This window comes from Rhinolophus sinicus, linkage group LG05 (genome assembly GCF_036562045.2).
Source record: "Rhinolophus sinicus isolate RSC01 linkage group LG05, ASM3656204v1, whole genome shotgun sequence".
NCBI lineage: Eukaryota > Metazoa > Chordata > Mammalia > Chiroptera > Rhinolophidae > Rhinolophus > Rhinolophus sinicus.
In genome coordinates, this window is record NC_133755.1 from 73844278 (window position 1) to 73988456 (window position 144179).

Genomic DNA, 144179 nt, shown 5'->3' on the forward strand with positions numbered 1-144179 from the left:
ATCAACTGCAAAAAGAAAGCAGGAAAAAACACAAATACATGGAGATTAAACAACATACTTTTAAAGAACAACTGGGTCATAGAAGAAATTAGAGGAGAGATCAAAAGATACATAGAAACAAATGAGAATGAAAATACATCCTACAAAAATTTCTGAGATGCAGCGAAACCAGTTTTAAGAGGGAAATTTATATCATTACAGGCCGATCTTAAGAAACAAGAAAAATCCCAAATAAATAACCTCATGTTAAACCTTAAAGAACTAGACAAAGAAGAACAAATGAAACCCAAGGTCAACAGAAGAAAGGAAATAAAAAAATCAGAGCAGAATTAAATGAAATAGAGAACAATAGAAAAGATTAATGTGACAAAGAGCTGGTTCTTTGAAAAGATTAACAGAATTGACAAACCCTTCACTAGACTCACTAAGATGAAAAGAGAGAAGACACTAATTAGCAAAATCAGAAATGAAAAAGGGGAAGTTATCACGGACACCACAGAAATACAAAGGATCATCCAAGAATACTATGAAGGACTATATGCCACCAAATTCAATAATCTAGAAGAAATGGACACGTTCTTAGAAACATATAGCCTTCGTAGGCTGAACCATGAAGAACTGGAAAATCTAAACAGACCGATCACCAGTAACGAAATTGAATCAGTCATCCAAAATCTTCCCAAAAGCAAAAGTCCGGGACCAGATGGCTTCACTAGTGAATTCTACCAAACCTTCAAAGAGGATCTAATACCAATCCTGCTCAAACTCTTCCAGAAACTTGAAGAAGAGACAGTACTCCCTAACTCATTTTATGAGGCCAACATTACCCTGATACCAAAACCTGGTAAGGACATCACAAATAAAGAAAACTACAGACCAATATCTCTGATGAATACAGATGCAAAAATCCTAAACAAAATTCTAGCAAATCGAATACAACAATGCATTAAAAGATTTTTCATCACAACCAAGTGGGGTTCATCCCCGGGGCACAAGGACGGTTCAACATCTGCAAATCCATCAATGTGATACAACACATAAACAAAATGAAGGACAAAAATTATATGATTATATCAATTGATGCAGAAAAAACATTTGACAAGATACAACATCCATTTATGATTAAAACACTTAATAAAATAGGTATAGAAGGAAAATACCTTAACATAATAAAGCCATCTATGACAAACCCTCAGCTAATCTCATAATTAATGGTGAAAAACGGAAGCCCTTTGCTCTACGTTCAGGAACACGACAGGGCTGTCCCCTAGCACCTCTGCTTTTCAACATAGTGTTGGAAGTCCTTGCCAGAGCAATCAGGCAAGAGAAAGAAATAAAAGGCATCCAAATTGGGAATGAAGAAGTTAAATTATCACTCTTTGCAGATGACATGATGCTATATAGAAAACCCTAAAGACTCCACCAAAAAGCTATTAGAAACAATCAACGAATACAGTAAAGTTGCTGGCTACAAAATCAACATACAAAAGTCCATTGCATTCCTATATACTAACAATGAAATCTCAGAAAAAGAAATACAAAAAACAATTCCTTTTGCAATTGCAGCAAAAGAATAAAATACCTAGGAATAAACTTAACCAAGGATGTGAAGGACCTATATGCTGAAAACTATAAGACATTTTTGAAAGAAATTGAAGAAGACACAAAGAAATGGAAAGACATTCCGTGCTCATGGATTGGAAGAATCAACATAGTTAAAATGGCCATATTACCCAAAGCAATATACAGATTTAATGCAATCCCCATCAAAATCCCAATGGCATTTTTTAAAGAAATAGAACAAAAAATCATCAAATTTGTTTGGAACCACAAAAGAACCCGAATAGCCAAAGCAATCTTAAGAAAAAAGAACAATACTGGAGGTATCACACTCCCTGACTTTAGCTTGTACTACAGGGCTACAATAATCAAAACAGCATGGTAGTGGCAGAAAAACAGACACATAGACCAATGGAATAGAATGGAGAACTCAGAAATAAACCACATAAATATGGGCAGATAATTTTTGACAAAGAAGCTAAAAACATACAATGGAGGAAAGACAGCCTCTTCAATAAATGGTGCTGGGAGAATTGGATAGCCACGTGCAAAAGAATGAAACTGGACTGCTATCTGTCACCATGTACCAAAATTAATTCAAAATAGATAAAAGACTTAAGCATAAGACCTGACACAATAAACTGCATAGAAGAAAACATAGGTACTAAACTTATGGACCTTGGGTTCAAAGAGCATTTTATGAATTTGACTCAAAGGCAGTGGAAGTAAAAGCTAAAGTAAACGAATGGGACTATATGAAACTTAAAACCTTCTGCACAGCAAAAGAAACCATCGACAAAATAAAGAGAGAACCAACTGAATGGGAGAAGATTTTTGCAAACAGTGCCTCTGATAAGCGGCTAATATCCAAAATATACAAAGAACTCATGAAACTCAACAACAAAAAAACAAACAACCCAATTGAAAAATGGGCAGATGACCTGAAGAGACATTTCTCCAAAGAGGACATACAAAAGGCAAATAGACATATGAAAAAATGCTCAACATCACTAATCATCAGAGAAATGCAAATCAAAACCACAATGAGATATCACCTCACCCCAGTCAGAATGGCTATCATCAACAAGACAAATAGTAACAAGTGTTGGAGAGGCTGTGGAGAAAAAGGAACCCTCATACATGTTGGTGGAAATGCAGATTGGTGCGGCCGCCATGGAAGGCAGTGTGGAGGTTCCTCAAAAAATTACGAATAGAATTACCATATGACCCAGCAATCCCTCTCCTGGGTATCTACCCAAAAAATCTGAAAACATTTATACATAAAGACACGTGTGCTCCAATGTTCATTGCAGCTTTGTTTACGGTGGCCAAGACATGGAAACAACCAAAATGTCCTTCGATAGATGTATGGATAAAGAAGTTGTGGTATATATACTCAATGGAATACTATCCGGCATTAAGAAAAGATGATATAGGAACATTTGTGACAATATGGATGGATCGTGAGAGTATAATGCTAAGCGAAATAAGTCAGACAGAAAAAGCAGAGAACCATATGATTTCACTGATATGTGGTATATAAACCAAAAACAACAAAAGAACAAGACAAACAAATGAGAAACAGAAACTCATAGACACAGACAATAGTTTTGTGGTTACCAGAGGGTAAGGGGGGTGGGGGGTGGGGGGTGGGAAATGAGGGTAAGGGGGATCAAATATATGGTGATGGAAGGAGAACTGACTCTGAGTGGCGAACACACAATGGGATTTATAGATGATGTAATACAGAATTGTACACCTGAAGTCTATGTAATTTTACTAACAATTGTCACCCCAATAAATTTTTAACAAATGCAAAAGAAAAAAAAGAAAACATAGGGAACAAACACCTTGACATTGGTCTTGGCAATGAATTTTTTGGATATGATTGAATATGACACCAAAATCACAAGCAACTAAAGCAAAATAAGCAAGTGAAACTATATCAAACTAAAAAGGTTTTGCATACCAAAATAACAGTCAGCAAAGTGAAAAGGCAATCTACAGGATGGGAAAAGTACTTACAAACCGTGTATCTAAAAAGGGGTTAATATTCAAAATACATAAGGAACTCAAACAATGCAACAGCAAAAACCAAAATAATCCAATTTAAAAAAAAAAAGTGCAAAGGAGCTGAATAGACATTTTTCCAAAGAATACATACAAATGACCAACAGATACTTAAAAACATGCACAAAATCACTATTCATCAGGAAAATGCAAATCAAAATCAAAATGAAATATCATTTCACGCTTTTTAGAATGAGTATAATTAAAAAGACAAGAGATAAATTTTGGCGAGGATGCAGAGAAAAGGGAATGCTCATACACTGGTGAGGATGTAAATTGGTGCTGCCACTATAGAAAACAGTATGGATGTTCCTCAAAAAATTAAAAATTAAACTTCCATATGATCCAGCAATATCCATACAATGGAATATTATTAAACCATAAAAAAGAAAATCCTGCCATTTATAACAACATGGATGGAGCTTGAGGGTATTATGTTAAGTGAAATGTCAGACAGAGAAAGACAAACACTGTATGAGCTCACTTATATGTGGAATCTAAAAAAGTTAAACTCACAGAAACAGCGAGTAGATTGGTGGTTGTCATAGGGTGGGGGTGGAGGAAATTGGGAGATGTTGGTCAAAGGATATAAATTTCCCGTCAAAAAATGAATGAGTTCTGAAGCTCTAATGTTCAGCATGGTGACTCTAGTTAACAATGCCGTATTGTATACTTGAAAGTTGCTAAGAGACTGAATCTTAAAGTTTCTCACCAAAAAATCTTCTGCATAGTAAAAGAAATAATCAACAAAAAAACAAATGAAGAAATGCTCAATCAAAAATAGAAAGTTGTTGTGTGAGGTGATGGATGGGTAACTAACCTTACTGTGGAATCATTTCACAATGTATACATGTATCTAATCATCACGTTGCACACCTTAAACCTACAACATGTTATATGCCAATTATATCTCAAGAAAACTGGGGCTGAAATGATTCAGAATTTGAAAAGGACTTGAGCAAAATAGGAAACTCTGAAAATGGAATATAGGACTAGCAAATTAAGACATTTTTAATAGAAATTTCTTTTGTGCATCCCAGGATCCTCAGGTTGCTAGAGATCAAATGATACATAGTTGCAGGATTATGGATCATAGATTCCGTTTTCTTTAAGACTTGCTTGCCTTCTGCCTGACTTCTTTCAGTTACAGCCTAATGTCATTCAGCTTGTAGACTTGTGGGTGTTGGCACTTGAATCATCTATGTTACGTGTTGAGATCCCCGACTATATTTAGAGGAAATGGGTCTAAGTCTGGAATTAGTGACCCAAGTTGCTGGGACCCATTTGACACACACTCTCTAAAATAGTCCAAATACTGTTTCTACTGAACTAATTCTCCATTGAGTGCTCAGTGACAAATCTGAGTGAGAAATAAGAGTTTTCGTCTTTGAAATGCAAGCCAGATGACAGTACAATAATGAAAACAGAAAACCATCTAAACACAAAACCAAGGTTTATCATATGGTTGTTAAAGTATTGAAATACTTCCTTATGCATTGGTGACAGCATTGGCACATTTATGCATTGGGACATTTCCCAAGCTCCTCAAATGTCCCCACTGCTGTCTTTACATGCCTAGGCCCTCCCCAAGTATCTCCTGGACTGCTACACCATCCAGCTACCTGAATGTGATCACCTGCCACCTGGCACAACAGGAGGCCTTTGGACCTGCTTTTGTTGTGGTTGGCCCGCCATTCCAGCGGTGCAAATCTTTTTAGCATCATCCCTGCACAGCATATGACTAATTCTTTCTTTAGGAATTCTAGTTGCTACAATTCCAAAGAGACTCGGTGGAACTGAAATTAGGCAACTGGGAGGTTGCGACATGAAGGCAGAACACAACGACTGAGAATTTTCGTCGAGAAAGATAAAAGCCTTGTAAAGACAATGGGTGATGACCGATATGTTGCAGATGAGCAAGGACTGAAGTACAAACCCTGAAAATCTCTCCCCACCTACAGTATGAGATAAGTGACAGCTTGTAACAAACTGAGATATAATATCAAAGAATATTGGAGGCTGAAGATATAAACAGGTCCACACGCATATTCAGATTTTAAAATGTGAGCATTTGCTATGTGCCTAAACTTTGCAATATGATCGTAACTGATGTCACGAAAAATGGCTATCCTCTTCAATTGTTATTTTGGTGCATCTACTAAAATGGAATGTTTAACTAGGAATGATGTGTCCACTTAGATGGCCGACATTGTTGTCACTATTGTCATTGTTGATATGGTGGTGTTCCAAAGAGGATCGGGAAATTCTCCACAAACTGATGGAGGAGGAACCTGGGCACCTTTCTATTTTGCACCATGCAAGTCCCAGAAGTTTCTAAGTTCCCTTGCCTCCTGCCATTCTCACTACCCACAGGCAGGACCTAAGGTATTGGATTGCTGATGGAAGATAAAGCAGCAGCACAAGAATGTGGGAAAAGATTGGACAGAGAATGCAGGAAATGGAGATCAAATTCAAGTCCAGCCATTGAATCTCTATGAAAATGTATCATTTTATTGAAAAAAAAATTTCCTTCTTTTCTGATTAAAAATGATACATGTACATGTTCATTATAGAAAATAATAATCCAGAAAAATCTAAAGCATAAAATAATAACTATCCAATTTTCTACCACCCACAGAAAACCCACTGGGTCTACTGTTAACACCCCACAGAACACATTCCTAAACAGCTCTCTCCATAGTGCATGCAGAAACACACAGCAAACACTATGTCATTATACATCAATGGAATCCTGCTTTCCATACTGTTTTATAGAGTAATATGCCTTTTTTACTTAATGTGTTGCACACATTTTACTCAGTCAATATAAATAACTCTATTTCATCTTAAAGATTGGATTTTGTTCAAAGTCTTACATTGTTTTGATGTGAAGTACTTTTATTTGAGTAAAACTTCATAGATGAGCATTTAGGTTGTTCCCACTTTTTCTGCTATAAGTGAGTCTATGATGAAAATCCTTCTATCTGTATCTTTTCACAATTATCAAACATCTTAGAACAGTTCTAGAAATGGAATTTCTACAGCAAATGTGATGCTCATTGGAAATTGTAACATTGTTAAATGCCGTCCAGAATTTGACTTAATTTATACTGTACGCCTACCAACAGTACATGGGAGTTGCCATCTGATTCTGGCACCATCAATATTGAGTAATGCCAACTTTTTTTTATTAATTTCAAGTGTACAAAACAACACAATGATTAACATTTACACCCTCACAAAGAGATAACCCCAACAAGTTTACTACCCACCTGAACCATACATAGCTATTCCAATACTGTTGACTATATTCCGTATTCTGTACTTTATATCTTGTGAATATATACATATATATATATATATATATATATATATATATATATATATATATATATATATGGTCTGACAAGTAAGTTTGTGAACTTGTTGCAACCTTTTTTTGATATCAGAGAGATTATTCATTATGAATTTGTACCAACTGGACAGTTAACCAAGTTGACTATTTGGAAGTGCTGAAAAGGCTGCATGAAAAAGTTAGACGACTTGAACTTTTCACCAACAATTCATGGCTCTTGCATCACGACAATGCACCAGCTCACATAGCACTGTCTGTGAGGGAGTTTTTAGCCAGTAAACAAATAACTGTAATGTAACACCCTCCCTACTCACCTGATCTGGCCCCAAGGACTTCTTTCTTTACCCAAAGATCAAGGAAATATTGAAAGGAAGACATTTTGGTGACATTCAGGACATCAAGGAGAATATGACGACAGCTCTGATGGCCATTCCAGAAAGAGAGCTCTAAAACTGCTATGCAGGGTGGACTAGGTGCTGGGATCAGTGCATAGCTTCCCAAGGGGAGGACTTGAAGGTGACCATAGTGATATTCAGCAGTGAGGTGTGCAGCACTTTTTCTAGGATGAGTTCGTGAACTTAATTGTCTGACCTTCGTGTGTGTGTGTGTGTGTGTGTGTGTGTGTATTTAATTATAGTTGATATTCAATATTATTTTATATTAGTTTCAGGTGTACAACACAGTTCTTAAGCATTTATATAATTTATGAAGTGATCCCCCTGAAAAATCTAGTACTCTACACATAGTTTCTACATTATTGACTGTATTCTCCATACTGAATTTCCCATCCCTGTGACTATTTTGTGACTACCAATTTGTACTTCCTTCACTTTTGTCACCATCCCCCCAACCTCTCTCCATTGCAACAATCATCAGTTTGCTCTCTGTATCTCTGAGTCTATTTGTTTTGATTGTTTGTTTATTCTGTTCTTTAGATTCCACATTTAAGTGAGATCATATGGTATTTGTCTTTCTCTGTCTGACTTATTTCACTTAGCATAATATCCTCTAGGTCCATCCATGTTGTTGCAAATGGTAAGATTTCATTCTTTTTTATGGCAGAGTAATACTCCATTGTATAAATGTACCACAATGTCTTTATCCAATCGTCTATTGATGGGCATTTTGGTTGTTTCCATATCTTTGCTACTGTGAATAGCACTGCAGTAAACATAGGGTGCCTATATTTCTTCGAATTAGTGTTTTGGATTTCTTTGGATAAATACCCAAGAATGGAATTGCTGGATCATAAGGTAGTTTTATTATTAGTAATGCCAACTTTCAATCATTACCAATCTGATGAAAAACAACAGTGTCTAAATTTTGTTTCTATCGCTATTTCTTTTAGTACTTAGTAGGTTGGCATATTTTAATAAGGTCATTGACCTCTTTCTCAGTATTGCTTGGTAAATTACCAGCTTTATGTATTTGACCTAGTCTTCTATTAGATTGTTTAGCTTGTGCTGTTAATTTATACAAATTATATTAAGGATGTTAATACTTTGTCATATGTATTATAAATTTTTCCTCCAGCCTTTTGACATTTGTATGTGGTGTTTTTGGCACTTTAATGTAGCCCGATTCAATGCTTATTTTTTTATGGTTTCAATTTTTCATGTTTATTTTTTTATGGTTTCAATTTTTCATGTCATCCCTTATTTCAAGATTATGAAAAGAGTACATTGGATGAGTTTCAGCATCTGACAATTAGTTGGACATGCAGCTCCCAAAATCAGAAATGCTATGCGTTTTACTTGGTAACTTCCCACCACCCTACTCTTTGCATCCTGAACCAGTCTCCACGGCCTTCCCTAAATTCTCTTCCTAGTGCAAAGGAGCTCAACCTCACCCTTCCTTCGCCCCGCAGTTATAGAAGCTATCCATAAGCGCCCGGCCAGCCCAGTGCCAGGGCTTACCTTACCAATTAGGTGCCAGGAGTATCTCTGACATGATCACAGAAAATAAGCCTCAGTTATCACAGCAACAGCTGCTGTCGTTGTGCTTCCAAGGCAACTTCCTCACTTGGGTCCACATGCCTTGAATTGTGCACATATGTTGAGCACAAGCTAATGTCAGTGACAGCAGTGGGAAAAGTCAGCCCCTCCTGGGACTAGCAGCTTTAAGCTTTCAGCTGCTAGTGGTTCTCCTGTGCTTCTTTCTTAACAATTTCATATACATGAGATAAGAATTTCCAAACTGTCCCAGGACCAAACTTTTAATTCTGCACTAAGTGGCTAAAGACAAAACAAGGTGATTAAAAGTCAAATAGGGGTTCAGGAATGAATCACTAAATGCATTTCAACTGGAAATTTCTCCTTAATTTGGCAAAAACAAAGCTTCTTTTCCAGTAATGAGAAGCCACTGTGAGAAATGAATACCTAGGAGTATGTGTAATAATATATACCACCCTTCACTTAAAAAGCAATCTTCAAGGATTTGTTGAATGAATGAATACATGAATTAATGTATGCATGAATTATGAAAGAATGAATGAATGAATGAATGAATGAACAAAACTGTCAAAGCACATTATTGTTGGATAGAAGGCTAAATTATATACCTGTGACTGTTCATGATAAAGGAATACAAGGAATTCTGTTCTTTAGTTCTTAAGAAAAGATTGTTATAAACGCCTTTGAGGCTAATTTTTAGGTGCAGAGTTTGGAAGTGGAGGCAAAGCTTCCTTGCAACCAGCTGAGCAGCCTTTTAAAACTAAACATAAACTTGCTTCCTCCAGATAGGGGTGTGCATGGACCCACCTCCCTGTTCTTGGGTTCCCTTAGAGTTCCTACGCTCTAAGTAGCTCAATCCTTTGATGAAATCGCTCCCGTTTACAATCCAGGATGTTTCCAGAAGAGCTCATCCTTTGTTATTATGCGAATTCCCCCCAAGTTACCCCACAGACCTGCAGAGCGAACACTAGCCACACACCTGTGGCTCCACGCCCGCCCATGTCAATCTCCTTACTTACTGGTCACCTCACTGGGATGTAGTCAAAGGTGGAACAACAAAGCATGCACTGAGCCTGTGTGCTCAGGAAGTCTTGGGGGCTGTGGTCTCTCCGCCTCACATGACTAATGGTGCTATGAATGAACTAAACATTCAGACTCCACTTTGCCTCAAGTACCTGTGACCCCAGGGTGTATGAAAGAAACCCCGGAAACTGGCCTGGCTGTGACAGTCTTGGCCCCTTCCTGCTGGCCTGACCTGACTACGTACCTAAGCAGGGCTTAGTTACACCCTCTGCTGCCAGCCACACTCTTGGCCGTCCTGCTGACCCATACACATTCCCCTGAATTCACCGTTGAACATATTTCATTACCACTAACTAAATTGCATATTCGTTCTACTCCAATGCAACATATTTTTCTTCTAATTCATATAGCCATCAAAGTGATTAATTAAATAGACGGCTAGTGTATTTAGACTCCAATTTTCATGTTCTCTTCACAGCTATTCCCAGTCGCCTGGGCTCTCCTGTTTTCTCCTCCCCAAGATGTATCACTTTGGCACGAGGATTATTTTGAGCTAAAGGCAATCCGGACACTGCAGGCTCAGGATAAACTTCTGTTCTTCTCTTAACTTCCTAGAAGAATTCAAATTAGGGGCCTTACCCATGATAAGAGTTATTACCAGAGACGAGATACCTTCTCTGACCTACATACAAGGCAGGGTAGACTTCTAATTACTGAACGCCTGCTCTTCTTATCGTCCTGGGAACTGTCCTCCTCCCCTCTGACGCCCCAAGTCGCCTTGCCTCAGCCTTAGCTCAGAATGTCATATATCCATGATTTTGCCTTTCTGTTTTCTAGCTGCCAAAGCACCCTGTCTGTCCCTGATTTGGGACACATGTTGCTAATTCCCTCTGCAAAGCCCTATTCCCTGGTTAAGTCTAAGTAAGGGACTCCCCCCTTCAAAGCATCTCTCTCCCAGTCTTGGAGAACACGGAGCTCACTTAAACCGGAAAAGATAAATTAGGTTGATTTGGAGGGTTAGGACATATTTTTAGTTAATTTGTCCAGATATGTGTCTATAATGAGACTTTAATTACCATAAACTCTGTGGACCTCTGAAAACCACTTGAAAGGTCTTAATAGGAAAATAGAATCTATTTCAAGTAATTTCAACAGAGGACATTTAATGTGAGAACTGGCCACACAGGTGATGGAGGATGGTGAGCAGGAAGCCTGATGAGCATCAGGGAGAGGCAGAGGTGTGGGCCCCAAAGCTGCGATCACCCAACAGATGTGGGAACAGATATACTGAACATGACAAGAGCCCCAGCTGCTGCCACACCACACACCGTGCCCTGTGCACCTCTTCCAGCTGGCTGTTTCTGAGTTGTATCCTTTAAAATAAACAGGTAACTGTGAGTGTAGTAAAGTGTTTCCTTGAGTTCTGTGAGCCATCCTAGCAAATTACAGAACCCAAGGACGGGGTCGTGGGAACCTTTGATTATAACCACTTGGTCAGAGGTCAGAAGAGGCCCAGACCTGAGACTGGCGTCAGAAGTAGGGGCCGTCTGTGGCGCTGCACCCTACTTCCATCTCTAACTTCAGGTAGATCGTATCAGAACTGAATTGAACTATAGGACACTCAGTTGGTGTCCACAGAGAAATGGAGAATTGCTTAGTGTGGGGAAGAACACATACATTTGGCGTCAGAAGTGGAGTGTTGTGAGAGTATGAAGGAAAAGTTTTATTCCCTTTAGCCAGTCACAAAAGGACAAGTATTGTAGGATTTTCCTTATATGAGGTCCCTGGAGTAGTCAGATTTCTAGAGTCAGAAATTAGAATGATGGTTGCCAGGTGCTGGAGAGAGGAAGGAATGGGGGGTTACTATGAAGGGGTTCAGAACAGGCCTCCCCGAGATGTATCACTTTGGCACGAGGATTATTTTGAGCTAAAGGCAATCCGGACACTGCAGGCTCAGGATAAACTTCTGTTCTTCTCTTAACTTCCTAGAAGAATTTAAATCAGGGGCCTTACCCATGATAAGAGTTATTACCAGAGACGAGATACCTTCTCTGACCTACATACAAGGCAGGGTAGACTTCTAATTACTGAACGCCTGCTCTTCTTATCGTCCTGGGAACTGTCCTCCTCCCCTCTGACGCCCCAAGTCGCCTTGCCTCAGCCTTAGCTCAGAATGTCATATATCCATGATTTTGCCTTTCTGTCCCTGAGCCTCTCCTGTATGTGGGGTCTCTGACTCTCTCATGTATGTGGAGTGTCCATATGTACATATGTAATTAAATTTGGTTACTTTTTCTTGTTAAACTGTCTCCTGTCAATTTAATTATTAGACCAGCACAAAGGGCCTAGAAAGGTAGAGGAAGGTTTCTTCCTCCCCCACAGCTGTAGGTACAGAGTTTTAGTTTGGACAGATGAAAAGTTCTGGAGATGGCTGGTGGTGATGGTTGTACAACCATGTGAACTGTCTACTTAAAATCGTTCAAATGGTAACTTTTATTTTATGTGTATTTTGCCACAATGAAAACAATTAAAATTAAAACAAAATATATTTACTTTGTGGTTTTCCTCCTGAACTTCTCTCCATAAGTCTGGGCACTTAGGACATTTTAAATTATTGTACTTTTGCAAGTAGAATATGAGTCATAAGGGCTGTGCTCTGAGTGACTCATAAAACAATCTTGTCTGGTCTTTTGCAATAAGATGACACCATGTTGGATTCTAAGCAAGGCAGCCCTGTTTAGGTCAGTCTAGACTGGGATGGCTGGATGGACTTAGCTGAGAGAGGGGGAGCTGTGCGTCTCACTCCCATGCTAATCAGAGCAGAATCAATAAACATTTTAGTCACCTAGGAAAGGAAGATGAATGATGATTTTCCTGTCTGTCTTTAGGCTTTTAGTCTCAATTTTTATGAATGGAAAAGTGAGCAGACCTGAAGTATAGACTTGCTAGTGGTGGGAAGGGGAGAATCTATGTGCTGAAGTACAAGTTGGCTGGAGGTCTGCAGGCTCTCCCAGCTGTCTTTTCTGTCTTGTCATTCATCTGGCTTTAGGATATCAGTGCCTCAAGGATAGCAATGAACTCTCAGGAAAGCAGGACGTTTCCAGCCACTTGGATAGCACCTGTGAACTGGTGAGACTCCTACGCTTGGAAGCCCCTCTTTCCCTTTGGGGATAAGCTGGATTTACTGTCAGACCATGAGACTCCAAAAGCATAGAGGTCTCCTCGCCGCCATCTCTGTGGGAAGAAGAAAACCATAAATGAAGAGTAGAGTAACTGTGTGATAATGACATTGAGTATTTACCCTGTGCGTCCCAAAGATTATTTTACCATAACAATCATTGTGTATTCTACATGTCCATTGAGAGAAAGGGACAGACAGCATAGCATTGGAAAACATGATTTGGCAGTGAGTAGGCTGAGTTTCAAGACCTGCTCTCCACATGCAAGCTGCCCCCCTTGCAGTGCCTCCAGCATCCTCAGAGCTCATTAAGTGGCAGATATTGTTGTTAAAGCATGTATCTCAGTCTGGAAACAGGTATGCAGGAAATATTGCTTTATTTCTCTTCAAATAACTTAATTGAGATTCTGGGCACCCACTTCACCAGTATGGTAGGAAATTGCCCACTTGCCTTTACTGGGTCCCACCACCACCACCACCACCATCTTCACTTCACAGAATCTGGAGGCTTATATGCTCCACAGAGTGGGTGCCAGAAAATCCCACCATCTAAGGCACTGTCGTGGCCACATGGTGGCAGCAGCATAGAGGTCCCCACACCTCGTGGAATCCACACATCTCCCTGTCATTCACAGCCTGGGGGGTAAGGGCTGGGATGGGGCATTGGACCATTTCTCTCTCTCTCTCTCACTGCTTCTGAAGGTACTAGTGCTTTCCCTCTGTCAGCCAGCGTCTGGGCGGGAAAGACATGCCACACCCAACCGAGGTCATTGGAGGACAGATTTAACAAAGGAACAAGTTACAAAGGTGTGGGCAGCAGTTTGGGAAACCAATCAGGGACAGGGCAGGGCCTTGGAGCTACCAATTGTGGCAAGTCATTCCATGCGTAGCCCTGAGGGTCAAGGAGAAGGAACTGTTCCCAGAGCTTGGAGAGGGTTCCCGACAGGCACTGTGGCCTTCGCTAGAAGGATGCAGCCAACCTGCAGCCGCCCTGCAAGGAGGCTCTAGGCACCTTAGGACCTGACCTCACTGCTGTGTCCTGATCTCCTACTGCTTCCTTCCACAGGCTAAACCCAGCCAAAAAGCCAGAGCACAAAGGAGCCCTTTGATGCTCATTTACACAGCCACCTGGGCACGAGCGAGGGGGAAGGGGAGGAGCAAACCCGATATCCCTGGGCCCCTCCGCGCTCTCGGAATCCTAGGATCACCTCTCTGAGGAGGGTGAAGCTCACAGTAATTGTAAATGGTTCTATAATTACAGTCTTGCTGACCTGATTACAGCCCATTCTCTATAGCACAGACGGGGCACATCTGGGAGTGGCTTCATGTCTGTCTAAACTCAGGGACCAGAAGGCATTCGGTCTCTCCAAATTCTCCCTCAGCTTCTAATTGAAGTTTCACATGTCATCCGTTAAAGTTCCATCCCTTTGATTGAACATTTTGACCCTACTGGGTTACAGATAGCTTGAAGCAGAGAGTCCTCAAAGTGTTATCAATAATACAACTGGTGTGGATGAAGATGGTAAGAGCAGCTTTGCCAAAGGTTTAAGGGGGAGAAAATCAGAGTGCCCAGTATCTGGCAGTGCAAGGAATGGTGGCGACCTGTCGGTGCGCTGTTGTGTTGTTTGTTGTGTATTTTTGGCAGGTGACTTGAAGCAGAATGACGGTTAGATCCAGGGGCTCTTAACTGAGGGAAGCTCAGCCCAGTCCTTGGCAAGTCCAGGCTTTCTTCCTGCCTAGGTGACAGCTAACAGGACACTGACAGCCCAGTCAATATGGAGCTAGCTCTCTAACTTGGTAACATGGATCATTTCAACACTCAAGCTAGTCCAGCATAAGCCAAGTTCAAAAAAAGAAGAGACGCCTGGAGTCTATCACACCAGCAAATGGTGATGCTATTTTTCAAGTTGAAACTTTCCAGAGCTGTTCGCAGATGTATTTACACTATCGGATGTTTATGTAACTGATATTGCTTGGTTATTGTTCTGGGAAGCGCAGAAGGGATGTTTATGTGGAGATTTCAGTAAAAGCAAATGGAGGTAGTTAGACCACGAAAGGTAGTCATTTGAAAACAAGGGCGTGGAACGGGCTTGTCCTCCCGCTCCTGCGTCGACACATAGTGAGCGACACACTTCATAAACCAATTCCCCTGTCACACGCTGGTTCTGCGCTGAGGGTTTCCCAGAACAGAACAGGGCTCTCCTTCGTCCTCGCTGTCCTCAACCAACGAGAGTGGATACTGTTCCTTGCCTCTCCTGCCTGGAATTCTTTATCTCGGGGCTTCTGACCTCAGCACGAAGCACTTCTCCTGCTGCCCGCTGCTTGTCCTTTTCTGGCTCCCTGTCCAGCTCGTCTTCCTCTGCCATGGAGTGAATCTATGAATCCAATAAGGGAAAATCTGTCTGGGGTAGAAAAACTAGCTCCCTCCAGCTCGGGGCAGAAGCATTAGCCCTCTGCGCCTTCCCACTACAGGGAGGGCAGTCGCGGCAGCAGGCAGGCTAGGTGGGCCTTGCTAGCCCTGGTGACGGGTGAGAGGCAAACACTCCCTTAGCCAGGCTCAGCGGCAGTGCCCAGTCGTGCACTTGGCCAGCTGGGGGTTGAGGCACCCCATTCCACCTACAAAACTCACCTCCAGCAGGTTCCAGGAACCACAGAACCAGGTTCACACATAGATGAAGGATGCCCACCCTAGGCAAGGAGCAATGGTGACAATGACCCCACTGAAAGAAGACTGTGGTGGCCCAGCAGTAAATGGCATCGACGGTGTCCAGGAGAGAAAGATGCACCAGGTTCAAGATGAGAGGCTCAGGCTCATGCGATGTATGACTACAGCACATGATAGACTATCAATGCTTTGAAGTAAGGTTCTAGCTGATTCAGGGCTCAGGTGCCAGGATCCAGCCACCATGCTTGGCACATGGAAGAAGTTCAATGAATGTCTATTAAAAAAAAAAAAAAAAAAGAATGAATGAAGAGTACTGATGAATGAACAAGATTTCATGACCCCCTGGACAAAATGCCTGCAAGCACAGACCTGGAGAGGTGAGATGCTGGCAACAGTGAAACAGAGCCCAGTTGGGACCCCCACGAAAGAGGCTTGTGATGTCCCTGGCCTTGCCTCTCCCTGCCTTAGAGCTTAACAATGGAACCCCCACTCCTCCTTGTGGATTGAGCTTGAAGTGTCCCGTCCAGTTTCCTGCTTTAGATAACTACCCTGAACCTTGTGCTGGCTTATAATCACAACACCCCTTGCTTACTGATCACAATCTCTATGGCCTAGCATTCTTTCCAGGTTACTGTCATCACTGCTCCTGGGTTGATGACCACGTCCGGAGAGCCACACCGCCTGAGGGAAGACTCCATGCAGACTCCTGGAACATCACGTGGTCTCTGGGGAACACCAGATTTTTCCTTAAATATCCCAGGCTGGTCTGAGAATGTGAAGGCAGTGTTTGGAGGTGTTAACCCGCTGCCTTCTCAGACCATCGATGCTCTGATAATAAACACTTATTCTATGTCCCAACTCCCGAGTCAGTCTGTTGGCTGAGCCGGGCCCTCGCCCAGGCTGGTGGCTGGGGATAAACTCCAGAGCTCACGGGCCATCTGGGAGGCTCTGTATCTCCCTATCCTGTCCCAACCAGTTTCTGGTTCCTAGCGGGGCTTCAAAATGTATTTCCTGAGTAGAATCAAATGTTTGTTCCAGACCTACATGTCCTTTAGTTTTGTTCTCTGAAGTTTTGAAACCCTGTCAGCCTTTTCAGCTATGATACGGTAGAAGAGAGTTCAATCCTTCTCCCTGGCACACCCAGTCCTGACCACAGCCAAGAATCCTGGGCCACAGTCCCCCAAAGCAGCTGCCACTCCTTCCCACATGTGTCTGCTCCTCCAGTGACGTCAGCAGGGACAATGTGTCACATGCCACCCCACCCCACCCCCCAGACTGTGTGGGTACAGTCTGCCCCTCTGAGAGGGTGAGGGGCAGTCAGCATGGAGGAAGGGATCACACCGGGGTGCTTCTGGGAGCGGTTCCTTGGGTTCCAGGTGGAGCCCCATACGCCCTTAGACCAGCCCTTACAGAGGTTGCCCATTATGTGGGCACCCCATGTCCTTGCCCAGGACCAGCTTCCTCCAAGAGGAATTCCCTTCAGCCCTTCCCTGCACCGATTTTTCCCTTGTCCAGGAATCCCCATGCACCCATGGGGGCTGACGTGAGGTTGCAGTCGCCTCTTCTGACCAGTCATCTGCAGGGTACATGCCGGTGAGTCAGTTGGCTGAAATCTAAGGTAGGTGGGTAGGTAGGCTTGAGGGTGATCATCCAAGAAGGGCTTTAGCTCTGAAAGTTCAAAGAACAGTCTAGAAAGTGGCTCAGCTTCTGCCTCCAGACTCTGCCCTCAGTGGTCTTCTCCTCCTCCTCCTCCTCCTCCTCCTCCTCCTCCTCCTCCTTCTTCTTCTTTCTCACTGTCTCTTCTTTACTGACCCTGACATTGCTACATCATATTGTTGGTATTGGCATGAAAAAACCTGCAGACCTCCACATAGGCTTTTCCAAAGACCAGGAGACCCCAAGAACTTGTGTAATCCTAAAATAAATTTGGGTTCATTAATGTAGAAACACAAAAAGCTCTCTTTTCATTCTCAGAAACTTCGGTTTTAAATGAAATTAATGTTCTTATTATAAAAGAAATACAAGGGGTGGACGAGTGGCTCAGTTGGTTAGAGCGTGAGCCCTGGACAACAGGGCTGCCGGTTCGATTCCCACATGGGCCAGTGAGCTGCACCCTCCGTAACTAGAATGAAGTCAGTCAATGAGCTGCCACTCAGCTCCTGAGTGGCCAGATGGCTCAGTTGGTTGGAGCACGGACTCTCAACCACAAGGTTGATGGTTCAACTCCCACAAGGAATAGTTGCGCCCCCTGCAACTCACTAATAACGTCAACTGGACCTGGAGCTGAGCTGCGCCCTCCACAACTAAGACTGAAAGGACAACAACTTGACTTGGAAAAGTCCCAGAAGTACACGCTGTTCCCCAATAAACTCCTGTTCCTCTTCCCCAATAAAAAATCTAAAAATATATAAAAAATAAAAGAAATACAAGATCATTGTAAATAATTTAGAGACTACATATAAACCAAAGAAGAAAATAAAATCAACCATAATTCTATCAACCAGCATAACCATATTTTCACATTTGTGCATAGCTTTTCAGAGTATATTTATGGGGTAACTGTACAGTAACTTATTATCTACAAAGCATTTCCCCCTTCAAGTGACCTGCTTTTTTATTATCAATATATTACAATATTGTCTCTATGTTATTAAATATTCTTCTAGGACGTTTCTAAAGGTTGCAATGCATCCTTTACGGCTATAATATTCCTCATTTACCCAAGCCCTGTTGTTAGCCAGTTATGTTGTTTCCAACTTTGCCCAAATACTGAAAGAGCTGTAAGCAAACTCCCTGTAGCTATATCTCTGCCCACATCCACAGTCCTTTCCTTGTGATAAATTCTGGAACCTGGAATCGCTGTTTTAACACAGGTAGCTGTTGCCAAATGGTCCTCTGGAAATCCTGACCCTGGTCGTCCTCCCCCCGCCAACCTCTTGCCACAGACGAGATGCCTTTTAGAAATAAGAAATTTAAGGGTGATCAGGAACTGTTGCTCCCCCAAATGAGTCTTTTCTCTCCTCTTCCAACATATGGTTTAAAGGGGCTAGCAAGATTTTTCTGTTTTAAGTCTATGGAGAAAATGATTTGTGGCTCAAGAAACCCTTGTAACCAACCATTCATGAGTGAGGATGGGAGAAAGAGGACTTTCTGTAAACGCATTCCACTCCTAACTTCCCATATGCTCAGTGTTTATTAAACCGATCCCTTCGTCTTCCCTAGAATCTTTTTCACCCAAGCAAATGCCTCTGAAGCCAGGGGGAGAGGGTCACAGTGTTCTTTCCAAGAAGCAGCGTTGAAAACACATACCACACCATAAGTTTATTTATACAGGCATGCTGTGTGACCTGGGGCAAATTTCGTCTCCATTCTGTGTCTCAGTGCCAGCCACCTACAATCTGGGGGGCTCGCTGCAGTGGAGCGGTGGGCAGCCTGCCCAGAGGCCCTGCCACTTGTCTGACATCGCCAGATCCCTTCCTCATGCTGTGGCTTGTTCCCCCTTTTGCTGCTCTTCGGATGGCTGGAATATGTGCGATGCCTGGGATGTCCTTGAGGCAGGCAGGCCAAAAGGGGAGCTGGCAGCCCCTTCCCATCTGGATACCTTACAAGGCAGCCAGGATCGAGAGGCTGAATTCTTATCTCCGGCGCTCTGGACGTGCCTTATTTATAGCCCTGCTGCCAAGAGTAGGCAACTGGCCCGCAGCTGCGTACACGGTTGGGGTAATCCAACAGAGTGGTTGGTATCGCCGCTGTCCGCTCTGATCAGGCTGGAGGGCAGACGACAGGACAGGTAAGAGCCCAGTGTCCTCCCTTCCCCTCCCTCTCCTTTGCCGTCTGTCCATCCCTGTGCCTGCACCGGCTTAGACACGAGCTGCGCCGGCTTCAGGCCCTGGGAGGGAGCTCTCTGGCACTGTGGACTCGCAGACCCAAGCAGAGACCCAGGTGGCGCTGGCAGCTGCTCCCACCAGCAGCACAACTCGTGCGCTCCGACTGGGCTGCGTAGAAGAGCAGAAGCTGCTCTCGCGTGGAGCCTGCAGAAACATAAAGAATGTGGGAGCATCCTGATTCCTCTGCCCCCCTCGGAGTGGGAATCGGGAATTTACACTGAGATTTCAACACCGGAAAGCTGCTTTTCAAAAAGGGCAGAAAAAGGAAAAAAATTATAACACAAACATTGGGGGGTTGGGGAGAACCACAGTGCTCTCGAGCTTTTTTTGCTCCCTGACGGGATTTCTGGATAGCCTGGGGTGAAAAGGCAAATTACTGATGAGTCTGATTATGCTGGGAAAGTATGTTTATACAAGATGACTTTATGGCTGATGGTTCAAAAGTACAGATAGCTGTTGTGTGCTTTAAAAGGAAATGCACTGATGTTTTCCTAATTTCTAGTGCAGAATATACGCAAAATGCACAGTACTGAGTAATGCTCGGGCAATGGCATAATAACGTTAAAATTGATAGAATGACATATATATGATAATAGGTATCATACATATAAACATCTGCTAGCCAGACTCCATGCGAGGCACTTTATCAAGTCCAACCTAAAAAGAAAACAAAAAGAAAAAAGAAAAGAAAAATCTGTCAGATCAGTTTTTTTTGTTTGTTTTTGTTTTTAATAATCATGAAGTCGAAAGATAGTATTGACACCTGCATTATAGGTTAATGTTATTTTATCACACATCTTTGCTCTATACAGGTTTGTTGTTTTATTTGTTTCTTAAGGAATGTTGTTTGAATTTTGTTTTACGGCTAGGTTTATAACAATGAGATGTGCTGCAATAAAGTCTATTACATTTTGAGATCCATGCTATTTTACAAAGATGTTTAATGGACTAGCCAACTAATCAACTCAAGTGATCACATTTTTGAGGCTTTTTCTAATATCAAGAAAATATTTTAATGTATGACTTCCAGGAAAAGTTGCCTATTTTCCCACAAAGCATTCCCTGACTGCTCACCCACCTTCTTGCCTGTCTTTGAGCACATTTTGCATTTTCTGATTTCATCATCCTGTTTAGTGCTTCCAGAGTTCATTGATTACAGATCATGGAGGCCAGGCCACGCTGTACCTCTGTCTGTAGTCCCACAGCTCTTAACACAGCAACTGAAACACTTTCTACTGGTGTCTAAAATATTTCATATTTAAAATAGATGGCCAAGAAACACTGACTTTAAATCATCCTCTTCCCACTGTTAAAAAAAAAAGTTCAACTGAGTAAGTTTTAAAGATCTTATTGGTTTTATTCAGCAATTCATGAATCAGGCAGCATCCCATCTAGCAGACAGAAAAGGAGCTCCAAGGAGCTGTGCAAAATGAAAGACTTTTATAGGAAGAAGGGAGCAGGAACAAGAAACTTGTACTAGGCCAAACAGCAGATTGGTTACAGCAAGGTCATTTCCCTGTAGGGGATGGTGGGGTCTATGAGCATATTGCCTCACTATTGTTGATCAGGTGATTCCTGACTAACTGGTTTGAGATTCCATTTGTGGGAGAGCCAAAACTGTAATTAAGTTAAGTCTCAGTTTGGTGATGTGAGCCTTAGCATAAGTGATTCCATTCGGGGCCTGTTGTCTTATTTTCAACACCACCGAAGAAAGAGGTGAAATTATATTCATAGTGTTTATATTTTCTTTTGTTTTTCTTCTTATTATACAAACATATGTTCATCATAGAAAATATGGACCAGCAGAGAGAAGGACATGGAAAATTCTGCGTAGCCTTACTACTCAAAGATACACAATCAGCATTTAATTGTTTATCTTAACTATTTCTCGATTCTAAGAGTTCCTTGATTATAAAACCAACCATTAATTTTTTTTAATTTATTTTTTAAATTTATTAGGGTGACAATTGTTAGTAAAATTACATAGATTTCAGGTGTACAATTCTGTATTACATCATCTATAAATCTCATTGTGTGTTCACCACCCACAGTCAGTTCTCCTTCCATCACCATATATTTGATCCCCCTTACCCTCATCTCCCACCCCCCACCCCCCTTACCCTCTGGTAACCACTAAACTATTGTCTGTGTCTATGAGTTTCTGTTTCTCATTTGTTTGTCTTGTTCTTTTGTTATTTTTCCAACCATTAATTTAATACCAGCTTTAAAAGAGAAGGGGAAAAGATCCCCATTCTGTTGCACACTGATGTATTTTAAGATGAATCTAAAATTAATGAATTATGGGGGAATATACATTATAATTAAGGAATATATATATATATATATACATATATATACACACTATATATGTGTGTGTGTGTGTATATGTATGATCAGGTTATTTGGCAATATACTTTTTGTCCAATTTATAGTCAATGTACTTTTACTGTGTATTCAAGCTGTAATTCTTTGAAAACTCGTTATCTCTATATGACATTATGACTTCTCTCATCTAGCCAGAATATTAAAATATTCATAGTAGTTAGATAAATGGGACGTTAAAAAGCATAAACTGAGATTTCGATAAGTAATTTTTATCAGAATGTGACTTGTTTTGACGTATGATCTACTGATTCCTGCACTACTCACGCTACCTACTGAAGAGTGAACACTCAACCATCTTGTGCCTTGATCTGCGTGCCACCTAAACTGGCTTGACTGATTTTCTTCATTATCATTGATTTGTCAGCCTTTCATCACTTAGTCTCCAGTATACCAAAATAAGGATGAAAAGTAGAAAAAAACTAAGGTAAGTTCTGAGCAATTTGGTATTTAACAGATGTATTTCATAAATATCACTCACTTTTTAAAGTGTAACCTTATACAAATAAAATCAATTTTAACTTTGAGGACAATTTTGCAATTTGGGGCTTTGTTTGAATTTAAAAAGTAAATATATATAGAGAGAAGAGGAATAAAATTCATTCTAATGGACGTGTTTTGTCCTAGTTAGTAATGCTGAAAAGTTAAACTGAAGAAAAGCCATATCAATGCAACAAAACATAAATTATGCCCCATGTGTTTTATTAAGAAGGCTGAGTAACTAGATTTTAAGGGGAAGGTACAAGAATTTCATTGTGGATTTTAAGAAGTGAGACTTCTTTAGCTGCCTGGAACCTGTCTGATCAGCCTGAAGGGGGTAGGGTGTCTGAAGGGACAGTGAGAGCTGACTATTTTCTTTCTTTTTAAATTTTTTTAAATTAGTTTCAGGTGTACAAAGTAGCATAATAGTTAGACATTTAAACCCCTCAGAAAGTGATAGCCCACCCCCCCAAATCTACTACCCCTCTGACATCGTATATAACTGTTACAATACCACTATCTTCCCTATGTTTTACTCCACCTCCTGTGATATATATATATATATATATATATATATATATATATATATATATATATATATGTCTCCAAAATAATATACACAAGTGGACACTTTGGTCAACGTTGCTCAAGCAGTAATTCTCCATAATCAGAAGTGTCTGGACGCTGATGGTAACCACTTTGAGTACCTCTTGTAATTGCAGAAATCAAATGTGACTTGTATTCATCTTTTGCTATCAGTATATACTGAGTATTACAATTTTAATACAATTTTTCTTTCTTAAAATGTGTATACATGTTCTTGGCTCCTTCTGTGTGTGTGTGTGTGTATATATATATATATATATATATATTTAATTATAGTTGACATTCAATATTGTTCTACTTCAGCTTCAGGTGTACAGCGCATTGGTCAGGCATCTACACAGTCTATGAAATGATCCCCCATCTGGCACCCAAAGCTATATTCATAATATATAATCTTAACTGTGTAATATGTGTGTGTGTGTGTTTATATGTATGTATTTATAAATAATGGAGAAATACACCAAAATATATAAAATTATTGTTTCTGAGGAGTAAGAGTGGTAGTAATTTTATGTTTTCTCTACATTTTAAATAGCATGCTAAGTTTTCTACACTGAGAATAATCATGAAAGTTTTTTTATTGCAAAATTGCATGCAAATATAAAGCATTGCAACTATTGCCACTAATTATAAAAACTGTAAATAGCCAACCAAATAGCCACCCTTTTTTAAAAAATAGCTAAGATTTATCGAACGATAAATATATCCAGGAACTATGTATTAGCTCACTTAATGCTCACAGCCACGCTATAAGTACTATTTATTATTATTATTATTATTATTATTATTTCTATTTTCAGATAAGGAAACAGGTTTAGAACAGTAATATCCACTGCAGAAGCTGCAACCAATTTAAAGATATGGTCTGGCTTCAAGAACTTTGTAATCTACTTGGCATTAGAATACCATAGAGCAATGTTAAAGCCATATTCAATGAACAGTGTGGTTTGAATGGCATATACAAATGCTCTAGGAATGGTAGGTAATAATCCTATAGGAATGTCACTTGGAATGAGAAAGATATACTTGGGGTAAAGTTTTCATGGAAAGGGGTATGGAGCCTAAAGTAAGGAATTACAAAAGGCCGAGATTGCTGGGGAAGAATGTGAACAATATGAATATGGAAATAAATAGGATTTGTCCTGCCAAGTGAAGGGTGCATCCTGCAGGTACAAGATGTGCCAAATGTGCCTGTGCTGGGGGGATGAGGGGTAGCAGTAACAATTTAGGGACAACAGCCACTTGATTTCTCTTTGTTCTCTTTGAGACATTTCTAAAATCTGACAGTTTGTAAGAGGAAATGAAGAGATCTCGTGACTCTCTAAACTGGGAGGAAAAAAACAAAAACCCAAACACTAAAACCTTCCCTGTAAAGAATCTGAACTGGGGCTAATTTGAATTCCACATTTAAAATAAAAGGAAGCTCTGGGTTAGAGAGGTGGTAGGTGGCGTCTGAGTGACCGCCGAGGGCACGCACGTGTGGGATCCACACGGCAGTTCTGTGAGGGCTACTCTGGTTTCCTCCTTCGTATATGAGGATGCTGAGACACTGAGAAGTAACGGGGCTCAAAGCCAGTAAGTGGAGGAGGAGGGATTTGAACCTAGGCAGAGCAGTGCCAGGACTGACAGGCATCCAACAGAGACTGTTGGAAAAGTCTCCACTATGGAGAGAGGACCTCACCTTAAAAATGAGTGAGGGCTTTCAAACTTCTTTTATCCTTTCTTTTTCTTGTTTTAATACTCCCTTTCTTTCCAGCCCCTTCTCGGGAGCATGGAAAGGGTGTTTATCTCATTGGCCACACCCCTGACAACTAGAGCAGTGCCTTGCACACAGCAGCTGTCCATAAATATTTGCTGAACTAACTTGTAGTGTTTAATTCAGGCGTAAGAAGAGTTAGGATCCAAAGGAAAGAGCCAGAAGTTTCCCTGGTTACTAGTACCATTCCCTCTGCAGTACTGGCTCAGAAACAGGCCTGAAGGGTAATACCACTCCCTACCCTTTGATACACAGCACAAGTTGATAATTAACAATCATAATAATGTTTCTTAAATGGAATTTGGGGGGGCAATAATATTTGATGATAATGGATCTCTAAGGAGGAAATTATCAGCCTCGGAAGTTTTCATTCACCACAGAGTGTGGGGGGGGGGGAGTGAGGAATGTGAGTGTGTGTGGTGTGAGTATGTGTGTGTGTGTCCGCGCGTGTGTATTGGGGAAGGGAAAGAAGTTGGAGATGCTGAGTAAATTCTGAAGAGTGTAAGCTTCCTTTTTCAAAAGCTCTCCAGTTTTGTTCAGAACAACATTTTGCTTCCTTTAAATTTAATTTAGTAAACAAACAAACAAACCTGGTGAGAGAAAATAGCCTCCTTATTTCAAAACCCCAACTTTAATTACACTGAATTATGGACCAAATGTTGTACTCTTCCAATCCTTAAATCAAAAGATGGAGGTCAACAAGATTTCAAACCAATTAGGTTCAGTGAAAAAATAATAACATGTACGTGACATAAAGAAGCAAGGAGATTTTGAAAGTGCATGAGACAAACTCCTTGTAGGCACCTGTCTCTCTATGCCTACAAATTTAAAAGGCAAAAATCCTATGAACAGGTGCAAATTTGTTGGCACTCAAATTAACCAGCATGGGCAACCATCCAAGTGAGGAAAGACAGTCGCAACCACAATTCCATGTCTAAAATATTCTCAGATGGAAAAACTCTGAGGGCACAGTGAGGATCTTCTAATTAAAACAGAGTTCTCAACAAGTCAGAAGGCTTGGAAAAACATAGTGGCAAGTTCAACATAATTTCAACAATGAACTTTGGCTAGAAGAATTGATAGGCCCTTCAGCCACCATTATTAGGCAGCAGCAGTAGCAAATCCTCCAGTCTGGCTGGGGATTAACTCTGGCAGGAACCTGGCACCCCGCCCTGAACTATTTCTACTTTTGTACACAGTGCTTCACTGTTTCCTGGGAAGTGACAGCAAACCTCTGCCAGCCTCAGGCAGGAGCAGCTGGGCAGCTCCAGAGGCCAACGTGAGCTCAACTGAACCACAAGTCTCTTTTTTAAATTTGTTATCATATTTGTGACTTAAATTAGATCGGGTCTCTCGCCTGCTCAGAAATTTCCAATGGCTTCCAAGTCAAAATACAATCCTGATGCTACGTAACATACAGAACCCTACATGATCCCGGCCCCTGGAATCTGACCTCATCTTCACCCTTTCTACCCCTCCATCTAGGATGCTCCAGTCATAGTGCCCTTCCCCAACTATGCCAACAACTGCCAAGCACCAGGGCCTTGGCACCGGCTGGTGTCACTATCAATCAAGCATTCCTCCAAGAAAATCACACACCATCCTCCTTCATTCAACACCACATCTGAGAGCCACTGCTGAACATTCCATCTAAAAGCATTGTTTCTAGCTCCTTACTCTGATTTACTCCTTACCCTGGTTCTGTTCAATGCACTTATCATCTCACATATATACACACCCACAGTTACGTACATATCAGTGTTTGTCTCTCCCCCAGTAACATGTGAGCTCCAATTAAAGCAGACCCTCTCTGTTTTGTTCACTGAGATGCTCCCAGGACCTACAACAGTGAGTGGCACATAGTAGGTCCTAATAAGTGTTGAAAAATGAGGGCTCAAATTCTTAAAAACTTTTTCACTGTAATTTGTATATCAGGGTCTAAGTCTAATGCTACCCTGTCCACAAATTAAACCTCATTTCAAAAACTTCCACTACTCTTTCATTTTGTTAAGGGAGAACAGTGGGAGCCGGGAGTCAGACTGGCTGGGCTCAGCTCATAGCTGTGCCACCTACAACATGCCCAGGTGAGATTTCAGCTTCCCAGAACATCATCTTTAAAGTGGGGATAATAACAAAAATCTCTTAAGGCATTTGTAAAAATTCAACAAGTCAAGAATAGTAATAATGGACATGATGTCATCAAAATGGCGGCGTGAGGTGAGCCTCTGTAAAGCTTCCCTGGAATTTACAATGAATCGAACAACTATTACTCCACAAAGGACTTCCGGCACAGCAGACAGGCAAGACGAAGAGGCCCACTACTGAATTCACCTAAAGGTGGGCAAATCCCGCAAGCGGGGGAGGAGGGAAGGGAAAAGTGCAGAGACGGAGCCGCGCGGGCGCAGGACGCAGACCTAGCTCAGTGCTCCGAGCTCGCTGCTTCCTGGAACTACCGCAGCTGCGGGAGAGGGAAGAACTAAGACTGCTAGGGCTCTGCTTATGGCCCACAGGGCTGAGGGGGCAGCATATAACACGACTGAACCCAATGCTCACGGCAGAGACCTCAGAGCAAAGACTGAGGGAAGAAGGCTAAAAATGGTGGTTTAAGCCCTCACTGCCAAGCAGAGAATGGAAGCCTTAGGCACTGAGACTAGCCGCCCCCTCTCTACCCTCCCAGAACTCAGCCCGTCCCCACCTGCCCAGTACTAGAAGTAGAACAGTAGCAGTGTCAGATCAAAAGAACAGAATATTTGCTGTTCTGAGAACTGTGGACCGCAGACACAGATTCGCAGCCCAACTAGTTCCGGCAAATGGGAGGGAGCTGTGGAAGCAGGATCGGATGTGGTGGTGGTCGCCGCCATTGCTCTGGGCCACCTCTCACAACTCACCCACCCCTGGCCCCACCTATCTGGGAGGATCCCTGCAGGAGTAAACAGAATTGCTGAAACATACGGGCCTGAATCTGGTGCAGGAGTAGCTTTGGATCTTCAAAAGCTCTCTGCATACCCACCGGGACACTGCGCCCTGTGACCCAGGCGGACTATTAACAGAGGAGAAGCCGTCACCCACAGAATTCCCCCAATGTGTGAGAAGCTGGAATAGTGCAGAGAAAACATAACACTACAGTGTGAGAGAGAGAAAAAAAGGCTGCAGCTGGAGAGAAAATAAAACATTCCACCAACAAGTTCTGGAAAACAAAAGAAAGACCTCTTCCTATCAACCTGTTGCAGAAGCCACTCCTGTAAATGTCTAGGAAGAGAAATAATAAATCAGTAATTGCCATGAATAACCAAGGCTACAAGACAGCTCAGAAAGAAAGTGAAAAGTCTCCAGAAAAGGAACTTAAAGAAATGGAAATATCTGACTTAAATGACAGAGAATTCAAGACTGCAGTTCTGAAAAAACTCACCGAGATGCAAGAAAACACAGAAAGGCAGTTTAATGAACTCAGAAACACAACGAAAAACAACATGAACATTTTATGAAAGAGATAGAAATTTTAAAAAAGAACCAAATAGAATTTCTGGAGATTAAGAACTCAATAGAAGAAATTAAGAATGAAATAACCAGCTTAGGTAGTAGAGTTGACCAGATGGAGGAAAGAATCAGTGACATCGAAGATAGAAACCTGGAAATGACACGGATGGAAGAAGAAAGAGACTTGAGACTTAAAAGAAATGAAAGAACTTGACAAGAACTTTCTGATTCCACCAGAAAGAGCAATATAAGAATAATGGGCATACCAGAAGGAGAAGAAAGAGAGAAGGGAACAGAGAATATATTCAAACAAATTGTCGATGAGAACTTCCCAAATTTGTGGACAGAACTGGACCCTCGAATCCAAGAAGCAAATAGAACACCTAATTACCTCAATCCCAACAGGCCTTCTCCAAGGCACATTGTATTGAAGCTGTCTAAAATCAATGACAAAGAAAGAATCCTCAAGGCAGCCAGGGAAAAGAAGACGGTAACCTACAAAGGAAAGCCCATTAGATTATCATCAGATTTTTCAGCAGAAACTCTACAAGCCAGGAGGGAGTGGAACCAAATATTCAAACTATTGAAAGAGAGAAATTATGAGCCAAGAATAATATATCCAGCAAAGATATCCGTTAGATATGAAGGAGAAATAAAGACCTTTCCAAACATACAGAAGCTGAGGGAATTTTCTAATACACGACCTGCACTACAAGAAATACTAAAGGAGGCTATTCAACCACCATCAACTGGGACAATTTGTGGCAATCAAAACATAAAAAGGGAGAGAGTAAGGCCTGAACCGGAATATGGGAATGGGGAAAGTAAGTGCGCTGAAGAAAATGGAATACTCTAAATATCAAACTTTCTTTTACATAAATTTAAGGGAACCACCCAAAAAAAATCCAGAACTGGAATATATACTGTAATAAAAGAAGAAACAGAGGGGAAAATCATGGAATACCACCACACAGAAATAATAGACAACAACAAAAAGTCAAAGGAACAATGGAGACACAGTCTTACCAGAATACTAAAGATAGAACGATAGGAAATCCTCACATATCGATAATCACCCTAAATGTAAATGGACTGAACTCACCAATAAAAAGGCACAGAGTAGCAGATTGGATCAAAAAACTAAACCCAACCACATGCTGTCTCCAAGAGACACATCTCAGCTACAAGGACAAGCATAGACTCAGAGTGAAAGGGTGGAAATTGACACTCCAAGCAAATGGTTTCCAGAGAAAATCAGGTGTAGCCATACTGCTATCAGATGAAACAGACTTTAGGGTGAAAAAGAGACAAAGATGGACACTTCATAACGGTAAAGGGGACTATACAACAACAAGACATAACCGTCATCAATATTTATGACCCCAATCAGGGAGCACCAAAATATACCAAGCAATTACTAATAAAACTAAAGGGAGAAATTGACCAAAACACAATTATACTAAGGGTCTTAAATACATCATTGACAGCTATGGATAGATCATCCAAACAGAAAATAAATAACGAAATAGAAGCCCTAAATGACACATTAGATGAAATGGACATAATTGACATATATAGAGTACTTCATCCTAAAACAACAGACTATACATTCTTTTCTAGTGTACATGGAGCATTCTCAAGGATAAACCATATATTGGGGCATAAAATAAGCCTCAGCAAATTTAAGAAGATTGAAATCATACCAAGCATATTCTCTGATTACAAGGCTTTGAAATTGGGTATCAACTGCAAACAGAGAGAAGGAAAAAACACAAATACATGGAGATTAAACAACATACTTTTAAAGAACGACCGGGTCAAAGAAGAAATTAGAGGAGAGATCAAAAGATACATAGAAACAAATGAGAATGAAAATACATCCTACCAAAATTTTGAGATGCAGCGAAAGCAGTTTTAAGAGGGAAATTTATATCATTACAGGCCAATCTTAAGAAACAAGAAAAATCCCACATAAATAACTTCATGTTACACCTTAAAGAACTAGAAAAAGAAGAACAAATGAAACCCAAGGTCAGCAGAAGAAAGGAAATAATAAAAATCAGAGCAGAACTAAATGAAATAGAGAACAAAAACACAGCAGAAAAAAATAATCTGACAAAGAGCTGGTTCTTTGAAAAGATTAACGAAATTGACAAACCCTTGGCTAGACTCACTAAGATAAAAAGACAGAAGACACTAATTAACAAAATCAGAAATGAAAAAAGGGAAGTATACACAGACGCCGCAGAAATACATAGAATCATCCAAAAATACTATGAAGGACTATATGCCACCAAATTCAATAACCCAGAAGAAATTGACAAGTTCTTAGAAACATATAGCCTTCCAAGGCTGAATCATGAAGAACTGGAAAATCTAAACAGACCGATCACCAGAAACAAAATTGAATCAGTCATCCAAAATGTTCCCAAAAGCAAAAGTCCGGGACCAGATGGCTTCACTAGTGAATTCTACCAAACCTTCAAAGAGGATCTAATACCAATCCTGCTCAAACTCTTCCAAAAAATTGAAGAAGAGACAGTACTCCCTAACTCATTTTATGAGGCCAACATTACCCTGATACCAAAACCTGGTAAGGACAACACAAATAAAGAAAGCTACAGACCAATATCTCTGATGAATACAGATGCAAAAATCCTAAACAAATTTTAGCAAATCGAATACAACAATGCATTAAAAAGATTTTTCATCACGACCAACTGGGGTTCATCTCCGGGGCACAATGATGGTTCAACATACACATATCCATCAATGTGATACATCACATAAACAAAATAAAGGACAAAAATCATATGATTATAACAATTGATGCAGAAAAAGCATTTGACAAGATACAACATCCATTTATGATTAAAACACTTAATAAAATAGGCATAGAAGGAAAATACCTTAACATAATAAAGGCCATATATGACAAACCCTCAGTTAATCTCATAATTAATGGTGAAAAACGGAAGCCCTTTGCTCTACGTTCAGGAACACGACAGCGCTGACCCCTATCACCTCTGCTTTTCAACATAGTGTTGGAAGTCCTTGCCAGAGTAATCTGTCAAGAGAAAGAAATAAAAGGCATCCAAATTGGGAATGAAGAAGTTAAATTATCACTCTTTGCAGATGACATGATGTTATATATAGAAAACCCTAAAGACTCCACCAAAAAGCTATTAGAAACAATTAACGAATACAGTAAAGTTGCCGGCTACAAAATCAACGTACAAAAGGCCATTGCATTCCTATATACTAACAATGAAATCTCAGAAAAAGAAATACAAAAAGCAATTCCTTTTGCAATTGCAGCAGAAAGAATAAAATACCTAAGAATAAACTTAACCAAGGATGTGAAAGACCTATATGCTGAAAACTATAAGACATTTTTAAAAGAAATTGAAGAAGATACAAAGAAGTGGAAAGACATTCCATGCTCATGGATTGGAAGAATCAACATAGTTAAAATGGCCATATTACCCAAAGCAATATACAGATTTCATGCAATCCCCATCAAAATCCCAATGGCATTTTTTAAAGAAATAGAACAAAGAATCATCAGATTTGTTTGGAACCACAAAAGACCCCGAATAGCCAAAGCATTCTTAAGAAAAAAGAAAAATACTGGAGGTATCACACTCCCTGACTAGCTTGTACTACAAGGCTACAATAATCAAAACAGCATGGCATTGGCAGAAAAACAGACACATAGACCAATGGAATAGAATTGAGAACCCAGAAATAAAACCACATAAATATGGACAGATAATTTTTGGCAAAGAAGCAAAAAACATACAATGGAGAAAAGACAACCTCTTCAATAAATGGTGCTAGGAGATTTGGAAAGCCACGTGCAAAAGAATGAAACTGGACTGCTATCTGTCACCATGTACCAAAATTAATTCAAAATGGATCAAAAACTTAAGCATAAGATCTGAAACAATAAACTGCATAGAAGAAAACATAGGTACTAAACTTATGGACCTTGGGTTCAAAGAGCATTTTATGAATTTGACTCCAAAGGCCAGGGAAGTAAAAGCTAAAGTAAACGAATGGGACTATATGAAACTTAAAAGCTTCTGCACAGCAAAAGAAACCATCGACAAAATAAAGAGACAACCAACTGAATGGGAGAAAATTTTTGCAAACAGTGCCTCCGATAAGCGGCTAATATCCAAAATATACAAGGAACTCATGAAACTCAACAACAAAAAAACAAACAACCCAATTGAAAAATGGGCAGATGAACTGAAGAGACATTTCTCCAAAGAGGACATACAAATGGCAAATAGACATATGAAAAAATGCTCAACATCACTAATCATCAGAGAAATGCAAATCAAAACCACAATGAGATATCACCTCACCCCAGTCAGAATGGCTATCATCAACAAGACAAATAGTAACAAGTGTTGGAGAGGCTGTGGAGAAAAAGGAACCCTCATACACTGTTGGTGGGAATGCAGACTGGTGCAGCCGTTATGGAAGGCAGTGTGGAGGTTCCTCAAAAAATTACGAATAGAATTACCATATGACCCAGCAATCCCTCTCCTGGGTATCTACCTAATAAATCTGAAAACATTTATACATAAAGACACATGTGCTCCAATGTTCATTGCAGCTTTGTTTACGGTGGCCAGACATGGAAACAACCAAAATGTCCTTCGATAGATGAGTGGATAAAAAAGTTGTGGTATATATACACAATGGAATACTATTCAGCAGTTAGAAAAGATGATATAGGAACATTTGTGACAACATGGGTGGATCTTGAGAGTATAATGCTAAGTGAAATAAGTCAGACAGAAAAAGCAGAGAACCATATGATTTCACTGATATGTGGTATATAAACCAAAAACAACAAAAGAACAAGACAAACAAATGAGAAACAGAAACTCATAGACACAGACAATAGTTTTGTGATTACCAGAGGGTAAAGGGTGTGGAGGGTGGGAGATGAGGGTAAGGGGGATCAAATATATGGTGATGGAAGGAGAACTGACTCTGGGTGGTAAACACACAATGGGATTTATAGATGATGTAATACAGAATTGTACACCTGAAATCTATGTAATTTTACTAACAATTGCCACCCCAATAAATTAAAAAAAAAAAAAAACTAAAAAAAAAAAAAAAAAATATATATATATATATATATATATATACACACACACACATATATACACATATATACATATATAAATATACACATATATACATATATATATATATATATATATATATATATATATATATATATATATATATTCACAAGCTGAGGCTGGGACTTGACCTGAAATCATGTCCTTGCTTAGCTGCTTAGCTTTCTCTCCCTCCCTGTCCTGTTTCCTCACTTCCAGCATTGTTGGGCAACAGATCTCCAGAATATTTTCATCTTGCAAAACTGAAACCCTGTACCCATTAAACACTCACTCCCCATTCCATAACTGCGGCAACCGCCAGTCTACTTTCTGTCTCTATGAGTTTGACGATTCTAGGGACCGCCTATAAGTGGAATCATACAGCATTTGTCTTTTGTCATTGGCCTATTTCACTTAGTATAAGGTCTTCAATGTTCATCCATGTTGCAGCAGGTGTCAGAATTTCCTTCCTTTTCAAGGCTGACTAATATTTCATTGTGTGTATAGACCATACATTCATTCATCTGTTGATGGACACTTGAGTTGCTTCCAGCTCTTGGCTATTATGAACAATGCTGCTATAAACATGCAAGTGCAAATGCTTCTTTGAGACTCTCTGATATATATACCCTAAAGTGGGATATACTTCCCATATCGTAACACTAACCTGATCTTATTGGGATCTCATCTTTACCCAGCTGGCTCCCTCCCTTCCGGTCACATAGGACTTTAAGCTCTGGAAGGGATGGTCTGTGTTGTCTTCATCTTTGTGACATTGTGAGGATGAATCACTTCGCAAATTGTAGTCCCTGCCCACCCTCCTCAATTCAATTCTATGAGAAGGACGTTGTATGAGCTTTTATTGTCAAAATAGCCCTAAATTCCAGGACCTTTCACAAATTTTTTATTTCAAAGATAAGGAGTGTGGGTGAGCAAAGAAAAAGAATTCTAACTAAAACCAGGAATAAGCAACAAGGGCTATTAGGAGTACTTGAAAAGAATTAATGAGAAGAAATGTTGTACATTGTACTTGGTTTTCTTTAAAAGTTTACTCTAAATATGACAGCATTGATCTTTGATAATACTCTTTCTGAAGTTATAATTTACTTTTGTTTTTAAAGTCACATTTTAAAACTTTAACTCAAAGCTAATACTAGGAAATTGTGCTAATGCCTTTTAATTTGGTCTACAGTTTAAAATACGAGAAGGTGTCATTCAGCCTTAATTTCAGGATCGGTTTTACTGACTGAGGTGAGAATGAATGAGTGTAATTATCTAAAGTGATGATGGTAATGTGTACATGTGCCCACAGAGGCCCACTTGGAATTCTTTTAAGTTGGTTCATATTACCGCTCCCCTCCCTTTAAGTTTCATGGGGATTTAACAAGCTGTAGGCTCACGGCCAAAATGGTGGACATTTGGTAAATGATGAAATGGAATTTGGAAATCAAAACAAAAAACCTTTTCTATACTAGACCCATGAAATCTTACCTGAAGTTGGTTTAATAGGCAATGTGTCACTTCCTAAAATAACTAAGCATATTTCTGTCATATAATTTTTCTAAATGCTTGCAGCCATCATAGCCAGCTCCTGCATTTGGCTCTATGGCACTGTTAACTTCTATCCGATAGAATTACTCATTTCACTGCTCCTCAATTCGGTCTTTCTGCATTTCTTCCCACCTATATGGACCCCTCTGGTTGCCAGCATAATAGAAACACAAGCTGATACAAGATATGCATACCACACACTTCCGTCTGATTGCCTGCGCCAAGAAATCCTTCTGGTTTGAGTGAGACAATCTAAAATGTTGGCTTTGGACCCACCAACAAATACCAGTGTAATATATGACACATCTCCCAGAGAGTAGCAGTCAGAGGAGGCTTCAAAAGGCATTGCCCTAAGTCTTCTGGCACTGTAGCTGACGGACATTCAGAGAACCTCTCAGTTAAAGGAGGCCGGGGCCCCTGACCTGGACCCCTGCAGACCAACCTTCACTTTAACCCTCTCCTCTACCAGGAGACCAGCCCTGGACCCTCCAGGTGTAGAGAGGAGAAAATTATTCCTTTTGCAGCTCTTTGGGGTTATTTTTCTCATCAGGGCACATGCCCGGGTACTGTCAGGACCAGGAAAGGAGGCAGACAGGCCAGGCTTCTGGAAGGTGAAGGAGGTGCCAACAACACTACCCTGGGTTTCAGACTTGCCAGGTCTTCTTCCAGCTGGCAAGCTGCCCCTGTTTGAGAGACAAAAGTGTCACGCTGCCCTGCTGTCCTGCATCCCTCCCTTGGTGTGAGCACTGGACTCTGGGGTCCTGCCTCCCAAATCACAGCCCCTGCTGCCAGCTCACCGGGGTATAGATGGTAATCTCAGGGTCCCCACCCCAGCCTCATAACCGGGCCAGGATTCCTGGCATTCCTCGCCCACTGGAATGCCCCTTCATTCTGGTTAACCCTGCCACAGGCCCTGGTGATAGGAACCAGACAGGAGTTGGCTTGTCCTCCTGGCACCCACCCTGGAGAGGCTCTGCCAGCCTAGAGCTTTGTTACCTGCTCCCATGAAAAAGAGCAATGTGTGCTTTTCCAGTCTGACCCATGCAGGCGGCTCTGGGACTCCAGGACGGTCAAGGGCGGACCTGAGATGGCTCCAGCCTGGATTTTATGTCACCTCTCTGCCTCCTCTTTCTGGGACTAAGTACCTTGATAGGCATTTAAGCAATAATATCACATTATTTACTATACGTCCCAGGCAGGACTCTCCCTAACAGTAGACCAAAGGGTAACTTTTGCTAGTCCTGAGCACATTTACCACACAATACACAACTCTATTGAACAAAAATGTACAATTGACCATTAACTGGGGGCTGACCTAAGAAGCTGGTAAATCCCCTCTGTCCTTCCTTAGTTTGCTGTCTTGCTGGGCTTAGAATATCATGGCGTCACTCGGAACATCGGAAGCAAAGTGGGAAGCTAAGTCGTGGGTGGAGTTTTGGAGTAACCAGCTTTTTCCTCTGAAACCATTCCTGACTTCCAGGTAAATGGTATCCAGCACCTCCTTTGCCCACATAAATTAACTAGCCCAGCACAGTCTCCTCACTTACTTCCCAGATGGAAGCTTCATCTTCCTTCCTCTCACCATGTTCTTCTCCTTCTTTCCTTCACTTTCTGTTTTTCCTACAGACGTCCTCCTCTTGTTCTCACTGGGATATTTTTCCCAGCAGCCTCTGCAGCTCCTTCTCTATGTCCCAAAGCCACATTGCACGAAGACGCTCTGCTCTTTGGGCCACAGCCCCCATCACCCTTTCCTGCTACCACCCCCAGCTGTTTCTTGGCCCCACAAACAAGTGCTCCCCACTGCTGGTAGCTGCCACAGGCTCCCCTAGTGTCTCCTCTGCCATTGCTGTTACCCCTAGGCCATGCTGGACGTCAAGCCCCTCTAAAACCACCTCTCCTCCTAGAGTTTCAGACAAAAAAGAGGAAAAAATGAATCTTCCAAGACTCTGAGTCTAAAATCACACCCATATCATCTTCCTATACAAAAAAAAAAAAAAAAGCCGCCCTATAAGCAGCCAAATGAAAAAAAGAAAGAAAAAAAAGTTGTTGTAATTAATCATGGCAATGAGTGGTGGCTCCTCTAAACTGAGTTCCAGAATCAGGGATGTCAAGTTTACATTCATTGACTGTATCAGTTCAATTAGTTCTGCTCTCGCAACACTGTCCCTGTGTGTCTGTGTGTGTCCCTTGCAAAAGAGCAAGAGAGACCTGTCCAAAATAAACAAATTCTCACTGCAAACCCCACTGCTTGTGGGAAGGTGTACTACTTGTGAGTGAAGGCTGCAAATGCAAAAGTATTGGATCCAATCTTGGCTGGGAAGTGTTCTAAGATGCCTGCTAATGGTTAAGTCAAAATGAGGATTACGTGGCTTGGAAAGCCCCACAGTTGTCTCTGTGAGTATGGATGGCCACAGGGAAGAACAAACTCATTAAATCTGGTCGACCTGTGGTACTGTGTATGCATCAGCAATATGAGTGAATGAAGGAAATAGGTCAGTTTTTACATCTGAGTGGTCTCACCTCAAACAGATATGGCCGGAGGGAGATGAGCTATGTGCTCCTGTCCTAGCCCATCTCTGCAGCCTGCCTGTCAAAAGCAACTTGAAGGGTGGGGTGCCCCTCTTCCTAGCTGAGTTGTTATCACTAAATACTCAACTGTAAGAAGGCTTGCTTGCGCACATGGTCCACACACAGGCCTCATGCAGCTACGGAGGAGAGAAGCTTTACAAATTTCTGCGGGAGACAGAACTTCCATTATGTAATTTCCCAGAGATATAGACTTTTTTAAAGCATTCGATAGAAAATCAAACATGCCCCAAGCGTCAATTAAAGACATGATTTTACTGCATTTTGTTGCTAAAAATGAAGAATGTGGCTTTAGTTTGTACAATGACATAGATTTCAAGGAAGTCTCTCACTGAGCAGTGTTCTTAGTGGTTGAATAAGTTCCAGCTGGGGGGGCAGGAGCAGGTCAGGAGAAGCAGCCCCCACCTCATGAGACTTAGACTCTTGGAGGCAGAAGCACTATACCAAGAGCTTCCCATTGTTGACCTGCAGCCCCATTTTCAGCTCTTAGAGTACCTCTGCTGCCATCTGGAAGGACAGACCTTTACTTCTTTGCTTTCATTCAAGTCATTTGCAAATTGGGTCTCAGTACAAAGCCCAGATAGCTGAGCTGCCCAAACAGGCAATGGGCCAGGTGTGTTTGGTACAAGTAGCCCCTATGAGCCCTTGTATGACAGCCCTGTCCTGGTTTAGGAATTTTCAGAAAACCGGAATTGAATTCAGTAGATATTGACCAGCTTGCAAATTGTAGAGAAGACAGAATGAAGGTCTCAGTCCTTGCCCATAAGAGTTACTCTCTTTCCTTTTCTTATAAATAAGGGAAAGATGAGACAGGATGGAATGATCCAAAATAAGGCTATTGAGCGTCCCCCACGCAGCCTTTCTAGGGGAGGCACTTTATCTGTGTTCTAAAGGATGAACAGGAGTTTGCCAGGCAGAGCAGAGCGAGGAAAGGCATCTTCGCCTTCTGGCTGTGGGAACAAAGAGAATGAGCTGGACAGGGTCTCAAGACCTCCTAGGTTAGGAGTGCAGTCCCTGCTCTCCTGACCTACCAACTATTCAAACATATTCTTAGGAAAAGGAAACCTCTCAAGTGTGTCCTTCATCTGCTTTTTTTTTTTTAATTAAAATTGATTATGGTGATAATGGTCAACAAAACTATGTAGGTTTCAAGTGTACAGTTCTGTAATACATCATCTATATATTGCATTATGTGTTCACCATCCAGAGTCAGTTCTCCTTCCATCACCATATATTTGATCCCCTTTACCCTCATCTACCGTCTCCCTCCCCCATTACCCTCTGGTAACCACTAAACTATTGTCTGTATCTAGGAGTCTTTGTTTCTTCATTTGTTTGTCTTGTCAATTTGTTGTTTTCAGTTTTATATCACACATATCAGTGAAATCATATGGTTCTCTACTTTTTCTGTCTGACTTATTTCACTTAGCATAATAATCTCAAGATCCATCCATGTTGTCACAAATGGCAGCATTTCGTCTTTTCTTATGGCAGAGTAATGTTCCATTGTGTATATATACCACATCTTCTTTATCTAATCATCTATCGAAGGACATTTTGGTTGTTTCCATGTCTTGTAAATAATTTACAGTGGTCAAGACATTATTTATGGTCCTTCATCTGCTTTTAACATGACCTGGAAACTCAAGGCACCAATCGCGACATAGGGAAATAGACGTTCCATACAAACAGGGTGGGAGAGAGAACTGACTCCATAGAATCCTAACAAGGCCAGGCACCTAACATATGGTAAGGCCACACTCAAGATGAAAGGATAATTGCAAATTGTTGAAATGAAGACAAAAGAAAAAGAAAGAGGCATCTCCAATAGAAGGACAGCTAGATGAATGTTTTTAGGTATCTGACAGTGATTTGCCGCTGGAGCGCCTCCACCCCTGTGGGGAAGCGCATGAGTAATCTGGGGCAGTTACAGAGTAATTGCTCAGCATCTCGAACTGTACAGAAGTTTCCAAAAATATTTGTGCAGTTAGGATGGTCCAGAATTTTAAAAGATTTTTGGGAGGGCAAATAGTACTACCAGGATATGCCGAAGGTCAGAAATTTTAGAAAATCTTTTCCTGGTATTTCAACAATCCATTACCATTGCAATGATGTAGAAAGAAGCTTAGCTATTCCAGAAAGCTCTGTCATGACTCTCAGATCCAATGTTAAAGCGCTTTCTGAATTAGCCCAAAGATGTTCCTTAACTTGTTTCTTTAGAAGAACATAAAGCAATACAAAATACAGCTTTTCATCCCACACCATGGTGAACAATTATCCACCAGAGACATTCTGGAAAATGTTTAATTAGTGATTAGCTGTAAAAATGATTTGAAGAAGAACTAAATAATTTAAAATAACCCGTTGGGGTAAGAAGAGAGGTGGTAAATCCTTTGTTTCACAGGTGAAGTGGGGGGACACACAAAGGTAAGGGTATTTGTCACACTGCTCCATAGGGGACCATGGGCCCAGAACTCAGACCATCCCTCCTAGGGCCTGGCAGCCCTGGCTCTTCCTAGCTAGACCAGTGGATTTCCTGTTAATGACCCTGATCAAAGCAGAAATAGTACAAAAGGACTTTGGTGGCAGGGACAAAGAGCTTGCAATGTTAGAGTTGCAGCATTGACTCATAGAGTCAATTCACAAAGAATATCTGGATTTCAGTGTGGTTTAAAATCAACATTCCGAGAAGCAAGTGAGGCATGAAAAGCTCCCATTTCGAGATGCCAGGAAGAAGTGTCAGAGGCCACACGTAGAGAGCTTCAGGTATTTTAGGGAAACAAACATGGTTCATTCAAAATTGGATTCTGCCAGGTTTGCACAGACCACAGACAGTCACACTTCTTTTAAATGGAGTTTGGAATAGCTGATAAAGGGGAAAAATCTGCTGGCAAGCAGAGAAGTGAATGGGTTACTGCAGGAAAGGACTGAAATCAGAGACGAAAGATCTCAAATAAGCAACGTTTTTCTGTGTCCACATTATAAATAGTTTTCATCTGAAACAGTCCAGCAACATTTCCTGACCCAAAACTGACGGTTTCATTTTACTGGTCATTAAGCCGCCAAAGAGAAATTTTCTTAATGAGTTATCAAAGCCATATGGAAAGTTGTATCAAATGCTCCAAATAAGATTAACCAATGATGGCAAACTCAGAATCCTGGGGTTGTTTGTGGATTTGGCTCAGAGTCAGACATAATTTCAGGTTTTAAACACTGACTATTTGCATCCATTAAATCAGTTTGTGAAAAGAGAGTGATGAGATATGGAAACTTTGCGTCGTCAGAAAGAGCCAAGAATTTTCCCTCCTAACCAGAGCACGGCAGCAGGGAGAGGGGAAGGAAAGGAGTTTGCCTTTTATAGAGGGCTGAGTTTTTTCTGAAAGTCTAACAGGTAAAAGAAAACCATTTCGGTCCTACTAGAATATAGCTGTAACCAGACCGAGTTCCTTCCTTTGCTGAAGGGGACATTTGCACCAAGCTCATGGGCACCCTGCCTGTAGGGTCACCTTCCATAGAGGTTTTCCTGCTGGATTCAGGAAAGTAGTGCTTTTAGGAAAAGTGAGCCCAGGTGTCTGAGCCACCACACTGGGATCTGGTGCTGTGTCATGGGGAGGTACCCTACACCTGCCTCCTGACCGGCTCCCCTCCAGGCAGCATGGAGAGAATGTACCCTTTGACTGCCAGTCTTCATGATTTGAGACACTGACTCACCCTCCAACAATCTGCGGCAGTTAAGAATGATTACCTCTGAATCAAGGGCAAATCATCCACCGGTTTCCTGCCCAGGGCCTGAGTGGGCGGAACTGCCTGTGAGAAATCCCATTTCTTTTTTTTTTTTTAATTAAATTTATTGGGGTGACAATTGTTAGTAAAATTACATAGATTTCAGGTGTACAATTCTGTATTACATCATCTATAAATCCCATTGTGTGTTCACTACCCAGAGTCAGTTCTCCTTCCCTCACCATATATTTGATCCCCCTTACCTTCATCTCCCACCCCCCACCCCCCACCACCCTTACCCTCTGGTAACCACTAAACTATTGTCTGTGTCTATGAGTTTCTGTTTCTCATTTGTTTGTCTTGTTCTTTTGTTGTTTTTGGTTTATATACCACATATCAGTGAAATCACATGGTTCTCTGCTTTTTCTGTCTGACTTATTTCGCTCAGCATTACTCTCTCAAGATCCATCCATGTTGTCACAAATGTTCCTATATCATCTTTTCTTACCGCTGAATAGTATTCCATTGTGTATATATACCACAATTTCTTTATCCATTCATCTATCAAAGGACATTTTGGTTGTTTCCATGTCTTGGCCACCGTAAACAAAGCTGCAATGTACATTGGAGCACACGTGTCTTTATCTCTAAATGTTTTCAGATTTTTTGGGTAGATACCCAGGAGAGGGATTGCTGGGTCATATGGCAATTCTATTCGTAATTTTTTGAGGAACCTCCACACTGCCTTCCATAATGGCTGCACCAGTCTGCATTCCCACCAACAGTGTATGAGGGTTCCTTTTTCTCCACAGCCTCTCCAACACTTGTTACTATTTGTCTTGTTGATGATAGCCATTCTGACTGGGGTGAGGTGATATCTCATTGTGGTTTTGATTTGCATTTCTCTGATGATTAGTGATGTTGAGCATTTTTTCATATGTCTATTTGCCATTTGTATGTCCTCTTTGGAGAAATGTCTCTTCAAGTCTTCTGCCCATTTTTCAATTGGGTTGTTTGTTTTCTTGTTGTTGAGTTGCATGAGTTCCTTGTATATTCTGGATATTAGCCCCTTATCGGAGGCACTGTTTGCAAAAATCTTCTCCCATTCAGTTGGTTGCCTCTTTATTTTGTCGATGGTTTCTTTTGCTGTGCAGAAGCTTTTAAGGAGAAATCCCATTTCTTAAATGGGATAGGTTCTCTAAAATTCTTTGTTGAAATGGTCAGTTAGGGTAACTAAGATGGGGAGGTCTGACACCCCCACACACACTGTTTTCATGGGTTCCCTTTCTTCCTTGTGATGGTGAGTTCTCCGCGTGCCCGTGGCGTGGGTCCTGGGCCACCAGCCCTCGTGGCCCACCTGACTACCCACCATCTGGTCTGCAGTCCCCCCACACTCCCAGAAGCTCTGCCTGCCTCTGGGCCTCATGGTGGACAGAATTAAGTTTCAGCATTTGTATCACTGAGACACAGACTGGAACTTTTCACCTTGTAAATTTCCTGCATTGTGCTTCCTTCCAATGAAGTACCTAACAGACTAAGTATAATACTTGCAGTTGGCTTTTAGAGTTCCTGAGCCTGGTCTATGTTTAGTCTATCTCTGTTCCCATAGAAATTGACATTTCCTAGGTTTCAGGTAAATTACTGAGTCTAGAGTTGGAATCCCTAGCCGGTATTTTACCCAGAATCATTGTCAGTCATCAGAATTACCTGGGAGGGGGCTTGTTGAAACAGAGTTGGACCCAAGAATGTTTGCTTCTAACAAGTTTCTGGGTAATCCTGTGGCTGCTGGTCCCAGACCACACTTTGAGAACTACTGGCCTATACCATAAAGTCTTCATTTTCTTTCCTCCCTTCCTAGCTATGCCTCTCTCTGAAACCCCCACAACAAGAGAGATTAGGGCCATATTGGCTAATGAAGGAATTACAGGAGAACTGAAATGAACAAGAGAAGAACTTGAATAACTTATCAGTTGCCACTTGATCCCTTTCCCAGAAAATATTATTTTTTTTTCCTTTCATGAACTAGATTTTTATCTATAGCAGAGAATTTTTCTCTCAAAAAGTCAAACTTTTACCTTTAGAACAGGACCTAAACCTTAATCGTTCTTCTGATAAGAGTGAAGTGTTTTCTCTTTTTGATAGAGACATACATCATTGACATATAACATTATGTTAGTTTAAGGTGTACAACATAATGACTCAATATTTGTATACATTACGAAATGATCACCACAGTAAGTCCAGTTAACGTCCGTCACCACACAGTTACAGTTTTTTTCTTATGATGAGAACTTGTAAGATCTACTCTCTTAGCAACTTTCAAATATACGTACAGTATTGTTAACTATAGTCACCATACTATACATTACACCCCCAGTGCTTATTTATCTTATAACTAGAAGTTTGTATGATTTAAACACCTTTATGTTTCCTTCTTATTCTGGATTCATCTCCCCTTTACTGTAAATTAAAATATCATGAAATAAAAGCTAATACTTACTGAGGGCCTACTATGTGCCAGGGACTGTACTAATAGTGGTAAATGGTTTATATGCATCATGTCAAAGGATCTTTCCAACAATTTTGCAGTTATGTATTATTATTCCATTTTACATGAGCAAACAGAGTTTTGTGGTTGCCTCAGGCCACAGAGCTAGGCATAGGTAGAAGATGGATTCAAATCCAAGCCTGATTCCAGAGATCAAGCTGTACTGTCATAGATGCATTATGTTTTCTATAACAGTCTATATGTTATACTATAATCAATTACAAAACAAGAGACTTGTCACATGCTAAATAATTCTTCGATCCATCCATTCATTCAATATTTAAATTTTTATTTTAACACTTACTAAGCACATGCTGTGTACCATGCACTATAATTAGGTCTTGAAAATACAATGATTGTGTACAAGATAGAACTTTGCAAAGTACTTTTTACTGGAATATCTTGTAAAAAGTTATTAATATTTTGCCCTTTGATTTAAATTATTCAGAGAAATACATATGTCATTAAGCTCAGAATTGCATTCCTCCTTCCTCTATTTCTAGCAAACCTCCTTTGACTTTCTATAAACTCGGCTTAACAAATTTGTTTCCCATTTTTCTTAAAGAAGGAGGATATGTTGTATTTATTTTTAGAAGATTTTTACTTTTTGAATGGATAATACATTTATATAAGTCAAAATTAAAAAGAAACAAAAGGGTATATAGTAAAAATTAATCTCACTTTCACATCATACCTTCAGAACTCCCCAGATTTCCCCAGAGGCAACCACATTTTATGTATCTTATTTTGCCTTGTATAATGTGCTCCTGTGTATATCGCGCACCCATGTTTTTGGCCCAAATTTTCAGGGGAAAAAATCTTACGTTTTAATTTTTTAATTCAAGTTTTTATTTGTTTACATTTAGGTACATGTTTTTTGCACTATAAAGGAATTTTAGTATTTATTTTTAACATATTTTTTAACGAGAAATTTTATGTAACAAATAATTACAAAACACAAGAATAGATACAAGGTACAAGAAATTTTATGTACCGATAACAAATTTATATTTACACATCATAGAAGGCCAAGAACTCTTCATCACTGCAAGTTCATCGTAAATTCAACAAAACCGATTATCGTATTCCAGGGTATCATTTTGCATACAGATATCGTTATTGATTTCTAGAGTTACTCTTTTAACTCATAAGCATAAACAAAAAACACATTTATATAAATATGGAATTAGTGCTACCCATGTATAATGCGCATCTTTATGTTTCCCTCACAAATTTGGGCATAAAAGTATGCATTATACATGGCAAAATATGGCATATATTGTCTTCCTTCCTTTCTTATTTTATTAACACAAATGGTTGGTTACCATCTACAAGGTGATCTCTACTTTTAGTTGATATATCTTGGAGATCATGTCAAACCAATAAACGTAGCTACATCATTCTTTTTAACAGATACATATAGAAATAATTCTAAAATGTACCATGCGATATTTAAGTAGGCACTGTTGATGAACATATAACACGATCCATTATTTTGCTATTACAAACAATTCTACAATGATTCCTATTGCATATAGATCAATTTATACAAGAGCAAGTTAATCTGCAAGGTAATTTCCTGTAAGGGGAAACATGGGTTAAGGGCAAATGGTGTGTGCATTTACAATTTAAAATTTTTCATTATGGAATTTTTCAATCCTTACAAAGAGAGCGAGACTAATATAACGACCCTTATATCTCCATCATCACCCAGTTTCAATGGTTACTATTAATCCATAGCTGATACTACTTCATACACACACACACACACACAAACACACACAAACACACACACCCAAAAAAATGTATACACATTTTAAGAAAGAAAAAACTGTATTAAAATTACACTGATGATAACCATTTTGAACACCTCCTGTAATTGCAGAAGTCAGATGTGACTTGTATTCATCTTTTGTTATTGGTATATATTGAATATTACAATTTTAATATAGTTTTCTTTTCTTAAAATGGGTATACTTTTTTTGGCAGGCATTTCATATCCTGTAAGATATGTGCATGGCTTTGCCATCTGACGGACTCCAGTTCAAATCTCAGCTGGCATAATTGTTGTCTGGGAGATGGTGAGCAACTCTCTCTGATATCATCCTCACATTGTGGTCCTCACCATAAAACCTTACTTCAAAGGGTGAGGATCAAATGAGCTACCACACAGAGCTAGCACTCAGTAAGTGGCGGCTAATATGACTCTCAAGTTCTGTGGTTCCATGATGGAGACCCACGCTCTGAATTACCTGCAGACATTGAGTGTCAACCAAGAGAGAACAATCTAATAGTTCTTCCTTCTCTCAGGCCCACTGAATGTTAGACATAATATGTCTGCCAACAATATTTCTACCATGCCTTTGCTGTCCATCAGCTCATCTTCCATCTATCTTCCAGCTTCCATCTTCCAGCTTCCGTCTGCACTTAGACGCTGGCCACCCAATCAAGAGCAAACATTTCTTTCTGGATGCTGCCTTTCCCAGACATGGGATTTAGCCTTCTCTCCTGCAAGGCTGAATGCTGCCATCTGTCCTACCAAGTGTGCTTCAGGCAGAGGGTTTTGAGTGTGGGAGGCACTCTCCCCACCCTACTTTTGTTTTCCCGCCCTGGCGAGGACAACAGAACGTCTACAGAGGCCTCTTGCCCATGCAGTGTTGGGGGTTGGACCTTCTCCTGTCCCCTTTCTAGTGGAACAAAGAACCTGGCATTATCCATTCTTTTTGGTTATCTTCTGGATTCATTTCGTGACAGAGAGGTGTCTGCAGGGTATGGCGGAGAAAAAGCCCACCGTGCAAATACATCCCAGGCGCATGCCTCCTGCCCTGGAAAGACCTGATAAGTGGCCCCATTCCATTCCTCCCACCTCTCCCTGCACCTTCTCAGGCTTAGGCCTGCCTCTTGTTCCTGGAACCCAGCAGATTCCTGCTACTCCGCCCCGGCAGGTCCTGGGTCGCGCAGCAGCGGCCCCGCGACCCTCGGCCCTCTCGCCCCGTGAGTCAACGCCCGGGCGACGCTCCGCGTCACCCGGGTGCTCTATAGACCCCGAGGGAACGAAGTAAAAGTCCAAAGCCAATAGTGAGTCGGGATCCGTGCGCGCCGCAGCCCGGGACGGTGGCGCGGCTACCGGGAGGCCGAGGGCGCTCGCCCCCCGCGCCCCCGGACCCGGTGCCAGCCAGCTGAGGCCGCGCCGCCGGCGCCTCGGAGGCGTGTGTCTGTCTCCTTATATGGTCAAATGACACGCGGGGCTCGCCAGGGCAGGAGGCTGCGCTCCACTCGGCCGGCTGCGGAGCCGCAGCCAGGAGCCGCCGCCACTGCCGCCGCCCGGGACCTCCTGCTCGCCCGGTCCGGGAACACCGGCTCGCCGCGCGGTGAGTGCCACCACCCCGGGCTACCGGGAGGGAGACGGGGCTCCATCCGCATGGTTTGGGGACAAGGGAGCTAAGCCGTGGGGGAGACCCCGGGACAGGGGAGCCAAACCGTGGAGGGAGACCCGGGGAGAGGGAACAGAGGGGCGCGGTGGGGGGGCCGGGGGAGAGGCGACCAGGCGAGAGAGAAGCCAAGCAACGGGGGATATCCAAGGACGGGGAAGCCGAGCTGTGAGGAAGACCCGGGGAGAAGGGAGCTGAACTAGGTGAGGATGCCCTGGGGTACTGTAAGCGGGAGGGACCCCCGCCTCATCCTCGGAGAGAGGAGCGCCGTCTGAGTCCTCGACTCCGCTGGGTGGCCAGCAGGGGCTGGACCACCCACGGGCGAGCCCTGGGCAAAGGCTGGTCGCGGGTCCGAGTGTGGGGAGCTGACCGACCCCCCTCCCCGGAGGCCCGCACTCTGGCCGCCTTCTGTCTGCGCCGAGTGTCAGAGGCCTTTCCCTTCAGTAGAAAGAAGTGGAGCTTGCGGCGTGGCCTCGCACGTTAACTCGTGCGGAAATTCAAAAACTGAACCACCAGGTTTAACAAAAATGGGCTTATTTTAAAGGGGGGAAAAAATTCTAATCTTAAATTGCACTTGTGTAATATATTAGCATACCTGGAACTGCGGACAAAGAGTGTTAAATGTTGTTCCTATTTATTTTAAATGTAGAATCAATCCTATTTACATTCAAATCCCAATTTGGGTTTCAGGAGAACTAGTCTAACGTGGATTAAATGAAAGGTATACAGCTACCTTCCTGGTCCTGCACTGCCTTGCGTTTATCTTGGGAGATAATAAATCTGGAAAACTGAGTTCAAAACCCAGGGCCAAATCCTTCCGGCACTTTTGGCACTACCGCCCCTTAACCTGTGTTTTGTAGTAATGTATTAAAGGAAGGAGGCTTTGCTATCCTGAAAGAGGTTCAGATTGAAAACATTTGGGGCAACTCTTAGAAGTACAGGAACTCCTGGTTGGACAAACGGCCATAAAACCAAGCTCAATGAAGAACATTTCATTGTGCACTTATATAAATTTTTTAACCATGTTTTTCAGATTTAGCTCACCCTGAATTTTGAAGGGTTATCATTTAAGATACAGAATTGGGTTTCCACAATGTTTATTATCCTGTCGTGTTTTAAAATGCTTTTACACCACAACGTGTTTATAAAGGCTGGATTGGCTTATTGTGGACCAGATAATATTCTAAGGACTTATGTTCACAGTCTCATTTCATCCTCACAAATATGCCAGAAGGCAGTTGTGATGGACTAGTGGGCATGTATGCACTGGAGCTGGGCTGCCTGAGCTTGTCCCCGTCCCTCAACCACTAGCTGTGCAACCTTGGCCAGCTCCCAGAATCTCTCCATGCCTCAGTTTCCTCAACTGGAAAACAGGGCTATGACAGTGGCTTCCTTGCAGGACTGTTATCAAGACTACACATCATAAGCAGTGTATACAATTTGATACCATCCTCGTTCTTACAGATAAACTGAAGCGCAGAGAGATCAAAGTAACTTCTTTAAGGTTTCCCAGCCTGTGAATGGAAGTGATGAGATCTGACCCCAGACAGCTTAACTTGAGAGGCTGAGTTCTAACCACTAAACTATAGGAGACACACCTGAATATTTCAATGAGGGCTTATGCTGCATTTGTTGACCCAAGATTGTTTGTTAAACCACTTCCAGTACTAAAAGAAATCTAAGTTGCAGACAAAAACTCCCAGTAAGACATTGAAAAAAGTTAGACTGGGTTTTAGGAGGCCTGGGTTCTATTCCTGTCTGGCACGGAAGGTGGGTTACCCAGCCCCCCGGGCTCAGGCTGTCTCATTTGTCAGCAAGGGGGCTGGAGTAGGAAAGCTTCTCTCTGACTCAGATGGCATGAGATACAAAGTTCCTTTTGCTTGGGTAAACAAAGAGTGATATTGGATACTTCCTGTGTAATTTTATTAAGAGAATTTTTCAAAGCCCATTTATGATGTGGAATTATACTGAGAGGTCACTTCCTCAAGATGACCACCTTGAACAAAATACATGGGCTCTTCTCTAGTGACTGAGAGCCCAGTCTTCCGGAAGATCAAGCTGGCATTGTGACTTCATGGTGAGTCAAGTATATTGGCTTTGTCGTCCTGAATTGTGGATTTGGACTTTAGCTTCTGTGATGGTTAATGTTATGTCAACGTAACTGAGCCATGGGGTGCCCAGACACAAATGTTATTTCTGGGTGTGTCTGTGAGGGTGTTTCTGGATGCCATTAATATTTGAATTAGTAGACTGAGTAAAGCAGATTGCCCTCCCCAGTGTGGGTGGGCCTCGTCCAATCAATTGAAGGCCTAAATAGAAGAAAAAGGCTAAGCAGAGGGAACTCCACCTGCATGACGGCTGAGCTGGGACAGTGGTTCCTTCTAGCCTTTGGACTTGGACTGAAACATCAGCTCATCTTGGGTCTTGAGCCTGCCGGCTTTTAAACTAGAAATTTCACCATCGGCTGTCCTGGTTCTCAGGCTTTCAGACTACTCATGTATATTCATTCAACTACTGGTTCTGTTTCTCTTGAGAACCCTGACTAATACAGCTCCTCATTAACTTTGCTTAAAAATTCTCACCAGCTCTCAGTCTCGCCTTTTTCAAGATCCCATCACTCCTTTGCTACTGGTGGTCTTGATTTTCCTTTTGCTATAAAATGTGTTTGTCCTCTTGAGGATCTAATGCAAGGTTTGGGGCAGCATTTGGTCTTTCCATCAGTAATCCAATTATCATGGAGATTCTCACACATGGCATGAACTTGAATATCACATGTTATCATACTTGTAGTCCTCAGTCTTCGTAATCCATACCTTTACTGCCCTGATTTAGTCTGTGATGTAACGATCTCCTTTAGGCTTATGGTACTAAGTGAGGCAAATGATCTCTGTGCCACTAAGAGAAGCGGCTGCCCTGTTTATGAGTAAATAAGACTCATGTCAAAGGGCACCCTTGAAGTCTGTAAATATTTAGGATGTCAGTCAAAGAGAAAATAGATCTGTCTATGTTTGATGATACAACTTTTGGAGCAAATAAGATTTAGCCAGTCAACGCACAGAGGAGCAGGACGTGTGCGAGCGATGCTGACAGGACCCTGACACAGTGTGCTGAGGAAACACCACCAAGGAGCGGGGCTGGGAGAATGAAGAGGTCAGCCTTCCATGGAAGTTGGGCGTCACCAAAGGAAAAAAACCAGGTGGATGCAGCGCAAACAACAAGCTGCCTTTTGGAGATTGGAGGAGACCGGTGAGAGAGTGTGAGCACATAAATAACTTGCTCCCACGTCCCCAGGAAGGCAGTGGTAGAGCTGTAGGATGGGTCTCCTCCTCATCCCCCCAACACTGAGATGATTTATAAACCTGAGGCGGCCTGCCATTCTAGCCTGCGTAATTATGCTTGTCTAGCTAGCATCTACTGAACTGAGATGTTTTGAGATTAAATTACAAGATAGAATCTTAAAGGTGATTTAAATTCTTTGGAACTAGAACCAGACTGGAACTCTTTCAAAAATTGTATGTCTTATCTCAGCTTCTCAGTACCTAAGCCAGTACGTGGAAAATAGTGGCTACTTCGTACATGCTTATTGACTGGATTTAAAAGCCCGTGGGACATCAGAATAAGTCTCACTATTCTTGTATTTACGGACTTAAAGTGAGAAACTTGACATTTATTATTTCCCCATTTCTTTCCATTATTCAATATTCAAAAGTGAATTTGGAAGACAGTAGTTTACCTTATTCAAGCATTGTCTCTGTCACAAAACGTTTGTTTATCAGAGACAAATCAATATTTTTTAAACAGTTTTTGAAAGTTACCAGTTTACATAGATTTATAATACATTACAATATTATATTACATCCCAGACCCTGCCCATAGATGTACTCAATGAAGGCTCATTAAAATAATCCATAAATATATCATATAGCAGTAGGCGTAGTCAATCTTATACCTTCCCAACAATCTAAAACTCGATTTCAAGTGGATTCTAGGCACAGTATTATATTTTTAAAAACAGCAACATCCTTTGAACTGGCTCCCCTTTCTTTTTTACCACAATTCGTATTTGAAAGAAACCGTTCAGCTAAATTAGTGGAAAGTGTTGGGGTGAGGGTCTGTGCTCTGTAGGTGCTCTGTGTCTGTGTCGAGGTTCTGGGCCTTTCACGGATTCCCGGAGCCCCTGTCAGGGGATCGAGCACATTCTTCACAGACGTGCGTAGAGACGGCTGCCGGCTGCTTTTGCTTCCTGACCTGACCAGGCCTCATCCTGGACTGTGCAGCTGCGTGTTCACATGGGTTTAGAGTCCAAACACAATAAGAAAAGTTCTCCCCGCTGTGGAAACAGCAGTGTGTCTGGAAGAGGGAAAGAGGCCAGTGATGGAGGAGAAAGAATGAAGCTTAGGATCTGTTACATCAGAAAGTTTAATGGCATTAAATTCCAAACCACATTTCATTTGGGGTTTGCTCTGCACATAAAACATTCCTCGTCTTTTTTTTATTTTTGCCCACATGCTTGTCCTCTGGGATATTTGTGTTCATTCCCTTGTGCATCCATTTGTTCATTCATTCTACAAGTACTTATAAAGCACCTGATGCTGTGTTTGTCACCTGCTGGTGAGGCCATAGCGATATATGCGCAGCACTTACGGTTTGGAGACATGCAGTCGCATTGCCCTGCGGTGTCATAAAAGCATTGTATGTTAAATACGGGTCTGAAAAGAGCCCACGTGGAACAGACCGATTTTCTTAATTCTCTATGAAAAGCTCTGGTTGATTGTTGATAAGCAATGGACTTTTCTACCTGGGTCCTTGGTGGCATTTAAGGATAGCCACAGCTTTGTCAGGACTGATTTTTCCGAAGCTTCTTCTCATGTTGCGGGCAGGATGTGGGAATATTCACAGGTTTCTCCTTAGGAATTAACTATGAGAGGAGTCTAGTAAAACCTTGGGTTTGGGAAGGGAAATGGCATCCTGGGGTCAGATGAGAGAAAGTAACTGAATACAGGGAGCACTGGACAGAATGCTGAGCTGAGTCTTCTTTTGCAAATCTGGCCATGTAAGGCCAAGCATGGCCCAACAGGTCCATGTGGGAAGGATGGGCCAAGCTCGTGAAACGCAGGCCTGGGCGGCATACCCAGCAGAGGCCGTTCACCATGCTGGCCCCTCCCTGGATTCTCCGGAAACCTTTCTGGTCAGAACAAATGCATGAGCGTCCCGACTCCTGTTCTCCCTTTGTCTCCTTCTTGCCACCTCTCTCTACTTCCCTTTACTCCCTTCTTGTGTTCCTTCTCCCTTTTTCTTCATTTTCTCCCTAGCTCTGAGACTTTCCCTCTCAAACTTTGTTTTACAGTTTTTAAGTCTGGGAAGATCAAAATAACCCACATTTAAAAATCACAATGTAAAAATCACACATCCTCCCTACAGGACAAGGAGGGCACAGTGAACAGAAGAACCGTATCGCCCCTTTTGTTGTTCCCAAATGACAGATAGTATTGACACTTTCCCCATGAAAACAAAACAAAATAAAAGTATTGTTTTAATTAAAAAATAAAAGTAAATCTGGGGACTTTTAAATGGTAACTGTGTCTCAGGAGGTGAGCACAGTGCATCCTTGCTCCATTGTCCATAAAGGGTCACCTTTATCCTCACATCTGACTGAGCGCTGGGCTGACCAGGACCCAGAGATCAAAACTCTCTCCCGGCCATCCCAGCCCTGCCAGCCTCCCCTGGGACTTGCTTTGCCCAGTGCAGTGGCTTGGCCTGGAGCCAAGCCTGCTCCCTAAGATCCAGCTTTTTCAAATACCCTGGTTGTTCAGGGCAGAAGGGGGAATGAACTCAGAGAGTGATTTCACCCACGTAAGGGATGACAACTCCAGGACACTATAATTTAGACTTGATTCAATGAAATACCAAGTCAGCAGTCACACCTGATGTTCAGGTGTCTCCTTGTGTGCTGTGGCCTATTGTCAGCATTCTGTGTACCAGGTCATGGACACGAATGATACACGTGTGACTTGTCAAGAAGGGTTTCAAGATTCAGAGAGGGTCAGCAATTGTACACAATTAGGTTAAAACACTACTTATAGAATCAACATGTCCTATTTTATGTGATTCAGAAATGGACTCTGACATCTTGAAAATGTTTTTAAAGAGTCGTTGCCGCTCAATTTTATCTCCCCCAACCCTGCATAGCGAAGCCGGGCTCTACACAGTGAACTTTCAGCGGGGCTTTCCTGTCTGTCCTCCATACTGCAGGCTGCAGGAGCCAACACGCTAAACCCACTACCTGCGGGGCACATCTGTGTTCAAGATCCAGGCCACATGCCCTCCTTTCCTGGGCCTTTCACTATCGTTTCAGCTTCACCTTGGCTACTCCGGAAGTGATCCCAGTCACTCTCATTTCCTGGGGTATCCGCTTGCTCTTCCCTGTTTTTTATCTCCGTGCCTTTGCTCACTCTGCTCCTTGGCCTGTGATATTAGCTGGCTAACCTGTCCCAGCACAGGTAACATCTCCTCCTGGAAGCCTGCCCTGCTCTCCCAGGAGAAGTGGCTCCCAGCTCCTCCCCTGACTCCCCATGGTACCCTGTGCGTCTCTCCATCACTGCTCTGAGCAGGGAGCCTTGTAGTCTGGCATATAACACATTTATCGGTTTTTATCACAAGTTCCTTCAGGGACGGCCTGTATCTTATTCATCTTTGTATCTCTAGCACTTCACATAACTTCTGACGCAACAGTTCCAGCTCGACCTGAGTGAATGAATAATCAGGTGTTTTATAGGATAAAAAAAAAAAGGAAAGTTACAGGGGGCTCCTAATGTAGGGCTGTAGATAATTTTTCTCATTAAAAAGAGCCTTAAGATTGATAGTGTAACTTTAAATGCACACACGTTTTTAAAAACAATATTCTATTTGGTAGCATTTAATGAAAGGAGAACTGGTTTTAAACACTTTGTGACAGAAGCCAAGCTCTCAGATTTCTCATTAGCGTATGGGGTACTTACTTTGACTCTCAGGGTTTGTGCTTCATAGAATTCTCTGGAAGTCTGTAAGAAGACCTTCTCAGATAAAGTGTGTCCTGACCTGTTCCTAATTAGTGATGGTGCTCGCCTTACACCTAACATGTTGGTTTAAGTAGAAGTGCTCTCCTAATCATTGAAACCGCAGTGACTTCTTAGAGAAGATAAGGCGCAAGAAGGGAGAGAGACCCACCATCATCAGAAAGAAATTTACAGAAAGGGGAGCCAAACCACTGGGCCAAGTGCCTCCTCCCAGGGGGTCCCTCTGAGCCTGTAACAGCCTGACTATTCCCGCTGGGAGTCAGGGTCAGTGATGATGGCATAGCCTCAGACATACTTTGCACAGATGTGGAGCTCCCTTGGGTTCAGGGTTGACTACCTTCTATTATTTCTGTGGAACTGGAGGAGGTAGCAAACACATACCAGGTGTATGAACATCATGGCCATTTCCTTCAAGGAGAAAGGACTCACCCCTTTCACTGGCTGGAGAGCATAGGTGTGGTACTCTAGAGAAGTGTTGGTGCAGCCTATAGATTGTTTCCCTTTCTCAGCAGGGTTGTGCTTGTCTGAACCCACTTGGAACCACCTTTCAATTTAGATCGGGAGTCTATTTTTTCTAACTTAGATGGCTATTTGGGAAAATTCATGTGACTCCTCTGTTTCCATTAATATTCCTGGGCTCCCATTTTTCCATCCATAAAATGAGGTAGTTGCCGTAGAAAATCTTGGGAGTTGTTTCCAGCTTTTAAAATTCCACCATTTATCATTCTGTCTCCTTTGATTGTTCTTACTTCGAATTCCCAAATCATTATGCTTATATTTGTGTGAACAGAATGGGCAAAAAGCCCCTGGTTCCACAGGTAAATGGCAGCCTTTCTGTTGGAAGGACAGGGCTCAATTGTGATGAAGTAAACGACAGCCACTTTCAAGGCCAATAACCGAGGAATTACAGGAAAGCATTGAGTCTTCTGCCAGCATAGCTGCAACCTGAGATGGCCTTAGTGCAAAGGGTATTTATAAGTCGAGTTTCAGAATAATACTTCAAATGCTTAAGAGCCTCGTCTTGTGATGTTATCACAAGAATGTCCAGACGATGTTTTCTTTAACTCTAAGAAGAGCGATTTAGAGGGCTGGATGTTGCCACATGTGTCCAGCTGCATGGTTAATACTCTTGGGGAAAATTTTTTTCTATTAAACACAGAAATAACCAAGTCTGGATGCTCGCAAGATATTCATTTCTTTGCTTACAATTGTCAAGACCTTGTATATACAAGAGTACAAAATTAACAAACACTATCAAATTTACGTCATCATAAACCAGGCAACAATATTTTATTTGCATCATAGGGCATTATTCTGGAATTTCACCCTTAAATGTTTTGAAATGACAGAAAATTGGACCAAGTTTAATTAGAGTTCATGAAACATTATTGAGAGTTCCATAGTCTTCCAGTCTACATATTTAACAACCTATAAAACTTTTTACTTTTCACAAATTAAATATCGCCACTTGATAATATATGTATTCCTGAAGAAGATTGACTCTGTTTTGAAAGCCCTGGAGGCATTTCTCCATCCCAAGTATTTCCACAGTAGAGTGTTTGTTTTCTGTGAGAGTTCTGCCATGCGTGTATGGGAATGGCATATGAGGATGAGGCGAGGTAAAAACCTCCCCTTGTACCCCCTCCACCCCACCCCGTCCTGTCCCTTTCTGCTCGTGAGCACTCTATGCTCACCCTTGAAAAACACTGTGACTAGCATGATGATGCATTCATGTTCCTTTTGGAAAGCCTCTAGGTGTTGCCTGGAGAGGCCATTGCCTGAGGTCACTGACATTTCCCACTGTGTGAAAATCTGTTCTTGGAAGCCGGCTTCTTTGTGTTCCGTTCTCAGGATACCTGGGCATCGGAAGGATGATCTTTCCATCTGGGAGAAACCACTTGCCCGAGGGACATATGGCACTTTTTCTTGTGCAAGGGCAGGTTGTGCTTTCCAATGCCCTGTCAAGGTTAAGGGCATGTTCTCAGGGCATCTCATTCAGGTTTATCAACTCCCTTTTGCCACTGTGGTTTCTTAGTATCAGATTTACAAATCATAAAGGGAGCTCATGGAAAATCTTTTTATAGAAATGAACATATTGTTTCTATCCCTGCCTTTCTATTTTGGGGGCAAGGAGAAAGGGAAAATGTAACGCTCTGTCACACATTTGAAGTATACACACAGCCCCACTGGATGCAGGCTCTGATGCGAACTCTTGTATCCAAAACCACAGTAGCTTTTTCTGACAGAATCAACAAAAATAGGGACTTTTAATGTCATGGAATGCATTCAAACACAAAACTGCCCCCAACTAATTTTTTTTTAAAGTATCATTGAAAATGATGACCGTTTCGAGGGTGAGTTTCAATGACTCACATAGAGGAGCGAGCCACCGCTTGGCTAGAGATGACAGTGACTGACAGCAGGACAGCTGATGCCTTAGCACGAATGGCATTCCCGGCGCGCTCACCGGAACCGTATTTTCTCTTCTTTTTGACAGGTTGTTGAAACACCGGGTATCAAAATGACCGAGCGCTTTGACTGCCACCATTGCGAAGAATCTCTCTTTGGCAAGAAGTACATCCTGCGGGAGGAGAGCCCCTACTGTGTGGCCTGCTTTGAGGCCCTCTACGCCAGCACTTGTGAGGAGTGCCAGAAGCCCATTGGCTGTGATTGCAAGGTACCCCTGGGTGTCCCGTGGGCAGTGCCCAGGAGCTCCCCAAGAACCACAGCCTCTCTGTGTGGTTCTGCTAAAGTCCTGACCTTTGTCATCTAGTGAAATTCCATCTCTTGGTCCCCCGTCTGATGAGCTTGGGCCCTTCCAGAAGCCTTTCCAAGCCCCTTCCTCCATTGTTGTGTCTGTGCCCACTCCTGATTCCATAGCACTTGGTTCATGCTTTCCCAGGACGTTTGTGCTGAGTGTCCTAAGTACACTTCTTATATTCTAGTTATTTGTGTCCTTATCTCGCTGCACACCCCACCTCCCAATGCTGTAGCTTTCCTGAAGGCAACACTCTCTTACTCCTGCTTGCCTCATTCTGACTCACCAGGAGCAGGTGCGGCTCAGTAAATATTTGATGCATGAATGTGCACATGAGTGAGCCGAAGCTGATTCCCAGATAGGTGGACACATAAGAGCAGGAAATTCATTGGAATACTGGGGGCTCTTGTCTCTTTAATGGCAGGTCAGGCTTTGTATTGTTTCTTTTTCCAGGGGAAAGACACATGTATAAGGAATTCCCAGCTCTCCTGCCATGATGGCATGGCAGGTTCAATCGAGGCTACTGGTGCTTTAAGCTGACTGACCATGGTTGAGTGTTGGGAACCCTGGCCTGTACTTCTCAGCACATCCTTTGTCCAACCTGGACCACTGAAGGATACCCCCAGGGGTCCGGCCATGTCTCTAAGATCACTGATATCTTCACCTGCAAAACAGCTGCTGAAACAAACTTGACAAGCACTTTAAGTGACTGTCATCTTGAGAGCCACAGATTTGGTACAAAATGGGGTCACTTTGGAATCCCTAAAGGAATTCCCAGATTAATGGATGCCAGGGCAGCTCATGGCATTTTGTTATCTCTTTCCTGCTCTCATTCCTTTGTTCTCTCTTCGGATTTCAGCACCGTCCTTTGTGATTATAAATATCAGTACGTAACTGCTGACTGATTAAGTCAGGCTGTGCCTACAAACACATCTACTCCTTGTTTTGTATACTTCTTTATTTTATCACATCATTCCAGGAAAGGCGTAAGCTAAGGTCTGTCCCATCAGCTTCTGTTGCTCGGTACTTAGTGACAACTGAGGAATAATTTTCATCTTGTGGGGAAAGAGGCCTTTGTCCTGAACAGAGACATGGGCCACTAGAAACCAAGCTGGGCCATGTATCTTTTGGCTTCAAAACAGGGAGGATTGCCAAGTGTAAAAGAAACAAAACTCAGCATTCGTCCTGTGGAAACTTTAAAATGGTCAGCGGTTTGGCCACCATGAGCAAAAAGTAGCTGATCTTGCTGGTCTGAAAGTTGAATACCTCCCTATGTCCAGTGTTGTCTGATGTCTCGTGGGTGCTGTACCTCGTGGGTGCTCTTAGACCCTCTCCGTTTATTTGCTAGGCCAGTTGTAAGAGCTCAGATGCCAAACTGTCCGGTTCCAATCCTGGCTTTGTGGTTCATGAGCTGTGTGAACATGGGCCAGCTACTTGAGCCCTCTGTTCCCACCTTCACATTTATAAAACGGAGATAAAACAAGGGTGCCTACTTCATAGGGTTATTGTGGTGTATAGTAGATACAAAGCCCTGAATACCCAAAATGGCAGCTGACGGCATCACTATAAACTCCAAACTTCCACTTTTCGTCTAACTACTTCCCTATTTTTTTTCCTGTAGCATGTTCCCTCCACATGCTCCTCAGAAGCTCTGCCCTCCCTCTTTATCAGTTTTCATTATAGAAACATCAATAAAAATGTCCGGTTTGAGGAAGAACTAATAGGCAGAGGAAAAAATATATTATTTACAAAAAGCTTTACCTGGAAAAGACTTGAGCAGGTGAGAGTTTCAGCTATTATCCTGACAAAGAACAACTCTAGTTGAAAGAAAACAGTTTGGATATTTGGGGCTAGTCATGCTTGCCTGGTGACTAATGTAAAATCAAAACAAAAATCACTGACCATTTCTCCAATATGATTTAGTGGAAAGACCCTTAAAGCTCGTCGTCCTTCAGCACATACTTTATGAGCCAATAAACAAGAATCCCCCACACGGGGCCAAAATCAACATGACTGCTGCGAAGTCAAGAATTAATCATGCTGAACTTTTCAACCCAGGTTAACAGTTTACTGTATGTGGAGTTATGCCATGTGTCTTTCTACATTTGGGGAGAAAAAGAGATGCTGACTTGAAGTTGGACCTTGCCATTTGGGGACTTTGAATATTTGCACTGTTCTCTGGACTTTCAGAAATAATTATGTAGTTGACTTTGTGAAGGAAGCCATGATAGGGAAAAAAAATGTTTCTATTACTTCAGGAAGTAAGACGTCCTGGCAGGCAGGGCGCTCGGGAGAGCAACTGAGCTGGCAGATGTGGTGGCCATTCTCTTTTCTTAAAGTAGCATTGGCACCATGAGCCTCACTTCACTCTCCCGCTGAAGGACAGGGGCATGTGTATCATTTTAAAATACTGCCAAGCCTATGGGATTTCGGCTTATTCTGTGGTTATTGACTGCCTTTTACTCGAGATAGCCAAGACTCCAGGAACTATTACAGTAGTTAGCTTACATATGTTTGAATATCATTTTTACGCAGTCACTCAGTTATATTCTTTATTTCTATTTAGTTACTCTGAGCAAATGCTGTGATCTCATTTACTTTCACGGCCAATGGAATAGTCAAAAACAGGTAATACGGGTAAAATTTCATGATCCTCTTACATTACACTATTCCTGAAGTTTTTGTTTCACACTTGTGGATACCGGCAAAAAAAAATTTTTTAGCCTGATTTTAGATGTTTTGTGGATGGATATATGTACCTAAGTTCTGGGCTTCAAAAATTCAGGAAATGATAGAAGAGATAGCCTGGCCAGTAGACGCCAGAGATATAGTTGTAAGATGCATTTATCAAATCAATGACTTTAACAAACTCTAGGCCATGTGCCCAGCTCAGACTTCAAATTTTCCATGCCTGTGTGAGCAGGTCATGAAGTCAGATAGGCCACCAAACCTACCCATGTACGCCAGAAGGTTCAGCAAAGAGGAGGCAATAGTCATGAACAAAAGTCCATCTGTGAATCTAAAACCTGCACGAGGGTTGGCTTCCAAGGGTCGTCACAAAAGCTACCACACTCTGAGTGATTGCTTTGTTCTGTGCACTGCAAAATGCTTTAATTGCATGATCTAAACTCCTCAGAATACCCCATAGAGAGGAACGGTTTTCATTCCTCTTTATGGAGAAGCCACTGAGGCTGAGAGAGGTTGGGGGTCTTGCCTGGGCTACAGGGTTCAGAAGCACTCGAGTTGTCATTCAAACCCAGGTGCCGTGGTTCCTGACCCACGTGAAGCGCTGCCTGCCACGCACAGCCCCAGGCAGGACGCTGTCTCCATGGCTGTCAGGTCAGGTGTCGATTGGACTTTCAGCGGAGGCGTCTGCCTGGCCCCTATCAAGTGACCTCAACAAAAGGCTCCCGCCTTTCCCCTGGGCCCCTTCAGATGGCAGTAACTGCTACAGAAATGATGCTCAATTTGTTTCTAGAACACTCTTTCCAGCTTCCTAGTTAAATGGGAACCATTGAATTGATGATCAGATTGGCACATGTCCAACTCATCAAACTATAAAAGTTTTTCAGTCAACATTTGGAAAGTTCTTAAAGGACAGAAAACTTCTGGGGCCTTTTGGCAGAAAGTAGCCAGGGGAATGAAACAGGAGACGAAGGTTTTTGCAAATCCAAGTTAAATCTAGATGTCCCTGTTACACTTTTAGAAGATTCCTGGCCAAGTCTGGCTGTGGGGCATAAGGTCAGATTGGGAAAACTGGTTCTCCCTGCCCTCTTCTGCGGGCCCCTCTAAGCCATTTTTCTGGGAAGAGCAACTATTCCACACACATTCCCACAGTCCAGCTCACCGATCTGATACTTTTTTATTTGCTGAGGTGATTTTTAAATGCTTAGTGAGTGAATCACCTTTTTTTTTTAGAGTTTCCATGTTAATTTGTCCACAGAGTTTGGAATGAGTACCAAAAAATACGCATATTTATTTAGACATTCTCCTATAAGAGACAAGTTTGTTTCTGAAGGGAATTGAGTAAAGCAGGAGCCTCAGAATTGGGAACAAATGGCAAGATCAGTAACCTAAAAGGACCTCTCAGTCCATGAAAACCAAAGGGTCACCTGCAAAACACGTGCCCCTCCCCCAGGGGACACAGCACTCAGTAGTGACATCTCGCCCATCGCATTAGGTGGGACTCCAGACACACTTGCCTGAGCCCACCCTCAATGGGCTGTATGACACCGACAGGTCATGCCACCTGTAAACCTTGGGGTCCCTATCTGAAAGAGGGGTTCTTATCTTAGGGGGGTTAACTGAATAAGCATAGACGGAACACCGGCACAGAGCTCCACAGAGGAAGTGCTTTCATTTCTGCCACCATGTGTTCTTCTGGGCCTTTGTTTTCAACGATTTGAAAGAATATACCATCGAAAACACGATAACCTGACAATCTCAACGCACAGGACATCTTTTCAAAATGTTGAGCATGGCTGACACTGAGAATCCCTTTATAAAGTGGGATCTTCTGGATTTGTGGACTGGTTGGATTGGGAAATCTTCCAGCCCAGGCAGCACAGTGTGTAAAGGAGGAGAGGGTGCCAGCTCCAGACCAGCTTCAGCCTGGAGCCACCCTGCTGCCCGGAGCCACCTGCAGTTAGCTGCAAGCTCGAGGGGCATCCAGGCCCCTGACTCCACCCCACGGCTCTGCAAAAGTCTCAAGAAAGGCGTATTCAGAGCCAAGCAACAAGCACTTCCCATATTAGGAATGTTTCTGAAATGGAAAAATATAAAATCTGACAGGAAGTGTTTGGGCCTAATCTTACATTGTTTATCAACATTTTGCTGCAATTTATGACATTTCTGTGAGCACAAGATTAGCTTTGGTATTTTTCCTGGGATGTATAAAAGATTCTTTTTTCTTCTTCCCCCTCTCTCTAGAGGACTTTAAAACCAGGATATTTCTAGGACATTTCAACATTCTCGGAAGTCGGTCCTCACACCTGTACTTCGTAATCTTGGACCTCCAGCATCTAGATGGTGTCTGTTGTAGTCACTTTTGTGGTCCACATGGTTATGCTCCATCCAGAACAGCTCTGACAAGGCTGGATGAGTCTACCTCGGTACTAAGAACCCAAACTAAAACCTTGTTGGGAGCTGAGAACACTAGAGAGGAAAAGAGCCACCAGGCACCACGTCTTTACAGATTACTATTTGGAGCGTGATCTGAAACTCAGGTTCAGACACATGGGTCTACTCAGATAATCCAGCTTCTTGGCCTTCCCATGGTATTTCCAGTCTGCCCCTCAGCTCCAGAGAACCATGTGCCTAAAATCCCACCTCACACTTAGGCTCCGGGGACAATGCTGTGTTGGCCAGAAGCCTCTGCCTGCCCAGAAAGAGCAAAGCTGGCAGTATTTAGTTACCTTCTCACTCCCTACATCTTGTGGACTTCCTTAAGCGTGCATCCAGGAGGAAGTGGTGACGTGAATTTATTAACTCAGACTTCTAAAGAGAGCACAAATGGAGAGCCTAAGAAAGGGAATCACAGAGAAACCTGATGGGGTGTTTAGACAAGGGCTACCATATATGATTTTGAAGATGTGTGACATCAGCTCTTTGTGGTGTGCGTTAGCATGACTTCCCTTCAGCCAGCCTCACTCATGCTGGGGGCTTCACAGAGTAGGTGATATTTGAGCTGGGCCTTACAGCTGAGGGAGATTTTGCCTGTTGGAGGGGAGAGGAGAAGGGCCTTCCAAGACAAGGGCCCGCCCTGGCAGGGGTAAGGAGGGGCAAAGGGGAACTAGAGCAGAGGATAAGGCTGGGCAGCCGTTTTGGGACCAACCTATAAAGATGCTGGCATGCCAGGCAAAGCCTATGAGCGAAATGTGCACCTGGTTCTGTCAGATCATTGAAGGCCAAAAGGAATATTGCAGAAAATGTAGTCCACATCTTTTTCGCACCATTACATTACATTTGCTCATGTATAAAATACGAACAAAACCTTATTTCATAGGGTTATTCTATGGCTCAAAGTAGATAAGAAGGGACTAAGAAAAAGAACTTTAGATTTAAAAGGGATGAGGAAATTAAAAGCACTGCACAAAAGTAGAGTGGTAATTATTAGCATGGGAGATTAAAGGTGAGGGAAATTCTAATCCATGCTGCTATCTTCGTGAGTATGTGCAATTTCAGGGAGTGGTGCTTTGAGGCAACTGTTTGCATCATTGATTATGATCTGAATAAAAGTTAATACTGACGTTAATTGTGCAATTACAATAGACTAAGTTATTATACACGCTTGGTGTATGTGCTTGACCATAAAACTCTTATGTGTTAAAGTGCTTTCTGTGTAACAACTAATTAACTCATTCAGTCTCCACAGCCAGTGGTAGGTCCTTTTATTGCTGCTTTGCGATGACAAATCTGGGGGGGAGAAAGGCTAACTCTGTCGCTCTCAGTCATGTATCTGGTAGATGGTGAGCCAAGATTTGAATCTACAGCCTTGAGTTTAAATAGTAGGATGACATTTTCCAGGCATTTTGGACACCTGCTCCTCCTCCTGCTACAGTAGATGTGGAGTGAGTGCCCTGCCTGCATGGCAGTCCCTCAGCTGTCATTAGCCCAGGAAATTTTCCACTGTCTGAAGCTAGAACAGTGGAGTGGACCCATCACCAACAGCAATGCAAGCTGTTTAAAGACTATTTTCATTTACTGCATACCATGAAATTTAAGAGTATGGTCACAGGTTGATATTTATCTTCAGGGAAAATATTTTGTCAGAAGGTTTTGAGAATTGTCAAACATCCTTGAGTGAACAATTCAGGAGATGTTGCGTGCTAGTGCAGACATGCATATGTGCACACATGTGCAAGAGAGAGAGGCCAACTGAGAGAGAGATTGTGCGGGTGAGTTATGCAGGCCCCAGGAAAGGAATGCCAAGATAACCTTGGTCAACTGAAAAGCATCTTGTGCACAGAATCCCTGACCCAGCTCTCCTGGGGGAGGCTGGGACGAGAAGCATTTCCAGGCATCCAGCCTGAAAGGACAAGTCAGCTCCTCAGGCCAGAGCTGAGGTGAAATGGCTGTACCACAGTTGGATTTAGAACATCAGGCCATTTTGAGGAAGGCAGCAGCTACTTGGGGGACTGGACACCAAGAGAGCAGGAGTGACCACAGGAAGTGTGGACTTTAAAAGGTCTGCAAGTTATGCATTAGTGCTTGTGGTCTCAGAAGGGCATGTCAATAACACCCAAATTCAGAGGGGCAATTCCTAGTTTCAAATATCTGCCAGCAAACCTGCCTTCCACTACATCTGTTGTGTTTTCAAGCCCGAAATGGTAACCGTAGGAAAAGTGGATTTCTGCAGCAGTACTTTTGATCCACGTGAACATTTTAGAATGAGCTTTTCCATGACTGTTCAGTCACGTCAACAACTTGGCTGTTCTTTCCTCATCTGGGGACTCGCTAACCAGGACGGAGACTGTGGCGACATCTGGTGGCTTTGCTCTCATGATGCTGTCTGTGGAGGTTCCTCCCTCAGTTTTTCTTAAGGTCAGCCCCAACAGGCAAATGTCCTTGAACTCTATTTCCTTCCCTTCTCTTTTCACTAAGAAGCTGTAGCCCCTGCCTGTGGGATGCCGACTGCCTGGGCAACACTAGACCATCTTCCAGGAAGCAGGCCTCTGACATTCCCCCCTCTCCCCTCGCTCAGCTCCTCCGGGTTTCTCATCTCAGCCAGGTGGTGATTCATGGATCACGGAAAACATTTTGCAGCTTTTTCACAATAGCAAGCCTTTCTGAGGGGACTGGTCTGCACAGAGGGAACCCAGTCAACTTCTGAAAAAGTGTCTTTCACTTGCTACATAATAATCAAAACTTATCATTTTATTTTTTAAATTGTGGTGAAATACACCTGACATAAAATATGCCGTCTTAACCCTTTTTAAGTGTACAGTTCAGCATTGTTAAGTACATTCACATTGTATATGTAGCCAGCTTCCAGAACTCATCTTGCAAAACTGACACTTGTACCCATTAAACAACAACTCCCCACTCTCTCCTCCTCCCAGTCCCTGGCACCCACCATTCTATCTTCTGTCTCTATGAATTTGACTACTGTCAAAAGAGCCTCATAGGTATAAGTGGAATCCTACAGCATTCGCCCGTTCATCCATCGATGGACACTTGAGTTGTTGCCACCTTTTTTTTGGTTACGTTGAATAATGCTGCTATGAATTTGGGTGTACAAACCCTGCTTTTGAGTCTTGTGGGCATGGACCCAGAAGTGGAAAATGCATTGCTGGATCATATGGTAATTCTATTTTTAACTTTCTGAGGAACTGCCTTACTGTTATCCATTCCAAAAAATGTTAAATGCATTTATTCCACAGTCAGCGCGATGAGTGACACTTTGATCAAGAGCTCCAGTTCTTTTCAAATGAGGCTGATTACTTTTCTTAGCAGATAACAAAGTGGTTTGTTCAACTTCATTCAGTCTAAACAAAGGGCTTGCTAACTTGCATTCACTGGGGTGTAAAATATACCCCATTGTTCCTGAATTTTTTCAGTGGATATACACAGCTCTCATCAAGGGGACGGTTTTTTAAAGCAAAGATTAACACAGAAATTACCAGGATTTTACCCAGTTGGTTCACTGGAAATAGCTTTTGGATCAGAACTTGAACTTGAACCTTGACTCAGCTGTGACTGTGGGGATGTTACTGAACTTCTCTGAGCTTCAGTAACGATGTTTACCTTGCAGAGCTGCACAACCTTAACCTCACAACACGGTCATAAGTATCATCCCTGGCATCCCAGAAAAATAAAGACTTCTTTCGGAAAAAATGATATATGCAAAGTATGGACTTTGCCGTTTGTAATAAGTTTGAATATATAGTCAATTAATTCAAATTAATGCAGTTTCTACCTTATTTCATTTGTCAAAATAACCAGTAAAGCACAGATCATTTCCCCCCCAAATTTCTGAAAATACTTTAGGCTAGAAATGCAAGAGTCAGGGCAGTCCTCTGACCCCAGTTCATATGCCCCTCGGTCTGGGTTCACAAAGGATGGAGAGGGATGGGCATTTCAGTGAGCTGTCCCTGTGGGCCGCTGAGAGGCAGTGCCCAGCTGGAGGACCCCCAGATACCCAGGGTGCCGAGGCGATCAACCTCACAGGGAGATGGGGAAAAATCAACCTCACAGAAACAAGTCTGTTAAGTCCTGCATTGAGAAAATGCTACATCCATCTCACCTCTATTCCTTATTATGTTGTATCAGCCATAATTCTACTCCCAGATGTCCTAAAACGCGAGCTTCTAATGGGGATGTTGTGAGAGGGAGCCATACAGAGCATACCCCTTCACAGTCACCCAACTGTGTTTAAAGGGATTCAACAGCAATATATTTTCTTAATTCCCTGAACTAAAACAATGTGCGAAGACTTCACCAAATCAAATAACTTTAATTTAGTTCAAGGTTCTGGGAAGATATGCACATACCACGGTATTTCATCAAGAGAACTATTTGTTCTAATTTGGGTTCCGAGTTTAGTTGGCATTTTAGGTCTTTCTAATCAAATCCAAGATATGTGTTTTCATGCCCTACACTTGGCATCGCTCCAGCTTCGACTTGGGTTTTGGTAACAGAGACATCTTCGGGAAGACACTTGAGGAGGGCAGCCTGTTGTTCAGGGCACCTAAGAGCTGGAAGCCGGCCCAGGAAAACCCATGGTGGCCTAAAATTCTCTTTCTGCCTCATTAATAAACAGATGCCGGTTCCAGGTCAGAGCTGGGGAATACAAGGAGCAAGAGAAAAGTAACCCGTTTAAGATACAACTGGCTAAAACTAGGTTATTTTAACTTTGTATTGACACTTTCAAAATGCCATATGCCATTTTAACACTACAAGTACCAGAAGATTGATTATTCCTCAGACAAGACCAAGGGTAGCACAGAGTCGGCACAGTTTTCTCTCCTGGGTCCATTTCTCTTTTTCATCCTTTGCTAAAGAGCATGGTTTCAGTCTTCTCAGTGCCTATCCTCCCATCTGTTCCCTATTTGTGTTTTCCACAGACTGGACATGACTGGCCCCTCACGTCTCTGCAGGGACCTGAGTGTCTCCACTTCCTCTCTCTCCTCCCCCCAACTCCTGTGTCCTTATCCAATTGTCACACACAATTTTAGCATGTCGCTCTCCTATTTCACTAGTTTATAGACACCCTCCACTGCCTTCAGATAAACTTAAACTGCGAGCAGACCTAAAGGCCCCTCCTGGTCCAGCCCGGCCTGTCAGCGGGGCCCAACGCCCAGCTCTGCCAAGCAGCCCTCTGTCACCCCTCGCCATGTGCATACCTTCCTCTGTCTGGAATTCCCTCTCCAATGCCCTTCCCAGCTCACTGCCACCCATGTAGCTTCCATACTCAGCTGGTGGCACCTCCACGTGCAGTCTCCTCATCTGCTTTTACCAGGTTAAGCCAGAGCCTTGTCCTCGTGGCACCTTCTCTGACTTTCCCTCCACCCAGGGCTTCTCTCTCCTGCTGTTCATCATGGTGACCCTGCTGTCATGCTTGGTTTTGCCGAGCCCCTACCTGGCCAAAGGACTCCTGCAGGTCCAAAGGTCTATGTGCTGAGTAAGAAGCATTGATGAGTTTCATGTTTTCTGTCTGTCTCTCTTTCTTACAGACAATACCTAAGGGAAATCCAAAAGCATCTTTCTCTCTCTCTCTCTCTCTCTCTCTCTCTCTCTCTCTCTCTCTCTCTCTCTCTCTCACACACACACACACACACACACACACACACTCACACACACCTGTCTAAATGATTGCTCCAAAATGTAGCAAAAGAAGAGCAATCTAACCTTACTAATTTCAGTGTTTGGTGAGGGTCACGGTCCAGGACCACCCACAGGCCTCGGCCCCCTTTCCTCCCTGTCTGCCCCTCCGATGTGGACCATGCCCCGTGTACTGTGGTCAGACAGAGCAGCTCCGAGCCCCTCCTACCCTCTGACTGTCTTGTGTGATCTGGGTTGCAGGATTTGTCCTACAAGGACCGACACTGGCACGAGGCCTGTTTCCACTGCTCGCGATGCAAGAGCTCGCTGGTGGACAAGCCCTTTGCCGCCAAGGGGGACCAGCTCCTCTGCACGGACTGCTACTCCCACGAGTACTCATCCAAGTGCCAGGAATGCAAGAAGACCATCATGCCAGGTCAGAAATAACGCTCCCTTCCCCCTGATTTCTTCCCTTCTACTCGCTGCATCTGTGCTCGTGTGGCTATTTTGGCAAATATGCATTGTGCCCTCCTGGCTCCAGGCACTGGGCAAATGGGAGGGGGGGGGTCCGTAGAGTCATTGAGCTGAGAGGACACCTGGTCCTCTTCTTGTGTGGAGTTTACGTTCTAAACAGACGAACATTACCTCCCAGGTAGACGCAGATTTGACTGCGGCTGAGTCAGATGCCAAGGACAGTGCTAAGGCGGCTCGTGCGTCCTTGTCGGGGGAGGGCAGGACTGTGTGCCTCATTGTTTAGAGGTTAATTAGTTAGTTCGTTTTTTTAAGAGAGATGAATGTTTTATTTTTTAAAAAAGAGTGAACAAAAATATATAGAATTTGTAAATACATAATTTAAAAATTAAGTCTTGTTAGATATATATAGAAATGAAGGCAAGGAGAGTAACCACTGTGAGAAGAGCCAAAGATTCGGACCCTGGATGACTGAGAGAAAGGAACAGACATCACTGTGGCCGCCTCATCGGCCACCTATGGTCAGTGATGTCCTCTGCACCACCGATGAGGTGTGACCGGAGGGTAGACTTGCCAGAGTTAGCAAATAAACCTGTAGGACTCCCTGTGAAACCTGGATTTCAGCTGATTGTGTTAGTATCTGTCCCATTTGGGACCCTCAATCTGGCATCCGTACCAGAGAGCCACATAAAACCAGAGAGAACTCTGTCCGGGGGATGTCTTCCGGGCGAGTGGTTGGTGGGAGAGCAAAAGAGGATGAAGCAGCAAGTAGGCCCCTGGGCCCCGGTCGCTGGAACAGCAGACTGGTTGGGGTACAGACTGCCGTGAGTAAATAGGGGACAGGGGATGTCACCTGAAACTAGGGCCCTCGGGCTCTGGGGCCTCCTCTCAGGAGGGCACTGACGGAGCTGCTGTGGAATCAGCCTCGGGTTGACCGGGAAGCCTCACGTTCCTGGGAAGGTGGCGTCCTCTGCACAGCTTCGTCAGTCGGTCAGCATGCGGTAGCCTTAGGAAGAGTTCAACTGGGGGCAGGCATAGTAAGAGACTCTAACAGCGATAAAGGTGTTAAATAATCTGTTCAAGTATGTGTAAAGTTTAAAGAAAAATTGGTCTAAAGAGTAAATGAATCTTGTGATTTTGACTTAAAGTGCAATTGAATAAGTGATTTAGGCTTGTGATTTTAAATTGAAAATGTCTTCACTGATAAACTGTTTTCACATTTAAGAAATCTTATGATCCATCATGTTTATCAGTTTAATTCATTTCAACAATTACTTAAGAACCTGAGGTTCAGTTTGTTAGTACAGGTACTTAAAAGGGATATCAATTATATTAAATTTTCAAATGTAGTTTTGAAAGGATTTCAGTTCACTATCTTAATAAACAGAACCAACACAAAGACCCCTTAAAAGTGATGTTTATAATTCACTCTACTTATGAACACAATAATAGATGTGTCATATGAACTTAAGCTGAGGGTTTTGAGTTTGTTACGTCAATAGATTGAATGCTAATTTTCAAAAACCGAGGCAGCCTGCTGAGTAACCGTATTTCAAACAGTAGCTACATTCACATTGCTGCGAAGAGAATTAAGGCTTAGATTTAGACTCTCGACTCTAGTAGGAGGCTGATTGCCAAGTGCTAGAGTTTTTGTTTTAGTTTTGGTTTGCTGTGTGTTTTGGTAATGAAGAAATCCTGAAGAGTTCTGAGCAAGAGACTGACATGTAGGAAGTGTTATTTTAAGAAGATAAATTGGATGAGAAATCATAACTTTTGAAAAAAGCATGGGGATAATTAGGCCTTCAGTAAGATGGTTGCTTGCTGCTGCTACATTTCTCTAGTTAATACATCTTAAAAATAACTGTGACATGCTATTGCAAGGAAAAAAACCCAGACTGATGCCCCCACAGCAGCGCTGGGAATGTGGAAGAGAAGCCAGGCCTGGAACCGCTGTGGCAGCTCCCAGCAGTGGAAAGTACGGGCAGGAAAATTACGTTACAAAATTATGGTAACGCTGCAGATGTGGGAACCAAGAGGCCCAAATGTGGTGACATTGGGAATGAAAACAAAAGCCCAGACGATGGGGTGGCTGATCCATGGTCCTGTCCCACGGGGAGTCACATGCAGAAAAACAACAGTCCTGGCACAATAAGAACCACAAAATTAATTTAAAAAACAAATTAAATCTTACTAGGTTTTCATGACAGGAGCCCAAGAAAGGTTCCATTGGTGGCTCATAGCAGACTCCTTTAAATCCTCTTTCCATCTCCTTTCACAGAGCCCATATTCACGCACTCGCAGAACTCTCTCCCAGCCTCAGGGCAGGCTTTCTGGTCCTGCTTTCTGTGTCCTCTGTGTTCACCTGTTGGATTTGTTTGTTACTTTGTTTGCTCTTCCTCAGCCGTGCTCTGCCGTTTTGCAAGTAGACTCTGCGGGGCCCCTCTGCTTCCCCAGTTCTCCCATTCACTGCCCTACCTGGAGGACCTGATCAGGATAGAAGTCTTCCTGGGGGCCAGGGGACCCAAAGGAGAAGGCCCCAGGCCGTGGGGTCAAGCTGGAGCTCGGGGACTGGTGGGAGGTGCACAGGTCGACACAGCATCCGCAGAGGTGGCCGCTGAGCCCATGGGGACAGTTGAGGTCTCTAAGAAGGGAGTCTGCAGTTCATTTGATGACGGTGGACCATGCAAATGTTAAAGAAGAATGCCCCAGCACCGGCCCTTTGATGAGAGCTCAGTCAAATCTCACAACACGGAACTGGAAAAGCATTAACAACTTTAAGCTTAGATGACTTTCAAGTTTACCTGTCTTAGCTCCCCAGTGAAGAAACCAGAAGATTAAATGGCCGCCCCAGGCCCCCATTGGTGGCCGCGCCAGAATGAGGACCCTGCCCCGTGTGCTGCACTGCGGTCCAAGCAGCCCTGTGGGCCAGACCAAGAGAAGGGCAGACGGGGATTTACGGGGGTGGATACCACTAACTTCCGTCCACTTCTGCAACGGCGGTTAATTCAGAAGGCGGAAAAACAGAGGACATACAAGATGAAGCACAGCCTCACTAGTGGGAGTGTAGCAGTGTGGGGTCTTGTCCACCAAAACAGCCTGGTGTCCTGCAAAGTGCACTGGACGCAGGGTCAGGAGGCCGGTGCCCTCACTGCACTCCTCAGTAGCTGTGTGACTTGAGCCGCTTAGAGTTTTTGGGACCGTTGCCTCCTCCTCACCCCAACCCCCAGCCCTGCCAGTCTGAGTTACTTTAAATTCACAAACAGTCTGGCAAATGTGACAGCACAAAGTTTAGCTCCTCCTGCGCCGCCTGCAGGAACATGTCGTTTGTGACTCAGCCTGTTCTTCCTCCAACTCCGCGAACACCTCTCGAACTTCGTCCCTGTCTTTGCTGAGTGGTAAGCGAGCCACAGGACATTTGAGCTGGTCTGCTTTTGTTGTTCCCACCGCAATGTCCATCCTGGCCTCTCTGTCACCTCGGCGTCCCTCCCTTGTGCTCTCAGTCCTCAGGGAAAGCTAACAGGCCAGCAGAGTTTGCTTTCTAGGCTCCTATTCTGTGGCTCTGGCTTCTCATGGTCACTGTCCCTGAGTCACCATTTTCCTTTCTGACATTGTCAGAGGAGAACACCCAAGTCTCAGAAGTTTGTCTACAATGATTCTTGGAAATTATTTTGTAGTCTCATTAACCCTAGCACCAACCATGACATTGAAAAGACATGTTTCCTGAGTATTTGAATTTCTACCTGTCCTGATCGTCTGTGTTAGTTGGAGAGAGAGAGAGAGAGAGAGAGAGAAAGAGATTTGTAGTAAGGAATTGGTTCATGCAACTCGAGCACTGGCAGTCTAAAGTCCATGGGACAGACCTGCAGACTGGACACTCAGTTCAGAGTTGGTGTCGCAGCCTTGAATCTGAATCCCCTAGGGCAGCAGGCTAGAAACTCAAGCAGAGTTTCTCTGTGGCAGTCTTCAGGAGAATTCCTTTCTATTTAGGGAAACCTCAGGCTTTGCTCTTAAGGCCTTCGAAAGATTAAACGAGGCCCACCCACATTGTGGGGCATCATCTGCTTAACTCAGTCTACTGATTTAAATATTACTGACATCTATAATGTACCTTCACAGCAACATCTAGACGGGTGTACAACCAAACAACGGGGCCTTATGGCCTAGAAAAGTTGACACAAAATTAACCATCACACCTTCCATTGTTCATGGTGTTTACTAGGGGGAGAAAAAAAATTCATGATCAGTTAACACATAAAAATTGAACATTAACTGGTCCACAATCTCTTCTATTAACCCTCACGTTACAGACGCCAAAACTGAAGCCCGGGGACCGGGGGCACAGTGAGCCCCTGGTGGGGTAACTGCCCCTCCTCGGTGGGCTCCCCATGAGGACAGCAGCGAGGGTGGGGGTGCACTTACTGAAGGGCGCATGCAGGGGGAGGCAAGGGTTTCCCGTTGCTGGTTTTCCCCACTCTGAGGAAGTCTCACTCGCTATTGTCTGTGGGTTCGGAAAACAACGTGACCAGGCATTTGCTTCAGCTCCATGGCACAGCTGATGTTTGCTGTGTGCTCAGTGGGCACCCACAAGCCAGGGCCCAGCTCCTGGATGCTCTTCCCACGTGAGGACAGTTCCAGGAGCAATGGGGGAGAGGAAAAGGGGTGGAGGACACACGGGCGGCTTTAGACGGGGTAGTCCTGGGTGATGCATTTAGGCTCCAATATGAGTGAGCAGACATGGGAGAGTCAGCTAAAGGAACACACACCATGTGCAAGGCATGGAACGGTGAGCGAGACGTGCCCTCCAGGAGTGCGTCCTGGGGGAGACTGACCGGGAGCCCACAGGAACGGCCAGCTGTTGCTGCTCCAACAGGAGTGGACCAGGGTGCATGAGAAACAAGGCACAGCTGCCCAGAGCAACGGCAGTATTCTGAGATCAGGAGGCACGACGTTAAATAACTAGTATTTCAGGTGACGACAAATCTTACAGTAGGATGTGAAATTTTCCTAAGATTTTTGAGATTTCCAAGACATTTCATGATTCTGGCAGGCTGAAGAGGGAGAGGGCTCAGAGCATTCCCTCCTCCACCTCAGTGACAGGCATCTCACTGTCATCTGTTATTAGGGACTTTTAGATGGGACGTTGGAGAAGCCTGGCTGATACCTGCTATGATGTAGGCACGTGCCAAGAGCGAGAGTGTCAGGAAAGGGACCCTGGGGGATGTACATTTGAGCAGTCTTGAAGGATAAGCTGGATTTCAACAACTAGGGAAGTCAGAAAAGGTCACTTTTTCAGAGGAAATGGACTGGGCACCAGAGGCAGGGTATCTAGAAAAAGCCTGATGTGTGCAAAAAAATTGGTAGGAAAAAAAAAAAGCAAGCACGAGCTCATCATAGTACTTGCTTCCTTGCTTTGGTTTGATTTTTTAAAGTGCTACAACCAAATCAAGATGAACAGCAGCACAGAACAATATTGTTGTAGCTTTTGAATTTAGATAGCTAGGACAAGAGGTGGGTGCTAAAGGAAAAAAGTCGCCCTCTGGGCCCACATCCTACGGAAGTCAGTTTCTTGACTGTAGCCAGGAAACCAGGATTCTGTCACATAGCACAGCGTTAGGGTTCCAAATGCTGAGGCCCTGTGTGCAGAGGTTTCTTGGAGATGCACTACAGCCTCTGAGCAAGCCAGGCTGTCGCTAATCCTTCACCGAATGTCTGGTTCCTCACTTGCTTATTTGAATCAGAAGACACTGCTACCATCTGCTGGAGAATTGGTCTGAACTGCAGATTCTGTTGGAAGACGGAACTTTGCCGCCCCCTGCTGGCAACTCTTACAATAGTTGTACAGGTGTAAACGCACCTCTTAGATACACACACACACCCACACACACCCCCCTTGAGCTAGCAGTACCCCGTGGATTCCCAGTGGGGGACAGGGACAGGATGCTTGTCGCGTAGATTGTGAGGCGAGACCCTGTAGGGGTAGAGTGCAGGGACAGAGCCCCAGAGAGCAGTTTCCAGGCTCTCGGCCTCACGTGGAAAGGTGGTGGCTCAGGTAGTAAATAGCCATCAACTGTGATTGGATGGCCATCAGCTGTGGCTAGTTGGCCATCAGCTGTAACCAGTGAGCCATTGGCCGCTAATATAACTGCCGTGGCTACGCTAGCAGAAAATGGGGGCTAGCAAGATGATGGCTGAGCTAGCAGGGGCGGATTGCAGTTAGCATGGCGGATTGCAGCTAGCGAGGGGAGTCGGTCGATTGGCAGAAAAGCAGGCAGCAGGTCGCACGTCGTGTGAATCCAGCCTCCAGTGAGACTATAGTGGTGTGACTCCCCTACATATGGCTCGGTGGGTGTTCCTTTTTGGCCTAGCCATATCCTGCGTTCTTATGTGGGGAGCAGGAGCTGAGACCCCGCAGGCCACCCCGAACGACAATGGTCTTGCTTGGAGTTCTCAGTGAGAATCGTAATTGCCCAATATTCTTGACAAAATCCTCAGGCTGCTTGATCAGAGGGAAGGCTAGAGATTCAAAGAGCAAGTGACGAAGGGATACATGGGAAAATAAACCTCCGGAGACCACAATAAATCATTTTAGAATTTATATCAAAATTCCTCCATAATTTTTACCTGAAATTAAACTGCTGACTATAATTTTCCTCGTTTCAGGATTCATCACCCCGCAACTGAATTCCATAGCTTGGAAGGTCACTGTATGCCCCCCGACACGAGTTCCCTGAGTAGTTTATACACTCTATGGGAGGTGGTGCCCAAATGTCTGATCTTGAAAGTACAGGAAGCTGAGAAAGTGACCCCAAAATGACACCTAATAAAATAATCACGATTCTCAGTGCACATTCTAATTACTTGAGTCATGGACAGCTTACCACCCTTCCAACCAGCTTTAGTACAGCCGTTAATCTTGTCATTTTGACCGTATGATGTTTGAACTTGGAGCTGAAGACTAGTTTGTAGACACCTCCATTACGCTGCCCGATTACCTCAGCGTGCTGCCACCCTGCTCCCAAAGCAGGCGGTTCTGCTTCTGGCCCAATTCCCCCTTATTAGCTGACCTGAGTTGAAGTCTGACTATGTTCCCATCATTCTACAGTAGCCATGCTTTACATAAGCCCAGGGGTTAGCAGATTTTTTCCATAAAGAACCAGTACTATTTTGGGCTTTGCAGGCACATATGACCTGTCACTACTCCACTCTGCCATTACAGACGATGGAAGTAAGTGAACATGTGTGGCTATGTTTCAATAAAACTTCAGCTATAAAACAAGCAGCTGCCCAGATTTGGCCGAGGACTGTCATGTGCTGGCACCTGAGCTTTTCTACTTTTTCATCCATTGTGCTCCTCTTCCCCAAACCCTTCTTTACTTCTGCTTCATACCAGAGGTGCTCACATACGTATCTGCCTTGAATCATCTCTTTCTATGAATATACACTTTTTTTTTTTTTTTTTTTTTTGGTAAAGTGTGGGGGATTCAATCAACAAATATTGAGCGTTTGCTGTGAATTAAACTTGGCGGTGGTGGGAGGCAAACCAAAGTGTTTCACTTCTCTAGGACTCCTTAATCTACTTGAACAAATTATCTAAACATATCAAATAGTAATACTCAAAAGGAAATGGGATGACACAAGATATGATCAGAAAGTGAGTAAATGGGGAGCGTCGTAATGCATGTGGACCTTAATGACAGCACTTACTGCAGAGCATGTCCACCGTGGGCCATCACAGCTGGGTTTACACCGCCGTTGCGAGAAGTCAGTGATGAATCAGGCTCCTTGCTGAATCAGGCTTGAGACTCTAGGCTCCTTTACACCCCAACCGTTTCCATCCCACTGGGGAGCAGAGGGGTGGTTTTAACAGTCCCTCTGCTCCGAAAATCACACTCCATAGGATGAGATTGAGCTACACCAGATTTCTCTTTATATTTTGCAATGCTGAGACCGATACTATTTTTGCATGTCATGTCCACAACCACCCTGTTCAACAAATAAATACTGAGTATGTACAGATATTGTTCTAGGAGCTGGGTGTATAGCAGTCAGCCACAACACAGAGTCTCTGCTCTCTACAAAACAAATTATTCCCATTTAGAGGCAAGACTTCAAGAGCTAAAATGACTCGCTGTGGTCACAAAACTAGATGGTGGCAGGTTCTCAACGCAGACTGCTGGGACCCCAAGCCAGTCATCTCAACCACGCTGCTCTGTTCTTGACTCTCGTGACAGGGACCCGCAAGATGGAGTATAAGGGCAGCAGCTGGCACGAGACCTGCTTCGTCTGCCACCGCTGCCAACAGCCGATTGGAACCAAGAGCTTCATCCCTAAGGACGAGCAGAACTTCTGTGTGCCCTGCTATGAGAAGCAGTATGCCTTGCAGTGTGTCCAGTGCAGAAAGGTATCTGTTTTTCCTGGGCCTGCACACTGGGCAGTTTGGTTGTACAGCCCCTGCCAGCTCGCCCTTTCTGGAAGAGATTACAGGTGTAACAACACGAGTGGCGTGAAAGTTCTGCCTGTCTTACCTCCCTTTCCATAGTTCTGATGTGCTTCTGTCCACTTGGTCCTTTTGGACCTGTGTTCCAGTCCTCCTTTCAAAGACATAAGCACTGTTATGAGCTGAGATAGAAATCCTATATCACTTTCTTGTTCTGGAACATTTCCAAATAATTGCTCCTTTATGACGATGTTCAAAAAAGGAGAACTTATTATCCCAAAGCTGTCTTTGTTACACTGCTCTCCTAAACAAGAAGCCAATTGCTCAACTTAGCGAGAGGGAGGGAAGGAGAGGAGAACAGTAAGGGAAAAAAGGTTTGCCCTATGGGTAGAGAGTGACTGTTAACTACCCTTATCCATTCAACTCTTTGCTGCGTCTGCCGAGGCTCTGTTAGGTTAGAGAAAGAACAGGAAGCCATCTCACTCCCGCCTGCCCTGTGTAGTTTGGTTTGCTGCAGTGTGTCCTACACACACACACACACACACACGGGTCTCAGGACTCAGGCCTGTGCCAGACACTTTGGCTCTTGTCCCTCTTATGGACTGCACTGTTTCACCAGTAGGGACCCTGCCCTGCTGGGGTCTGTGGGAAAACAGCCCCACTGCTGTGCCCTCTCCCAGATGAGCCTTGGCTAGAATGCCCCACAAGGCCTGCACCTTTTCAAAGGGTACAGTGTTACTCATTTCCTTCGGTCTCTCTCTCCAGTTTCCTTCTGTCTCATTTCCATTTTTTTCTTAACTATTTTAAACTCCATTTGTCCCTCTTTCCCGTTATGATTATGCTGTTTGTCTATTATTTATCCCTCTGTCCTTAGATGGAACTTTCATTCCTTTGTTTATATTAGGAATCCTCTTCTCTGCTCACTCTTGTTTTGTTTTGCTTTTCTCATCAAGATCCAAGGGAAGTTCGTTTTTGTTGCTCTTTTCTTCCTCTCTCTTCTTCCCCACCTTATCGTCCTGTTCCGTTGGGGAAATGAAGGCACACCTCCTGGGCTGGATGCCTGTGTGTGTGTGTGCTCATCGTACACGTGACAGCATTCATGCCGGAAGCATCCATTCCTCCCGCCATGATGGGCACCTGGGGCATCAGGGTCGGATGGTGGACAAGGTGACACAGCCTGGGTGGATATATACTCTGATGTCAAGTATTCCAGTACTTATTGACAAGTGTGCTTTGGAGAACAGAGTCTTACCATAGTGTACACCAGGGGGACCTGAACCAATGTGAGGAGTGGGTGGTGTTTAGGGAACATTCTCTAAGAAAGCAACACCCATGCTGAGACATGTGAGTTAGCTGGGGGTCGTGGGTTGAGGGTGGGGGACATGAAATCCAGATGCAGGAGGGATGAGGGCCATTATGGGCAGAGGAAGCAGAGTATACATCTCACATGTATACACCTGCTGTATACATGATACCTTGCAACCCAACATATTTTCCATAAATGCTGTTCCTGGGAGGAACATTTATAGGAAGATTATGAATGGTTTATAGTTTAATGAAAAGAATACAAGATAGGAGGAAGTCCTGAATTCTAGTTCCTAGTTGTCATGAACTCGCTATGGCGTCTCAGGCAAGTCACTTGATTTCTCTGGGTCTCAGTTTACTCATCTGCAAAATGGAATTTGTGTCTTTCTTTATGTAAGGACCTTTATACATTCTGTAAGGACTGAAGGAGGCACTGGGTGATATAGCAGTGTTAAAAAATACACTGCACTAAAGTGCCGATGTGAGCTATTTCGACTTGGTCTTCCAATGCCATCGTTCTGTCAAGCTGAGACCCAGCCGGTCTCCTCTGATTCCGTACTCAGCTCTATCCTTCATCCATCTTCTAAATGAATATGAAAAGCAACAATATGCAAAGGAAAATACTAGATAAAGTTGAGGTATTGGTTACCATTTCTGGTACATCTGGCTTCTCACAAATGTTAAAAAGACTGCAAGGCAGGGTGAGAAGAAAGGCTGTGGGCTTATTTTTCCCCAACCTCAAAGACGCCTGTGCTCTCCCTACAGCATCAGCAGGCACCAATCCCACGGCGTCTTTGAACCTCTTCCACAGGTAATGGATACAGGGAGTTGTACGTGGTGTTTGAGAGGCTACCCCCTGAGGCACAGGGATCTTTACAAATGACTTTTCCACAGGCACAGGGCTGGAAGGAGTAGGGTTAGGATTCGAACCTGAGTCTCCTGGGTGCCATCTGCCACCCTCCCTTGCACAGTGCCGCCCTGTGACACCTGCGCCATAGAGTCCCAGCATCCCTCCGAGGGGTTGAGGGCAGACACACAGTGGGAAAGCCAGGGTCCGCAGCAAGGGAAGGGGTCATAAAGGGGTGACTATGAAGTCTGCACAGTAGCTTCTGGGTGACTTTTTACTAAAATTGGGTGTTTTCTGGCTGAGGATGTTGCATCCTCTAGTAGCAATAGCTGAGACTGAGGACGTGTGCTTAGCACAGAGGTCTCTCTGCTTGGAACCTGACCCTGAACTCTTGCCTCCTCCAGCCCATCACCACCGGGGGCGTCACTTACCGGGAGCAGCCCTGGCACCGGGAGTGTTTTGTATGCACAGCCTGCAAGAAACCGCTGTCCGGGCAGCGCTTCACGTCCCGGGACGAGTTTGCCTACTGCCTGAGCTGCTTCTGCGACTTGTACGCCAAGAAGTGTGCTGGGTGCACCAACCCCATCAGCGGTGAGTGCCAGGGTCTGCCCCCCCCACTCCCCGGGGTACATAGCCACGTCAATGTGGAACAAGGTATAAGATCCCAGCACGTCAATGTGTTTATACATGCAGACCTCGGAGATACTGTGGGTTCAGTCCAGACCACCACAGCAAAGCGATAAAGCGGGTGGTACTCGTTTTGCTGGTGGAGGGTCTTGCCATCGATTTATGAAAAACGCAACATCTGTGGAGCGCGATAAAGTGAATCGCAGTACAGCGAGGTCTGCCTGTGTACCTAGACCCACCACGCCTCAGGGAGGTCCTGAAGAGCCAAACTTTTGCCTCACTGCTTCCCTTTCCTTGTTAAACTGGACACCTCAGCAGGTAATGACTCTCCCTCCAGCTCACCCGATCACTGAAAACCCTATGAATGGCCTGCTCTCAAAAGATTTATTGTTTCTGCTTTTAGTTGGATTCTCTGTAAAACTGCAGTCTGTGCGCACCTGACAACCATGCCGTGTTTCCCCAAAAATAAGACCTGCCCCGAAAATAAGCCCGTTAAGATCGTCACCCAGATGGACGCATTCAGTACGTTATGACGATGTTCCAGAAGATGACATGACTGTATTTGAATAAAGGTAGACTGTTGTACATGAAAAAATAAGACATCCCTGAAAATAAGCCCTAATGGAGCAAAAATTAATATAAGACCCGGTCTTATTTTCGGGGAAACACAGTATAAGCACAAGTAACTGACGTTTTCAGGCTTAGCAGCTACACTGGGTTCCTGAGGTGCTTCCCAGCACCTTGGAGGAGAGGCTTTTCCACCACAAGGCCATGGCTGTATGAGGGCAGGGGGCAACATTCTGCTTAGTTCTTTCATATCCCCAGAAGGGCTGGGCAAAGTGAGAGCCCTAAATCTGGTTGACTGGCAGACCAGGCAATGGACTCAGCTATTACACAGGCCAAGAAATTCAGTGTGGGGAACAGATGGCTGCTCAGACTAAAGTCCTATAATTGTTCACCATGTACTGTCACACTGGGCCAGGAGGGAAGAGTGTGAGATTCTACAACACAAGGGAGAAGTCCCATGTGACAGTCAGGAGGTCCCTATCAAGGGCTGATGGCAGATATATGCAATATAAACACAGGGCCTGGCCAAACAGCGTTCCTATGTAGCTTCTCAATGTAATTACACAAACACATTTTACAGCCCTCTGCGCTTGTCCTTGACTTTCTTTTTCCTCAGGCCTAGAGCTGAGTTCACCTAACTCAGCTAACTCACCTGATGTAGACAGTCCCAGGTCACTAAAATAATTCTCTCATGTGTAGTCCAGAGCTCATATTCCCATATGAAATTAAAATATAAAGAAAAGAAGCATAGCGTTTAAATTGTTCTATGTTAAGACATCCAGTTACAGCCGTTTATATACCAGATTTCCCTCGCCAGCATTTGGAGGGAGAAATGCAGTCTTTTGCCCTAACATATTAATCTTTAATGCTGTTTTCACAGTAACTTCTGTGAACTAAATGTTTATAAAATTAGGCTTTATAAAGCAATGTAATCTACATAAAAGCACTTTTAAATGTAAAGTATCAGGTATGTGTGTTAATTGTAATTATTACGATTGTAGCACTGAAAAAAAAAAATTAGAAAAACAGAATGAAAGCTTTCCTCCAAAACAGGAAAGGTAATTCTCTGAAATACAGAGACTGGTATTCCAGAACCTACAGAGGAAATTTTGAAAATATAGCTAAAATGTACTTTTAACCAGATTCCCAAATAACTATGCAAGATTGCAAGTTCAGACTAAATTTCTAATAGATTCTTAGTACTTTTTTCTTGAATAAAATTTAAATGATTTTTGTAAATAAATTTGAGTTATTTTCTAATGTTTTATTGCAGTAATCACACATGTGCAGTCGATCGTCATTATTCAGAGTCCATATTTGCCAGTTTGCCTACTCACTCACATGTATTTGTAATTCCAAAAGCAATGCTTGTGGGGCTTTCATGTCATTCTCAGACATGTGCAGAGTGGCAAAAAATTTGAGTCATTTGACACATACTTTTGCCAGTCGAGGTGGAACAAGGGTGACATTCTGCCTCCTTGTTTCAACTCATATTGCAAACAAGGGTCCTTCTCATGGTCTGTTTGTGCCGTGTGTGTGTGTGTGTGTGTGTGTGTGTGTGTGTGTGTGTGGTGGTGGTGGTGGTTTTGGGGGGGGGGTGGCATTTTTATGCTTTTTGTTGGTATTTTTGCTATTTAAAATGGCCCCCAAGGAGCGTGCTAAAGAGCTGTGTGTTTTTGAGCCCAGGAAGGCTAGGAGGTACCTTGTGTGCTAGATAAGCTTCCTTCAGGCTTGAGTTATGGTGCTGTTGGCCAGAAGTTCAATGTTTATGAGTCAACAATTCATATTAAATGAGGTGCCTTTAAATAGAAATAGAAATAGACATAAAACAAGGTTATGTACTGATTGGTTGATGAAAATGTGACCAGAAGCTCGCAGGACCCTAACCCTGTATTTCTCCTAGGAGCAGGGGGTCAGTGTTTGCTAATTCAGTGTTCATAGTGACTTTATAGGACGTAACTGTCTCAAACAGTGAGCATTGCCCTTAGGAGAATCCGTTCCCTGGGGCTATCTTTGGCTCTCATGTCTGTCACTCGCCCCCTTTGCTAGTATTTGAAGGAAATCGTGGGGGCTTCCCACTGGAGACGGCTGCCCGGCACAGCTCCCATCACTAACACCCTTCATCCTTTCCCTGTCGGTGCTCTTCCTTGACCCAGGTCTATGAGATAACAGGACTTATCAAAGGAGGGAGAAAGAAGGAACACGGAATGGTAGAAACTGTGGGGCTTCCTAGCTGCTTCTTGGATTTTCAGTTAACTCACAGTGCTGGAAAGAAAAACAACTATAGGCAGACCTCAGACATACTGTGGGTTCAGTCCAGACCACTGTAATCTTTTTGTGGGTGGATGGTCTTGCCTTCGATTTGTAAAAAACACATCTGTGAAGAGCAATAAAATGAATCACAACAAAATGAGGTCTGCCTGGATCTTGCAACTGTCCTGCAACCCCACATCAAGATGAAGTGTTGCCCACACCCCTGGTTTTCAAACTTGGATACACATTCAAAACACCTGGAAAGCTTTAAAAAGTACTGCTGCCTGGGTCATGATTGCATTGGCCATGGCCTCAGTGCTAGAATTTTTAAAAGCATCCCAGATGATTCAAATATGCAGAAAAGTTGGACAGCCACTGGCCTAAGTCACTGGTTTGGTTCTGCCTCGGGGCTGGGGCATGTGACCTGTAGGTTTCCATAACCCTCAGGAGTCTAGGATTAGAGGTAATCAATATTTTAGTAAATTGATTATTCAGTGTAACTCTTCTTATAAAGCTTTGATTTAGGAAAAGAGTTGAAAAGCTTTGCTAGGATAGCCGAGGAAGTGTGGTATTAGAAAGACAAGAACTTGCATTACAGAACAAGTTCAAGTCCCAGCCCTGTCACTAACTAGCTGAAGAGGATTAGCTCTAAGGTCTAAGTTCTCCCCCATGTGAAAGGATTTGATGCCCAATGTCAGCCTCACCAGTTACGTTGCAAATAGGAACTGTCTGATGAATTATAGGCTTCTCATGCCAGTTTGAGACCTCAAACTATTATAAATGGAGTAGTCAGTGTGGATACTTTGTTCTTAATATAGTAGATGGAACCATTATTTCTTTACAATTGGAATGCACGATCGAAATTTCATAGAAATTTATCACAATTGTAAGATCACCCCATGTATTTGATTCCACTTAATTTCAGAGGGCTCAGTGGTACTACAAGTCAACTATATTGTAACAGGCAGCCAATGTGCCTTCAACATTTGATAAGAATTAGTCATCAAACAAGAGTTAAGCACCTGAATTGACTGCGTTCCTACTTTTCTTGTCGATAATGTAAGCTGGTTTTCTCTACTGCCCACACACCTTCCTAAGCTGTGCTCACCTATCTTAGCAGCCCCATCTTCCCGCAGTCTCACCACACCTCTAACTCTTACCTGACTCTTACTACCCAAGTTCATGCTTGTCCGCCCTTTGGTAAAAGCCACAAAAATGGGAAACCCACCTATGGTTGTTCTCCAAGTACCTCCAAGTTCTGCCTCACGATGTTCCCGCTGCAGAAATGTACATCTGCTCCTCCTCCTGCCACGTGTCGTCTCTTTCGTGAGGCCTTTCTCGGCCACCCCAGAGAAAATTAACATTTTCCTTTTCAACACTCCCTTTGGCACTTCATTCACTACATCATGAAATGGTGCCAGACGTGAGGCATCCAGGGAAGGAATAAGCGACATAACTTCCCAGTTTCATGGAGTTTCATGCTGGTGGGAAAAACAAATACATACAACAGGCACTTTCTAATTATAGTATTTATCATATAGTTTTGGAACCAGTTTATGCGTATATATGTTTCTCCTAATATTTAGGAGCTCCTCAAGGTCATGCACAGTGTCTGACTTACATACGGATCCCAGCCCCAGAAACTCATTATATCCATCCTAAACAATCCAAACTTGGAAATGGATCAAACCAGAATTCCTTTTTCTGTCCCAGTGGCTGATTCTGACTAGCAATATTCCCTTTCTCTCTTCATCTGGTGTTATTTCTTTCTCTATTAATTTTTTTCTCTATTAACAGGACTTGGTGGCACAAAGTACATCTCCTTTGAGGAACGGCAGTGGCATAACGACTGCTTTAACTGCAAGAAGTGTTCCCTCTCGCTGGTGGGCCGCGGCTTCCTCACAGAAAGGGATGACATCCTGTGCCCTGACTGCGGGAAAGACATCTGAAGTCAACACGAATTGCTGCTTGCGAAACACACAGATTTATATACTTTCTTTCTCAGCCAGGGAATATGTGTCCTGGTTCCCACCAGCCACGCCAGACTTTCCTCTTGTGCCTCTCAGTGATATTCACGTTTGTTTAAACCCTTTAATTCTTTGTACTAATTCAATCCCAGGGAAGGAGAAAACCCTTATGTAAACCTTAGGTGGGAAGGTAGTTTTGAATTTTTGAAATCAAGCAAGGCAAACCCAAGTGTAAAAATCCTTTTGAATATCTTTATAAATGTATCTTTCTTTCACTGTGTATTTAATTTTTAAGTGCAATGAACATGTCACGAACTTGAAAGTTTTCCAACTAAATAAGGTAATAAAGAGTTGGTATTTACAACTGTGTAACTTCCTGTCATGTAAGGCCTAAAGCAAGAATATATGGCTTACAATAAAGTTATCCAGAACAAAATCTTGTGCCAACCACAGTGTCTGAAATAATGATTAAACATTAAGTTCTAAGTACAAATGACCCTTTATTGCATGGTCCACTGTTTACGGTGTGAAGTTCAAGTTCTGATGAGCTGGGTGAGTTAACTGAAATGGCATCACGCCTTTTATTTAAAACACAGCCCTCAGTCAGCACCATAATCTCTCCTTACTATCTTCTCTTCACTCCCCTTTCCCAGACTCTCTCTCAGAATCCAGTTCTCTGCATCTGATGCAGTAACACATGCTCCAAAATCTGAGCTAATTACCGTGAAGGCAGTTTGGGGGTCACTTTTCTGGACAGAGCTCAATGCTTTCCCACCTTCATGGGTTGCTAGTTTACACTGACCTGCCTTCTCTTCCGTAAAGTGAAAGACTGCAAAAGGACACCTTGAGGCCAGAGATGACATCTTGTTTTATCTGCATATCTTCAACACCTGAGCAAGTCAGAGCATAGTGGAAGCCTTCAGTGAGTGTTTCTGAAAGGATAAGACAGACAGTAGAAACAGAGAGAGAGAGAGAAAGAGACACTGCTGTAAAATTAATGCTCTCAGCTCCTAGTTTGGCAGGACTCTGTAAAATCATCTTGGAAAGCAGACTATCCAATTGGAAAACACTGAGCTAATCTGTGAGATAGGACATTGCATATTTCTCTTTAGAATGGTAACAATAGTGGCCTCTTAACCTTCATTTTCTAAGACAATGCAATATGATAAAAAGATATGCTGTGCAGCAGGAAAATTGGGTGGGAAACAAGTCCCATCTATACTGAGCACACGTCAAGTCAGTTCTCAATGCATCCAGCAAGTCTGTTTCCCCATTTTCCCACAGTCACTGTGAGTCACTGTGAGAAATGTTTGATAATGTCTGAGGCAGGTCTTCTGCATTTATAGTTAGCGCGACAATTTGCCTAAAAAGAATGACTCCACCCCTTATCAGTTGTTTCTCCATCTTCTACTTCATAATATAAAAGTAAAAGCATTCTTGCAAATGTGCTTTTTAAAATAAAAATAGCAAAATCCTACTGCCCCTCCCAAAAACAAGTAAAAGCTTTCCAGATTTCATGTGCAACATCCTCCTTGTTTCTCATTAAAACCCCAGATACACTAGATACATCCATCCTGAAATTGCCCCACTTAAATGAATGGTAAAGGGGTTCCCCTGATAGTCAGTAGCTCCTACTGGACTAATCCTCCCTCAAACGACAATCATTCAAGATAACATAACTTTTAAAACTTTGAAAACACTGGAGCATGATCCAAACAGAAAGACCGGAGGCGAGTGAACATTTGGTTTTGACCATGGGTGGGTTTCCCATTTTTGTGGCTTTTACCAAAGGGCAGGCCCCAGTAGAGTAGCTAAAAATCTGTTAGAAAAACTTCAGTCTTACCAGCTTGAAGAACCAGAGGCCTAAAGTCTCTAAAAGCATACAGCAAATGGAGCAACATTTACTCGGGAAAATCGCATGTTGGTAAGAACAGCAAAAGTCTGTGGCATTAGAGCCACAGCCTAACCCCATCCCACCCCCACTTCCCAGTTTCCTGTGACAGAAGCTCTACTCCGGGTGGGCGATGTACTCTAGGTGAGTACAGCCAAGTAGGTAAGGGCTCCCCCTGGCCTAGGGCTCTGCCCCAGGTGTGACAGGCTGAGAATCCTGGGGTTCCAACCAGCCCTGACCCAGCCTGCTCCTGGGGTGGGGGTTCCACACTGGGAGGTCCTGCACTCCCAGCACCTACTTGTAGAGGAGGGGCTTTACTCCAGGAGGAGCAGGACACTGCCCAGCCCCACGGGGAGAGACAGGCTCCGAACAGCAGCAATGCATAAGGGGACTGACTACTACATTTGGTACCAAGAATGGAGAAGCCTGTTCCTAAAGGGATTGTTAAAAACAATACAGATCTTGGTGGCAGGCAATTAAGAGGGGGCTGGTAGCTCCATGATACTAGTAGCAAAAAGCGAAATGGCAGACCAGCCAGAAGTTTAACAGAGAGCACCAGGGAAAGAAACAGCTAAGAAAAGCCCTCTGGGGATCCCACTTATCCCTGTGGGCATGGACAGGGGTGTGCCCCACTCAGGAGCGATCAGAGTGGATGTGGAACAGACTTGAAAGCATTCTCCAAGCCACACACAGATCCTCAGCAAAGACAGAAGTCTTATTAACTCAAAGTGCTTACGCAGGATCTCTGACCAAACATTGGTATAACAATTACTCATTAAAGCGACAATGCCAATAAAGAGATAAACGTTAATTAAAAAGAGTCAAATGGAAATGCTGGAGGCTAAAAATATAATAACCCAAATGAGAAATTCACTAGACGGACTTAATAGTAGATACGAGTTGGGAGGAGGAAAAAATATCAGTGAACTTGAAGATTATGAAATTTGAAAAACAAAGAATGAAGAAAAATGAACAGAGCCTCAGAAAAATGTGACACACCATTAACTGGACCACCATATGCAAAAAGGGAGGACCAGAAGAGGAGAGAGAAAAGGGACAGAAAAAATGTTTTAAGAATGAATGGCTGAAAAATGCGCCCAAATTTGATGGAAAACATTAATCTAAAAATGACCCAAGAAGCTTGGCAAAACTCAAAATAGGAAAAACACAGAAATCCACACCCAGACCCATCATAGTCAAAACATTGAAAGCCAGAGATAAAAGAAAAAAATCCTGAAAGAAGTAAAGTGAGATTGGAGCTGCTACGCCCGCTTCCCGGAGAGCCTGGAGTTAGAGTGAAACCACACAGAAAGCCTGCCTCTACCACAGCTCTATCCAGCCCCTCTGCCAGTCGGGAATCACGACATTGGACCGTATTTCTAACTGGCTCTGCAATAATACAGATCTATAATAAGCCTTTTTATTATGCAAGACTTTATTACATTGTGATATAAAACACATACAGAAGAGCACATAAAACAAATGTTGGGTAAAACTCAGTTGTGGAGATAGAAGTCAGAATAATGGTTACTTCTCTGACTGGGAAGGGAAAGGAGGGAACTTTCTGGGATGCTGGAAATATTCTGTATTATGGTTGGCAAAATGTGGCCCAGGGGCTAAATTCTGCCTACTGCCTGCTTTAAAAAATTTGTATTGGAACACAGCCACACTCATTCATTTACACATGGTATGGCCCACAAGGCCTAAAATTTGTACTATCTGGCCCTTTACAGAAAGTTTGCCAACACTTTATCTTGATCTGGGTAATGGTTACATATTTATAGATGGGTGGATGAATGGATAGATACATAGATGATAGGTAGATAGGTAGATAGATATAGACAGAGATAGAGATTGATTCACTGAGTTGTATGAAACTTTACACTTTACAATATCATATGATATCTTCATTTAAAATACGTATGTTGTATTTTTTAGTTTCCTGTACTAGACAGTTATTTTAAACCTCTTCTTTTTTCTTTAACCATGGCAAGCAAACTCGCTCGATCTTTACCTGAATATCCTAGTACATGAAAGCTCTGGGAGTCAGTCTCTAGCATCTGATGTTTCTGTGGCATCTCACACTCGGTCCACTGTTTCCTTGCATGCTTGGATACTTCTGACTTGTGCTAGTTGCTGCCTTTACAAAATTATCTGCATGTGTTTCTTGAGGCTTAGAAGGAGCGTGTCTTCTTGCCGAGATGAGTCCCACTGCCTCAGCCACACGCTTGGGGCACCACCAGACTGAAGTACTTCCAAGTCCCTTGGAGCATTTCTCTCACCATTCTAGGGTGTAAATCTTCACTACAAATCTGTAGGGCAGTCTGCTGCCTTGCTTCCAGCCTCCAGCCCACTGTGCCCCTTCTTCCTGTCCCTTTCCTGGTCTTCCTTCCTGTTTTTCCATTCTTTCTTCTTTTCTATTGCTTTTCCCTCCCTCCTGCAGCAGCGCAGGTTTACTTCTAATTCACCTTTACCACGTGGGATGGGGGTGTTTGGTGTCATAGCTACCAGGTTTCCTATCTTGTGGGGTGCGGGGCTAAGGTTCTCTCCTTTACACAACAGTCACCTAAACCATGGCTTGGTTTCAACAGCACATCAAGCAAAATGGTCTACTTTTTGGGATTCTTGTGTTCTCTTAGATGTTTGCCTGTCAGCTCTTTGGCGCTTTTGATTTAAAAAAACAAAAACAAAAAAACATTGTTGTTGTTTTCCAGCAGAGTTGTCCCTTACATTTAAGAAGTCAGAGCAAGCTTTTTTCCTAATGATTACCATGAGAAAACCTAACGATAAACATTGCATTAATTACTTCCTATCTTTGTGACACATTCTGCAATGTTGAGACTTACATTTATCTGTCTTAAGCTCTAATTTAAATGCATAACTATCTTGTAAAATAAATTATGTATTTATTAGAATAAATTATATACTTCAACTTTGTGGCAATATTTAATACTTAGGATATTGTAACATTCTTAATAAACTAGCCTATCTTCCACCAAAGCCATGAAAAATGCAGTCACTGATGTCGCTGAAAACAGTTCCCTTATGAGGCAGTCCCCTTGTGCAGACCTTCAACTCAGCCAACAGCTCACTACAAGCGTCGGCTGTGATACACTGGGCCCTGGATCTACAATGATTACTACTGTCTCCATGTTGCCCTTGAGGGAAATTTAAGCTCTGGAAAAACTTTAAAGAAACGTCTACAAAAGACCTTAGTGCTGTTGGTGGAGAATGTTAAGGCACTAGCCTAGAAACCCTTGTCATCCACATAGTGAAGCCTAGGGTATATTTAGGACACATCACTCACTGGCCACAAATGGACACAATCCAATCTGTAGGCAGAGGGCCATCCTCCAGGCATACATCAGCTGAATGAATGAACCCTGATTCCCTCTGAAAAGACTGTTTTTTAATGAGCTATCCTAAAGCAGAATAAAGGTGGTATTGTGTACCAGTCATATTACTTTAGAAACGTAAAATATTTAAAATATAAAATCAATTCTCAATCATCTTTAGTGATGGTCATCCTGCTTTGAGGGCACCTCTTATTTGCTGTCTGGCCATTACGTATATAACAGACTGAGGGGGCTCAGGATGAAGTATAAGGGAGGAACACAGAGAACTAACATCTGGAAGCGACTTAAGGATCAGAGTGAAATCTACATGCTTGACAGAGGAGGAAATGGAAGCCCAGAAAGAATAAGCTTCATCGAGACTACAAAGAACCCAGGTCTCCTGACTCCTAGCCCATCGTCCTTTCTGAGGGAGATTTTCTGATGGCACTACAAAACCAACCATGATAAATTTTTATATTACGTACACCTTTTCTCTTCATTGGCCAAGGTGACTGTCCTTATGAATAACTGTTTTCGTACAAGCTGGTACCATCGTTCACTTTATTTCTGGGGTGAGAGTGGGACTGTTGTAGTACAGGACCTGTCTCTGGTTTAAGAAAAGAACAAGGGATCTTCTAGACTTTACTCACTGCTCTGCACTGACTAACGGCAGCCCTTCAGAGAGGTCACTTTCGCTCCCTGGGCACCAGCTTCTTCTTTTGTAAAGTCAGAGTGCTGGAGTACATTGTGTTTAGAGCCTGAAAAAGAATGAGAAAAATCCAAAATTTGACTTGTTTGATAAGTTAAGGGAAGGCTTTATATCCAAAATAAAACAAATTATTTTCTTAACGTAGAAATGACTATGGTGGAAATGCCACCTCTGTATATGAGCTTTTCTGAAACACTGAGAAGGAAGTAGCCAAGCAACTCACATGCCAACATGTACATAAACTAAGAAACTGGCCTTTCTGGGGGTGCCAAAAGAAACAGGGAGAATAAATAAAACTTGTGACAAAAATAAGAGCAGTGCAACTTCATCCCAGACACTTACATATTAGCGGCTATACAATTAGAAGCATATGAATAAAAACATCTCCCAGGTTCTGAGGGATCTTTTGAAAGAAAAGTCCATTCTCTGTTTTCGGTTGGTTTCCTCAGACTTCAAGGAATTAAAAGCATAACTAGTAAACCGCCTGGTACACAGGATAGTCTGATTTAATTATTAATTGTTCTTCAGAATGCTTCTCAAATTATTTGAATGTATAGACTGAATCAATTGGGGTGAATAAAAGGGTGAAACCCCTTGAGGGTAGAGATCACGTCTTAATATTCCAACTTCATATTTAGAGTGAAAATACAGTCAACCCCTGTTCAATGAATGACATGTTTGCCCAGGGAGTTTTGTTTGTTTGTTTGCTTGTTTGTCTGTTTTTTGTTAAAAAAGTAGAGAAATTAACTTGACATTCTCTTTTCCATTAAAATGATAAAACTACAAATATATTTTTTAAGCAATAGCCAATGGAAACAATGAAAATTCCCATCCATAGACAATTAGATAAAGAAATTGTGGTACATTTATACAATGGAGTATTACTGTGCCATAAAAAAGAGTGAAATCTTACCATTTGCAACAACATGCATGGACCTAGAGGGTATTATGTTAAGTGAAATAAGTCAGACTGAGAAAGACAAATACCATATGATCTCACTTATATGTGGAAGCTAAAGAACAGAATAAATGAGCAAACAAAACAGAAATAGACTCATAGATACAGAGAAAAAACTGATGGTTACCAGAAGGGAGAGGGGTTGACGGATGAGGGAGAAGGTGAAGGGATTAGGAAATACAAATTAATAGACACAGGGATGTGAAATACAGTATGGGGAATATAGTCAATAATGTATAGATTATGTAGGGAGCCAGAGGGGTACTGGACTTAGGAGTGCACTCCTAAGGCGGGGGAAGGCGCACCACTGCAAACTCAACAGAGGACAGAGGGCATCACAGGGAACGACGCACGCTGGTGTGAAACACCACTCACCCTGCTCAAAATTCTGGGTACGCACAGCACTCACGGCGCAATCCCGTGGGTCCTGTTTGTCCCTCCCCTTCATGGAGCGCACAATTGACTGGAAGACAGGGAAACACACCACCAATGAGGCCCAGGAAGGGGAGAGCCCAGCCCGCAGGCCGGGCCGCCCCTGGGCTCTCGGTCCTCCCTACGGGTCCTGGTGCAGCGCTGCCGGCCTCTGTCAGGAGCGGACACGCGGTGACCAGGCGCCGCCAGCCTGTACTTCACCTGAGGGCCTTGGGACGCATCAGGCGTGGCGAGACACGGCTGCTCCCCGAGGACACAGGCAGTCAGTCGGTCACGGGGACCACTCTGCCCATACAGGTTTCTGCGCCCTCTCCTTCGCCTACCCCGGAGGGACAGAGAGCAGCACCTGGGGACAAGATGGCCTACGGTCACGCGCTCAGGCCACAAGGACCAGCTGAGAAGTCCATCCGGGCTTCCAGGTGAGCTGGGCTACACCTGGCCACAGCAGGTGCGCCATGGGGCGTGGCCCGCGAGAGGGCGGGGCCTCGCAGGGGCGGGGCCTCGGGGAAGGCTCAAAGCCACCCTGGGGCCTGGCGCCCAAGCAGTCAGGCCTGGAAAGGATGCTGGGGCCTACCTCTCTGGGTACCTCCTCCTTTCTCAGCTGAGGACCAGCCCCAAAGCGGGACCAAGTTGCCTACAGTCAGTATGGTGACCGCACTGTCCCGGCATCCACATCTTCTCCAGGTCATGTCACTACCAGCCTCAACTGCCTCCTAACTCTCAACTAGCTGACTCTCCCGCTATTTTTGCTGACCCCAAATGGGAGCTACCTGCCTCCAGACTTGGGGGAGGGGAAGGGGCGGGGGCTGCTCACTTTCCCTCTTTGCTGGTGCACTTGAAACCTCTGGGGCTTGAGCCTTTTCAAACCTTCATACAAGGTACGCAGGCCCTCACAGAAACGTCTGAGCTTCACTGACATTCCCCAGGCCCTTCCTAGACTGAGTTCAAAACTACAGCTTTACTCCATCCTCCCTATCGGTGGATTTCAGTGTATAACATCACAATTCTGAAAATTAAAAGACTTTTCTTGAACTCAAGTCTCTTCACTGCATGGTATCTGTACTTTCCATGTACCTATAGGATCCTAGTGCCTAAAAAATAAAGTCCAAGTATTTCAGCCACAAATTGTGAAAATGGCTGAAACTTTATGTTGGTGCTAAAATGGCCTCCTGAGAGTCCCCAAAACACCTTCCGCTTCGTGGCCTTGGTATGTGGGTTCATCCATGTGCCTTTTCTTGCAAAGTCAACCTTCAGAGTTTCGCTCACGGAACTCTTCTCACAAGACTTCACTCACACAGGAAGGAGGAGCCTACTGAGGACTGAATGCTAGTGCCCCTCAAATACCTAGGTGGAACCTAAGGCCATACACGGTGGCCTCTGCAGGTGGGATGCCCCCAGGAGGCGCTTAAGTCCTGAGGCGGCAGCCTTCATCCATGGGATTAGTGCTGTTATAAAGAAAAGAGTCCCACAGAGCGTTGGCCCTTCCACCAAGTGAGGACACAGGGAAAGGCAGCTGTCAATCAATCAGCCAGAAAGTGGGCCCTCAGCACACACTGAATCTGCCGGGGCCATCATCTTGGACTTCCCAGCCTCCGCAACTAGGAAAACTAAATGGTTGCTCATAAGCCACAGAGGTCATGGTATTTTTGTTATAGCAGCCCAAACGGACGAAGACAGAGCCTCTCTCAGACCTTTGAGTAACCTGTCTTTCACTGTAGTCATTCACCTGATTCCAATATGTCCCCAGGATTCCCTGACCTGAGGATACAAGCACACATTTTGGTCCATGGGAACAGGCAGGAAGGAGCCCGACAAAAATCTCTTTTCTTCTTCCTCTGGTGCCCTGTTCTGAGGGCTGGATTTCTCCAGGTCACACGTCTCACACCCGAGGGAGTCGTGCCCAATCAGGGCCTTCATGGACTCCCATCCTCTGCCCTGTGCACAGATGCAGACCCAGTCTCAGTGCAGACAAACCCATGCCCCGATTCACAACTGCCACCCCAGGAAAGTCCCCACGTCCTTGGAGGGCAACAGGTGGGTCTTTGCTGCCTGAGCTCCAGGCCCCAAGCGATGTCCAGGACATGTCCTTCCAGATGAGTGACTATACCTTGGGCAGCCTCAGGGGTACAAAAAATAAATACATGATTTAATGAATGAATGAATGAATGGATAAATATCTATATACACATACATATATTTACTGGTAAAATACATGTAAACGGAACCAGACTATCTTAATCAGTTTTCAGTCTACAGCTCGCTGGTAAGAAGTACATTCACACTGCCCTGCAAACGTCTCCCCACCCATCCCCAGAACTCTTCGTCTTGCAAAACTGAAACACTCATCCCCCATTCCCCTCTCCTCCTGTCCTCTGGCATCCACCATTCTTTCCATTTCTGTGAGGAAGATGATGCCAAGGGAGTGGGATCATCCATATTGGTCCTTTGAGATGGGTTCAGCTCTCTTACCACAGCGTCCTCAAAGTTCATATTTTGCTCATGTCATGTGTCAGAATTTCCTTCGTTTGGAAGGTGGGGTAATATTCTGGCAGCAAATTTGGGATGTGAAATGGCTGACGTCTCCCTCCCCACCACCCTCTCTTTCACGCCTTCCTCAGAAGCAGAGGCTTATTCCTCAAGGCGGCAGATCCCAGCACACAGGCCATCACCTTGACCTCCAACCGGTAACAAACCTGCAGCTGCGCTTGGGAGATGTCATCCTCGTCTGGCCCTGCAGAGCACCTGGCAGCTCCCACTCAGCAGCCAGGTTCACTACTTTCCATATGATGCACGTGTATAATTTTGAACAATCAAAGTTGAATTTCCAGAGTCAAAAGGAATCATTCAAATATCTCAGCCCAGGACCTGCCATGTAGCAGCAGCAGCCTGTGACATGGACCTCAGATATCTCCTCCTGGCCACGACCTGTTCCATCTATGCCTCCTGCATATATATATATATGCACACAGATCCAGCCAAGGATGGATCTTGGCTTTCAGGCCCTGGCCTGGGGCAGGTTGTATCCACAGCGCAAGCCTCATGCCTTCCCCTGGGGAAGACAGGGCTCACCCTCACAACCATCGCCACCCCCACCAGGGAATTCCCCCCTCTCTCCCCAAGTCCCCAGGATCCTGAGACAGTCTTGCCTGCAACCATGAATGATAAAGTCCTCATGGATCTAGGATCCAACCCAGGTCATCACACGGGCAAATCAAAGCCAGTTCAAAATCACCATTTGCAAAGGCCCTCGATAGTGTCACTCGTGTATTTACTCATGGTATGTTCTGGAGTGTTTCCTGCACACGGTCCGGTGTGAGTTCCCAAACTCGGGGGCTCACCAACAATGTAAGGAGAAATTTTGAACTTATTGACGGCATATGCACACAGCCCTTGGATCATGCCAGGTGTTCTCACCATCCCCACTGTGCAGGTCCAGGCACAGAGGAGGCCCTGAGAGGAACCAAGCCTCTTAGGACACAGAACTGGGAAGAAAAGAGGTCTGAACACAGCTCTGTCCTGAGAGCTGGGAAGCTGGTCCACTCCCAGGGAAATAGGGGAGGGCTGTGTTGGATATCCGTGTACAGGTAGGAGATGACACGGGAGAGGAGGGTGAGCAGTCAACAGCCCAGAAGGGACTTCAGGTGGCTCTGATTGGAGGAAGGGGCCAGGTAATGAAACCTTCAAGATGTGACCTCACTTCCTTGGTGACAGCCCCCAACTGACATTAGAACCCTGGTAACCACGCACCCACATTCTAGAGACAGCCCCCTATCCAGCTCACTAAACTGGAGACAGTCAAGAGAGCAGGATGTTCTGTTGTTGTTTCCCGACTCTCCGAGGCCTCACACGATGCCAAAAGCTCTCCCCAAATTTTCAATGGCGATGCCTCTGGCCATTTGGAAAAAGGAACCCTCAGGTAACCTGGGGCAGACAGGGGGGGGGGGGGGAAGCAGGAGGGGCCAATCCAGTACACTCAGGTCCCAACTGTGAACCCACTTGGGAAGCCCTACACTCCTTACCCCTCATCCTGGGTGTGTGCGCTCGTGTGTGTGTGTGTGTGTGTGTGTGTGTGTGTGTGTGTGTGTGTCTTTTGGGTGGCGGTGAGGGAAAGCTTGGGATGGGGGAAGCCATGTTGTGCAGTATCACGTTGCTTAGGTGTCAGAAGCCTGGCGGGTGTCATGTTCACCCCCAGGTCTAGGTCGTGGCTGGAGGGATGAAAAGGTGAGTGCTGGGGACCAGGCTCCTCTACCCACTTGCTGCTCCTGAGACCTCGATGTGTCATCTCATTCCTTCCCTGGCTGGAGGTGTTTGTAGACTTCCCTCACTGCCTCATCTGTGGGGCACAATTGGTGGTGGGCAGCTCCCCCAGAGGCAATGCCCAGGTAGGCCCCTGATGCCCCGTGGCCCGGAACCGGGCTCTCTCTTTGTAGAGCTCCACCCCAGTGATCACGGAGGAGCTGTCTGACTGGTTCTGCGATGACCTCTCCCTGCACGGCGTGCAGGAGCGCCAGGCCACCAACACCCTCCACAGCTGCTCTCAGGTGAGAGCAGTTTACAGGGGCCTCCACAGCCGGGACATCGAGATGACTAGGGTGGGACTAGAACCCAGATCAAACCTGGGGCCTTCCCTTAGGCCCTCCAGGGCTTTCCCACATGAGCGGTTCACAGGTCCACTCCCAAAGGAGTCTGAACCTCCACTCCTCCTCACCGGCTTCCTGGTGGGGGACACATACAGCTAGCTGGTCGGGACCTGCGACCTTATCCATCTCCTTCGTATACCGAAAAGAAGTCATTTTCCTCAGCGACTCATCCTTTCAGGGCTATTGGACATTGACACGATGCAATTCTATTGCCATTTCGGCAGTGGCTCAAGGGACCTGTCCCGTGTGTCCTAACAGACTGTATGAGTTTGCCGGGGCTGCCGTAACGTAGGAGCACACAATGGGTGGACAGGTCCTGATATCAACTGGCCCGGTACCGGGCTCTGTCTTTGCAAACTGTCACCCAGCACGTCGAGGTGTTAGCTGATAGTTTCACCTACACCATCTCCCGCTATAAGGTGCAGCCGCACCAGGCCACCAACACCGGCCAGAACTGGACTCAGGTGAGAGCAGGCCACACGGGTCCACAGTGCCGGGACATTGAGATGACTGGGGCGGGACTAGAACCCACATTCAAATCCAGGGACTCCCCTTGACCTCTCCAGGCCCCTATCACATGAGCGGTTTCCAGGCCCGCTCCCAAAGGAGTCTGAACCTCCATTCCTTCCCACCAGCTTCCCGGTCAGGTAGAAATACACTGGGGCAGGAGCTGTGGCCTGATTCATCTCCGTCCTATCCCAAAAAGGAGGTCATTTTCCTCAGCGATGCAGCCTTTCAGTCCTGTAGGACCCTGACGTCATTCCATTCTATTGCCATGTCAACAGTGGCGCAGGGACCTGTTCAGTGTGTCGTAACAGCTGAGACTGCCATACATGGGAGCACAGCATGGGTGGAAGGACCCCGATGCCAACTGGCCCCGTACCGGGCTCTGTCTTTGCAGAGCTCCTCCCAGGACATTCTTCAGGAACTGTTCAAGGGGCCCGGCCACTCCATCTACCAGGTCAGGGTGCAGGTGCACCAGGACCCCAACACTGTCCCGTCCTGGTCTGAGGTAAGAGCTGGCCCACAAAGGGCACCCCACCCAGCCCTCTGACATGACCACGGAGGACCCAGGACACAGACTGAAATCACAGGCCCGCTCCCTCAGCACTCTGGACCTCTACCCCTCCCCACCCGCTTCCCAGTAGGGTAAACACACACTCTTCACACACATTTGTGGGAACAGGAGAGGAAAACATCTATGCCGTCTTTGCAGTTTGCTATTGTTTTGATTGCTTCCTTACCTACCCCATGTATCCCGTGGAGACGTCAGGTGGCCTGTCCTTGCAGACCTTCTCCAAACCTTATGCATCCTAACACCGGATTGGGTGTTTTCCACACAAAATGGGGAGGAATTGAGGTATTTCATACGCTTCTCTGCAACGTGTCATCTGGCAGAGCACAGCGACCCGTGGTAGGTGGACCGGGTCAGGAGCTGTGGCCTCATTCATCTCCTTCAGAGCCCATCAAAGAGGTCATCTTCCTCAGCCATCAGCCTTTCAGTGCTGTGGGACCCTGATGTCATTCAATTCTATTGCCACTTCGACTGTGGCACAGGGGACGCGTTCGCTGTGTCCTAATAGACTGCATTAGTTTGCTAGGGCTGCCACAACATAGGAGTGCAGATTCTTGGGTGGAAGGCCACCAATGCCTATTGGCCCAGTACTGGGCTCTGTCTTTGCAGAACTCCATTAAGGACATCATCCTACAGATGGTCTGTGGGTTCAACTATTCCACCTCCCTGGACCGGGGCAAGGTGCACCAGGCCACCAACACCATCCAGTGCCAGACTGAGGGGAGGGCTGGCCCACAGGGCACTCCACACCCAGGACCCCAAGATGACCAGGGAGGGCCTGGAATCCAGACTCAAAACTGGGGACTCCCCTGCAGCCCTCACAGAGCTTTCCTACAATAGTGTCCCACAGTCCCATGCACAAAGGGATGTGGAACTGCACGTCTCCCACCAGCTATGTGGAAGGGGGAAAGACAGTTCTGACAGATTTGTAGGAATGTCAGAAAAAACAAACAAACAAATAAACAAAACACATGTTTCATTTCTCAGTAGACCATGAATGAACACATTTGCAGGAGGCTGATGTTGTTGTTTGAATCACCTGCCCCAGGTATCCTGGGGAGCAGACAGCTCCACCGTCGTCGCACACCTTCTCCAAGCCTTACACATCATCACACTTGCCACGGTGTATATACAGAAAGGGGGAATGTGGGATGCACTTATTCTCGACGTTTCTCTGCTCACGGAACGTATTACGGGGGCCTGCCAGGTCAGGAACTGTGCCTTTGCTTGTGTTCAGAATATTCCCTAAGGGAGGCCCTCTGCCACAGCCATGCAGCCTTGCAGGGCTGTTGGACCTTGATGTCATTCAACAGAGGTGCCATGTCAGCCATGCTGCTGGGAACACTGAAGTGTGTCCCAAGGCACTGTATTTATTTGCTCAGACTGCCATCACGTAGGATGACTTGGGGTGCTGTAAACAGCAGACATGTATGTCCCCATCATCCCGAGGTCTACAAGTGAGACATGAGAGGGTTCGCAGGGCTGGTTTCTCCTCAGGGGTCGCTCTCCTCGACTTGTAGATGGCCATCTTCTGTCTCTGCGCCACCTGGACTTCCCTCTGTGCTTTCCTGTGTCCTCCCCTCCTCTTCCAAGGACACCAGGCCTATTGGATTCGGACCCACCCCGATGAACTCATTGAACCTTAGGTACTTCCTTAAAGACCAGAAATCCAACTACAGGCATGTTCTCAACTTGTAGGTGTTATAAAGTCATGGAATTTGGGTGACACCCTCAGCCCACAATACCCATATAGCAATCCCTAGCTCCAGACAGATGCACAGGGATGGGACGGCAGCTGGAGGACACATATGTGTCACACTGTAACAGCTGCGGCCAGATTCAAAATTGAACAAGCTTGTAGCAGTGACGTTTCCAACAGCGGGTTCTGATAATGGCGGCTTGCTTGCATCCAGGCTGTCCCAGGGATTTCTCATTCTTCTATCTGATGTCAGGTTGTTAAAGGCAATCACAGTGTTCCCTGATCTGCAATTGCCTCACGAGAACGTCGAGTCCCCCATCACTCTGCACCAGCCACATGGATTGGCTCCCTCTCGAATCCTCTACTCACATTCTTGCCTTGGGGATCAACTTTCTCCAGTCCGGACTCCCCCGGCGTTTGCCACTTTGCTGAATCAGGGACCTGCATACAGAGGGTCTCAAAACGCCTTTGGATCTAAAATGAGAACAATCAGTGTCCTTTTCGAAGTCAAGAGTTTTCATAAGCTGGATCTATCCTTTACACTGTCTCCAAATTCGGGAGGGCCTGGGTTCTTTGTGTCAGGAGTGGGCGGAAAAGTCTCAGAGAGACAAGAGAAAATGCCTTCTTGCTGCTTTACATTTGGACAGTTGTCAAGTGTGACCTGGATGACCCTGAGCAGCCATTTCACATCCCTAAGCCTCTGTGTTGGCATCACTATAATGGGGACATTTCTTGTGGACTCACTGGGACAAATTAACTATTCATTCACGGAGGTCGAGTCTTCCTCAGCTGACACATGCCTGGAAGGTAACAACAATAAACACCACCACCACCACCGAAACACAACGGTACTTTCAGAGCCAGAACCATGTTCAGCGTGGGCAGGCCTGTCCCTCCTCTTGCACACGTCCCTGAGGGGCTGGTGGTTCCTGGGGGAGCTCCAGACCTCAGTTCCCCCGGTGACTCATGGTGATGCCGCTGACTGGACGTCCCTGCTTGTCCCACCCAGTATGAAGCGGACTTCACGTTGCACCTCACTGAGGTGTGCAGGATGCGGGCCTTGCAGCAAGGCACACTGGGAGGCCTAAAGAAGTCCACGCTGCAAACCCTCCCAGGTGGGAACATCTCCCGCATCTGCACCTTCACGGTCCTCCACCCGGCCTTCTCCAGAGCACAACAGGTCCTGGACGAGCTGCTTCCTAGGTGAGCACCCGCCCTGCCAATGGCACAGGGCTGTCTCCGCCCACTGGTAGCTGTGTGACTTGCAAGTGTCACCCCATCTCTCTTAGCCTCAGTTTCCTCCTCTGAAAAAGGCGGCGGTATGGGGGAAATATCCTAGGGTGCTCGTGGGGACCACCATAGGGAGAAGCCATGGCAGGTGCATACCTGGTGCCCGTCTCTGCAGAAAGGGCGGCTGGACGTGCTGCGCTTGTTCTTGGCAAGGATTTCTCCCCCCACGAAAAGTCACCTGCCTCACCCAGCAGCGGCCTGTGGCTTTTCTGAGGTTGGAAACGCGCATGGGAAACCTCCTTTCAAAGAGCTGACATTGCAGCCACCTGGTCCTGGCCCTTGTCCTTGGTGTAGCCAGATAGGGAGCTCTGGGGACAGCACGGGGCCCCAGGCCCGCTCAGGTACCTGGGATGGTGCTGGGTGGAGTCCATTTGCTCCAAAATGGGTAGGAAGCCCCTGCTTTAGGCAGGCACTCTTGGAGACACTTAGCCCAGGTCAGTGAACAAAGCAGACGCGATCCCCAGGCCTCAGCTCTGGTCAGTGAGTCAGGCAGAAACACTAGACCTCGTTCACATGTCCCGTCCACCATCCAGCAGATGGGATGCCATCGAGGTCTTCTCGACATCCAGAGGCTTCTTCCCCGATGACAACCAGGGGGACACCCCGACAGACCAGGTGACAAAGTGAGTGGTCTTTGGGTCGAGGACGGCCTCCTGGTGTCGACAGAATGGAGGCTGTGGGAGGGGAGGGACGGGCACAGCCCTGATCTCACCCATCTTCCGGTTCCCATGGGAGTGGGGCTGAGGTCTGCTGGCTTACACTGCGGGAGGACAGGTGTCCAAGGGAACTGTGGAAGCATCCCAGGCCCCCTGGGACCAGAGTGGAGACCGGGAAGACATGTCCCAAGCCGACCACGCTCCCATCCCGCTCTGCCCTTCTCCACACCCATGTCTCTGGCCACCATCACCAGGCTCAGAACCGGAGGTGTGGTGAGCAGCCTGCTGACCAGCCTGTCCCAGTCCTCAGCCCAGATGCCCAGGTGCACGGAGAGTTGGGTGGCCAGTGACCGGGACCCGTGGGAGAAACACCATTGGGAAGAAGAGGCTCCCGCAGAACCCGCAGGATCACCAGGCCTCCTACTGCCAGGACAGCCTCATGGGGTCGGGGTAGGAGGGGGCTGTCCCCTGCACGTGCACTGGCTGCATAGAGCGGCTCAGTTCCAAATGAGGGGCCCACGGGAGGGCAGTGTGGAAGGGAGACTGGGACTGTGACACTCTCTGTCTGCTGCCCGACTGCCTCCCCCCAGGGCCATCGCTTCAACGGTGGGAACCTGGCCAGACCGAGTGCAGTACTGTGGCAAGCCCCTCCTTCTGTCCTGGTCCAAACTGAAGCGGGCGCTTGTGCAGGTCGACTCTCCTGCCTCACACCTGGTGGGCCACGTCCACCTCCTTTGGGTCGAGCTGGAGCATGTGGAGCCCACCGAGGCAGAGCAGGAAGGTGAGGGGACTGCAGGCTGCGAAGATCGTCTGGGGAGGGGAGGTTCTCAGGCCGGAGTGCCCTTACAGGCAGTCGCATCTTGCCTGTCTTTGGAAAGGCACGGGGAGGGCAGGCACGTGCGGGAACCTGTCACGTTGTCCTGTCCCACAACCACCTCCAGAGGTCCAGAACACTCCACAGCCTGAGGAACAACCCGCTGTGGGGCCAGAGCCTGGTCCTGCTGTGCTCATGCTGGAGCCAGCAGCACCTCTGAGGACAGTGGATGTCACCACTTCCAGGCCCACATCATGGGAACAACCAGTAGGCAGGGTCCCCCAGGTGCTCTTCCCTCGCACCTGACTAGAGGGAGTCAACCCTGAAGGCGGTCTTTGAAGCCTCCACTTGAAGGTGGCCACTGGTCCTTCAACCTGGGACCCTCATCTCCGCGTGGCCTGTGGACCTGCTAGGCACTATCATGGGAGCAAGACGTCCACTTGGGTTGTGTGGGAGCCATCCCACCTTTTGAGGACTATGTGTTAGAACCGCCTGTCCTCACCAATACAGTTACAGAAGGGCAACCTGGGGAAAGTTCCCTCTCATTCACCTCCCTCTGACATAACCTTTGTCACCTCTGCTACTTCTCCTGGCCAACTCATCAACCGTCACTCTAAAAATGACCACGGCTATTTCCCGATGCTACAAGAACTTATGCAGATTGACTGATTTATTTACCAATGAATCGTATTTGCCTGTAAGTTGATTTCTACACAAAAACTGGATGCAGATAGCAAGACAGTAATTTAAAAAACTCACTATTTAAATATAAAACTGAATAATGTCATTTGTAAAATGGAGTCGAGTAACACTGAAAGTCAGTCAAGACAGTTATCTTTGGAAGCGTTCAAATAAAACACCGCCCGAGTCACACACAATCCTATCGAAAAACCAGCAATGACAGGAGTCAAACCAAAGCGACGGATGAGGTGATAGCTATCTTCCCGAAAACTTCTAGCTGTGGCATGTATGCACACAGCTACACAAGGTCAAGTCCTACAGGCACAAAGAACGTGCCTCCTATGGATCGAGCCCAGATTCCGAAGACGGAAAGTGACGGGAAAGAACACCAGCAACCGTCTGACAGATACCTCTTTGTGGCAGGTATACGTCAGCCTCATTTGCACGATTTTAACATTTCGCACATCAGCCAACCCTGTTCTATGTGCATCCCTGACCTCCATCTGCCATCACCTGTACATCAATGATTTGTTGCCCTGCGTCCCCCTGAGACAGTCTATTCTGTGACAAGAACCGTCTTCCTAACGCCTATCTCAACAGCCTGGCAACAGGAGACTCCTTTCAGCTGTTTGATGCTCAGCCCATTCCACAGCTTTTTCGGGGAAAATCACAGCAAACGTCATCATTCTCGGTGGACTTTTGACCTCCATTGTAAGCCCATGACCTACTGCTCAAGTAGTGCCAACTTGGATCCCTTCTTCCCCTTTGAGGTCGAAGGGGTCAGGCTGTCACGGTGGCACTCTTATCTTCTATGTGGAGATTGAGAGCTCTAGTGTCATTCGAGTTGACAGTGTAGTTGAGCTTGGGACTTTTTGTCAGTTTTGCTTTGCTTTGCTTTTCTTTCCTCCCTCCCAACCTTAGTGTCGCTGTTTACTGTACATTTACTCTGCATACCAGTTTTAATGGTTCTGTTTGCACCCTGACAGGCTAAATGACCCTGGTTCCTCAAGGAAACATCCGGGACAATGACTTGAAGGAACTTTTCACACCAAAGAAGATCCACTCTGATCCCGGAAAGAGACCTGCATCTGGGAAGCGCCTTCTTTCCAGGAATTGGCCTGAGCCATGTCTGCTTTCCTTTGTGGTGCAGAACCACTCGTATCCCTGAACCCTTCCTTTGTTCGGCCTCTCCTCACCTGCCTCAAAAACCTTTCGGCCAAGCTGGAAGGCGGGGGAGGGCCTTAGGACAGGAGTCCGCCATCCTCCCAGGATGCCGGCATTTCCATAAACCCACTTTGCCATCCACCGACCTCACCTCTGGAGTGTTGGCTTTCGTGCCATAAGCAGCCAGACCTTTTGCAGCCGGACTTTTTGCAGCCGGTCCTTTGGTCCAGTATAGATGCGTTTGATCACAGGCCCTCTCCTACCTCTCCTCTTGTCACTCACATTAGGCCCCTCTTCCTCACCCTTTGTCAACCCTACCTCTAACTCCCGAAGGTTTCTCCCTAGAGTGGTGCGGAAGACCAAACATCTGTAAACTAGGGGAGAGATTCAACTTGCCAATAAGGGACTGAAAGTCAAATGGCTTTATGGGTAGGAGATTTGTCTTTTCTGTACGAGAGATGCAAAGACACCAAGAAGCCAGCTCAACACTGCACTGGCATTTTCACTTTCCTCCAAGGACCTGCCCCTCCCCATCCCAGACCCTGCATCTGCCTTCCCTTTCAGAGAGCAGGTGGCTGTGAGGCCTGAGCTCAGACTCCAGCCCTACATGCCCCTTCCCATCTCCCCAGCTCATCTCTCCTCTCGTGCTTCCTGCAGGTCCCTCATCCACCGGCAGTCATCTCCCGTCCCCTGTGTTTTCAATGCTTTCCCTGCTTTGGGAACAGGCCCTGTAGCCTGCTCTCTCCTATTAAGGTACAAGTCTAGAAACATGAACATGGACTCAGTATTAGATCACAGGAAGGACTTACTGTGAACTGGCTGGGTGTGAAAAGGGTACTGTGCTTGGGTAAGACGATGTCCTTACGTTTGAGAGATACACACAAAATCAGGGCTCGGCACGAAGACGAATTCTCTGCGAAAGGTTCAGCAAAACCTCTCCCTCAACCCTGATGCTCCATCTGGCTCGTTCTGTAACCTCAGCCCCATTCAAAGGCAAACTCCTTAAGACAGTCCGCATGTCTCTGTTCCCTTGGACAGCCCCACTGACTCTCTCCAGCCCACTCCACGCCACTCCATGGCCCCGCACCCCAAGTGCTCTGGCCAAGCCACCAGTCAACTCACTGCCCTGCAGGTTCCCCCCTCTCTGAGCTCACCTCTTAGCGCCACACCTCACCGGCACCTGGCAAGACTGTCACTACTTGAAAGGCTCTCTTTTCTTGTGTCCGTGACACTGATTTCCTGCTGCTCTCCCGCCTGACCTCTCTTACTCTGTGTCTCTGCAGCAGACACGTCTCTTTTCTCTCGTCACCCGGGAACTTCAAGTTCCCAAGACCTCGGCCCTCCTCTGGTTCTGCACCACCAGCTTTCAACCATATGAAGGTCGCACGCGTCCTCTGAGAATCTAGTGACCGTGACAGTCTCTCCTTCATGCCAACACCCCCACGGTTACTCTGCACGGGCAACAGGGTCACCAGAAGCCCTGCAGCCGCAGGCTCCCCCACAGGCCCTCCAGGAACCTGACCCCTCCGCACTCCTTAAATTCCAACCCACGTCTCCTGTCTCCATCACCTCCGAGAGGCACACGACTCCCAGGTTTCTTGCTCTGTTCCTTCCTGACTTTACACCCACACCTAAAAGCACCTCCTCGTAGCTCTCCTCAAGTGGGACAGCCCTAAAAGCCAATCTCTCAGGCCTCCCCTTTCTTGGCCCTTCCTCTTGGCCCCGTGCCACAAGCAGAGGGCGCGAATCTCTAGTTCCCTGAGATTCCACGCACTCACACTGCTCACCTTCTCTTCCGACGCCCTCCGCCTTCTGCACTTCCCCGCCCGCTGAATACCTACTCAGCTTTCCAAAGCCACACCAGTGGGACAGGCAGTGTCTCCTGTGTCACCACCCTTCTGTGTCTCTCTGAGGACACAGACAGGGACCGATCTGGCTGCTGACACACAGGCACTAGCTTACATACCAGGACTGGCTGAATTAACAACTGAATTCTTAAAAAGAACATAAAAAGAGAAAGAGAGGTCACACGGAACAGACGTCTGAACTGTGTTTCCCCAAAGGAACCTCTAATACTCAAACAAACGTGGGCAAGAAGAACAAAAAAAGAAACTTAAGAAAATGCTCTGAAATCCCAAATTTCCTATTCTATATAAACGAGTAATTTCTCCCTAAAACATGAAACACCTTAAATCTGAGAGACTACTACTACTAAGTTAAAGAAATAGCAAGAGACCAAAAAAATTTGATGACCACTTTCATATCATTAATGTTCTGCACTGAGACCTCTGTGTGTTTTATAAGGATTAATAACGGAGTCAATTGAAAGGAAGCTGAAGCAAAATACCAAGTATTTCCTAAGAGTTTTAGCAACATTTTTCTTAGGATATAAAAATACATACTCCAAAACTTACATTAGCTTTTGTCCACAAATGGTCACTATGCAGTTCCGGAACCGTTGGCTCTCTTCCTAGTGCAGGAAATGAGCCATCCTAATTCTTATTTGGAGAATGAGAAATACCGTGCCTCCGTGGAGACTCATTATGGCTGGAAAGGTTTAGCCTTTGCACCCCTGAGGAAGAGTGCACTCCTAAGGCGGGGGAAGGCGCACCACTGCAAACTCAACAGAGGACAGAGGGCGTCACAGGGAACGACGCAGGCTGGTGTCAAACACTTACCACTCACCCTGCTCAAAATTCTGGGTACGCACAGCACTCACTGCGCAATACCAATCAGAAAGGCAATTTCTTCAAAAAGGAATAGCTACTTAAACAGTTCACGTCAATGCGGTTCACTTTATTGTAAAGGTTTAGAATTCTTGTTGAAATTCATTCCTTTAAAACTGCATTCGTTCGTTTTGTGCCTGAGAAAATTAATTGTTCATAGTCTTCAAAAAGGTCTAAACAATGTTCCTGTATATTCACACATAATACACACCAATCAAACTATATCTCTATGTCACTAGACACACAGGTAGATGATTGAGAGATGACCCACAGAGAAAGGTAGACCACAGACACACAGACAGAATGACAGACAGGCAAAAACTAAAGAGAAGCTGCTGTGCAGGGCGGCCTGCGGGGTCTCAGCTCCCGCTCCCCACATAAGAACACGGGATGTGGCTAGGCCAAAAAGGAACACCCACGGAGCCACAGGGAAGGGAGTCATACCACTATAGTCTCACTGGAGGCTGGATTCACACGACATGCGACCTGCTGTCCGCTTTACTGCCTGCCACCCGACCAACTCCACTTGACTCAACTCTCCACTCACCAACCAGCTCAGCCGCGGCAGCTATATCAGGGGCCAATTGGCTAATTGGCTACTACAGCTGGCGGCCAACTAGCCACGGCCGATGGCCATCTACTACCCAAGTCAGCACCCCCCCACGTGAGGCTGAGGGCCTGGAAACTGCTCTCTGGGGCTCTGTCCCACAGAAGCTCATGCAAATGAAGACGAGCTAGCACCAAAATATATATACAATCCATGTTCATCAAACTGCTGCCACTGAGCGGTAGAAATGAGGCAACCAGTCTGACAAGAACAGGCAGCCTCCCAATGGGACTCCTTGATAGAGGTAACACAGTAGCAGGCCTGGAAATCTTAGGAAAAGCAACACAACTGGGGTAATGGCTGTCTCCCCTAGAAAGTCCCCAAGAGCTGGCAATAGAAACTATGAATCCCTGCAAATGAAGACAAAGTTGGAAAACAAGGTACCTCTGTCTTGGGCTAGCTCGGTCACACAAGGAAACACTGCACGCTCCATTCCCACTTTACAGCGCCGTGTGGGAGATGGAAGGAGAAGGAGACTGCAGAGTGGGTGAGGAGGTAGGGCCGCTCGGACTGGGGAGGGAGGACTCCTTCTGGAAAGGCCAGCCCCTGGAGGGAGTCTCCTTGGGAGAGGCTTCGGAGGTGTGCTGTGAGGGAGGGCCTCGCGGACACGGTCCAGGCTTGGACCCTTATTCAGACAAACAGTGTTCTCTCCCCTAAGTCAAAATGATGAGAAGGGGGAAGAAAGATCGTCATTAGATGAAAGGACTAACTTTCTTGTGAGAATTCAGCGTAGATTCGAGTTATTAATGACATAATCTTTCTTTTTCTCCTGAGAAGCTCAATCGATTTCGCCAATAATTCCTCCAAAAACACATGTCAGGGTTTTCAGGATTAACTGGCCTTTCATATTAACTAGTGGCACTTGCGTTGATCCTTACGTCTGTTTGTACTCTCCAGAGGACCCACACAGAGCGCACACTGAACAGCATCATAGGTCATGACAACCGAGGGGTCGGTGTTGAGAGAAACTATCTCCATCACCTGAGCTACAACACCTTGCACCCATGATGAACCAAAAAGACCTTCAAGAGAAAATAGAAATGATCAGGTTTTGTAAGGCTGTTCTTTAGAGAAAGACTTTTTGTCATTCTTAAAGTTCAAGAGAAACCAAACCAAAGAAGAAAGAAAACCCATTTGTACATTAATTGACTAATCCTGAATTTGTAAGGAATTCACTTTGGGCATCAACTCCCTTAAAATTCAGATTTTGAGCGTGTTAGCAGTTTGGATTTCACAGCCATGCAAGCAAACGTTCAAGATTTGTGCAGACTCACCATTACATGCGTCAGCCACAGGCCCCTTCAACCAACTGATTTCTAAACTGCAATCAACCAGGCTGCCGTGTTTCACTTCTTTACTGGTTCTTTTCATGGACGACGTGAAGTCCATCCTCTCTAGTAAGCATTCAAACACTTCTGCAAAAGTACACCTGTTTCTGACTTACTTGTGAGACATGCAAACTAGGGTTTTTCGAATGAGGTTAGCATCTACTGCTATACCACCGTGAGCTGATTTCTAGGTGCTCATTTGATGATTTCCTCCCTCCACGCTTCCCTCTCAGGTAAAATATTACAAAATACAAGTAGATACTTACTTTATAAAAATAATAAGTCCTTAACAAACATCACTAAGCTTCCCACTGTCTCAGAAGAGCCACGATGAATGTATCAGGGAATTCGCCTTCCAGTTTCTATCCTTCTTACGTTGTCGCAAAATTAGAATCATGTTCTATTTAGTTTTAGATCTTACCTAACATTAGAAATGAGCCATTTCGGAGGTCATTACATAGGATTCAAAAACATGATCAGTAATGGCCGCATGCTAGTCGATCACAGGCCCTAGCCTGTGTATTCGGGTTGTCTGCACTTGCTACCGATAAAATGGAGAATTACCAAGGAGCTTGTTCTGTACAAGACCAACAACCAAGTAGTTTAGGCTCTGTGGACCACTTACTGATGCTTCTGCACAATCTCTTTTGTTTTCTTCTACAACCCTGGGAAAAGGCAAAAACCACTCCGAGCTCTTAAGCCTTCAAAAAAACAGGCGGTTGGGTGGATTGCGCCCAGGGCTGGAGTTTCCCAGGCCTCCCTGGAGGCAGAAGACAAAACCCTTGGTGGTGGCACTGCAGCACATACGCTTGGGACAAAGTTCTGAAAATAAAATGGATCAAAAATGTAAGCAGTGTTGGAGCTTTCTATCCTCGTTATGCACAATGACCTATCATGTTGGGCCACACTGAAAATTTAGAAATAAGCATCTACAAATACCTGTAGCACACATGAAAAGTTCTGAGCCCCAGAGAATGATGTGAAAATGAAGTAATAAAATGTACATCGCTACAAGCCTAAAAACTGATTTTTTCCCCTTCAAACAAAAATCACAAAACGTTTGTAGTTCATGCAACTATCATTCATTGATGTATTAATTCCTGACGAAGAGTCCAGAGTCTTCTGCAGGTAGGTGGGCAAATCTGTCCTGGATTGTGATTGACTTAAAGCCCTTATTTTTACTCAAAGAATAACTGTGAAAACAGTTAAGACTGTGGTATTCAACAACTTCTTTCTTTAGTGTGAATTATTTTCCTAATAAGGTTGATTATTGTAAATGCCTAAGTTACATTAGTGTTATACAACAAGTCCCATCTTCATAAATTCATTCATATTCTCCTATCTTTCAACTTGGAAAAAGAGCTATGCGAAAGATTTAGAAAAATATACTTACTGGCACGTGACACACAAGTGTGGTTCTTTCTTCTAGTGGAAGCAGCAAGCTGAACACAGTGGGTAAAGGTGCTCTAGGAAGAAACAAACAAATAGTCAATAGATCACCAACACAAGATGCCTCCATTTGTACATAAATTTTACACTCTCTCCAGGTCACACCAGCGACTAGACACATGCCATCTCAAAAAGCAACCCTCTAGACTGTTATATACTGTTTCGCAGTATCTTCTACTTCATGCCTGGACACCTCTCCTCTTAGGCAGGGGAATCCTAAGCAAGCACACACAGAGGGAGATCGGTACAGCCCAGGGAGGGTCTACACACCGCCCTCCTCACATTACAGACCCAAAAGGGCATAAGGCAGTCTGGGTTTGTTTGTTTGGTTCTGGTTTTTAACCTCGCTTATGGAGTAGTGGAGTAGCGAGGGTGTCTTTGGCAGCCGAAAAAGAAGTTATGTCTCCTACACTAATTTACAAAAAAAATGAACTTGAAAAGAAAAGAAAGGAAAGAAAACCTTCAAGTCAATAAAAAGCTTTTTTGAAAGTGAATGATAGAAAAAAGTGGAAAACACCAAGCCTTCTATCTAAACACAGAAATGGAGTAAAATCTATGAGCCATTTTCTACCATCGTCGTGTCTACTACTTGCACCACACTGAGACCAGCCCTGTGTGTCCCTCCCCTTCAGGGAGCTCACAACTGGCTGGGGACAGGGAAACACACCACCAATGAGCACCTACTGTTTCCTGCACACCTAAGATGTACTAAGCCCTGTGTCAAAGATGGAATACATCAGCTCACTGAACCCTGCATAAATCCTAAGGGCTAAATGAGACTATTTCTGTAACAAGTAGAAAAAACAAAAAACAAAAGTTAAGAAAGCTCTACTAATTTGCCCAAAGAAGCACCATGAAAACATGGCAGCACTAAAAATTGAGTCTTGTTATCTTTAAGACATAAGCTTGTTTGATTTTACTATGTGGAGGTAATAAAGTTGTAGGTGATTCATACCAGTGAGGAGTGAACTCACACGTGTACAACACTGAGATGAGAGAAACTGGCACAGATCTGTGCTGTTACCATGGAAATTGTCATCATCCCAAACTCTTAGGCGAACAGTTTTACCCAAGAACTAACACAAAGAAGCCCCAATAATAATATTCTGAACCGAGTGGACTGAATACCTGGGTGGACTTGGAGGCACCTCATGTGAAGAGCTGCTTCGTTCGAACAACAATCCATATTTGGTGGGCCAAACATTTGCAACCTGTCAGGAAAAAGGGGAGAAAATACAGGTAAAGGAAGCTACTCTTTAGAACATGTTTTAGGAAACATGTTAGAACATTAGATTTTCTTCCAATTCAGTAAGGGTATTACAACATAATGTCAATTAATATATTTTTTTTTAAAGGTTATTCTAACAAGTCTAAGGCAAAATCAAATCTAAGGAAGAGTTCAATGTGAAATTCCTGCCAGGGGCTGATATCAGCACTAGGCGTGAAAAAGATGATGAGAAAGAGGAAAAGACTAATATTGTCACGTGCCTTACTAAAAGCAAAATGATTTCTATTTACCAGTTAAACTGAAGAAAAAAAACCTCTCAGAAAAGACTTCATAATTTACTTCATTAAATTATATTTTATGCAAAGGACAGAAAAATGGTAAGCAACAAAATCTAAATTTTAGTTGTTTTAATTGAATGAAAATAATATTAGTGATTACTATAAGACATAAGAGTAGCCCTACTTCTGAAAGTAATTAATTCAAGAATAATCTCCAACCAAACACAAATCTATAGAAACACTCAGGTTTACCTGAAAAGGTAAAGAAGCAATGTAATCTTTTCCTTCTATGCTGTGTATGTTAATACACGAGCTCTGCAATATACATATTGTGGGGAGTGTGGGGACAGAGCCAGGAGTGCAGTTTCCAGGCTCTCAGCCTCACGTGGAAAGGTGCTGGCTTAGGTAGTAAATGGCCATCAACTGTGATTGCATGGCCATCAGCTGTGGCTTATTGGCTGTCAGCTGTAACCAGTGAGCCATTGGCCACTAATATAACTGCTGTGGCTACGCTAGCAGAAAATGGGGGCTAGCAAGAAGATGGTGGCTGAGCCTGCAAGCGGTGCAGTGAGGGTTGCGAATGGTGTGGCTCCTGCTTCCTGTTTCTCCAACCCAGCCACCGGCGAGAATATAGTGGTATGACTCCCCCATCTATGGCTCCGTGGGTGTTCCTTTTTGGCCTCACCATGTCCTGCGTTCTTGTGTGGGGACCGGGACCAGAGACCCTGCAGGCCGCACTGCATGACACATATGCATTTCTCTACTTCAGCACTACCTGAAAGAAACGGTACAACAAGATGGGTGCTTTTGTTTCAAAACTACTCCTATAATCACAAATTACAATTCCCAACAGCACAAATTCTTGAATAAATAATATAAAATGCTTAGGCTCAACCACTCTGTTAGTGGCTACTACTTATTTTCAACAAAAAAGCCATAGGAAACACGGAATCATAAGATACAATAAAATTTCAAAAAAAACTTTTTCAGACTTATCCTGTGATACAATGAAGTCACACCACAATGCCTAAAATTAAAACAAAATGCTCTCCTACGAAAATTGTATCTACATGATAATATAGTCACTAATAATAAATAATAATTATGACATCTACTAAACAACTGTCTTTCTTCATGAGCTCAACACATACAACATGGGAACAGAAAAGAGTTAAGATAAAATTAGACTAATTTATGATAAATATAAGGAAAGATAAACTATGTTTGCAAATAAATTTTATGAAAAGGGAAGGAAAGATAAAATCCCAAAAATCTAGATAGAAGCCTTGCAACAAAAGTTAACTGAAACGGTGGCTCAACCTGTATTCAACCCTATATCCTATATAAAGTGAAAGATTATCAGAAGAGCTGAAAATTGCCAAGCTAGTTAATCATCTCCAGATTTTCTGCATTCTGAAACCTTCCTAGACTAGCGTTAGAAACATTTTTAGAAAAACTAACAATTTCCTTTTCTTAAAAAGCCATCTCACAAAAAATAAACTAGAAAAGGCCATTCAACTTTCACTGGCATGCTTGACAATCACTGAAAATATTTAATGGCATTTTTACAAGTTTTTTAAATTGTGGTATAAAATGTACCACTTTAGCCATTTTTAGTGTATGGATTCAGTGGCATTCATTACACTCACAACGTTGTGCAACCTCAACATTATCCATTTCCAGAACTTTTCCATTATCCCCAACAGCAACTGCCCATTCAACAAAACTCCACATTTCTCCCTCCGCCAGCCTCCATTCTCTTTTCTGTCTCTGTGAATTTGGCTACACAAAGGAAGAGGAATCACAGAGTGCGTGTCCTGTTCTATCTGCCTTATGTCACTCAGCATCACATCCTCAGGGTCCGACCGCGCTGGAGCGTCCCTCAGACTTTCCTTCCTTTCAAAGGCTGAAAGATAGTCCTTTGCAGGCGTGTCCCCCGTATTGTTTATCCGTTCATCTGTGCACAGACACCTGGGTTGTCTCCACCTTGTGGCTACTGTGAATAATGCTGCTGTGAACACTGCTGTACGACTGTTTGAGTCCCCGCTTTCAATGCTTTTGTGTGTGTACCTGCTCGGGGAAGGGCTGATCACATGGTGATCCTGCTTTAACTTTTTCAGGAACCGCCAAACTCCTTCCCACAGTGGACTTTTTACTTTGCCACCAGCACTGCACAGGGTTCCAACTTTTCACCTTCCTCACCAACACGTGTGATTTTCCTCAATTGTTTAATACCAGGCGTCCCAGTGGGTGTGAAGTGGTGTCTCACTGTGTTTGGATTTGCATCTGCCTAATGAGTAACGACGCTGAGCATCTCTTACGAGCTCACTGGCCATCTGCACATCTGCTTTAGAGAAATGTCCACTCAAGTCCTCTGCCTGCTTCTTAATTGGGTTGTGTTTGGTTGTTGTTGAGTGGTAGGAGTTTTTAATGGCGTTTTAGCAAATGAAAAACCTGCATCAGAGCTTCACTCTGATCTGAAATGTCCAGAGTCTAAGCTGTTCCTGTCACCGTCTCAGCTTCCTTTTATGAAGTCCCATCCTCCCATCTCTGAAACCACGTAGCATTTGCACACGCCCCTGTACCCCATGACTCAGACATCATTAGCTCCGTGCACATGTCCCTCAGCTCTGTCTCTCACCTCTGTCTTCTCTTTATTCCGGGCGTCGATCTCTTTCACCCGAACTGTCACAAAACAGTATCCCAGACAGGAGTCTCTCTACTCCACAGCCAATGCTACCTATTGCCGCCAAAGTAATATCTTCTCAGAACACACAGCTGAAGATGCACTTTCCATTTGAAAGTCCTTGCTAGGCTTCTTCCGCGTACAGCTCACAATCCGAGTTCCCAGGTGCATACAAGGAACTTCACTTTGGTCCCACCCAGCACCTGCGAGCTCCTCTCCACACCCACACCCTGTGTGCAGCCATTCGGAAGTTAGAAAGCGTCATGTTGTTCCAAAATTCTTTTTGCTGCGAAGCGAGGGGACCCCACGCCGGTTCCATCGAGGGACGGGACACCAGCCCCGCCTTGCGTAGAGAGGGAACACGGTGCCTTCTCTAGCAGGGAACTGGATCCCTGCCCCGCCTGGCGTTGGGAGGAAACACAGTGTCCCCTCCGCATGGGACGAGACCCCAACCGGCCCATGCGGAGGAAGGAGACCTGGCGCCCACTCCAGCGGGGGACCGGACCTCAGCACTGCACACCTAAGGGAAGGATCTCGCGCGCTCTCTGGCGGGGAGTGTGACCTTAGCCCCGCCTGGAGGAATTAGAGGACCCGCGCCCGCTGCAGCGGTGGAAGGTACCCTAGCCCCTACTAGCAAACGAAGGGGACCCCACGCCAGCTCCAGCCAGGAACCGCACCACAGCTCCACCTGGCGTAGGTAAGGGACCCTTCGCCTGCTCCAGCAAGGGACGGGACCCCAGCCACTCCTGGCGGAGGCAGGGGACCTCACAGCCGTTCCACCCGCGAGTGTGGACCCCGTGCTTGTTCCAGCAGGACTACAAGACGTAAGCCTTGCCTGCCAGAAGGAGGAGATCCTGCACCTGCTCCAATAGGGGACTTGACCCGAGCCCCACCTGGGAAAGGGAGGGATCCGGGTGCCCACTTCAGCGGGAAATGGAACCCCAGCCAGCACAGAAAAGGGAGGAGACCCGGCGACCTCTCCCGTGGGGGACGGGAACCCAACTCAGCCTGGCTGAAGAAGGGGACCCGGCACCCCTCCACCTGGGGACAGGGCGCCTGCCCCGCCTGGCAGAGGGAGGGGACTCGGCGCCCGCTGCTGCTGGAGGGTGGGGCGCTTCCCCACCTGACGGAGGGAGGGGACACAGCGACCGCTCCACTGGGTGAAGAGAACCCTGCCCGGTATTGCAGATGCAAAGGACCCGGCGCTCAATCCAGCGGGGGATGGGAATACAGCCCTGCCTGGCAAAGGGAGATGACCTGGCACCCACTCCAGCCGGGAAATGAATCCCAGCCCTGCCTACCGGAGTGAGGGGATCTTGTGATCGGTCCAGCGTGTGTGTGCGGTGTGGGGGGGAACCTTAGCTTGCCTGGAGGAGGGAGGGGACCCCGGGCCCGCTTCTGCAGCTAACTGGACCTCGAACCTTCCATGTGGAGGACAGGACTCTGTGCATGCTCCAGCAGGTGCCAAGACCACGGCCCCACCTGGCGGCGGGAGGGGACCTTGTGCCTTTTCCAATGAAGGCCGGTACACCAGTCCCTCTGGTAGAGGGAGGGACCCGCTCCAGCGCGGTCCGCGATCTGGACCTTAATAGGCACATGGAACAAACCCAGTGCCCGCTGAGCGAAGAATGGGACCCCAGGCCCTTTGGCAGAGGGAGGAGACCCCGCACTTGCTCCAGCAAGTGCCAAGACCCCTGGCCCTTCTGGCGAAGGGAGGAGACACTGCGAGGGCTCCAGTGGGGACCGGGATCCCAGCGGCTGACGGAAGGAGGGGACCGTAGCCCGATCCGCGGTGGCCGGGACTCCGGCCCCTCCTGCAGCAGGGAAAGGCCCTGCACCCGCTCCAGCGGGGACTGAGAATCTGGCCCTTCCTTGCGGAGAAAAGGCACCCCACGCCCGCTCCAGCTAGGGCCGGTACCCCAATTCCAACCACCCCAATCGGGGGCAGAGCCCCTCCTGCCGCCTGACTGAGCCGAGGATGGGACCTCGGGCACCTCCTGGCGGGGTGGGGTCCCGGCGGCCAACGTGCCAAGCCTGGTGGTGGTGCCCCAGTGGCCGACTGGTCAAGCTGGGGAGGGGTGAGGGCGGTCCAACCTCCCGGGGCCCCTTCGGCACCCGGCGGGAGAAGAGGGACGGAAGCGAAACCCCCGAAACCCGGGTGGCCCTGGGGCTGAGCCACGTGCGGACCCTGACAGCGCCGGCTGGGAACCGGGCTCTGGCTGCCAGCGGCCCAAACCAGAGATTGGGGCCATGACACTCCTAGTGAGGGGCGGGACCCTGGCCCCCCCGTGAGGGGCGGGGCCCTGGCAGCTATTGGACCAAGGGGGCGGGGTCTCGAACCCCTGCTGGGGGGCATGGCCCTGGCTGCCACCCGGTTGACCCGGGAGGTGGAGCCCCGGAACCCCAATGGCGAGGGGCGGGGCTTTGACACACGGAACGGAGCCAGGTGGTGGGGACCCTAACCACCCCAGTAAGGGACAGGGCATTCGCAGACCACGAGCCTAGCTAGAGGCGGGGCCCTCGGCCACCCCGACAGGGGGCGCGGCCCTGGTGGTTGCCAGGACAGCTTTCGGGCAAAGCTCCGTGCGGGGGCGCCCCCCACCAGCTGCCGCTGGGCCGAGCCGGGGGATGGGGACTGACCCACCTTGGTCAGGAGCGGGGTTTTTGCATCAGTCCTGCGGAGAAGGGGGCAGGATCCCAGGCCCCACCGGTGAGGGGCTGTGACCCAGTGGCCACTGGGGCAAGCGTGGGAGAGGGGAAGGGGGACCTTGTGGGCCACCAGGCCTAGCCAGGGTGCGGAGCCCTGACCCCCAAGCCGGAGGGGGGGAGAGGGGCGGGGCGGGTGTTGGGGCGGGTCCCTTGCAGCCGCCTGGTCAAGCGGGAGGGCGGCCAAGGCAGCTGGGCTGAGAATGAGAAGGCTGAGGGGGGTGATGGCACTAAGAAAAATGATCCAAATCCTCAGAAAAAAGGCAAAAACACTCTTCTGTGCCTTTTCTGTGTCATATGGCAGCACTGTCAATAGGCCCAGCCAAGGGTCATGTCACCCTCTGTAAGTACAACTTTGTCACTGTTTACTACTAACGTAGAAAACAGACCAAGCGCAAGTGGTATTAGTGCAGTAGAGATAAGAGTGACATCTGTCTGGTAGAAAACAGAATGTCTAACGTCAGCAAATCAAGAACTAGAAGTAAAAGCATGAATCCAGACACCCAGAGGCAGAAGAAGCACTGACAGTGGCAGTTGCCTCGTGGAAATAGGATGTGTTATTTTGTAAGAATCTTCTTTTAAACAACTTTTTAAAGTCCAAGAAATAAAAAATTAGTTTTATTGACATTGTTGACAGTAATCAGAAGTCTACTAGGGATTCCCTCACCAAAAAGAATGTATTGGTGGGGATTCCATCGGTGCTGCAGACATAGAGCCTATGCACAGAGGCGGCAGGAAGCTTCCGACAGGGAGGACCAGCTGTCACCCAGGATGCCCCCTGCATGGTTTTGAAAGCATAGGGTGTCGGACACCTCCCACAGGCCTTCCTGATTCCTGTCTAGGCTAAGGTCTCTGTCCGGAACTTTGGCAACAGAAGACCTATTTACAACCCCTTTTCCCAGTGTCTTCAGCCCCCTGCCCAGCTGTTCATGCTCTTCAGGACAGTCTTCAGCTGCAGCCTCAGCCCCTCAGCAGGCCCCGTGCCGGGAGACATACAGCAGCTCACCAAGAAACCATTCCACTCAACGGTTTACTCTGCCAGTATGATTTTGGTGGCCAGGTTCCTGATCCCTCCGGAACCCCAGAGCCCATCCCCAGTGCATGAGAACCCCTGGAGCACCTGGTTGTGGGCCAAAGAAACCAGATGCTTCAGTGAATGTTGTCCTGGAGCTCATGGAACTCAAGTGCAAAGGCACATGATCCAGCAGGTGCTGTGTGCAAGCCGGGTGTGCCCTGGCAACCGCCTGACAACCAGGGTGCTGCTACTCGGAGACCTGTTCCACACGGCTGTTTCTCAAACACGATGGGTCCGCCAGGGGCCCATAGAAGTCAACTCTCAGGTTTCACAAGCTATGAGATTGTTGTGTTTTATTTTGATCACACTCAAAATGTGTTATCAGAACCTCTTCTGGACCATCTGGATGACCACCATACCCCGGGGCCACATGACACCAAGACTCACGTTCGAGCTTTTGTCTGAGCTCATATCTGTGCCAAGTGATACTCCAGGCTGTCACAGTGCCTGTACAAACAAAGTGTTTGCTGTAGAGAAGAAGGTGGTAAAACTGAATTGTCACACAGCCTGTGGTAGGGTGGAGGTGCTGTAGCACTCAGGACCCTAACCATGTCACAAAGATCCGGAATGGCCAGATGTAACAACTGACAATGTAACAATGTAAATTGGCAGATGTAACAACTTGCTGCACTATTATGTACCGAGTAGTAAATATCCAGTAACTGATTCTTCTGTGGGATACTCCAGAACTAAATACTAGCTTAGTGCCCATTTTAATGTTGATTTGTATAAAAGTGCAATGCTAAAATCATATTTAACTGAGGAAGAAAACTTGAAAGGATGGGGAGATATCACATTGAATCGGTGCTTACTGAGGTGCCTTGTAAGAGTGTGCCGTCTGATTCTCCAGAAGTAGGAAAAAGAATGTAAGTTGCTGGTGCATTTTAGAGACTTTATTTAAGAAAACAGAATTTTTTGCATTTGTAGTATCAGAGTCAAATCTATTACATACAGAAGCAGGTCTGAGTGACATCTTTCTGCAGTTATACCCACAACCAGTTACATACTGTCATCAGAATGTATCACCTGAAGCAGGGTTGGTGGGAACGCAAGGCGCCCTGATCCCAAAAGGGACCCCTGGCTTGCAGTGTTTACAGAGAGGGTGTGGATGGTGCGTGTGCCAGGAGGGGAAGACCAGAGGAAGCCCACAGAAGGCGCAGCTGGGCGACTGCACAGAGTGGCTGTGTAAGTGTCCTCTTCCACGCCTGCTCCCCCACCCGCCCTGTCACCACCAGCAAGGTCCTTCCCCCCAGCTCTCCTCATTGCCATCACTCGTGCTGATCTCAGCCTCCTCTTTGTTTTCTGTTTCATTTTATATCTGTTTTAGCTTTTGTACAGTATAAGTGCATGAAGCTGAGATTTGGCTTTATGTTTGCTCGTTAGTTTTAGGACAAAAATAATTTAATCTAATTAAGACCTATTAAGAACTATTTTTCTTTAAAAGTTTCTAACCCTTAAAATGACATATTACACACCTGGGAGGTGTACTGGCAACATAAAGAATATGGGAAATGTAACCCAAATAGGGAAGAAAAAGCAAAACAAAAACGAAGATTACCTCCACGCTGATCACGCCGCCTTGGTCCCAGGTGAGGCTCATGATCTCTGAAGCGCCTTCACATCTGCCCCCAGGAGAGAACATCCTCGCACAGGTGCTGGTGGGATGGACAGCTTGGGAGGCTAGCTAGACATCACCCTTCCCTCCTGCTTGCAAGAACAGATTTTATTCCTCGCCTCCATGAAGTCATTGCTTTTTCTCCAGTCACAAAATGAGATGCCAGCAGGGCCCTGCACTAGTGTGAGATGACACTGAGATAATACAGATGGAAACACCCTGAGAACTAGAAAGTTTAAGACACAGGCTCCTGGCCCAGCTGCCACCCCCAGGCTGAGTTCAAGACCTGATATGTAAGTTGATGGCGGTGTTTTACTTGGTCCCCTGGTCCGAAGTGAAGAAGATGAGCTGGCCTCTGTCCGTGCAGGCCAGGAAGCAGCCTGGGAAGGCCACAGACTCGTAGGTGGAGGTGGAGCCCAGCTGGACGTGGTAGAAGAGGAAGGCTTTCATGGGCTGGGCCTCATTGTACAGATGCAGTATCTTCTCATCCTGAAACAGGAGAGGACACAAAAGAGGGGCGGGGCTTTAAGTGGAGTTCAAGTCACTCATGCACACCAACAAATGTGCCAAAGCTCGAGGATGCCCACCCATCAACCAGAGTGGGCCAGAAACACACATTTCAAAGGAGCAGCAGAGAGCATGCACGACAGCTCACATTCCAGCCCAGACACGGCACAGGGAGGATTCAGGGACAGGCCAACCATAAGTTGCTGTGCTCAAACAATGAATTGGAACTCTCCTCACACAAGAGGGGACCCCCAGGGAAAGGACAGACATGCAGACTTGCAGCAGGAAGCCAAAGACTGACCCCCTGACCAAAGCTGACAGTGACAGCCGCCCCCTGCAAGGACCCTGCTTGACGAAAATTGGCAGGTACGTGGGCTGGGTCTCTGACCAACTGTCAACATATGAGAAAGGGAAATGCCACCAAAAGATCCAAGAGGGTCTAACAGACCAAGAAAATCAACAGAGATGGCAGAAGGCCTGTCCGCATCATAGCTAGAAGTGTGCTTGTAAACGTGAGAGTGTTGCACAGTTAGGTCAAAGGGGCACTTCTAAGTGAAGCAGGAGCAAGGGCCCCAGGGACTTGGGAATGACCCAGAATGCGGCCACACCGCACGCAATTAAAAAGAAGAAGAAAACAATGAATGGGTAGAAAGTATGCAACACTAGACAAGACCCAGACATTTCAATAATTGATGAGGGGACTTCCCGGTGGAGAGAAAGGCAGAATGAAGACAAGTCCGCACGTGAGGGCAGAATGGCCGATGTACGTCAACATTCCTGGGAGACAAGAACCCCCACATGTGAAGGGCAGGATCCATCACAACAGGGTCCACGGCGCACAAACAACTCAAAACGTGCGAGGAATCCAAATGACTAAAAACAGGTAAAAGTTCTTTTTTTTACTCTAAAATTAGATTTTCTACCAAATAAATTTCTTGTAAAAAAGAAAAAAAAAAGTGGGGCTTTTTTTTCCCCACATTATTTTTCTTAGTCACTGGCCTTCAGTTGCAATGTGGGCTGCCCTCCAACACCCTCACAACACAGACACATTTCTGGATCCTGGATTGCGAAACAAATGGGGTCCCTTTGCTATTGTCAAAAGATGGGAAACTTGCACGGGAAGATAGTGACCATGGCTGATAAGACGAGCTGGACGACCGTGTCAGTGTTCTTTTGAAGTCAGGAAAAGACCAGTGTCTTTCAGGTAGGGCTGGAAGAGACCTTACGAGTGTAATCCCTGCCACCCCAGACCACCAAATGGCCATCCATTCATTCATTCATCCACAGCATGTGCCAATCACTGCCCTGGGATATGGAACAAACACAAGAGCTGAGCAGAGGGCAGACCTCAGCTTAAACAGCTGGAGCTGAGAAGCTGCCCCCGAAGCTGCCCTTCCTGACCGTTGAAGGTCTCTGTCCCCCAGCAAGTCTGGCTGGATATGATGATGAAATGTGCCTTCCTCTGCAGGTCACCCCTTTAGTCCTGTTGAGACAGCATGGAGTCAGGCCGACCAAGCCACTCCTCCTCCATAGAACAGGCCTGCAGGGCCCGGCAAGCACTCTTCTCCACCCTCTCTGCTTCCTCCATGCTGCTCAAGACAAGCTTTTCCCAGGCAGGGGTGACATTCTCCTCCTTCTTGTAAAGCCACACATTGAGGGAGCAGCCACAGGATGACCACTCACTGGGAGCCACACTGTCACTCCATGGAACTGCCACGAGGGTCTGACCCTGAAGGATCCACACCTGCTGACTCAAATCGGAGACCTCACTGAACTGAGAGCCATTCACTCATTTTACGTGGTTTCGACATAAAAGAAGAAGAAAACGTCATGATTGGGCTTCTTTACAAGACACCAGAAGAAGCTCATCTGGGTCTGGGTTTACGCAGCCCCAAACAGGCAGCACTCATGTGACGCAGCCAACCAGCCTTCTTCCAGTAAAGCTGTGTGCTCTGGTGAGGGGGCAGGTGGCCTAAGAGGGTAGACCATCAGTCCCAAGGTACACGTGTGGCCCAGCCACTCTTGGACATCACTCTGTGCTCAGTCCAATGTGGGGTCTGCAGCTACAGAATGAGTAGCACTGATCCAGTGGGAAGTGGGCGGCACTGCGGGCCAGGGTCATACACAGGGAGAGGCAGAAAGTGCCCATGTCCCAGCCCCCAGCGCCCATCCCAGCATCACCTGCTTTGTGGAGTGAGCTAAAGTTGGGGGCGCTGCAGATGTCTATCATAGTGGGCTTGTCTCAGCACCTGTGGGGGCAGTGACAGGAAAGATGAGCCTCTGGAGACATTTCTAAGACCTCCCAGGGCCATTGGCGGCTAAGGTCCTCATGCTAGACAGGAGGCCTCAGTCAGAAAACCTGAGCCACCTCCTGGGAAAAACTTAAGGCAGCCTCCAAGATGGGAGAGCAGGCCAGTTGACAGTACCTCCCCAGATGCCCCAAGGCCAGGCACGATTTTTACCTTAAATACCTCACAGCCCCTGGTGCCTGTGGCCCTTCACATTGGCATCTGCTTCTGTCAGGGAGCAGAGGGAGGGCCCTGAGCCAGAGTAGGAAGAATGAGCCCCGAACAGGACACAATGCGGACCCTGCCTGGCACAGCCCCACTGCTCCCCAAGCAAGAGGACTTTCCAGCCACCTGCTGGCAGAGCTAAGCACCTTTACTGAAAGTCCAGGGGACTGACTCAGCTCCAGCAGCTCCCAACAGCAGTGACGACTCTGACAGTTCTGGGGCATTTATCTGATGAGCACAGGGAGGCTCCTGCTTCCTTGTTGGGGTGTGACAACCATGTGACCGGAAAGAAAGCCAGTTCCTCCTGCAAGAAGATCCTGTGAGACTCAGATGAAGAAACTGCACCTCTGCTCCCTCAGTTTCACTGGGAAGCCCCACAAGGAAACAGAGTTGACGACAGAGCTGGGCTTCGCAGGAGGGGAAACTGAGGGACTTCCCCAAGCCCAGTTCTGCTGCCATTTCGCCCTGGGGGTAGGACTGGAAATGACCTTGCTGAAGGGAGCCCTCCTCCTGGGCCCGGGAGGCATGCCCTCCACAGATCCACTAAAGGAGTTCTGTGCCCACAGGACGGCCTGCGTGCATCTGGCACGATCCAGTGGCATGCTTCTGGTATGATTCAGTGGCATTCCTGGCCACCCAACTGCTCCCCCTGGGCCACCCCTGAAGGGAGGGTCAGGCTGACAGCCGCCTACCTACCCTCTTTCAGACAGTAGGTACCCACCTCCGTCCCTTTGAGGAGTTCAGGCGTTTAGAAACACACCCTTAACTGAGGCAGGTCTGGTCCCCGGTGCCCCCAAAACACAGCGGTCTCCAGCAGTGCCTCATTTCGAAATGAGTTAGGCAGTGATTTCACCAAATCCAACCTCACTCCTGACATACCCATTCTGCTCTAGTGATGCAGAACCTGAATAGGTTCTCAGCCAATGGTGACAATTTATCTTCTTGTACCATGTTTGTTACACCACCCCCCACCCCCACCCTTCACCCCATCTGCTGAGGTCCAGCACAGAAATTTCCTGAGGCACAAGTTAACTTGGCAGAAGTGAATTTCAGGAGACAGAGCAGAAGTTCCTACAACTTCATACACACCCATCTAGCTGGGTAGAAAAATGCTGAGAATAAGACAGAAGCTTCTAGGCGAGCCCTTCCATGAGACCCTCTTCCAAACTCTGAAAGCAGCCCCCTTGCTGAACCCCTTGCACTTTGCACCCCCTTTCCTTCTTAGCTTTGGCGGGACCTGGTTCTTTCCTGTTGAGGCCCCAGTCCCATCACTGTGGGTCCCAGCTTATCTGCTCCCACAGGAGAGAGTGTGAGAAAGAATTCAGACATATTCTGTTCAAAGCTAGGCTCAGCCAGTGTCCCTTCTCCTGAGTTCCCTCTCCAGCTGACGAGCCTCTCACCATATCCCCTTTTTGGGATGCTCCCCACAAAATAGCATCTAACAGGCCCTTGTCACCTGGCCCCCACATTCCTTCAGGAGCCAATCTGCAAAGCAGAACCCACATGAGGATTGGGCTGCACACATGTGAGAAGGCTGAGGAGTGAGATGGCCTTGCTGGTTAATTCCAGGTGGTAACTGCTGCAGGAAGAGAATAGAGGGCACAGAGCCCAGAGCTCGAAGGAGGACCTTGTGGGACTGATGCCCAGACCAGGAGGGTCCTCTGCCAAACCGACCCACAGGCTCTGCAAAGAGAGTACCATCTGGGGGTGCATGAACCATAGCCCAGGGACACAGCCATACAGCTGTATCTTTGTTGATTCCAAAGCCTTTGGGTATAACTTGAATATTTTCATGCCCAGATGAAGGTTGCAGCAACCTGTGTATCATGGTCGTGTGTGCCCTCTTTTGCCTCAGCTCCTTGTCCCCTTGATCCTGACCTTGACCTAGCTTCCCAACATTGAGAGAGTCCAGCCTCCCCGGAGTTACCAGCAGTCAATATCCATTCTGAAGCCCCCAGTTTAAACATTAGTGCGAATAAGTATCAGAGAAATTAGACGGAATAGGGTGATGGCAATAAGATGGCAGACAATTGACATGTAGAGAGCCCATCTGCTGAAGAAGTGGGCCAGAATGTTGGTCTTGGAGTGGAAGGGGTACCCTATCTGTGTCTGAGAAAACTATCAATATTTATGCTGGTTATAAAAAGAGAAGACGTGCTTCTGCCATATAAACATCACCCAGTTTGCCAGATTTCTTTCTATTAATGTCATACAGTGATACTTTGGTTTTCGAACATCTCAGTTGATGAACATTTTGGTTTACAAACGCCGTAAATTTTATGGATCTATAGTATCATTAGATAGTAAAATTCACGCTAAATTTGCAGTTTTAGGGGTTGAAAGGTCTGGAACGGATTAATCCATTTTGCATTACTCTCTATGGGGAAACCGCACCTCAGTTTTCAAACATTTCAGATCTCGAACGGTCTTCCAAAATGGATTATGTTCGAAAACCGAGGTACCACTGTACTGTCAAGTAGAACGATGGAAATCATGCACATTGTTAAGTGTGCATGAATTGAATTCAAGTGAGTACTCAGAAAGCCAAAGATCCTACACATGGAAATACTTTTAAGAGGTCACTGAATTCACATTCTGATTTTCGAGCTCTGCAGTATTATCACCCAAGCTTGTCTGGTGGCAACACAGCTGGTTTGCGCAATTCTCATGTCCATGAGAGAGAGCATGATCATTCACTACTAGAATCTGTCCAGAATCTGTTTGTAGACCCAGAATCTCTATAACAACTTATCCATGTAACCAAGCTGGCAGTCACAATGAATAAAGCAGAAGAGACCATGGAGTAGGAAAGGTTATCTGGCCCCCACAACTGACAAATACACAGGATCAAATTAATAGCAGAGAAAGATCCAAGATGGCAGAGTAGATAAACACTGCCTGCTTCCTTCCATGAAAATGTTAAAATTACAACTTAATTATAGAATAATCAACCTAGAGAACCATCTGAGTTCTGGCTGAACAGAAAGTTTATAACTAAGGATATAAATAAGCCACATCAAGACTGGTAGGAGGGGCAGGGATACGGAACAGGCTTCACACCTGTGTGTGATGGTTGAGAATTGGGAGTGATATCTCTGCCTCAGAGGTTCCCCCAGGAGGAGTGAGGGACCCCAGCACCATACCAGCCTCCCCAGGCCGGAGTACTGGTGCCAGGAAGAAGAACCCCCATAACTTCTGGCTGTGAAAAACGGTGGGGATTCCCACCATCCAGGTGGGATGGAAGGCTGTGGGAAACCCAGACACCCTCTTAAAGGACCCCTGCACAGACTCATTCACAGGCACTCAGCTTGGGCTTCAGCAGAGGGACAGTGACTTGGGAAGCATGGGAGGCATACAGGGTGGGCAGACTGAGGTGTGTGGACTCAGAGGATGGCCTGGAGGAATGTCATCATTTTCCCTGTGTGTGGTCCTGTAACATAGGAGCTCAATTCCTGGTAGGTTCTTGGATTCGGTGAGGCCAAAAAAAAGACAACAGAGCCTTAGGTAAAGGGTTCATACCACAGGTATATTCTTGAGGACAGCTGGTCGAGACACAGGAACAGCATCTGCTAGGCATCCACACCCACTGGGGCAATCCCGACAGTTAGATAGCATGCAGAACAAAGGTGGCTTACAGCCAGCTGGTTACATAAGGAGGGCATCCAAGTGGTCCAAGCAGGCATGGGAACAAGCCAGTGACCTTGTAAGCAAGACCGAGGGCTTGGGAACTGCTCTCTTAGCCCTGTCCCAACACTCCAGTACAGGAGACCGAGAGCCAGGAAACTCATCTGCTGGCCCTTTTCCTACACTCCACCCCTCCAGGGTCTCGCCTCACAATCTACATGATAAGTGTCTTCCGCATGGGGCCCTATGTGATGAACCTGGAGTATTGCACTATAAGCTACAATAAACAACACAATGCAATAACAATATAATACAAGCCTGAAAGGGCACCTCTACTGTCTCTGCAGTCAACCAGGCCATACCATCCCACATTGAGTACCCCAACCAGGGGCGGGGTTTGTTTACCTGGCCCTTAAAAACCGGTTTCAGTTTAGTCCAAGTGATGGTCCAGAGGGCATGCATCAGTGCCCATTGGTGCAGACCGCACCATTCAGAGAGATTGGCAACTCGAATCCTCCACGGCAACCCTGAGGTCAAACTTGTGGGCAGCTCTGTGCAGACCCGACAATCTGACGGATTCACCATACCAGCAAAGGTATAGGCCCAATCCACCAGGGTATTGGCCATCAAAGTCCTTAAGGGTGATAATAGAGATGCTTTAAAGACACAAGCATAGGCAAATCTTGACCATCAGGTAAAATACATGAAAGGATTTGGTCTTGTGATAGGACCGTGGCAGGACGGGGTGGCCTGCCCAGCCAGGTGTACAGTACCTTTACACCTCTACCTGATGGGGTCACTGAGGGATCTATATGCAGGGCTATTGGAGGGGCATGCACTGGCCCAAAGGGGCACAAAGACAATACAAATGTTCCCTTTGTAATACTCTTTGGAGAGGCCATTCATGAGTACATCACTGTGAATACCGGAGGCCACTCTGCTACTACGCATGGGATACTGATGAGGCCTACATCAAGGCCTGTTCCCTAAGGGGCAACCAAGTCGATCCACTGCCTGTCTGTGACACGGAAGGTCCATGGCCATGCCCACCTCTTGGTATCACAAGTTGGATGGCCTGAGGGGCAAGAAGCAGAATATTATTTTGAGTACCAAATCCTGGTTTCAGTGATTCATGTGTCGTCTGTACTTGCAGCTGGATAGGGGCCGAAGAATGTTTCAGAAGGGCATCTATAGGTGCGACAGCTCCCATCAGCAGTCTTTCATTGAACTGTCGCAAGACTGTCCACAGGCGCTGGGACCAGCCATGCAATGAACCAGACTCCAGCTTCGAACCCCTTTTCAACAAGCCCTTGTAGCTCTCAATGATGCCGGCCTCCCTGTGGAGGCAGGTTATATGGGGTATGGAACCACCAGGTAACATCAACTCCTGGAGCCATTGCTGCACCTGACGACCCATAAAGTGAGTCCCTTGGTCACTTTCAATCACCTCTAGGCAGCCATAAGCAGCAAAATGGCATTCAAGACCTTTCTTCACAGTCCATTGTCGAGCTGTATAGCAGGGAAAGCCGCTAGGAAACCTATGGCTGTATCGACACATGTCAACACATACCAATAGCTTTCAGAAGATGGCAAGGGACCAATGAAATCAACCTGCCACTGGTCCAAGGGAGTCGGGCCCCGGGCCACCTCTCCCTGCTGCTGAAGGATGAGGTGAAGGTGTCTTTTAGAACAGACAACACAGTCTTGGCAGGCTCGTATTACCTCATCGAATGTTAGGGGTAGTCCCCATTGTTTTGCAACAGCCCACATGGGTTTCGGCATGCAGCAAATGCCTATGCAACCATTGGGCAACTTGGCTTGCTAGGGCTTGTTCCAACCAGTGCACCGTGGCTAGGGTGTCTACTTGATCATTCCCGGTGTCACTTAAGGAGCATGCCCTGTGACATGGAACATAGTTACCTCTTTTTCATGTCCAAGTGTCCAGAGCTCCTTCCACATTTCTCAGCCTCACAGGGAGCGATGCTGCATCATCCAATCATCTGCATACCACTTGGAGAGCCAGGGATAAAACCTCAGTACACCACCTAACTGGCTATGCAGTCAGCGGGGAGGGCTTGTTGATCACCACCAACCAGACAGCCTGCATTTCTGCCCACTGGCTACTATGTTCCATGCCATTATCCATCCAGATGGTCTCCATGCTTGGTTGAAAGGCCACTGCTCACCATTGAGCTGGCTGTTCCCGACTGGACCCATCCATATACCAGGCATCTCCTAGAATGGGGGCAGTCCCTTCCCAGTAAGGGCTGGGTTCGGGCTCAGTGGAACTTTCCACTGGCATTGCCAACATGACAGCAGTGTACGTCACAGGTCCTAATAAGAGTTGCAGTTCATCCCTTAGAAGATTAGTACTCAGCGTACTCTGCTGCTGCAGATAGGCTCCCTGTTTAACCAGAGTGGGTGTTTGTGCCACTCCACTCCAAGATTTCTGGATCTAATCCTGAACCCATCCTGCAATGGGATAAGTTGTAACTACTGTTACAGGGACAGCCCCCGTTACAGGTTCCACAGCCAAGAGAATGAATAGGTGGCTGCCAGTCGCTTCTCTATTAGAGAGTGCGGAACCTCGGCTCCCATCCATAAATGAGACCAAAACCCAGCGGGTTGTTTCGTTTTCACTGGCCTTTGCCAGAGGTCCCATCCAAAGCCATCAGCAGTCACGTGTACCTGCAGCTGGCAGGGTCGTGAGGGGCCCACAACTGTGAGCGCTTGGGCTGTCTTCACCCCTCTCTTGGCTGCTGCGAAGGCAGCCTCTTAGCTGGCAGGGTCGTGAGGGGCACACAACTGTGAGCGCTTGGGCTGTCTTCACCCCTCTCTTGGCTGCTGCGAAAGCAGCCTCTTCTTCTGGGCCCCAATCCCATCTGGCACCCTCTTTTACCAAATGGCATAAGAGTCACAAAATTTGTGCCAAGTGCAGTATAAAAGCCCTCCAATAGCCCAAAAGACCCAAAATCTCGTGTAAACTTTTCACTGTAGTGGGGGTTGGAAATGCCTGTTTCTTATCTATAACCGCCTCAGGGATCACTTTTGTCTCACAGGCCAGGTCCTTGGTCCTTGTTGCTGTTTATGGCCCATCCACTTTCTTGCAAGTGGGTCACCAGAGCTGGGGCAGCTGCTTCTAGAGCTGAAAGAGTCAGAGGTTAACATAGTGTCATCAATGTAGTGATACAATCACACCACTGGGGGTTGCTCCCATTGAGCAAGATCTTGTGCTACCAGGCGGTGGCAAAGGGTGGAGCTAGGTACATAACCTTGGGGTAGGACCGAGAAAGTCCACTGTCGGCCTTCTCAGGTAAAAGCAAACTGTTCTTGGCTTTCCAACGCAATCACAATGGAGGAAAAAGCATTAGCCAAATCTAACACAGTGATATGTGCCCAGTTCATGACTCCGTTGATCCATCAAGGCAGCCACTTACGGGACGGCAGCATGCAAAGGGGGGACCACTTTACTGAGTTCCCGATAATCCACCGTCATACACCAAGTCCCACTGGGTTTCTTCATTGGTCATTCAGGGGAATTAAAGCACTATGAATGGGATGCACAATAGCCACCTTTTCTAATTCTTGGATGGTCTCTCCTATTTCCTGGTGACCTCCAGGGAGCTTATATTGTTTCGTGTTTGTCACACGTCCGGGAACAGGAAGAACTAATGGGGAGTGCTTCACCTGCTCTCTCACCGCTGCTTTGATCACGCGTACCCGCAAGCGGAATTCCCCGACTGTGGTGTGCAACCACAATCCCTGCAACACGTCCACCCCTCGAATGTACTCTGGTACTGGGGAGATGTAAACTGCATACTGCTGTGGGGCAGGTGGCCAATCCCCAAGGCCAGGCACACTTCCTTTACCTGGATGGACTGTCCACCATAACCCGCGATAACAGCAGACGGCTGGGGGAGTGTTTGGGGTTCCTGTGCAGGAGGGGACACTCTGCACCGGTGTCCACAAGGACAAGGATCGCAGCACGTTGGTGGTGGACCAGTAAGTAGCCAATCGTACATGAGGCCTCTGGTGCCCACTTTTCCCCACCAAGCGGGTCCCGCGGCCTCCTCCCTAATCACAGTGAATGATCCACATTCATCGGCCTCCACTACCCTTGAAGCGCTGGGTTTGGGGCAAGGTAGTCCTGCAGGGAGACCGCCTGGACACCGGGCAGAGGGTGGGAAGGCCTTGGCAGAAGGTTTTCCTTTTCCCTTCAAGGATCTGAACTGCTGTGCAGGCTCCAATTGCGGCCGCAATTCCAGCAAGATCTTGTTAGACTTTCCATCCAATTTTTCCCTGTCGGCCACTGCTGCTAGCATGATGGTCAGCCCATATTTGGGTGCAGGTGACCCGAGTGGGTCCCCTTTTCCCCTTTGGGTGGTGCTACGTACCCCTTCCACAGCTTCCGCCTCTCCCCGGTTGGCCACAGTGCAGATAACAGCGTTAACTGGGTGCCCCACATACGGGGCCAGAATAGCCATCAAGGGGCAGAAGAGAGCAGAGGGGGCCAGTTGCAAGATCATATTGCACATCCCAGCCACAAAAACCTCCTCATCCAGCCCCTGTGTCTCTACATTATAAATCGCATTCTTCGTGGCCAGCTGCCACAGTATCTGCTAGAGCTCTGCAGAAGTTTGCCAGCAGCTCTCCATTGCTGGGAGGTCACTGGCATTGGGCCAAGCAGATCGGACCACTGCCATTATCCACTCCAAGGGGCATAGTTGCCCTGAGTCTGGTGAGCGTTCTGTAACCGCTGCCACAATACAGGGTGAGTGGTAAGAGAGGCCAGCCTCCCCACCTCCAGCCCTGACAGAAATGTATCATCCACCCCCCTACCCCACAACCGCAGCAGCCAGGCGGCCAGTGATTGAGGGCTTTTGCCAGAAGCGGGACCCCAAATCCACCAGCTCTGCCGAAGTATATGGTCGGAAAGCCAAGTGCTCGACCACTTGGGAAGAGGGAGGGGGGATGCCCCTGTGGCCCACGAGGTTGTTGAGTCTTTATTTTCTGTGTTATTATGGGCCTGGCCAGGAAACAGGGAGCAGCCACTGACCCCTCTTCATCTTCATTGTCTTCCTCGGAGGTGTCAACAACTGTGGGAGAGGCTTCCCCACACTGGGATAGCTGCTCCCTCCTCCACTTTAAGACCTGTACCGCTGGCTCTGAAAGACTCCGGGTCTTTTCCCAGGCAGCCCGCATTTTTTGCTCCCAGTGTAGCTCCTCCCAGGTTTCCTGTAGTTGCATGTCCACACACAGATTGCCCACTGCCTTTTGGAGAACTGTAAGAAATAACAACCCACGGTGTCCGCCACCCAGGCACTGCACTTTTCAAAAGACTCCCCCAACTTCAATAAGGCTTCTTCCAATGCATTGGGGAACCCTTCCATCTCCTCCTAGTCTTGGGGGGAGGCCAAGCCTCCAATAGCAAGACTACAGCAGCCCACATGCTAGGGGGGGCCACTCCAGGATCCCCCCTTCCGGGGGGCAGAAGGCTTCATGCCTTCCATCTGCACTGAATCCTGCTGATGACTACGCCCAGTGTAACGCAGGAGCTCGATTCCTGGCAGGTTCTTGGATTCAGTGAGGCCAGAAAAAGAGACAGCAGAGCCTTAGGTAAAGGGTTCATACCACATGTATATTCTCGAGGACAGCTGGTTGAGACACAGGAACAGTATGCGCTGGGCATCCACGCCCACTGGGGCAATCCTAACAGTTAAAGAGCATGCAGAACAAAGGTGGCTTACAGCCAGCTGGTTACACAAGGGGCACATCCAGGTGGTCTGAGCAGGCAAGGGAACAAGCCAGTGACCTTGTAAGCAAAGCCGGGAGCCTGAAACTGCTCTCCCAGTGACCTTGAATGTGGGGCTGAGGGCCTGGGGACTGCTGTCTTAGTCCTGTGCCAACATTCCTGTATGGGAGGGCGAGAGCCTGGAATTTCCTCTCCTGGCCCTTTCCCTACAGGTCCTCTCCTGTGCAGCTGGCAGGCAATCACCATCTTGCCTATGTTCAGCCCACAGGCTTATGGCCAAATCTGAATCTGATTGGTCTGGTAATCTCTGGGGTTCTGCCCTGCTGACTCCCTGGGACCCCACCCTACCCAACTCCCTGAGCGGCCAGCCCCACCTGCATTGCACTCTTTCTTGGAAAACTATTAGAGTCCAGCAGGCTCCAGGCAGGTGGCAATTGGCCTCAGTGTGCTCTGAGACTTTTGCTGAGTAGCTCCAGGCTCAGCACTGGCACCAAACCAGAGTCTATATTAATTTGGTGGCCACAACTTTTCCATCTCTAGTGACTCTGAGACCCTGCCTCACCCAACTTGTGTACTTCACAAGGCTTTATCAGTGGCCAAACCTTAAGGAAGCTGGAAGGTGGTAGCAGGCTTTGGGGGTGTCCTAGCTATTTGCAGAGCTACCTCAGGCCTGGTATTGGTAGCAGACATCCTCAGTTCTCAGTGCAGCCTCTCCCACACACTTCCAGGTCCAGGACAAGAAGTGAACAACTGCAGATCACTTTGTAGCATCTACCAGGTAGTCCCCCACTGGTCACAGGCAGTGAGTGACCTGGGCCTGCACTGGAGCCCCTCTTAAGAGGACCCAGAACCTGGAGGTTGGCTTCAGACCATAGCAGAACACAGCACAGTTAGCCCCACAAGTGGCACACACAAAGGGTGGTCTCAACAGGCACCAAAGCCCACTGGGGAGAATCTCATTCAGTGAGATAAGCCCCCCTGCCCCCCCACACAGCAGCCTGTAAACTGTGGACAGGGCCAAACCCCACAGCCAATCAGCCTGAAGGCCAATCCCACTCAGACATGCCAATAGCAATACTCAACTATAACAGGAGTGCACAACCCAAACAAGGGACACTCCTGGAGCACCTGGAACAGGTGACCAGGGAGACTGTGCCAGGGCCCCATAGGACACCTACCACATAAGGCCACCCAGCCAAGACTGGGAGACATAGCAGATCTACCTAATACATAGAAACAAACAGAGAGGCAGCCAAAATGAGAAAACAGGGAAATACGTCCCAAATAAATAACAGAAGAAAAATCCAGAAAAAGACTAAATGATATGGAGGCAAGCAACCTACCAGATACAGAGTTCAAAACGATGGTTATAAAGATGTTCAAGGAACTTAGTGAGAACTTTAACAGAGAGATAGCAAGCATAAAAAAGGACATAGAAACCATTTTTAAAAAGTCAGAAAAATACAATAACCGAAATGAAGAATGAACTAGGAGGAATCACCAGCAGACTAGATGATGCAGAGGATCGAATCAGCGTTTTGGAAGACAAAGTAGCAGAAAGCACCCAATCGGAACAGCAAAAAGAAAAAAGAGTCCAAAAAAATGAGGATAGCTTAAGAGACCGCTGGGGCAACATCAAACATAACAGCATTCACATCATAGGAGTACCAGAAGGAGAAGAGAGAAAACAAGGAATTGAGAGACTATTTGAAGAAATGACAGAAAATGACACTAACCTGGCAAAGGAAATAGACATACCAGCCCAGGAAGCACAGAGAGTCCCAACAAGATGAACCCAAAGAGGCCCACACCAGGACACATCATAATTAAAACGGCAAAGGTTGAAAACAAGTAGAGGATCCTAAAAGCAGCAAGAGAAGGGCAACTACCGTGTTTCCCCAAAAATAACACTGGGTCTTATATTAATTTTTGCTCCCTTAAGGTTTATTTTCAGGGGATGTCTTATTTTTTCATGTACAACAATCTACATTTATTCAAATCAGTGATGTCATCTTCTTCTGGAACGTCATCATAATGTATTAAATGTGTCTGCGTGGCTGATGATCTTAACTGGGGCTTGTTTCCAGGGTAGGTCTTATTTTTGGGGAAACATGGTAGTAACTTATAAGAGAGCTCCAATAAGACTATCAGCTGATTTTTCAACAGAAACTTTGCAGGCCAAAAGGGATTGGCAGGAAGTATTCAAAGGGATGAAAAGCAAGGACCTACAACCAAGATTATTCTACCCAGCAAAGCTATCAATTAGAATCAAAGGGCAGATAAAGAGCTTGTCTGACAAGAAAAACCTAAAGGAGTTCCTCACCACCAAGCCAGTATTATAAGGAATGTTAGAGGGACTTCTTTAAGATAGAAAAAAAAAATTATGAATACTAAAATGGCAATAGTTACATGTATGTCAATAATTACTTTCAATGTAAATGGATTAAATGTTCCACTCAAAAGACAGGAGGGTTGAATAGATAAGAAAACAAGACCCTTATATATGCTGCCTACAAGAGAATCATTTCAGATGGAAAGATGCACAGAGATGAAAAGCAAAGGGATGAAAAAAGATATTTCATGAAAATGAAAATGGGAGAAAAAAAAAAAAGCTGGGGTAGGAACACTTATACCAGACAAAATAGCCTTTAAAAAAAAAAGGCTATTACAAGAGACAATGAAGGACTCCGTGATCCCATTTCTGGGCATTTATCCAAAGAAACCCAAAATGCTACTTTGAGAGGATGTGTGCATCCATATGTTCATTGCAATATTGTTTACAATGGCCAAGATGTGGAGGCAGCCTGGGTGTCCATCGATGGAAGAATGGATAAAGAGGAGGTGGTACATATATACAGTGGAATATTACTTGGCCAGGGAAGGGAATGGGTTCTTGCCATCTGCAGCGGCATGGATGGACTTGGGTCGTGTGCTAAGTAGAGTATGTCAGACAGAGGAAGACAGATGAAACGTGATTTACAGAGAACATACTGGCAATTGCTGGATGGGAGCGGGGTTGGGAGTGAGTATAAAGGGTGAAGGGATTAACAAGTACAAATTGGTAGTTACAAATAGTGAATGGTATGTAAAGTACAGCATAAGAAATATAGTCAATAATATGGTAATAACTATATATAGTGCCAGGTGAGTGCTAGACTAGTCAGGGGGATCACTTTTTAAATTACATAAATGTCTAACCACTATGCTGTACACCTGAAATTAATATAAAGTAATATTGAATGTCAACTGTAATTGAAAAATTAAAAAGGGGCCGGGGGGGAAGGTGAAGAGGAATAAGAGGTCCAAATCTCCACCGCAGATGGGCGTGAATCAGCAAAGGCTGATTGTGGCAGTGATTAATCAACATTCACCTACAGGTTTTTGTGTGGAGGGCCATTGCTGGGACAGATGGTACGGCCATGTTCAGCTTTGAAAAAAACAAGAACTACCAGACTGTCTGCAAAGGGACCATACCATTTGCATCCCCACCAACCATGAGTGTCCCTGCTGCTCCACAGCCTGTCAGCACGTTGTCATTGTCCAGATTTGGACAACTCTAACAGGTAGCTACATGGTGGTGCCTGCTTGTTTTTAAATTTGCATTTCCCTAATGATACATAATGTGGAGCGTTTTCTCATGTGTTTTTCAGATTTTGAGTTTCATCTATTTCTTTGTACTTCTGTCATTATGGCTACTGGAAAATTTTAAATTCCCTACACAGCTCACAGTTGTGCCTGGCATTATATTTCCATTGGACACTTGTCTAAGGCTGAGCGGTTGTTCCGGGAACACCCAGGAGCAGCACGTGATGGGAGGCAGCGGCTGAAGGATAGTGCAAAGCACAACCTTTTGCTGTGACATCGCTGGCACTCATTTTTGCAACCACCCAAACCAACGCATTTAATGTCCAGCTTTTTAAAGTTAATTACCAAGTGGTATGTGCAGTTGCAGGCTCATCTGATGATTTGACTTCCCTCTGCGCTGTGGGACTCAGGCCACTGTGTGTCACCTGACCTCCCACTGTGGTCTGTTAATGATTCAGGCCATCGTGCTCATCTCAGTCAGGCAAATTTGTCTAGAACACACATCTGCTCTTGCCACTGTCCTCAAAACCTTCAGAGCCTCCCTATGGCCCAGACAAGAGAGTCCAAGGCCTTGCCCTGTCCTGGCTAGGACAGACACACACTGGGAGGGTGCAAGCCGGGAGCGTTCACGAGTGCAGGCAGGTCCCCAGGCTGCGGCAGCTGGAGTGTGTCACCTCCTCCAGAGAAGGGCAGGGGTGGGTGGTGGCAGGTGTAGGTGAGGGCTGGGCTGTGGCTTACCACATGGGAAGGCAGCCCCTGTCACCTGGGGAGAGGGGTCCCTCTAACCACATCTCCCCTTCTTTCCCATCTCCCATGGCCTGAGCACAACCAGGAGACAGGACTAGAGACCGTGGAGGCTGCCCACAAGCTCAGTCTCACAGGTGTAGGGCAGGTGTGGGCTAAGGGGCACGCACCGCCTGAGTTCTGGCCAGCCCATCACTGCCCGCCCTGCTCCAGGGTGCCCGCCTCCTCTGGCCAAGAACTGCACCCTAAAATACAGACCCGGAGCTGATGCTACTCCTCCTCGCTCGCCTTGGCTTCGCGAATACACACTGAAGAGCCACCTTCAGCCCCTGCCCCTCCGGGGTCTTGCTACAGAGAGGGTCCGGCTGCCAGGGCGCCATCTCCCGGACCTGCCCCTGGCTGGCCCAGCTGTGCAACTGTCAGCGCTGTGCCTCATGCAACCAGCAGAGGGCGCCGTGACAGCGAGTGACAGCGAGGGGCCTCTGGAGGCCACACCTGGGCGGGCCTGCTGGAGCTGAGGCAGGACCTGTCACAGCCATGGAACCGTGCTTTTCTAACTTTTTTTTAAACTGCAATCAAGTTTGAAATATATTTTACCTTGCAGTCCAGTGCACACACACGTACATTTACTACTGATGTTTAATATTAACCTGCACAAATCTGATTGCTGAAGGCATTTCAGAGTGAAATCAATTCGAGAAATAGTTTAACAAAATTAAATTTAGTTAATTAATTAAAGTGACTTTTGGTCTTTGCACCTCCAGCCAATTAGTTTTTTAATGGTTTGTTTTTATATTACTGACACATTTATTTTGCAACATTCAGATTTTTTGGTATTACATACATGAAAGTATGTAGTATGTGAATACATATTTGAAGTTTTCTTCTTTTTCTTTTTCTTTTTAAAGATTTTATTGGGGAAGGGGAACAGGACTTTATTGGGGAACAGTGTACTTCCAGGCCTTTTTTCCAAGTCAAGTTGTTGTCCTTTCAGTCTTAGTTGTGGAGGGCACAGCTCAGCTCCAGGTGCCGTGTTCAATCTTAGTTGCAGGGGGCAGAGCCCACCATTCCTTGCGGGACTCAAGGAATTGAACCGGCAACCTTGTGGTTGAGAGCCCACTGGCCCATGTGGGAATCGAACTGGCAGCCTTCGGAGTTAGGAGCATGGAGCTCTAACCGCCTGAGCCACCAGGCCGGCCCCATTGTTTTTGAACTTTTCAATGCAACTTATTTTGAAATGTTCTTTAAAATGTTTAAAAATATATATATATACGGGATTTAACTAAAGTCATAAAGGCCTATGGTCTCCTTAAAATGAAACATTTAATTTTCATGTATTTTTTTCTTCTGGGCAGCAGAATGCATAAGAGTTTAATTAAAACTAGAAAGTTACCAGATTTCCAATCAGACACAGTTGTGGGGGGAAAAAACTTTGTCATCCCCTCTGTAATGTGTTAAAAGATAAACTGAGGCACATTAAAATTTTTTTAAGTTTATTTGAGCAGAAATGCGTTCGAATCACAGTTTCCCATCTAGCAGACAGGAAGGAGCTCCGAGGACCTGGGCAAAGTGAGACTTTCACAGGCAGAGGAAGTGGGACAAGGAAGTCACAGAAAGTAAAAGTCACACAAGGCCCCTTTCCTTCAGGGGACAGCAGCGGTCCATCAGGCAGGTTATCTAGTGCTGACCAGGACATTCTGGATTGACAGTTTAAGATTCCATTTCTGGGAGAGAAAGCTGACACTGGGATTAAGTTCAGTGTGGCAGTGTGGGGGCGGGGGAGCTCATGAGCAACTCCATTTTGGGCCTATTGTCTTGTTTCCTAATAAACAAAACAATAATTATTTAATATTTAGAGTCATGCTCTAAACAAGTTTCATCCTTAGTTTGAATATCTTGCTTGTGTGGAAAAGTTATCAAAGGGCAGGAGAGCAGGAAACAAACTAGGGAGACACCTGGTGAGATGAACAGAACTCCTTAAGTGTTTACAAATGTGAAACAAGAAACACTGTATTTCATGAGTCTGGCTGCAACAGTGTCAGCTGGAGCAAGTCACACAGTGATATCATGAACCTTGAAAAGGCAAAATGCCTCACACAATGGTGGGGGGTGGGGAATCACCTCCTTAACCAGCCTGTGGGAAAGCCAATTAGCATTGTGTGAGACCAATGCAGCAAAAAAGAAAAGGTTCCACTTTTAAATAGTAACTGCTGATAGATTATTAAGTAAATTTTCGTTGCAGGTTGATAAACATATGTAAGTGACTTGGCATTGGGCGTCATTAATACAATAGTTGGGATTCCCTAAGAGAAATTCTACAAGAGAAGCTATCGGGGGCAAGATATTCAAAGAGTAAAGAAATAAGATATTCTAGAAAACGTCGCACCCAGTAAAGGATTGAGGGCGTGCTTCAAGTGGGAGGTCATAGGGAAGACGCTACGAAGCACAGGTCCCAGCGAAAGGCATCACGCCTGTGGAGTGAGTAGGAAACAAGACCTCATGCATCTATGTCTACGTGGGCATGTGATTATAGTATGATTGCTAACCCACAAGGTGACCTATCACAGTGTCACATTTATATCTACTGACCAGCGGTCTCTGGCTATAAAGGACAAAGCGAGAGGTTGCTTCTCTCCTGCAGCTTCCAGAGGAACTGGTCCTGCCGACACCTTCACTTTAGCCCCAGGAGATCCATTTTGGGCTGATCTCCAGAAAGGTGAGATGACAAATCGCATCATTGTAAACCAGGGTTCGTGGTCATCTACAGCAGTGGCCATACAGGCAAGTGAGCTGCTTGTGCCTGCAGAGCATAACCAGTGACAGTTCCCCAGCCCTTCCTGGTGCCCTCCCGCTCTGCTCCCCGGGAGCCCATCTCCCTTCGTGGGCACCTGAGCCAGCTTAGCAGGCGTCCCAGATGCCGACTGGCTGCTCACTGGGCCTCCTGGCTGTCACTTGACACAGATTCCTTGTCTCTGTGCCTCTCCCACGTGAGTAGGAAACAAGACCTTGTCAGGGACCCACCCCAATGTTTTCCACTTATCTCTTGGATGGTGGTGGTGATCACTGTTGCTTTTATTCCAGTCACACGGGCCCTAGACACAGACTAAGCCACTTCTGTGTACTTCTGCCCCGGGGTCAGTCCCCCGCCCCTGCCAAACCCCATCAGGAACCCACCATGGAGCCCACAGCCCCTCCCCAAGGCAATAGCAAATTCCACCTGGCCTGACCGTGAACAGGGCACACTGCAGAGACTGACATTGGGGGAGCGCTGTGGCCAAAACTTTATTTCATCACAGAAGGAGGGAAGGCCTTGCTGGGGCTCACGGCGGCTTTACCAACGTGCTCAAATGAAAACTCGGTGTATTTGTTGCCCCCAAGACTATCCGTCATCTCCACAGGTTCCCCAGCGTTGAAGGACGTGCAGAGGAACCAGCCAGTGTGGGCAGCTGACTCCAGGGTGTTCCGAGAACCCACCACCGCCCTGTAGAAGGTGAATGGTAGTCGCTGTGCTTCTTCCTGGGCAGCCACGTATTCCAAACTCTGCTTCTAGGAGGTAAAGGGGTAATGAGCCAGAGAGGCCCCTGGGGGGGAGTAGGCCCAGCTGTGGGATATTGGAGAGCCCAGAGGAGGACGGGAAGCCTGTAGAGGGACAGAGAGCCCGTCTACCTCACTTCCTGGAGGCGGTGCTCTGTTGGACCAGCCCAGGTGAGACTTTGTGCAGAGTAAGTGGCACTGGGGTCTTGGAGTTCCCCCTTCAGGGTGGCTGAGGGGTCAGGAAATTGGGCTGGAATGCTCACCTTCAGCTGAAGGGAGGGGTAGCTTTTGCTGTTGTCCTCTTCACAGCAAAGACAAAGCTCTCCGTTAGAGACCGCCAAGAGAACCGGACTCCCCTTCTCCTCATAAGCTGAGCACAAGCGAGAGGCCAAGACAGAGAAGGTCTCTGGGAGAAGAGAGGAGGGGTCTGTCCTCAGAACGGGTGTGCCGTCTGCCAGGGCATAGGACCCATCCCCTGCGGCCAAGCCCCACAGTCCAGAAACACCTCCCTCGGATCTGGTCACCACCGCGGACTACCATTCCATTCCTAGTGGTCCCCGGGGCTCTGCTGGACTCGGAGGTGTCCTACAGCCTGAGCAGAGCCCCAGGGGGAGGACCGTCCCCTGGGAACAGAAAGCAGCCAAGAGAGTCACCTGGGAGAATGTAGTGCTTGTTGGGCACGGCCGTGAGGGTCCCGCAGTCCAGCACCACCACCTTCTGGTCCTGGTCATACATGCTGAACTTCTCCGGGATGGTGGTGACCATTTCTAGATTAGAGTGTGACCAGATCCCAGCTTCACACTGGGAACAAACAGCTCGGTCCTTCCCGCCCTGGACAGCAGCCCACTGGAGGCTTCTGCCACCCAGGCTTCCTGCCTTGCTCCAGACCAGCTATGTAGCATGTAGCATGTATGTACACACATGGTGTCTGCTTTGGACACATGGGTGCAAATCCAAGCTCTGCCACCTGGTGCTAGAGGACACAGGAGTCACCAACCTCTCCAAATCTCACTGTCTTCACCTCAGAATTGGGGGTAATAACAGCAGCTGCCTCAGAAGGATGCTCATTAAAATGCTTGTATAGATGAATGACACTTACCAGGTGTCTGAGTTTGATAAGAGCTCCATACATGTTATCCATTCTTCTTCCAGTCTGTCCTACACTCTCCCCTGGGGCACTGTGCTCCCAGCAATGCCCAGCGTGGGACACGTCCTGACACTGACTGTGCCAATGAAGGGACAGAGGAAGAGGGCTGACAGGTGTAGGCAGGATGCACCCAGGAGCCCAGCACCGTGAAGGCCACTGGCACGGGGCTGCATCACAGCCACAGGGCTTGCGGCCGGCCCTGGAGGAACGCCTTGCAACCAACAGGCAGGACCGGCCACCCCAGTAGCCATGGGCTTTCCAGGGAACGGCTCCCAGCAGCACACTCAGGCCAGCCCTGCCCAGAGGTGGGGCCCTGCTCAGGAACCCTCCCAGTGGGCCTGCCCTGAGCAGGCGGCGGGACAGCACAGTCGTGGGTGGCGGCTGTGACATGTCAGCTCTGGGACGGCAGTGGCCACTGCATTGAGTGAGCTGCCACGTAATCAGTCATCTGTGGTCAGTGATCAGACCTGGATGTGAAGCCAGGGCCTCTCTGTCCTCCCGCGCAGGAAACGCCTGCCTCTGGCTGGACCCCTCTGCCCCGGGTTGGGAGGACTCTGCCTGGAATGCTGGCTCTCGGCCGCCTCCCACAGCCCAGCCGCTCAGCCCCTCGGGGCCATAGCACAGGTGTCAGTGCCCCCGTGTCATCCCCACAGTGCTGGGCGCTCCTGGGCACAGGGCCCTGTCTGACGTGCCCTGTCCTCCTTGGCCCTGGCGTAGCGTCATCGACAGTCAGTGTTTATGGACAGGATGAGTGGGTGAGATCCTAAGTGAGTACAGTGACATGGGGCCAGGTAGACAGTGGGTCCCAGCCTGGCTCACACTAGAATCTCTCAGGGGCTTTTCTGGGCCCCACCTCAGACATCTTGAGCTCACAGGACCCACGCAAGCTGATTCTGAACATGAAGCCAGATTGACGCTGAGCCTTCCCCCTTTTGAAACGTGACCACATCCCTGACTCTGCCTTTCTGATCAGCCCCAGTGCTGGCGATGCTACTGGTGTCAGGGCTACTCCGAGCATCATGGCCTGCGTCCCTGGTCCCCAGTCTCGGCTGCACACCTGACCTCCTGGTGAGTGAGGCCAAGACCACGGGTGCCTGTCCCACACCCCTGAAATTCCGATGCAGTTGGTTTGGGTGACACCAGACCTGCCATATAAGTTGCATTTCTAGTACTAGCATTGTGCTTTTTATTCCTAAATGCTTCCTAAATCTGTCCTTTTCCTAAATCTGTCCTTTTCCTGTCACCCCCAGCTGGGCCCCATTCTTTCCCACTCAGGCATGTGCACATCTGTCCACTAACTTCTCTCGCATTATTCCTGGCCCCAAACCAATGTTAGCGTCAATGGTTTTAACGTGCTGGTTGTCTCTCCCGGGGGGCAGCGGTCCTCACTTTCCCGTGCATCACAACAGACAGGCTGTGTGCTGGTGCCACCAGGTGGGGCACGTGCAAAGCAGGGGTAGACACGTCCCAGGGATGGGAGCCTGCATGGCACTGTGGGCAACATGTCTCCCCTGGTGAGCAGAGCAAGGCACAAGGCTCACACGTGGCCTGCGGTGCTGCCGGGCCTTGCGCCTCCTGACTGCCCTGCGCCGAGTGTGGTGACAGCAGCCATACCTGACCGGGGCAGACAGCACTCAGAGCACCTCACACTCCAGAATCTGTCATTGCTGCCTGTGCACCTGGGGCTGGTGGCCACCCTCTTCCTCAGTTTCTGCTCCGGGAAAGTTGTTGTCACGCAGCACCCTAACCGTTTGTCCCTACCATCCTTTCCTTAAGGAAAGAGGGTTGCAGGGTTGTCCCTCTTAGGGGTTGAGTTTTATAGGTTTCCTCTCTTGGTCCCAGTATGCTGGGTCTGCGGTCAAAGACGAGTAAGTTTCCTCAAGGGAGGGATGACTTAAGCCAGACGGGACCCCAGGGACCCCCATGAGTTAATGTGAATAGAATTTAGCCCTTGCCGCCTCCCTCGCTTTCCCCACTGCTTGTGTTGTGCAGGACGCAACAGAAAGTGGTGATTAATGTTTTCTCCTGAGTTTACTGTGAGGGTCACGTGCCACCTGTGGGAAGGGTCCTAGCTCAGGGTGCCTGTGGCACTCAGTGGTGTGGGTCCCCACTCATCCTGCTGCCAAGTTCCTGGTTGTCATAAACACTGTGGAGAGGGCCAAGTTGCCTGTGGTGGTCAGAAGAAGCTGGAAGTTTCCCAGGCTTAAACCTTTACTCACCCCGAGCCCCTTGGCAGGTCTGTGTGACCTTCTCTCTGTGCAGAGTCTGAGGCCCATCTTTCTCATCAGCCCCTGGGATTTGCTTCTACAAGGGGAAGCCTCAATCCCACCCCAGCACCTGAGATTCCCCAAGGGCTGAACCGAGAGGCCGTACCTGCGTGTGTAGGGCTGAAGGAGGTGACACTTGGGCCTGGTTCCAGGGGGCCTCCAGCTGGGGCTGGAATCAGAGACAGTGAAGTCAGCACATACAGTGGGTGACACAGGGACTCAGGGGCCTCTGGGACCATTTAATGCCTCACTTTATTTTTGTGCATTTTCACAAACACCAAAGCAGACAGACATTAACAGTAACTTTTCTGGTTGACTATGATAGGGAATGGAGACAAACTGAGGGGACTCTATTTCTGAGTGCAGAACTTCCTAAAAACATGTGTGTCAACTTGGGTAGAGCCCCACGGCCCACAGCTGTGACAATGACCCGTGGGGTCAGGGCCTACCTGACAAGACAGCAAGTTGTAGAAATGCCAGAGGGACCCAGATGCACAGAGCACACACAGCCCGTGGCTGAGGAGCCCCACCTGGGCTCCCAGTGCAGGTCCCAGCAGCAGGGCTCTGTGGCCACAGGGCATCAGTGTCACACAGCCCTCCCACACCATTCGAGCCCCATCCTCCCTCATGTGCCCCAGCTCAGACAGTCCTGCTCCAGAGAAGCAGGGGGCTGATAGGGAGGCTGGGGACCCTGTGGGAGCAGGAGGAGGCCACCCTAGTGTCCCACATACCCAGTGTCATGGGTCCAAGTTCCCGGGTACTGGAAAATGACATCATTTTGCTTCTATGCCTGCCCCGTGTCCACTTCCCCTGTCTCTGGGACAAAGTGACATGCCAGCCACCATGTAGCCCCTGTCCCAGGAGCAGGGCTGCTCCCAGGCCTCTCTGCTGTTACTGTTGGCAAGTCCACACTGTCCTGACTTTAGTCTAACTCTGATGGTCACGTGATGTGGCCTCTGGCGTGTTCCAGGCCCCTCCCCTCACACTCATGCATCAGACAGTCAGTGGGTCAAAATCCTCCTCTTATTGTGCCCCTTGA

The 144179-nt window shown here is 46.0% G+C and overlaps 2 protein-coding genes across 3 annotated transcripts in view; one reads left to right on the forward strand and one right to left on the reverse strand.

The window, feature by feature from the left end:
- Positions 1–19443: 19443 nt before the first annotated feature.
- On the forward strand, positions 19444–84861 carry FHL2 (four and a half LIM domains 2). Of its 2 annotated transcripts, none has more exons than XM_019714009.2 (6): positions 19444–19593; positions 56930–57109; positions 68213–68387; positions 76654–76823; positions 79416–79602; positions 84256–84861. In XM_019714009.2, exons 2-6 carry the CDS (start codon positions 56954–56956, stop codon positions 84405–84407), a joined length of 840 nt encoding a protein of 279 aa, XP_019569568.1. In that variant the 5' UTR covers positions 19444–19593; positions 56930–56953; the 3' UTR covers positions 84408–84861. The 2 variants fall into 2 exon arrangements, with proteins under 2 accessions (XP_019569568.1, XP_019569569.1); XM_019714010.2 differs by lacking the exon at positions 19444–19593 and adding an exon at positions 46943–47317.
- A 54596-nt stretch (positions 84862–139457) lies between these two features.
- The window catches only part of IL37 (interleukin 37), a 16848-nt gene continuing 12126 nt past the window's right edge, over positions 139458–144179 (reverse strand). The window contains exons 6-9 of the mRNA XM_074333920.1: positions 143247–143309; positions 140380–140493; positions 139990–140132; positions 139458–139738 (exon numbers count right to left, since the gene is read on the reverse strand). Coding sequence (XP_074190021.1) covers positions 139475–139738; positions 139990–140132; positions 140380–140493; positions 143247–143309 — 584 coding nt within the window. The 3' untranslated portion in view covers positions 139458–139474. The remainder of the gene's footprint in view (positions 139739–139989; positions 140133–140379; positions 140494–143246; positions 143310–144179) is intronic.

Excerpts from the sequence above, each read along its gene's own strand:
- FHL2 (XM_019714009.2), top strand. The coding sequence starts at position 56,954 with ATGACCGAGCGCTTTGACTGCCACCATTGCGAAGAATCTCTCTTTGGC. Across the intron at positions 57,110-68,212 it reads CCATTGGCTGTGATTGCAAG|GATTTGTCCTACAAGGACCG; the intron begins GTACCCCTGGGT and ends TCTGGGTTGCAG. Across the intron at positions 79,603-84,255 it reads GTGCACCAACCCCATCAGCG|GACTTGGTGGCACAAAGTAC; the intron begins GTGAGTGCCAGG and ends CTCTATTAACAG.